At 45.6% G+C, this 144,179-nt stretch overlaps 5 protein-coding genes and 1 long non-coding RNA gene across 10 annotated transcripts; all 6 read right to left on the bottom strand.

The window, feature by feature from the left end:
- Positions 1-13,032: 13,032 nt before the first annotated feature.
- Positions 13,033-13,730, bottom strand: LOC100194139 (uncharacterized). Its single transcript, NM_001317239.1, has 2 exons — positions 13,582-13,730; positions 13,033-13,484 (listed from the first exon to the last, which is right to left on the bottom strand). Exons 1-2 carry the CDS (start codon positions 13,651-13,653, stop codon positions 13,146-13,148), a joined length of 411 nt encoding a protein of 136 aa, NP_001304168.1. The 5' UTR covers positions 13,654-13,730; the 3' UTR covers positions 13,033-13,145.
- Positions 13,731-41,912: 28,182 nt separating this feature from the next.
- On the bottom strand, positions 41,913-48,145 carry LOC109940156 (aspartyl protease family protein 1). Its single transcript, XM_020539258.1, has 7 exons — positions 47,739-48,145; positions 47,009-47,608; positions 46,764-46,902; positions 42,954-43,030; positions 42,650-42,843; positions 42,445-42,516; positions 41,913-42,335 (listed from the first exon to the last, which is right to left on the bottom strand). Exons 1-7 carry the CDS (start codon positions 48,089-48,091, stop codon positions 42,040-42,042), a joined length of 1,731 nt encoding a protein of 576 aa, XP_020394847.1. The 5' UTR covers positions 48,092-48,145; the 3' UTR covers positions 41,913-42,039.
- A 24,400-nt stretch (positions 48,146-72,545) lies between these two features.
- Positions 72,546-73,989, bottom strand: LOC103649298 (helicase protein MOM1). Its single transcript, XM_035959938.1, is given in 7 exon segments — positions 72,546-72,653; positions 72,740-72,844; positions 72,983-73,068; positions 73,157-73,301; positions 73,428-73,477; positions 73,823-73,859; positions 73,861-73,989. Coding segments are annotated over 7 exon segments (660 nt in total).
- Positions 73,990-74,378: 389 nt separating this feature from the next.
- LOC109940311 (uncharacterized) lies at positions 74,379-77,383 on the bottom strand. 5 transcript variants are annotated; one of them, XR_004850182.1, is made up of 5 exons: positions 77,161-77,383; positions 76,903-77,030; positions 76,514-76,745; positions 74,975-76,361; positions 74,379-74,709 (listed from the first exon to the last, which is right to left on the bottom strand). XR_004850182.1 is itself a non-coding variant. In XM_020539755.1 (5 exons), exons 1-4 carry the CDS (start codon positions 76,963-76,965, stop codon positions 74,998-75,000), a joined length of 363 nt encoding a protein of 120 aa, XP_020395344.1. In that variant the 5' UTR covers positions 76,966-77,383; the 3' UTR covers positions 74,379-74,709; positions 74,975-74,997. The 5 variants fall into 5 exon arrangements, 1 of the variants encoding a protein (XP_020395344.1); XR_004850183.1 differs by having other exon boundaries at positions 76,514-76,587; positions 76,714-76,745; positions 76,903-77,383; XM_020539755.1 differs by having other exon boundaries at positions 74,975-75,042; positions 76,263-76,361; positions 76,514-76,669; positions 76,903-77,383.
- Positions 77,384-79,549: 2,166 nt separating this feature from the next.
- LOC111589523 (uncharacterized) lies at positions 79,550-80,106 on the bottom strand. Its single transcript, XM_023300334.1, has 2 exons — positions 79,725-80,106; positions 79,550-79,652 (listed from the first exon to the last, which is right to left on the bottom strand). The coding sequence occupies exons 1-2, from the start codon at positions 80,052-80,054 to the stop codon at positions 79,566-79,568; spliced, it is 417 nt and encodes a 138-aa protein (XP_023156102.1). The 5' UTR covers positions 80,055-80,106; the 3' UTR covers positions 79,550-79,565.
- A 14,420-nt stretch (positions 80,107-94,526) lies between these two features.
- Positions 94,527-95,339, bottom strand: LOC111589553 (uncharacterized). The gene is made up of 2 exons (XR_002748631.2): positions 94,920-95,339; positions 94,527-94,816 (listed from the first exon to the last, which is right to left on the bottom strand). It is a non-coding gene; the product is annotated as an uncharacterized lncRNA (long non-coding RNA).
- Between the last annotated feature and the right edge of the window lie 48,840 nt (positions 95,340-144,179).

A 144,179-nucleotide genomic window follows, 5' to 3' on the forward strand; every position in this document is an offset into this window, starting at 1 on the left:
GTGCGCTGCCCGCATGAGTAGCGGGCGTGACTTGGTTGAGGAGTTCATCGGATTTGGAGTGTGGCCCTTCGCGCATGGCTGGATGCTTGGCGAAGTATGCCCTCACCAGATGCTTACCTTGGGCGATCAGTTGGTGTGATGTCCCGCCTTCGCTTTGGATTTGCGCAGCCGGAACCCGGCCGCGTTCGTGCGTGAAGTGGAGGATGGGGTTGTGAGGATTGTGGGTCGGTATGCGCCAAGGAAGGAGGCTCTGCGAAGTTGGGATATTCGTGGATCCAACGTTCATTAGAACCGTGTTTTTGAGCTAAACCGTCTGCCATATGGCGGTTACCCTGGAGAAGACGCTGCTGCTGCTACCGATCGCCGCGGTAAAAAACCAGTGGTTGCAGCCGAGGAAGGCCCTTCGCAGGAGGCAGCGCTGGCCACGAAGAAGAGAAAACTAGGTACTGCGACTGAGGGTTGGGGGTGTCCGATCGTTTTGTTGTGAAGTTAATGAGGACTTGTGCGGACCCTGGGGGAAGGATGTCTTCGCCCGAGCTCCGGGAGTCTTCGGCGCGAATGCTGGAGGTTACCTGGGGTCGATGGACAAGGAACATTCCGATCCCCCAGGCGGTCGACGAGGACATGCTTACGTCTCGTTTGGCCCGTGAAATGTAGATTTTTTTCCTTATGGGCGGAATGTTGCTACTGTTGTGTCGGCAGTGATGGACAAGGATCGCAAAGATGCGGTGCAGAAGCGTCGGGCGTTCACTAGGGTCGGGGACCCTAATCGCGTGGTCAAGAGGGCGCGGGGAGGTGCGAAGTCCACCGCCCCCGGCAGCAGCAAACCACTGCCGGCTACAAAGGCAGCCATCCCCGGGCCCAGCAAATCTTCGTCGGGGGCGAGGGTTGCCGCCTCCGGCTCGGGCAAGCCGACCTCGGCTGAGCCCACGAGGGAGCGAAGGCCGCCGTCTCCGGTGCGCACTGATGAGGCGGCGGCAGGTGGTGCCGACCTCGGCATGGACATCTGCGTGGAAGATTACTATGTGGGTGGTGTCATGATGTTTGATGCCCACACGGGTCGAGGACTCGTTGGTGAGTTTTCTCTTTCTCTTTTTTTTGAATTGGTTTTGAACAAGATATGTGGTGCAGGGTCGGATGCTGGGCAATTGGCTGTTGTCCCGGCTCCGGTGGCGGCCACACAGGTTGCGTTAGCGGCTGAGGCGAAGGGTACTTCGCAGGACTCGTGGTCCAAATTTTGCGCCAACGGCATGATTTCGTCGGCCGCCGCTGCTAAGGACGTGGCGGGCTCTGTCTCCCAGCAGCTAAAGCATGCGTCGCAGCAGCTGAAGCATGCATCGTAGCAGCTGAAGCATGTAAGTCGTATTGGACTTCGTTAGTTCATTGTGTTCGTGTTGTTGCGACTCTGATGGATTTTTCGTGGCAGGCGACCGCCTTTGCCGACCACGTCGTGTCGGGCGCTCTGACTTTAGAGTTCGCTGCCGAGAGGCAACGACTCGAGGGCAAGGTCGAGCGCCTCCGGGCGCAGCATGCGGATGCTGTTCGGGACAAGTCAGCTGCAGAAAACAAGAGCCATAGGCTAACGGAAAGGTTGGCGGCTGTGGAGGTTGAGAAGAAGGATCTCAGGCGTCAGTTGGCAGTGGAGAGGGAGGACGCGAAACAGAGCCTGTACTGAGGCACAGGCTGCACAAGCCGAGGCCAAACTGGCACGTGCGGAGGCCAGTCTTGCCTGCCAACGCGACGAGGAGATGGAAACGATGCTGGGCGGCCTGCGCGACCACCTGGACAAAGCGTAGGCCTCTACACGCGTGGAGGTCGACCGGACGCACGCGCAGCTCGTGGACGCATACCGGGAGCTCGGTGCGTGGACCGCTCCCTTTGAGGCGTCCGATAAGGATGTGGGCCTCTGCTTTTTTGGGTGGCTGCAGGAGGAGCTAGAGGTGCTCCCGACAATCATGACGGGCCTCATGTCCTTTGCCTCCCTCATCACCTGCGAAGGGGCCGTGAATGCCCTGTCCCGCGAGGGATGCGGGCACTTCGAGGTCTTCGACCGGTCGGACGAAGACTTCGAGCGCGAAATCTTCCAGGTTGAGGACCCGGTGCTGAAGCGGTCGGCCGGGGTGCTCTATGATAGGATGTGGGGCCCTCACGGTCGTGAGACCGTCCGGGAGAGGTTTGACCGGGCGATGGATCAGGTAAAAGTATATGTGTATATTTGTGATTGTATATGTGGGTAATGTGTGTATATTTGTGTGGTTGTTGAGTAAGTGCGCTATTTATGTAGATGGTGCATGATGAAGAGGTCGAAGACCTCGGGGATTTGGATGGCGCACTGCCCGAGCCGTCGAGTGTGAAGGAGGGGACTGGGGGAGCTGGCGCCACCATTCGATGCTGGTGAGGGCCCCTTGGCGACCCCCGCACCGCCTTGTGCTGGCGAAGACCTCGTGCCGGCCGCTGCGCTGACTAGAGTGGACGCTTCGGTGGTGGCGGCCGAACCGGCTCCCGAAGACCCTGCGGCGACGGCCGACCCTTCGAAGGTGGCGGGCGAACCAGCTCCCAAAGACCCTGCGGCGACGGCTGACCCTTCGCAGGTGGCGGAATAGGGACTAGGGCTATCGGTTGTAAAATTTTGTTTCTATGATACTGAAACTCGGTTGCTGCGCAGGTTTCGACGTATGGGCCTGCACAAGCAATCGCTGCTGATGATATTGATTTTGTGGCGGCCGCAGCCATAATGCCTGCTAATGACAGTTTAATTGGTTCTAGATCTAGGTGTTTTTCGTCTCATGGTGAGCCTGAGAGTCTGTTTTCCTGGACCAAAGAGTCTTCAGATGAGGACTTAGATTATTTTGCCGCGTTAGATGTGGCCGCGGCGGAGTCCTCGCCGCGTGTGGAGGTTGGCAAGGCATCTGATCTTCCTAGTGCGAGGACCAGGTGCCGACGGCGAAGGGCGGTGTCGAAGCATAGTGTGGGCGATTTTTCGCGAAGTGGTAGGCGCCGCCGTATGGGGATGGCGCGAGACCGTCTTTGAATAGACCAGAATGGTAAACGAGAATTATTGACTTCGCCGATTGGGACGAGCATTGGTGAGGGGGATCTGCGGAATCTTTTTGAGGGTGAGGAATTGAGAATAATGTTGTTCAATTATAGGGAGATGGGCATCATCGAAGGTTGAGCTGATGTAGTAGGTGGTGCCCTCGCTGAGTGTATGTGATTGCAACTTGTATTGTAATGTGGTCTTTTTGGCCGTTTTCGCGTACTTGTGCTGATTCAGCTGCACCCTTGGGTGACTTTTGCGCGGAGTGTCGTTTTGGCGTATTTATTTCGCATATCTGGCAGCACCCTTAGGCGACTTTTGCACGGAGTGTCTTTTTGGTGAAAGACTTTGATTGACGCACTTGTTGTGCTAGTCCGGCTGCACCCTTAGGCGACTTTTGCACGGGGTGTCTTTTCGGTGAAAGACCTCGGTTGACGCACTTGTTGTGCTATTCCGGCTGCACCCTTAGGCAACTTTTGCACGGAGTGTCTTCTCGGTGAGAGACTTCGATTGACGCACTTATTGTGCTAGTCCAGCTGCACCCTTAGGCGACTTTTGCACGGGTGTCTTCTCGGTGAGAGACTTTGATTGACGCACTTATTGTGCTAGTCCGGCTGCACCCTTAGGCGACTTTTGCGCGGAGTGTTGCACACGAGGGTAGTTTGCGCTACCTGTCGCGGTGAGTTCGATTTAGTCGAATGTCGAAGACCGTCGAAGCGGTCTCTTTCGACAAGCTGCGTCTGAGTTTTTTTTTGTGGGGGCTTTTGCTGGTATATTACATGGCGTCGCCTCGTTAAAAACCTCACCCCCCGGGAGGAAAAGAGTGCGGGCCAGGATAACATTGTTTACTGGATTACAAGGGCGTGTGGGCCCTGATTGTTAAACAAAAAAATTGCGGAGATTGTCAATATTCCAGGAATGCTCTAAGTCTTCGCTAGAAGGCGTTACTAGCCTGTACGCGCTGGGGGATGCCTTTGACTTGACGATGAATGGACCCTCCCACTTCGGCTCCATCTTGCCCCGTGATTCTGTCCGGGTGGTTCGGACGAGTACGAGGTCTCCTTCGTTGAACTCATTTGGGACGACCACGTTGTCGCGTCAGGCCTTTGTTTGAGCCTGATATTTGTTGAGGGCCTATAGGGCGAGGACGCGGTCTCCGTCGATGAGATCTTTGGATGTTGGTTCGTCGACATCGGGGACCGCTGATGTGCTTGCTCGGGGGGACCCATGTTTTATCTCCTACGGTGTCATGGCCTTGGATCCATATAATAGACGAAAAGGTGTGAATCCAGTTGCTCGGCATTCTGTCGTGTTTAGGGCCGAGACCACTTCGGGTAGTTGGTCGGCCCATTTGCCCTTCTTGTCGTCGAGGAGTCTTTTCTTGATGGCTGTGAAAATCTTGTCGTTGGCACGTTCGATGATGTCGTTGGACTGTGGGTGGTATACTGAGGCGAAGATAGGCTTGGTGCCGATGGAGAAGTAGAAATCCCTGAAGTCCTGGCTGTCAAACTGTTTGCCGTTGTCGATTGTGAGTTCGGGCGGGACTCCGAATCGGTAGATAATGTTTTGCCAGAAGAACTTTTGGGCAGTCTTCGACGTTATGGTGGATACTGCTCTGGCCTCGATCCACTTGGTGAAGTACTCGATGGCAACGAAGGTGAATATGAGGTTTCCTTGAGCCGTAGGCAGTGGTCCGACAATGTCCAGCCCCCAGCGTTGAAGTGGCCATGTGTGAGCGATCAGCTTGGTGAACTGCGAAGGGTTGCTCGAGCGGGGGAAAACTTCTGGCATGCTTCGCAAGACCTCATGACTCGGTTTGTGGTACAGATTATCGCGGGCTAGTAAAATCTTTGACGGATCACCTTGGTAGCGAGGGCCCTGTGCCCTGTGTGGGAGCCGCAAATTCTGCTGTGGACTTCGTGAAGGATTTGAATGCCTTCAGTTTCGGTCACACATTTTAGCATGGGCTAACTGATCCCCTTCTTGTATAGCTGGCCCCCGACTAGCGCAAAGTCTCGGCTTTGGTGCTTGAGGCGTTTTGCCTCATTGATGTCACTTGGGTGGTAGTGTCCTTGTAGATACAAAGTTGTTGGGGCCCGCCAGTCTTCGGTCATGATGAGGTTGACGATGCGATGGCCTTCGGCGTCATTAGTTACTTGTAAGCCCTATGGGTTGCGGACGACTGGTGTGCCAATGATGTGGTAGAACACGTTAGAGGGCAAGGTCTCGCCTTTGGCCGCTGCCTTGGCCAACGCGTCGGCCTCTTCGTTCCTGGCGTGGTCCACATGCTGTAGGGTGAAGCCTTTGAACTGTTTCTCGAGACTATGAACAGCCGTGAGATATTGCATGAGCGCGGGGTCTTTTGCATAATATTCTTTTTCGACCTGGCCGGCAACAATCTTAGAGTCTGTCCTGACTATGCATGTGGTAATGCCGAGTGCCTGCAGTTTGCGAAGGCCTAGGATGACATCTTCGTATTCTGCTATGTTGTTGGTGCATCTGTCGGACTCCAAAGCGAAACTAAGGGGTGCTGCGTATCTGTATTTGACGCCTATGGGTGACGTGATAATTGTCGCTGCGCCTGCCCCCGCATGACACCACGCGCTGTCGCAGTGGATGGTCCACACCTTCTCTGGGGACCCTTCTTGCTGCTGTGCTGGCCCTGTCCAATCCACGATGAAGTCTAACAGGACCTGCGACTTGATCGTTGTCCTGGGCTCGAAGGTAATGGGGTACCCAGAGAGTTCGGCTGCCCACTTGGCGATGTGGACGGACGCCTCCGGGTTTCTGAACAATTCTCCCAGCCCCCTATCCGAGGTGACCCGCACCTTGAACGCCTCGAAGTAGTGGCGCAACTTGCGCGATGCCATAACAACTGCGTATGAAATTTTTTCTAGTTCGGTCATGTTGCACTTGGAGGCCGTGAGGACTTCGGAGACGTAGTAGACTGGGCATTGTCGAGTCGTGCCCTCTCTGTCTTGCTCCTGGACTAGCGTTGTGCTGACTGCACATGGCGAGGCTGCAATGTAGAATAGCAGAGGCAGTGAGGGGTCGGGGCTGGCAAGAGTTGCCAAGTCTGACAGGTGTTGCTTGAGTGACTCGAAGGCTACAGCCTGCTCTGGTCCCCATGTGAAGTCTTTTGCGCCATGTAGTGTCTTGAGGAGGGGTAGACTTTGCTCTGCAAACTTGGAAATGAATCTGTTTAAGGCAGCCAACCTGCCTGTCAGTCGCTGGACATCCCTGGCTGTCTGTGGGGGTGTCATGTTGATGATTGCTTGAATCTTGGTTGGGTTGGCCTCGATCCCGCGGTGGGACACTAGGTAGCCAAGTATCTTGCCCTGTTGAACTCCAAAGACGCACTTCTTGGGGTTGAGGCGAAGTCACACGTCCCGCATATTAGCAAATGTCTCCGTGAGGTCGGCTAGGTGATCTTCTTTATTTTTGCTGGCGACGACGATGTCGTCCACGTATGTGAAAATATTATGGCCCACTTGGATTTCAAGCACTGTTTTGGTGAGGCGAGAGAAGGTTGACCCGGCGTTCTTGAGTCCCTCGGGCATCCTGATGAAGCAGTACGTGCCGAAGGGCGTAATAAAGCTGGTGCTGGCCTTATCTTCCTCTTTCATGTATATTTGGTGGTAGCCGGAGAAGCAGTCGAGTAGGGACATGACTTCCCATCCGGCTACGCTATCGACAATTTTGTCGATCCACGGCAGCGAGAAATTGTCCTTGGGGTAGGCCTAGTTGAGGCTGGTGAAATCGATGCACATGCGCCACTTGCCGCTTTTCTTTTGTACCATGACCACATTGGCGAGCCATTTAGGGTAGTCGATTGATTCGATGAAGTTGGCTTCCAGCAGGCGGTGCACTTCGGCTTTGGCGGCCTCTGTCTTTTCGTCAGACATTTTGCGCAGTCGCTATTTTCTAGGGCGCACCGAAGGGTCGATGCCTAGCCCGTGCTCAATGATGGAGCGGCTGACTTCGACAAGGTCAAGGGCGGACCAAGCGAAGACGTCCTTGTTTCGGGAGAGGTAGGAGATGAGTTTCTCCTCGTCTCGCGAGGCCAGGTCTTCGCTTATCACGACCGTTTGCTTGGGCGTCGCCGGATCGAGGGGCATTGTCTTCGTTCTGTCGTTGCTCTATAGCTGCACCTTTACTTTTTCGTCGGCGACTGGGCGGGTCACTTCGGGGACTTCGCGCTGTGTTGTGAGGCAGTGTACGTTCCGCTGGCCTGGGACGAAATCTCGCTCAATATTGCGCGCAGTCTGCTGGTTGCCATAATCTGTTATCACGCCTTGCGGCCCCGGAATTTTCATGCAGAGGTACAGTCCGTGAATGGTGGCTTCAATTTTTTTGATGGAGCCCCGGCCCATTATGGCGTTGTACGGGTAAACCATGTCGATGATGTCGAAGGTGACCTGCTCACTCCGTGCATTGGGTGCTACGCCGAATGACAGGGGTAGTTCTATTTTGCCGACGCGGAAGGTGCCCTTGCCGCCGAAGCCATATAGGGGGTTGTCCGAGGGCTTGAGTAAGTTGTGGCTGATACCCATGCGGTCGAAGGCGTGCAGGAAAATGATGTCTGTTTGGCTGCCGTTGTCGACTAGGACTTTGTGTAGGTTCCAGCCTACTACGCTGCAGTTGATCACCATGGCGTCGATGTGAGGTGCGCTGCGTAGATCAACATCTCTAGCGTCGAAGGTTAGTGGCACATGTGACCACTTCGTTTGTACAACTGGGCTGGTGAGGGCGACGTGGTTGACACTTCGGTAATGATCCCTCTTTTGCTGCTTTGTCTAGAAGTCGACGCTGGACCCTCCGATGATCATGTGGATGACTCCGCTTCATCTATAAGTCTAGAAGTCTTCTTGTTTTGGAGCTTGGGGGTGATTTTGGTGGTGTGGGTGGGGTTGATTTTGGTGGTGTGGGTTCGGGTGATGCAGAGGCGGAAGTGGGGGTGGTACAACTTGTACCTCCTGATGGTGCTGATATGCGTGGTTGGGTGGATGTTGGGCGTGGTCGTTGTTGTATGGTTGTTGGTCGTGGTGGTATGTGTGAGCGACAACTCTCTGGTTGTCGGCTGGTTGTGCTCGGGACATCATGTCCCTGGTGGCCTTTGTTTTCGGGCAATCCCTTGTTTGGTGCGCGCAATCCATGCCGTGAAACAGGCAGTAAAATCTGCACGGTTGCTGCATCCGTCCCCGGCCTCTCGTGCCATTGCCGCGGCCCTGGGGGATATTCCTGACGGCGAACGCCCTCGCCGGTCGGGTGTTGGTTGGCTATATTGTGCACCTGCTGCTGACTGCGGTTGTCCCATCCGGAGTCTGACTGCGAAGGCCTTGTCTAGGTTCGGCTGGACTGCGGAGGGTCCTTAGGCTTTCTCTGGGACTCGACCTTTTGCTGGTGGAGCTCTTCGGATATGGCGTACTTCTCAAACAGCTGATATAGCTCTTGGAGATTTTTGGGTGGGTCTCTGATGCAGTGACTGTATAGGACGTCAGCCCGAATGCCGCTAATGGTGTAATGTATCGCGATGTGGTCGTCAACTGAAGGCAGTTGTGACTTGAGAGTCAGGAACTTGCGGTAGTACTCCCGTAGAGTTTCTTTCTCTTGCTGTTTGCAGAGTGATAGTTCGGCCAAAGCGTCGGTATCTGTCGGCGTTTCGACCTCGGGGGGTCCCTGGACCGACGAGTAAATTGTCGTCGCGTGCCCCAGCCCAGATGGGTCGGCGCGAGATGGAGCGCGAAGAGGGGAGACGGGCGTAAAAGGGGAAACCCACGGCCTTCGTGTTTGTCCCGCGCCCAGGTCGGGTGCGCTTGCAGTAGGGGGTTACAAGCGTCCGCGAGGGAGGGAGCGAGAGGCCTATGCGCGTGCCGTCCCGTCCTTCCCCGCGCGGCCAACCCTCTGTAAGAGGGCCCTGGACCTTCCTTTTATAGGCGTAAGGAGAGGATCCAGGTGTACAATAGGAGGTGTAGCAGTGTGCTAACGTGTCTAGCAGAGAAGAGCTAGTGCCCTAAGTACATGTCGTTGTGGCAGCCGGAGAGGTTTTGGCACCCGGTTCGTGTGGTGTCGTGGCCGTCGGAGGAGCGCTGGAGCCTGGCGGAAGGACAGCTGTCGAGGCTGTCGAGTCCTTGCTGACGTCTCCTTGCTTCCGTAAGGGGGCGGAGAGCCGCCGTCGTCATGGAGCATGCGGGGCGCCATCATTACTTGTTTACCGGGGCGAGCCAGATGGGACGCCGGTCTTGTTCCCCGTAGCTTGAGTTAGCTTGGGGTAGGGTAATGATGGCGCCTCCTGTGACGTGGTCGGTCCGAGCCCTGGGTTGGGCGAGGTGGAGACTCCTCCGAGGTCGAGGTCGAGTCTGTCTTCCGAGGCCGAGGTCGAGTCCGAGCCCCTGGGTCGGGCGAGGCGGAGACCGTCGGCTGAGGCCAGGGCTGAGTCCGAGCCCTGGGGTCGGGCGAGGCGGAGTTCGTCGTCTTCCGGGGCCGAGCCCGAGTCCGAGCCCTGGGGTCGGGCGAGGCGGAGTTCGCCGTCTTCCGGGGTCGAGCCCGAGTCCGAGCCCTGGGGTCGAGCGATGCGGAGTTTGTTGTCTTCCGGGGCTGAGCCCGAGTCCGAGCCCTAGGGTCGGGCGAGGCGGAGTTCGTCGTCTTCCGGGGCCGAGCCCGAGTCCGAGCCCTGGGGTCGGGTGATGCGGAGTTCGTCGTCTTTTGGGGCTGAGCCCGAGCCCGAGCCCTGGGGTCGGGCGATGCGGAGTTTCCTATGGCGCCTGAGGCCGGACTTGGCTGCTGTCAGCCTCACTCTGTCGAGTGCCACAGTAGTCGGAGCGGCGCAGGCGGCGCTGTCCTCTTGTCAGGCCGGTGAGTGGAGCGGCGAAGTGACTGCGGTCACTTCGGCTCTCTCGACTGAAGGGCGCGCGTCAGGATAAGGTGTCAGGCCACCTTTGCATTAAATGCTCTTGCGATACGGTCGGTCGGCGTGGCGACTTGGCCAAGGTTGCTTCTTGGCGAAGACTGGGCCTCGGGCGAGCCGAAGGTGTGTCCGTTGCTGGAGGGGGTCCTCGGGCGAGACGTAAATCCTCCGGGGTCGGCTACCCTTGCCCGAGGCTGGGCTCGGGCGAGGCGAGATCGTGTCCCTTGAGTGGACCGAGCCTTGACTTAATCGCATCCATCAGGCCTTTGCAGCTTTGTGCTGATGGGGGTTACCAGCTGAGATTAGGAGTCTTGGGGGTACCCCTAATTATGGTCCCCGACAATATCGGGTCGGTACCCCTGGAAGCTGAGCAGAAACTTGTCCTGGAGTCCTTTCCAGGAGTCGATGGACAGTGGCGGCAACCTGGTGTACCAGGTCAAGGCCGGACCCTCGAGGGCGATGATAAAGGATTTGGCCATTGTGGCGTCATCCCCTCCGGACGATGTGACGGCGACTTGGTAGCTCATGATGTATTGTGCTGGGTCGGTGCTGTCGTTGTACTTTGGGTAGGTCCCTGCCCTGAAGTTGGCGGGCCATGGTGACGCTTGGAGTTGCGGGGCCAGGGGGCTTCGCTCATCAAGGTAGTTGATGCCTTGGAAAGCTGCGGCATGCGGGATGAAGGGCCCGCGCTGGGGTATGAATACGTCTCCGGTTGGGACGCACTGTTGGAGGGGTGGGTCGTGCTGCAGATCGTGCTGGCCTTCGCTCTGTATGAGCGTGATCTCTTGCTCGAGCTCCCGGGCTCTCTGCTCCTCGTCTCGTATCATCTGGCGCACCTTGGCTTGCGCGGTGACACGTTGGCGTTTGGCCTCGAGGATGTCTTTCTGTTTTTGGAGGTTGTGGTTCTTGATGCGCAGGGCCCGTAACTGTAGCTGTTCTTCGGCTGAGATGCTGATGACTTCGCCGTCCTCTGCTACATCTTCACCCTCTGGTGGGGCGAAGTCTGGGAGTGGTACTTGTTGTAGTCCGCCAGAGCTGCAGGTGCGTAGGGTGCCTTCGGGAGTGGGGTGTTCGTGGTGTTGTCTCTTGCTGAGAGCTTCGTCTTCGGAGGCTTCTTGGGGGTGTTGTCTGCAAGGGCCTTACCTTTTTTTCTCAACCAGCAGCGCTGCCTTCGCTGCTTCGTCGACGGATGGGGCTGCCTTCGAACTAGCTCTCTTGGGTGCCATCGCGGGTGGTTTGTTCGTAGCACGAACGGTGGGCGCCAAATGTTGGTACACGCTCCACGAGCAAGTGAATCCAACGGGGAAGAGGTGAGAGTGTTTGCAAGGTTCAACGGGGAATGGCAATAGCTCTGTTAATCTACCTCCTCAAGAGTATTGTACAGGGGTATTTATAGGTACCCGAGTGCCCGTCGTCCACAAGCAAGGACGTTTATGCCCTCGGGAACCCAGAGTATCCTCAAAATATTCCCCCAAAGGGGGTTACAGACCGTCATTACAGATGAGGCCTCTAACACGCTTATCCCTGCGGGGCCGTTACAGTGGGCCGAATCCCACATGGGCTCCCGGACACGATGAGGACGTGAGGCCAGCAGACATCGTCGGAGTCTTGCCTTCGTCTTGCAATGGGGAAGAGCGAAGGGCAGCCTCGGAGTCCAGTCCCGAAGTCCTCATCGAATCGACGTCCTTGGCATCGTTGGTGAAGCGAGGCAACAAAAGCATCGAGCGAAGGGTAGCGTCTTCGCCTTCGCCCCAACATGTGGCTAATGACTATGTCGTTGCAATTAAGTTGAAAGTTGATAATATTTTGTAAGTGTACAAACAAAGTTCATGTGCTGATACTTATTTTTTAGAATAATTAGCTTTACATTGGTTTGATATACTACCCGGTAAGTATCCGGTATCCAGAAATATCCGCTCAGATAATATCTATATCCGTTTACTATCTGTTCGGATATTATCGGATCTCATCCTATATCCTATCCGACATTCTACTATCTATATTCGGTCTTGTATCTAATTAAATTTTATTTGAGTAGGATACAAAATGACTGCTATCTATTCGTATCCGTCCTATTTTGATCACTATTTGAAACGGGCGGGACCTAGAGCAGCTGTGTGTTTGAAACTTTGAGGCGAGGAGAGGGAAGCGCCCGTGGGTCTGAGGCCCCGAAGCACGTGCCACCACTGCGTCTTTAACCTCTATATCTTGTGGTTTTCTTCATTTTTGACTGGTGCGGTTGGGGGAGCAGCAGCCGGGGCACCGGGGTAGATTGGGTAGTGCAGTGCGGAAGGAATTATGCGTCAATGCGTGTGTGGACGTTATGGCCCACTGGCCAGAGTAATTGCAAACACGAGAAAAATAGTTTTTTTAGGTCGCTTGTCGTTGGTGGTTTGGACGACGAATCCGGTAAAAAAATTGGGGTGGTTTTCATTTAGGGGATGCTTAAAGCAAGTTAACCGAGAATTGCCCGTCGGCGGTCCCTGTTCCCCGAAACCTCACAGGAAGTTTTTTTTCTTGAATTAACGTCACAGTCGAGAATTTATATCCCTTAGAATATATAGAAACAAATGTAAATTGACCATCAAAATTAAATTGGACAAACAATATTTATTTAAATTTATAAGTGTTCAGTTCACTATAGGCGGTGTGTTTTTAATATAATGGCACGTCAATGCGCTAATTAAGATGAATACTAATTTAGATGAGCTTTGTGGCATTGGTATATGAACGTCAATGTATTGGGGAGCAATTGGCTAATTTAGATTGCGGGAGATATACAAATGGTAGACTGTCTTGCAGAGTATCATAATCGTAAATTTATTAGACAGCCAGCAACAGCGTCGAACTATTAATATTATCTCAGTGAAATAGACGGCCAACTATTAGCATCTCGGAAGAGAAGGATGGTCGTGAGCTGTGACGCAGTAAAACCCACATGATGCTGCACGACAACTTCCGTCGGGCACTTGAGATGGACCAGGCCGCCAGACCAAACACGGGGCCATAACAAAATAACCAGCCCGAATTTTGCACCACAGATGATCGCTTAGAAGCGAGCAACCACCAGAGATCACAAATAAGATTAGTAAAGCTGTTTTTCACTGCAACCGAATCCAAAATAACGAATACAGAACAACGACGCTAATACAGCCTATTTGTTTGGTAACTAGACATTCATCAGATCCCCGGAGATGATGGCTACGCGCGCTCGCCACGGATGCGGCGGGCGAGCTGGATGTCCTTGGGCATGATGGTGACGCGCTTAGCGTGGATGGCGCAGAGGTTGGTGTCCTCGAAGAGACCGACGAGGTAGGCCTCGGCGGCCTCCTGGAGCGCCAGCACGGCGTGGCTCTGGAACCGGAGGTCTGTCTTGAAGTCCTGCGCGATCTCGCGCACCAGGCGCTGGAAGGGCAGCTTGCGGATCAGCAGCTCCGTGCTCTTCTGGTACTTGCGGATCTCGCGCAGCGCCACGGTTCCGGGCCTGTACCTGTGGGGCTTCTTCACGCCGCCGGTCGTCGGCGCCGACTTCCTCGCCGCCTGCAACCACAGCACAACCGCCGGCGCGTCTCAGAAGGGAACCCTAGAGAACAGAACAGCGGATCCGAAACGGGTAGAGAAGGGCAGACGGACGGACCTTGGTGGCGAGCTGCTTGCGGGGGGCCTTGCCTCCCGTGGACTTGCGGGCGGTCTGCTTCGTACGAGCCATCCTCCTCTGCTCTCTTCTTCCTCTGCGCGGCGGGGCAACTTGCTTTTTGGTTGCCTGGACGGAACAAGCTCTCTGCGGATGCCAGGACACGAATAGCGGTTCGAAAGGTAGGCGCCTGGGGGAGTTATATAGTCACGGGAGAGAGGAGGGAGCGGGAGGGCGGGCGTGGGCGACAAGAGACCCGTCGACCGAGGCGTTCTCGTGTGACCGTTGGAAGGTGGATTCTGGATGCGAGGCGTGATCGAACGACGTGGGGCGGGCGGGAGAAAACACACGATCTGTGGGAGGGTGAAAGCGAGGCGGACATTGGTGGGTGGGAGGGAGGCACGGATCGGTGACGTGGCCGTAAAGCTGGGCCAGGGCTGCCAGCGACCGGTGGTGGCGTGGGCTGGGCTTTGCCGCGTAACGCGCGGCTGGTGGCTGGTGCTGGAGTCGGGTTTGGACTCCGTGTCAAACAATCATCGGCAGACCACATAAACGGCTATGCAAATTATTATTTTTACATATTATATTATTTATATAGTCAAGTTTGAAACATAGAGTGAGATAAAAAATGTGACAAAGAGTTTGTTTGGAGAAAGTCTCGCACAAAACCACATAGCTATGAGCCTAGGACGAGCACTAAGACCATTTTCACTTGTTCATCTATATGGTCACTTAAAAGTTAAAACACTATTTTACACTATTTAATGTTGTAAACTACATTGTTTACATAGGAAAATTTTGAATATGAGGATGGAGATGAGTAAGTTGTTATAGATAATCTAAGGTCATGTGCAACCTGTAAAGAAAATAGACCCCGGGTTATTTAGCTCAATAGATTTTGGTGTTTGATGATTAACATAATATATGGACTAATGTGTTTGCTAGTGTTTATGTTTGAAGTTCACAGGATGCGAAAAGGATAGAATTAAGACACTAGGGATGCAACACCTCAAAAGAAGACATAAAATGAGCTTAGAAGTCCAATACTCAAGAACAAAAGAAGCCCAAAAAACAGCAAAGAAATCCATGAAGTAAGCAGTCAGCCAGCGCCCTGGTGGCGCGCCGGACAGTGCACAGTGCATGTCCAGTGTGCACCCGATTGTCCGGTGGGACACCCGGACAGTCTGCACAGGGAGGCCCACAACGGGCGCTCTCGGGCTATAGCACCGGATTGTCCGATGTGCACCGGACAGTCAGGGTAACAGTCGGATCCAACAATCGATTGCTATAGACCCCAACAGTCGGTTGGCGTGGCAAGCACCAGACACCGAATAGTGTATGTCCGGCACCCATCGATGGAAAGCTGTTGCTTTCTGTCCAACGGTTAGAAATGAGGTTGGGGCCTATAAATACCACCCCAACCAGGCATTTCAAGGTGTGGGAGCCCAAGCAACATACCAAGGCATAGTATAGACATTTCCAAGTACTCATACACCCAAGTTATTAATAGAATCACTCGGTGATTAGCATAGGCGCTTTACGAAGTGCTTAGGTTAGTTAGATCGCATTAGCGCTTGCTCTAGGTGAATCCTAGTTAGTTGAGTGAGTTTAGAAAAACCACACAACCCCTCGGCTCTTGCGTGAGCCGTTGTAATTGTAGCGAGTGGGGCGAAAGTCTTGCGAGACCGTGACAATTGAGTTTGTGTTACGGCTTCCACCGTGTACCGGTGGGAACGAGGCCCACGACGTTTTCGGCCAGAAGCTCGATAGTGGAGACGGTGGGGAGTATCCGAGAGGAGCCAGATGTGGAGCACCATTTGCGTGTGGAGAAGGCCCGCGGCTCTCTATGGAGTTACTCGACCATAGTGCTTGGCCCTCGCGTGGGCTTCCCTTTGCGTAGGGGCACCAACGAGGATTAGTCGGGACCTTACGTGGTTTCGGATACCTCGGTAAAAATATCGGTGTCATTCACGAGAGTTTGCATCTCTACCTTGCTCTTTACCTTCTGTATTTACATTAAGTATTTAAGTTTCAATCTTGTCTCTCTAGTTAGATTATTTAGATTGAAACTTAGCCATTGCGGTAGAGACAGTAGCACTTATACAAAACCTAGTTTGCACATTCTAGATTGCTTATTTGCATAGGTTTTGCTCTAGGGATTTAATTGTGGCCTAGTTTAGAGAAAGTTTTAGAAGTCCAAATTCACCCCCGCTCTATTAGGTGTCACTGTTTCCTACAATTGGTATCAAAGCCTGGTTTGGCTCATTTGAAACGCTTTAGCTCCACTGCTAAAAGAGCTGACACCTTTTAGAGAAAGGGGATGGATACCCATAGGCCACCACACTTCGACGACACTAACTTCCCATATTATAGTGCTAGAATGGCTTGTTACCTAGAGGTCGTTGATCTTGGTGTTTGGAGAGTCACTCGTGAAGGGATGAAACACCTAAGAATCCCGAGAAACCCACCACGAGTGAGGAAAAAGAAATTCATTTAAATGCTAGAGCCAAAAATTGCTTGTATGAATCTCTTAGCATGGATATTTTTAATTAAGTTTTTACATTAAAAACTACTAACGAGATTTGGCTAAAATTGCATGAGCTCCATGATGGCACATCTAATGTCCGTGAGCAAAAACATTGCCTAGTCTTAACTGAGTATAATTCTTTTGTTATGAAAGATAATGAGCTTGTTAGAGATATAAATTCTCGTTTGAATCTAATCATCAATGAGCTCAATTCTATTGGTATTAATAAGCTAGGTGATGCGGACATTGTGAGAAAGATTATCTCCCTACTACCACAACAAAGATATGGGAGCATCATCACCATTCTTCACAACATGGAGGACTTAAGTCAAATGACCCAGACCATTGTGATTGGGAAAATTGCGGCATTTGACATGTCGCGAAAAATGGGTCGACAAGAGGAGCCAACTTTTTCAAGGCCATATGCTTTTGCATGCGATGAAAAGTATAAAGGAAAGAAGAAGGCTCCCACTCCAAGTTCCTCAAGTGATGAAGAGGAGGAAGAAGAAAGTGATAATGATGAAGATAATCAACCATCAACATCATCCTCCAAGGACGAAGAAACAATCTGACACATCGAAAAGGTAATGGGGATGATCCGCAAGATTAATCTAATGGGTGTGCCCTTGTAGGTCGAGGATCTTCTCTTTAACATTGACAGGAAAAAGCAAAGAAAGAGAGTGTTGGGGGTCTGCTTCGTCGCCGAAGGTCCCATAAGAAGAAACACCTTCGGAAGATTGACACAAAGTTGAAGCTATCAATCAGAGAGCTTTGTAGCGTACTTCCAGATGCACCGACTTAAAGTTGAAATGACCAATTGGCCCATGATAACTTGTATTATGATTGTAATCATTTGTAAAGGGCATGAATGTAATTTCTCACAGGCTGTGTCCTGTGCCTATAAATAGATGAACAGTACTCCTGTATTGTCTACGATATCTGGTATTCGCTCGAGCGCCACGTTTGGATTTTTGCATTTTGTCAAACCGAAGGTACAAATGTAATTAAATATTATCTTTATCTATTCGAGATTATATAATGAAGACATGTGAATTATGTTATATGATTATTCTTGTTATCTTTCATGTTTCATATGCTCTATCTTTCATTAACGTATATTGTGATGATGAAGGTACGTCCTTCATAACCTTCGTCCGAAGATTGTTATATCCTAAGGGAAATAATGCTTCGAAGGACGAAGGATATTAACATTTAATATTTTGTGTTGCCTTGTTCTTAACTCATAGCATTTGAGAACAAGTCCCCAACATTGGCGCCCACCTCCGGTGAACTCACTTCCACTGTTGAGCTGATGGCTTCGTTCAACAATCAAGCTGAAGTTGCTTCGGCTATGAAGCTGGTGCTCCCGATAATAGGTGGTTCATGCTCAGAACCGGCCAACAAGAAGCAGAAGAAGGAGGCTCAGAGAAGGGTACAGCATGTTGGGGTGCAGGGACCCTTCATCAAGTCAAAGTGGTCTCACATCCCAATCACCTTCTCCCAGGAGGACCTTCAGCTCAAGGATTACCCTCATAATGATGCTATGGTCATATCTTGTGTCATCAAGGGATTTCTGGTCCACAATGTTCTGGTTGATACAGGCAGTGCAACGAATATCATATTTGCTAAGGCCTTCAGACAGATGCAAGAGCCAGAAGACAAGATTCATGATGCTACACACCCTCTTTGTGGCTTCGGAGGAAGGCAAATTGCGGCACTCGGCAAAATCATGATGTCAGTGACCTTCGGCTTCGTCCACAACACAAGGAATGAACAGATTGTGTTTGACATCGTTGATATGGAATATCCCTACAATACAATCACTGGTCATGGGACACTCAATGCTTTCGAAGCAATACTTCATCCAGCAATACTTCGTCCACAACACAAGGACTGAACAGGTTGTGTTTGACAAGGGCCCATTGTTGTTCATGGGAGTCAGGAAGCTGCTAGAAAAGCCAAAGGAAACTGGACAGACTCAAAAGCAATCCACAATATAGATGGAGCCTAAGCTTGTGAACAGTACAAGTACAGAAGAGAGAAGGCTGCTTCGGCTGATCAGCCAAAACCTATGCTACTATGTGAAGACATAGCAGAGCAGAAGGTACTGCTGGGATCTCAGCTACCTGAAGAGCAGGAGAAAACTTTGATAAGGTTTTTATTCAACAACAAAGATGTTTTTGCTTGGTCGGCCAATGATCTCTGTGGTGTCAACAGAGACGTCATTGAACATTCACTCAATGTCGACCCATCCTTCAGGCCAAGAAAGCAAAGGCTTCGGAAAATGTCTGATGATAAAGCCGAAGGTGCTCAGAATGAAGTAAAAAGACTTCTCAGTGCTTGTGTTATCAGAGAGGTAAAATATCTAGAGTGGCTAGCCAATACTGTTATGGTGAAGAAAGGCCAATGGCAAATGGAGAATGTGTATTGATTTCACGGATCTTAACAAGGTCTGTCCGAAGGACGAATTTCCATTACCAAGGATAGACTCTCTTGTAGATGTAGCAGCTTCTTCAGAACTTATGAGTCTGCTGGATTGCTACTCAGGATATCATCAAATATGGATGAAGAAGGAGGATGAGCCGAAGACCAGCTTCATAACTCCCAGTGGCACCTATTGTTATCTTCGGATGCCTGAGGGGCTCAAGAATGCTGGAGGAAGCTTCAGCAGAATGACAGCCAAGGTCCTTCATTCTCAGATAGACATAAATGTGCTAACATACGTCGATGATATCATAGTAAAAAGCACGAAGCAAGAAAATCATATCACTGATCTACAAGAAACATTCGCTAATTTCAGGCAAGCTGGCCTGAAATTAAATCCTGAAAAATGTGTCTTTGGAGTGAAGAAGGGCAAGTTCCTTGGTTGTCTAGTTTCAACGAAGGGGATTGAAGCTAACCCAAGCAAGATCGAAGCTATCCTTCGAATGGAGCCGCCAAGCACAAAGAAGGGGGCCCAACGGTTGGCAGGAAGACTGGCTTCATTGAATAGATTTATATCCAGATCAGCAGAAAGAAACTTGCCATTCTTTGAAATACTAAAGTCAGCCGAAGTTTTTCAATGGGGCCCAGCTCAACAGAAAGCCTTCGAAGAGCTGAAGCAATATCTGATTGATCTAACAACATTAACTCCACCTGCGCCAGGGGCTCCATTACTATTGCATGTATGTGGCAGCTTCGCATTCTACAGTGAGTGTGTCGCTTGTACAGGAGATGCTTGAAGGACAAATTAAAAAGCAAGCCCTAGTATACTTTGTCTCCAAAGTTCTAAGTCTATCAAAGAAAAACTATACAGAATTGGAGAAGGTGTTGTATGCTGTCTTAATGGCCTCCAGGAAGCTTCAGCATTATTTTCAAGCATTCCACATAATTGTTCCTTCATCACAGCCTCTGAAGGATATTATGAGGAACATAGAAGCTACTGGAAGGATTGGAAAGTGGGCTGTGGAGCTTAACAAATTCAGTATTGACTATGTGCATAGATCCTCAATTCAGTCCCGGACGTTAGCAGACTTCATTGCTGACTGGACGCAGGAGCTCAGGAAGAAGAAACAAATAAAGATGCCGAAGCTTGGACAGTGTTCTGCGACGGTTCCTGGGGAACCTTCGGTGCAGGTGCGGCTGCTGTCTTAGTTGCACCTTCCAAAGTCAGAACATGCTATGCAACAAGGCTTGATTTCAGTTGTACAAATAATATTGTTGAATACGAAGCTTTACTTTTGGGACTTCGAAAGTTAAAGGCAATGGGGATAAGAAGGGCGGTCCTTAAAACCGACTCTCAAGTTATTTCTGGTCATGTTGACAAGAGTTGCAAGGCAAGAGATCTGAAGCTTGAGAAATACCTGGACACAGTTTGAAGGCTTGAAGCTTCTTTCGAAGGATTTTCTGTTAAGAATATTCCACGAGGAGAAAATGAGCATGCTGATCTGCTGGCCAAGTCAGCGGCACAGGGGCTTCCTCTACCTTCGGAAGTATTCTTTGAAACAATTAGAGCACCTTCGGTGGAACTTCTCGAAAGAGCAGTGCTCACTATATCTCCTGTCCATAGTGAAGATTGGAGGACTGAGATTATATCTTTCCTCCAAGGTAACTGTCTCTCGGATGATGAGGTTTATAACAAAAGAATGAAAGCAAGAACAAGACCATATGTCATAATAGAAGGGGAGTTATATAAACATGGAGTTTGTTCCCCACTTCTCAAGTGCTTGTCCAGAACCGAAGGTATAGAACTGATGAAGGAGATACATGCAGGATTGTGTGGATCCCATATTGGGTCCAGACCTCTTCTAGGAAAGGTTTTCTGGCAAGGATTCTATTGGCCGAAGGCAACTTCGGACGCAACAGATTTGGTTCAAAAGTGCGAAATTTGCCAAAAATGTGCAAGAGATCAGAAGCAACCTTCGTCATTGACTCAGCTGATAAAACCTACCTGACCATTGCAAAGATGGGGCCTGGATTTACTAGGTCCACTTCCACCAGCGCAGGGCAACTTGAGATATGTCGTGGTAGCGGTAGAATATTTTTCTAAGTGGATCGAAGTGAAGCCTTTGGCGACAATAACTTCGGCTACAGTCCAAAAATTCTTCTGGCAGAATATAGTTTGTCGCTTCGGTGTGCCGAAGGCTATAACTGTAGATAATGGAACGCAGTTTGATGCTGAAACTTTCAAAGATTTCTGTGATCAGATCAGCACAAAAATTCATTTTGCATCAGTCAGGCACCCGTAATCAAATGGACTAGTCGAAAGGGCAAATGGTATTATAATGACGGGAATAATGAAGTTAATCTTCAATCAGCCCAGAGGAAAGTGGCCAGATGAGTTGGTTAAAGTGGTGTGGAGCCACAATACATCTATATCAAGGTCAACAGGTTTTACACCATTCAAGTTACTGTTTGGTGACGAAGCTATAACCCCCGAAGAGGCTAAAGCGGGGTCGATAAGAACAGTAGCTTCGGCAGAAGACGAAGCTAATTATTATGTGGCAAAAGACACTATAGAAGGGATCAGACTTTAGGCTGTGGAAAATATCAACAAATATCAAGCCGAAACAATAAAATGGCGTAATAGAAAGGTTCGATTGAAAGACATTAAGCCTGGACATTTGGTGCTTCGGAGAGTAGCCAACCCTGACACAGTAGGCAAGCTTCAGCTGAAGTGGGAAGGACCCTTTCTGGTAGTATCTTCGTCAAGACCCGTTTCTTACAGATTAAAGGACATGGACGACAACGACATTCCTAGATCTTGGAATGCAGATGAGCTTCAACGGTATTATGTATAAATTAATGTAATCTTTTACATTTTTTCTATGGCGCCCTTTTCCTTTCCAAAGGGGGAGAAAGGTTTTTAATGGAGCCATATTTTGTAATTTTTCCTTTCTTATTCAGCTCTACGAGAGCAAAATCCCCCTAAAATATGTAAATGTAAAATCTGAGCATGCACCATCGAGTGCAGAAAAAGGAAAAAACAAGGAGAAGCTCAAAAGTCGTCCCTAAGGGGATGCAGAGCACGACGAAGCTACAAAAAGCCGTTCCTAAGGGAGCGCAGCGTAAGTTTTCTGCTCAAAAGTCGTTCCTAAGGGAATGCAGAGCCAAATACCGCCGAAATATAAGGCGAAGCACGAAAAGTCAACGGGAATACCGCCGAAATAGAAGGCGAAGAAGTTCAAAAGACGTTCCTAAGGGGATGCAGAACTTACACCGAAAAATAAGCGGTGCAGCCGAAAAATAAACGGCAGAGACTTCAGTCATTCCTAAGAGGATGAAGGGTATGGATGTGGCTTCGTATGTGTGTGTTTGGGCCTTCATTTGCACGATACATTACATCATACATTGCATTCATAAACATTCATTTAGACATACATAGGATCATCATCATCATATCATACAGATACAGACAGTTGCTTCGGCTCTAAGGATACAGCTTCGGAAGCAGATTTATGCTTCGATTGTGTACGAAAAGAAGGGAAGGTGTTTTTCGCCTTCGGCTCAAAAAATACAGGCTTCGTCCACATCAAAGCACTTTATACCTTGACGGAAAGGTAAAAATATATTACAAGGTATGGATAAATTTACAGAATAGAATCTGATTCTCAATTTACAATATTCTTTACAAAGGATAATACAAGAGTTTTTTCTAGAGTTTTTTCACAACCACGCTTTCGGCTTCATCATCTACTCATAAGCTTCGGATCATCTGCTAAGCTTCGGCTCAATGCTCTTCGTCTTCATCATCCTGTACACATCAAAGCATTATAAGGTAAATTCAAGTTTTAAGGAAAAGGTAAGCGCAAGGTATGAGTTTATTACCGGTTTAAGGTGACTTCGAGCTTCGTCACCAGCCAGGTTTCGCCTGCCCTTTGCCCAGATTTGAGTAATGAATCTGTTTCTGATGCTTCGGGGCAGACCGGGGATGTCATCCAAGTCTGCTGGTGATAGGCTGAAGTTTGGTCTGTTTACAATATTTCCATCTGTGCAACCAGCCTTCATGAAAGCGACAGCTTTGCCTCGAGAAGCTAGCAGGGCACAGAAATCACCATGTCCAGCTATAATTTCATCGAGAGCATCAACTTCACCTTCAATATGATCAAATGTGCCCGGCAGATCTTCAACCGAAGATTTAAATTTTTCGGAGCTGGCTCCAACGGAGTTAAAGACCTATTTCAGCCGTTGAATGCACCGAGTGCCGAAGCCTAGGCATTTATCTTGAAGATCCTTGAGTGATTTTTGTAGATTCGAATTTTTTTAGCTTTGGCTTCGAGTTTTGTTTTGAAATTCATCTTTTCTTGCTCAAAGCTTTTTGATTGTAGGGAAAGTTCACTGTTCAATCTGGCGACTTTGGCTTGAGCTTCTGCCAGTGAACCTTTCACCGTTTGAAGCACGAAGTCTTTCTTTTCCAAGGCAGCTTCTTGATCTTTAATCTTCTTCTCTAAGCCCTCAATTATAACTTTATTTTTCTTGTCCTCGAGGTCTTATTGCATCCTCAAGGCTTTGCTTAGCAGTAAGCTCTAACAAAATAACCTTCATCAGAAAGCATCTTCATAACAAAACAATAAAAAGTTAAGGGAAGAATTTTACCTTAAAGTTAGAATAAAACAGGCTACCAGCGATGTGCTGTCGTCGGTATCTGCTGAGATCAGTTTCGAGCTTCGGAAAACCAACACTTTTCGATAAAGTGCTGACAACCTTCGCCCCAACTCGGTCCCGAAGGCATCCTAAACTCTCTTCAGCAACACCGCCGAAGAGCAGCGCCCCTGGCTAGTATCCGCAAGATATGGCATATTCCTTCAGCTCTTCTTTTTCAGCCTTTGACAATTCTTGCCCAATTATGTTTTGAAAGATGAAATTTTCTTCTTCCGAAGTATCTTCGGCAGGCTCTTTCTCTTTTCCAGGCATCTTCTCCCCTTTTTCAGGCACTGCGGTCGGGGTTTCCTCAGCAGCTACAATAGTATCTTCCTCAGCCATATTTAAAATCATTTCATCAATATCAATGAGTGTGTTTTCCAAATCTGTGGCTTCGGCTGCTGCAGCTTCGAAAGTAGAGGCTTCGGCAGGAGCGGCTTCGGCTGCTGCTGATTTCGGCGCTGAGGCCGATGGAGGTGTTTCTTCAATAGCCTCAATAACAGTAATAATTCTTCGCTTTTTTGGTTCACCAGGCTTCTCGTTAGCCGAAGGCTCCTTCTTCTTCTGTAAAAGCTTCATCAATTCCGGTCCCAGTGGACTTAGCTTATTAGGTAGAGATTCAGTCATTACCTTTAAAATTTCTTCTGGCAGCTTGTCTTTGTATAATACTGACAACCCTTTTTCGTTTTGGCCCTTCGGCACCTTTGTTTAACCTTTCGTAGTCTGGGTATTCAAATTTTAAAGCGTCCATAACTCGGTTTAACCTTCGTTTCGGCCGGGTGCCGAAGGCTGCTGTCATCAGTTGATCTTCTTTTTTCGTATAATTGCCCAAGATTTCATTGCACATAACCTCAATTGTATCCAACCATTCTTGGCAGAGTTCTTTGAAGTGCTTCTTGAACTTAAAATGATAGGGCAGCCGAACGAGTTCATTCTTCTTCTTCTCTCCTTTAAGCTTCGGCATACCCCATTCCCTTAATGTTGGGAATACCCTGTTGGCTAAGTATTCCTGAACTAAATCCCTAGTACCAATATGTTCAGACACAATTCTAAATTCGCCCATAGCATCTGGGCATGATGCCCCCGGCGTCATGTTGCACTAAGGCCTAGTCAACCCGAAGGTTAGCTCCAGCGGGCTCTGAACTAGCTTCTCCTTTTTCTCATCAATCTTAACATAAAACCATTCAGTTTTCCAATCGGTCGGCCACTTAGTGCGGTAGCTAACCACCGGTGTCTTCATGTCTTTGCGGTAAGCAAAATTATAATAGTCGAAGTTCATGTGCGGTCCATCTTCTCTAGCCTTCGTCTGACAGTGAAGTTCGTGTACCCGGCAGAAGGCTTCGGCGAGCGGCTCCACTCCTTGGCTTCGAAGAGCCCAGATAAACACGCTGAGCCTAACGATAGCGTTAGGAGTCAACTGATGAAGATAAATCTCAAAAATTTCCAAAACATCTGCAATCATTCCATGTAGAGGAAACCTCAACCCTGCTTTGAAGAAGCTCTTAAAAACTACCACTTCATCATTTTATGGTTTCGGGATGGTCTCTTCCCCGCCAAAGCGAATCAACTTCTTCTCGGCTTCCCCGAAGTAGCCTAGCTTCGTCATCATGGGCATATCAGCTTCGGACACACTCGACTTCCCAAAATCCAAATGGCTGGGTTTGGATGACATAGCGGTGTTATAATCAATCTCTTCTTCACCAGTATCGCCCTCTTCAATATTTGCCTGCTCGACTTCAGTACCAGGTGCACCTTCGTCAGAACCGCCCTCCGTAACAACCAGTCCCGACCGCCTCATAACTTCGGAGATTGGGGCAGTCTCAATAGCTTCAGTCTCCTCTCTGTCACGGGTTATCCTAGCTATCGAGCGCACCCTGGCCATTTGATGCCGAATTTCTTGCGTTTTGGCGAAGTTGAATACTTTTTGTCTTTGCCGAAGCTCCCACTTGTGACGAAGCTAAAGCAAAACGATGCTTCGATTGAGAGTACGGTGAATAAGCTTCGGCTGTGGTCAAATTTTTCGGCAGCACGACAGTGCAATAGCAGTAAATGCTATGGTAACTTCACACCTACCCGTCTGTTTATATAGTGCTGCAGGTGGGAAGGTGAATCGTCAAGCCGCTCGCACCCGCTGAACAGTCGCTCATACCCACTGAACGGTGGACCATAGTGCCCAAGAAGGTGAATCACCAGATTGCGCGTACCCATTGTATGGTGGGACCACCTTCCACTCGGAATATTTAAATCGTTTCTCGAAAACGAGCTCAGGGAAGGTGTTTTTCGGACCTTCGGCATTCCGAAGCCTGAGAGATTTTTTCACGGGTCGAGCTCGTTACGAAAAACGATCTGGCACCGTGAAGGGGCTACTGTTGGGGGTCTACTTCGTCGCCGAAGGTCCCATAAGAAGAAACACCTTCGAAAGATTGACACAAAGCCGAAGCTATCAATCAAAGAGCTTCGTAGCGTACTTCCAGATGCACCGACTTAAATTTGAAATGACCAATCGACCCATGATAACTTGTATTATGATTGTAATCATTTGTAAAGGGCATGAATGTAATTTCTCACAGGTTGTGTCCTGTGCCTATAAATAGATGAACAGTACTCCTGTACTGTCCACACTATCTGGTATTCGCTCGAGCGCCACGTTTGGATTTTTGCCTTCTGTCAAGCCGAAGGTACAAATGTAATTAAATATTATCTTTATCTATTCGAGATTATATAATGAAGACATATGAATTATGTTATATGATTATTCTTGTTATCTTTCATGTTTCATATGCTCTATCTTTCATTAACGTATATCGTGATGATGAAGGTACATCCTTCATAACCTTCGTCCGAAGATCGTTATATCCTAAGGGAAATAATGCTTCGAAGGACGAAGGACATTAACATTTAATATTTTGTGTTGCCTTGTTCTTAACTCATAGCATTTGAGAACAAGTCCCCAACAGAGAGGATAAGTGTCAAAACTTGGGATGACTCTTCAAGCGAAGATGAACCTCCAAGGACGCACAGCCACCGATCCTCATCATGATCATCACGGTCATCACGCAAGTGCCTTATGACAAGAGGTAAAATGAGTATTCCATCCTCTAGTGATGATAGCAGTAGCGATGATGAAGGTGAGGGGAAGCCCTCTGTAGATGAGCTTGTGGAAGCCGTAAAGTTTTTTCAGGATGTATGCACTAAACAAAAGGCTCAACTTAAAACTTTGAAAAATAAGTTGATTAGCTCTCAAATTGATTATAAATGTTTGTTAGAAAAAATTGAAACATCTGCAAATTTGAATTGTGAGCTATCAACTAAAATTGAGCAATTAGAGTCTAGTGCTCCATCGTCAGCTACCGATAATGGTCTTATTAAAAAGAATGAAAAGCTTAAGGCTAAGTTAGCTAGCTCTCAAGAAGCCATTGAAAACCTACTAGGGAAAATGGAAGTTCTTAGCATACATAATAATGAGCTAACTACTAAGCTAGAAAACATTGTTAGCACCCTAGGAGCATCTTTGGTTAAAATACCTGAAATTATTAAGAAAGATGCTTCTACTTGTTTTGATTTAATTGATGATTCTAACCCCTGCAACCAAGTTCTTGTTGAGAATATTGTTGTAGAAACATGTTCAAATGAGGTTTCAAAGGAGAATGAGCAATTAAGGCAAGAGGTGGCTTGCCTTGGCAAGACTTTGTATGACAAGAAAGGCAAAGCCAAACAAATCCAACCTCCTCAGGATAACACCACTGCGGGAGTGAACAAGCCTATAGAGGGAGAAAATGTGATTTGTAGGCTATGCCACAAGGAAGGCCACAAGTCTTACCAATGCAAGGCGAAGACCGGGGATAAGAAAAAGCTCAAGCAAAAGCCAACAAGCAAAATATCCAACACCTACATCAACAAGCTGGATAAAAAGGTTGCTACACCATACTTAATCAAGAAGAAAAAGAATGAAAATGTGATAGCAATCAAGTCCAACAAGCAAGCCAACAAAGGAAAGAGGGGCAAACGCATCTGGGTGCCAAAGGAGATTATCTCAACCATAAAAAGCACCAAGAAGGTTTGGATCCCAAGAGGGAGGTGAGAAATCCGAAGAATCTTGGGGAATTTGGAGACTTGGCAAAATTGGGATGTATATCATGGGATGCATCATATTGGATCAAGTCTATTGCCAAGTGGGTTAGTGTATACTTTGGACCCAAAATTCCCCACCCATGACTAAGGTAACTAGATTTATTGTATTTCCTTTTTAGATATGCGTATCTATTTTCTTGTATCTAGTCTTTACCTTACATACCTAGTTTTACATGGGATATTTACTTTTGATTTTAACTGCATGTATACTAGGTCAATCATATGGTAGGATTGCTCGTTTTCAATTCGTACTCTTGAGCAAGACTACATGGTTTAAAATGTTTAGTTCAGCATGGCATATAGCTTATTCAATATTCCTTAGAAAATGATACATCAATTGATATTTTGAAATACTACAAGTGGTATAATACTTCAATTATGCTTCAATTGGTATCATTTAACTTATATGTGCCAAAGCTCGGGTTATAGATAATTTGTCCCTCTTGATATCAAATCAAAGTGCATGTCTCCTACAAGTATTCAAAACTTGTATGCACACTTTCAGGGGGAGGTTACTCTATAATCTAAGTTTGAGACTAATACCGGCTTTCAAGCTTATTTCCTGTAGTAGTCTCATTGTAAGGAAAATGGAGTCCCCGAAGAAAGACAATAAGCTTCCACTGCAAATCTATAAGAATTCTTATGTCTCACAAGCCCGCCATTGGTCTTCAATTGGTCTTCAATTGGCTTTCAATTGGTATCTTTGAGACTACATTTGCCATCATTTACATGTCTTCTCCAATATTTGATTAGACTTTATTACAGATCTTATACTTCCCATGTTGCTATAAATGCGTATATTGTTAAATCGTATTTTGTTACCTATGCATAAGGGAAGTTAGTCTATTCAAATCATGTCTTGCACCTCTATTTCTCACGTGATTTTTCCTAAGTAGAAGATCTCTGTCAGGGGGTGTTGGTCACTTGTTCTCAAATGTTGTGGATCAAGAACAAGGCAACACAATTGTTAAAGATTAAGGACCTTCGTCTTTCGAAGCATTATTTTCACATGGGTATAATGCTCATCAGACGAAGGTCGAGAAGGACATACCTTCATTGTTTAACATATGAATAGGAATATGTAAAGATAAAGATGATAACTGCATCCTATTGATTCATTTATATCTGTATCCCATAAAACATATATGAATATTTAACAATATTAATATTACATTGATACCTTCGGCTTGCTCGAAGGCTTGGATGCGAGAGAGCGATTACAATAAGTGTGAATAGTACGGTGTTACTGTTCATCTATTTATAGGCACGGGACGTAGCCAAGATGAAATTACATTCATGTCCCTGACATTCATTTATTACCATAACACAAAACATTGAGGGCTAAATAGTCTTTGTTCTTTTTCCGTCACCATCATACTTGGTCTTCGTCTACACATCAAAACCGAAGGTCTTCGACTACAGCTTCGTCATCCACTCTTATTACCTTCGGGCCACATCTTCACCTTGTTATAAGGGAGAAACTTCGTCCCAACGCCGAGGCTCCCTCCTGTAATATTCCATGCCAAACTGAAAACATATGGCCAGTCCTATTTTTGAGGACCTTCGGAGGAAGAAGGCCCCCAACAGTAGCCCCTCGCAGCATTAATTTGTTTATTTGTAACAAATTTAGACTGCGACATGAACGAAGGCCTTTAGCCAAAGGTCTGAAAAAACACCTTCCCTTCGCTAGAATAGCGAATCACACTGACTTGCAGGACCCACCGATCTGTGGGGCTCTGAGCATATAAATAGAAGTCTGTGTTGTGAGTATTTTTCATGCTATTTGAGTTGCTTGCATTGTGTTTGCCACTTTAACCTTCCTTACTTTTTCGAGTTTGATTGGATTTTGAGCTTCAGCATTCTAGCAACCATTGCCCAAAATGGTTGATGAGAAGAAGATCATTGATCCAGCGCTAGCCGGATTTTACGAAGCTATGGAGAAAACCAACGTGTAGAAGATCGCCAATGAGATGCTAGCTGGAATATATGAAAACTCTAGCGATGGTGAGAGCTTTGATGTAGAAAGTGGAAATGAAGATGACGAAGATCGGCCATGGAGACCAAGCCATGTTGTCTTTAGAAAATCGACTATCAAACAAGGACAAATCGAAGCAATGAGAGGGAGGTACTTTCATGACATTTCAATCGTGAGAGCCGGAGGGGAGAATAATGTTCCTCTTCCTGAAGCTGACGAAGTGGTGATTTTTAGAAGCTTCATGAAAGCCGGTCTTTGGTTCCCTCTGGACAAAATGTTGGTCGAAGTTCTAAAAACTTTTGAAAATTTTCTTCACCAACTTACCCCTAAAGCTATTGTCAAAGTCAGGGTTTTCATATGGGCCATGAGGAGCCAAGGATTAGAGCCAGATGCCAGGTGCTTCTGCAATATGCACGAGCTATTATATCAGACAAAGGCAATTGGAAAAGAGCAATATCACAACAATTTTGGTTGCTACAGCTTCGTGCATCGCGCCGAGGCCAGCTATCCTGTGCCGACATTTTGAAAAAGTGGTCAGGCTCCTAGATGCAAGAATGGTTTTATGTGAAGGTTGATCTTAGTGAGAGGGAAGATATAAAAGGGGTCATTCAGCGCCCTATATGGTCTCACTTCAGCATCAGGAGACCGGCCATTGCAGTTGGAAACGACGTGCAAGCGTGCCAGACAGCTTTTAATACCATATGTACTTACATTGGGACAAGAGACTTGGTGCGGGAGCACATTGTTTACAGAGTGTGTCCACTGCTTATGGATGGGAAATGCCGAAGGAAACTGCCACTGGCTCCAGCCAAAATGGTTTGGTGTATCTGAAGTATACCTTTCGATACAGGAGCCAGTTTGATGAACCGAATGATGACTGGCTAGATGCCATAGAGGTGACTAGTGACGAGCTGCTTGGAGCATATTCAAAGACCAAAGATGAAGCCATGACAACTGCCTTCGGAGCTCGAGGCAAAAAGAGATTAAATAGGGTGTTTGATGTAATCGGGTTTGTGTACCTGGACTATTGTTATCCTTTGCGAATGTAAGGGAAGAAGAGGAAAGCTTCTACCTCGGCGACTTCTAGTTCGTCGAGGTCAAAAAAGGTTAAAGTTTTGACACGCCGACCCAGGCGTATTGAAACGGCCGAAGTGCCGAAGCTGATTGAGGGGGCCACTCCTATCTGTGAGCCAAGTTGCTATGTGCCTCTCAAAGCTAGGACAAATGTGACTGAAGAACCAAAAGTGGAGAAAACAGCAGAGCAGTTGAAGGCACTAAGTCCACTATGTGCAATGGAACTGCCGAAGCCGTCAAACATCCCCGCAGCAACTCCAAGGAAAAGGAGAATGACGAGTGTGTTAGATGTTGTGATGGAGTGTCACACCCGGTTTTGGAAGGTAAACCGAATGCGAACCATGTACGTGCCAGGATCAGAACTCACGTACACAGCGATTACATAATTGGACATCATCACATAATGCTCAAAGTAAATAGTGGAAAGGTACTTTATTTACATCAAGATGTCCAAGACATCCACATAGTCTAATACATAGCCATAGTCTTCAACATGAATATCAAAGTGCGGAAATACGAAACGTAGAAGATAAGCCTACACAAGCAGCTGACTGGGGGTTTGCCACTAAGATAAACTAGAACTCATCGTAGTACTGAAACTCCTCAAAGTCCTCTATGTTGCCAACATCACCTCCTGAGCACTGAGTACAGTGGGGACAACCTGGGGTGGGGTGTTTTGTAAAGCAAGGGTGAGTACACATCAACGTACTCAGCAAATGTCCCGTTTGGCTAAAGTGGACTAGCTGTATGTGGAGTTAAGGTTAAGCAGTTGCTTTTAGTTGGTCAAGTTTTTATTACTATAAGTAGAGCCAAATTTTAGTAATAAACCCAGTTATTACCCAGAAGCACTCCCTCCAAGAGGAAATACCAGAGATCGAAATTGTAACCATCATTGCTAACCATCATCAAAAAAGTAACCAAAGTTCTTCTAATCAAAGAGGATCCCAAGGCCACTCTTAATCGTTAGCACGACTGATATACCAGTTTCTAACACTCTGCAGAGGTTGCACACTTTACCCACAAGTCGTGATTCCCTTTCTGCCTGGGGTTCTAGCCTCCCCATTGATCACTACCAAGGTGACCTAGCAGGGTCTCACTATATAGCCTTTACAAAGATTCTCCAGAGGTCATAGTCGTCCGTTAGGTTTCTCCAGTTTGATAAACACAGTACATCTCCCCAAAGGAAGGGTGACTAACAAAACCAAATCGAGAACCTCTGCAACCAGCCTCGGCAGAGCAAGTACTGTGCCCGGACCCCATTGACGGCCCTACGACGAAGCCAACTACTCCTTTGGTTCCTCTAATTAATCAACTAAGGGCGTCCCATTCCACCCTCATGGTTTCACTGTTATCCCGGGTTGTCACTCCCCAAATAGGTCCTTACGGAGAGGTACTCAGGAAAATGGTCTGAGTCCCCTAAAGTATCACAAGAACATCATCGGGATAACATCATCATATCATAATATTCACATCATGTTCATTGATTAAAGTAAAGCAATAGCATAAAGCTAACCACGATAACCCAAAAGGTAAACAAGGATAAGGTAAATACAGACTAGTCAATCCTTAAGTTTTCAATTATGTAATGCAAGACAGTGAATTATAAAGTGAAATAGGACATGATAGGTCTGAGGACACTTGCCTTCACCAGGTTGTTGCTTAGAAAGATCTTCGGCAACACTCTCAGGAACCACATGATGCTCGTTGTCTAAATAAAGCGATCATACATTCAATACATTTGGAAAGTACAAATGAACAACACATCAAACATGTACAATCAACTGAACACAAGTTGATAAAACACCTAGAATATGTAGGGTAGACTTAAATGCTAGGGTTTAACATGATTAGAAATCAGTGGTTCCCTAGACATTATGGATTACATAGTTTAGTTCTACTAACTTTAGTGAGACACACAATTACACTAGGGATCAATTCTTACTTGGCACATTATTAATCTCACAACATTAAATATTCATTTGCAACTAGGGATCTCCTTTTTATTTATTTAATAAACAAATGAACTAACACATACACTAACCATAGTCTAGGTATAAAATTATAGTGTACAGACTGTGTATGGACATAATTTATTTGAACAGAGAATATTCCTATGAACATTTTGCAATTTGAATCATTAAATTTGGAGTTTATATGAAAAATATATGAAATAAACAAGTTTTGAAGTTTGAAATATGAAAATAGGTCTAATTCTGTAATTATTTAAAAGTACAGGGGGATGTTTAAAAGAACAGAGGGGCTTGCGCGTAAAGTCTAAGGACGACGAGTTCTATTACCCGAAAACTCAAGGTCTCTTTAGTTAAAATTACACGCGAAGGGGTACAGGGTGTTCTCGGCCATCGGATCAGCGAGCAACGGTCATGATTAGATCTAACCGAATGGACGCGCGCGCGTGAATGCGGACGCGACTGACCAGCGGGCCAGGGGCATCAGCGGCCTGGGGCGAGATGGTCTGACCAGTCGGTCCCAGTCGCAGGGCGCGGGTGAGGGAGGGAGTGGAGAACGTTTAGATCCAGATCGGGCGATCGGGATTAGTTCTGGCCTAATTGAAATCAGACCGTCCGATTTGAGTTGGACGAACTGGATGCACGCCAGGGGGTTTTATCTCTGCCAGGAAGCCAGGGGCGGCGCTCCCCGTGGATGCGGCAGCGCCATCGCTGGAGGCGAGGCAGACTGGTCCCCTAAGGGCGCGAAGGGTCGGTTCAGGTAGCTGGAGAGGTTGGGGAGGGTCGTGCGAACTCTATGGTGGGGTCGGTTTTGTGTGAACGGGGTAAGGCGGCCAGACGGGGGAGGGGAGTCCTCGGCGGGCCGGAGGATACTCCGGTGAGCAATCACGGGCAGGTAAATGCGAGACAGGGGGAAATAAGGGCGGGGCTAGAACGGTTACCTTGAGGGGAGTCCTTGGAACGCACAGACGAAAGCTAGGGCGTGGCGAGGACGTGGGTCGACGGCGGCGGCTCTCCGGCTGCACGAGAAGTGCTCCGGTGAGCGCAGACCGGGCACACCAGAGGAGAAAAGGGCGAATCAAAGGGCGTCCCGAGCTGCGGGTGATGCGGCGGAGCTTACCAAGGGAATGGGCGCGACGCGGGCGCAACGGTGGTCGCGAAACGGCAGCGGTCCCTGGTGAGCGGCCACGGAACTCGGCTGGTCGCATGCGCAGGGCGAGAGAGGGGGCGAGAGAGCTCGGCTGAGGGCGCAAATGAGCGGGGGGAGTGGGCGAGCGGTGTGCGGGCTTCTAAAGGGACGAGGGCGTGAGAAGGTGGCCGGAGAACGCGTGGTCGTGGGCGCGTCCACGACGGGGACGTGGCGAGAGGTTAGGGAAGTGGATGGGGCTGACGGGTGGGGTCCGCGAGGCAGAGAGAGTGAGAGCGCTCGCGCGAAGAGAAATGGTGCCGACAAGTCGGTCCCACAGAGCAGCGAGAGAGAGAGGGACAGAGGGCGCACGGGTTGGCGCCGACAGGTGGGACCCGCCTGTCAGGCACCGAGGGCACACGGGCGCGCGCGCGGAGCTGGGCCGACTTGGGCTGAATTTGCTTTTCTATTTTCCTAGGAATTTCTAATTGCTTTTCTATTTATTTTCTCTAGGGTTTTCAATTCAAATTCAAATCAAGTTTCAAATTCAAACCAATTCAAACATGTGCAACAATTCAAAGAATATTTGGAGCTCAACATGATGCAACATTTCATGACTCATATGGTTTGGACAAAATAAAATAAATAATCCCTCCTTAAATAAACTAATTCTACAAAAAGAGAAAGAAGAGAGTGAAACTAGGGAGAGAGAGAAGAGTAACACCTGAATTTGGTTGATAATTAGAAAGAAAATTTTATACCCCCAAATTCAGGGTGTTACATGGAGTCTGTGAAAACATCAACTCCTGCTTCTGCCGAAGAGGCTAAAGTTCCAAAGAAACCCGAGGAGACCGAAATGGCGCAAACTATTTCTAAAGCTGGACCCTCAGAAGTTCCTGCCGAAGGAAGACATTCGGAAAGCGCACTGATAATCTTGGAGAAAGAAGGTGCTTCTGAGAAATCCAAATCTCCTAGTCCTAGAGCACCTGCCAAAGAGCTAGAGTTCATTGTGCGACATGCTTCAGGGAAGCAATTATTAGAAGAGCAAATTGCCGAAGCGCAACATTATGCCAAGGACCTGAAGTACCCCCGAGGGTCCTTAGTGTATGGTGGCGATGACAAAGACGATTTCCTTTATTGTCTGCCAGACAATAAAGAGATAAGTGTCTGCCGAGAAATGGCGAACAATATAGGCTATCCAAAGCTTGAACTTGGCTTATCTGCGATGTCGAAGGACCAGCTTGCGGACAGTCTTGCTTACAACAGCCTGGGCCTATAAATACCACCCCAACCGGACATTTCAAGGTGTGGGAGCCCAAGCAACATACCAAGGCATAATATAGACATTTCCAAGTGCTCATACACCCAAGTGCTTAATAGAATCACTCGGTGATTAGCGTAGGTGCTTTGCAAAGTGCTTACGTTAGTTAGACAGCATTAGCGCTTGCTCTAGGTGAATCCTAGTTAGTTGAGTGAGTCTAGAAAAACCACACAACCCCTCGGCTCTTGCGTGAGCCGTTGTAATTGTACCGAGTGCGGCGAAAGTCTTGCGAGACCGTGATAACCGAGTTTGTGTCACGATCGCCACCGTGTACCAGAGGGAACGAGGCCCGCGGCGTTTTCGACCGGAAGCTCGATAGTGGAGACGGCGGAGAGCGTTCGAGAGGAGCCGGAAGCGGAGGACCACTTGCGTGTGGAGAAGGCCTGCGGCTCTCTGTGGAGTTACTCGACCGTGGTGCTTGGCCCTCGCGTGGGCTTCCCTTTGTGTAGGGGCACCAACGAGGATTAGTCGGGACCTTGCATGGTTCCGGATACCTCGGTAAAAATACTGGCGTCATCCACGAGAGTTTGCATCTCTACCTTGCTCTTTACCTTCCGTATTTACATTAAGTATTTAAGTTTCAATCTTGTTTCTCTAGTTAGATTATTTAGATTGAAACTTAGCTATTGTGGTAGAGATAGCAACACTTAGACAAAACCTAGTTTGCACATTCTAGATTGCTTATTTGCATAGGTTTTGCTCTAGGGATTTAATTGTGGCCTAGTTTAGAGAAAGTTTTAGAAGTCCTAATTCACACCCCTCTTAGGTATCAATGTTTCCTACACAACCCCATTAAATACTCCATATTATGAGTGGTTAAATAAAAAAATACAAGAGATTGACTCTTCGTGAATAGTAAGTGTAAGCTGGTGGAGGTAGTCTTTAGTTGCTCGCGCTATAGGCACCTGATTGCTTATAGTAGTATGGGTTACAAGCGAGCAAGAGAGGCCCTAAGTCTCTATATGTGGTGTCTTACTTCCCTAAGGCGCTTCTTTGTTGGCATATCAACTGTTTCGTGGTTCTCTTTTTCCTCTATCATCTATCTCTCTCTACCCCTCTCTGTCAAGGCCGACCCTCCCTTTATAGACCAAGGAGGAGCTTTACAGATGGCTTTTTCCAGAAGGGAGCATAACATAAGCAAGGTTTTCACCCTAGTGAAAACTGGTCGTTTGTTGATTCCTTTCCCCGTGTGGGTCTTCTGCCGTATCTTTGAGACCGTGGAGGATTTGGTTCGTGCCGGTGAGGGAAGTTCGAGCATCATCATTACTGATTTTTGTCCACTTCTTTCCCTATGCCGACATTCCACCTTCGTAACCTATCTGATGGCCTTCCCTCTTGCCATCGTGCAGGGTCATAGGGCGTCGAGAGACCTAGACATAGTACCCGTAGGTCATGAGTGTGACTCAGGCCTATGTCCCGTAGGGTAGGTTATGAGTGGAAGGAGGATCGATATTGTTCGCGATGTGTCCGCCGACTGTATAGTTAATGCATCATACGTAGGGCTAACAATGCAGTCAGTCTGACAGGCATGCGAGACCCACTCGAGTGTTTTTTTCCGGTTCGTCTGACCCACTTCGCCTTTCTTCGCCTTGCCCGACCCCTTGGCTCGGCGCACGATGTTAACATGCGTTCGTGGTGAATTTACCTATGACGGGTGGATTTGTGGCGAACCAACCTCAGACCAACTCCAGCAATGCCCCGTATACGGGCATGTTTCCGTAAAATACGCGATCGAGGCCACTGTTCACGCGGCCAGGGGACTCCGTATCCGGGCGCGGAGAACACGCGGCGCCGATGCTCGCTCCCTTTTCTCGCGTCCTCTCTCTCTTCCCCGCACTTCAACCGTCGCTTTTGCAAATGAGCTAGAGTGGAGAGGGAAGCGGCAGCGGTCGACGTCTCCGGGTAGTGCTTGCTCCTCGTCGGCGATTGGCCCTTCGAGCCCTCGGTACGCCGTCCAGATCCGAACTCCGTTGTGGTTTCAATTAGGTTTTAGTTGCTTCATTTGTTCGATCTATGTGGTTCTATGATTTGTGGTCTGCGAATATTGGGCATAGAACCTGAACGACAGATTCGATCTGTGTGGTTCTAGGGTTATGTTGCGCGAATATTGGTTCTAGGGTTTGTAGATGCTAGCGGTTCTAATTTGTGGCAGGTCTGGTCATGTTGTGCTTTTCATTGTTCAATTGATTTGTCCATGTACCCACATTTTTTGCCGCATTTTGCACAAACGAGTTTATATGAGTTGTAGTGACCCCACTCAATATCCTAGGATGTCATGCATATTTTGTTCATGGACGCGTAGTCAATATCCTAGGCTGTCAATACTTCCATCGTCGAACAGAAACTGACCATACCTCCTTGGTCATTTTCAGTTTTAGAGATGGAAAAAGAGCCACTTGACATGGTTGAGAGCTCAGTTCGAGTCATCGAGACACATGTCGACATCATTCGCAGTCTAGTGACCGATGGGGTTATGGATACTAGTGAACCGGAATCAGTGTACACACTTAAGACCACTTTGTTTCAAATTGGAGATGTATGCAACATGCTTGAGAAGTGTGCTCTGTCCATCAAAAAGTATGCTGACTCCAAGAGGGCTAAAATTATTCAAGATGAAGCCCTGCAATATGATGAAGCTGCAGATGATTTAGAGGAACTCCCAAGCCCAGATCTCCTTACTCAAGCCGACATATTGGAAAAATATTTTGGAATTGAGTATGATAGCGACCAGTCAAGGGGTTGTTGATGTTTAGTCCTAAACAACACGATATGAGTATCGTAGGTTTCACTCTAGGGTTGTAGTACTGGTATGCACAAGTTTGTTAAGGTTGACGAGAACCCTTTGTTCGGTGTTGTAGGGTTTGGTGACTGTAATAAATTATGGTTCATCTGGTATTGTAAAACTGTTTCATGTGTGTTGTTCAGACTATGTGTTATAATGTATCCGGTCATTTGGTATTATATTTATTTCATCTTGCTTCCTTTAATTACAATTCTTCTATAAATTGCCATGACAACCGAAGAATGGAGAACTACAACTATGGCCAACCTTCACAAGCCCCTGGAGACTATGTGCCATGCACATACACAGAAGGCATAGATTTAACAGAAATCGATGACAAAGGCAACATGAACTTTGCCTTTACTAAGAGCATGAACATGGAAGACAGCCAGCACTCAACTCCAACTGCAACTGACCCTAAGCTCAAGAAAGTAACAACTCGGAGGCTTGGAAACTACACTCAGGACGAGGATGAGATACTGGTATCTACCTACATGAACGTGTCCAAAGATCCTGCAATTGGAACGAATCAGTCAGGAAAGGCTTATTGGCGTCGCATCAGCGACTACTACAATGAACACAAGAAGACAGCTAATGCTAGGACACAACACTCCTTGGAGCACACGTGGAGCGACATTCAAAGGGACACTACGAAGTTTTGTGCTGCGTACGATAAAGTGATAAGGTTGCAGCAAAGTGGCAAAAGCGAAGACGACCAGGTATACGAATTCGTATCCTTTTCAAACATGTTAGTTACCATGTAAACAACGGTGGGTTTAATCAATCTAAACTTACAGGTAAAAGATGCACTACAGATGTTTGAAGGCATGCACAAGAAACAGTTTAGGTTTATGCACTGTTGGTACATGCTTCGTCGAGAGGTCAAATGGATGACCTGGCTCTCAAGTTGTGAAACTCCACATAATAATACTGTGAATGTCAACGTCAACGAATCCGGGTCCCAGGCGAAGCAGGGGGAAGACGAATTTGGTTCACCGTCTGATACCTTTGTGCGACCAATGGGTAGGGACCGTGCAAAGAAGGCTCGTAGTACCAGCACTTCGAGCAATTCAACTGCCTGCATGGCGCTGCTGGAGAAGTTCCAAGAGGATAGAGCAAGGTTCGAAAAAAGGCTACAAAGTATGAAGATCAGGCCGCAACATCTACAGAAGAGGATCGAAGGGATATGAAGATGTACAGGGACAGAAAGATCCAGCTTTCTGAGAACATGTTCAAACTCCACCAACTAAAGCGAGATGATCATATAATGAATATGGACTTGGACAAGGTTGCTCCTTATGCAAGAGACTACTATGTGTATATGCAAAAGGACATTTTGGCAAGGCTTCCTCCACCATCAGACACATGACCTTCAAAATGTGTGGAAATTGAGCTCAGTTGAGCGTCATCGTCAGTTGTATGCAAACCATATGTTTGTTAGTCTGTCATAGACTATGTCGTCACTTGTCCATTTTGTTTCTGTGAACACAGACTATGTGCTTTGACCCTTTTAATTTGCTGGAGTTCTCAGTTTGTCGCCACAACGTCTGGCAAACAGATGGTACCATATTTCCATTCTTGAAATACACAAGTCACATGATAATTCTTGAAATGCACATACCCGTTTGTACTACCAAACTAAGTAGGCAAACAAATACTTGTTTGCAATACCAACTACCAAATTTACTAAGTAGGCAAACAAATACTTGTTTGCAGTACATTGAAAAGGCAGAAGACACTACAAAATAACTGCTGCCATCCTTTGGAACTGCTACAAAATAATTGCAAGGTCGTCGCCGTCCCTTTGCCTGAAAATCACAGCAAATTCAGTATGCAAAAACATAAAGGTCGTTTGTGCATACAACATAGCGACTTACCTTCAAATTTCACCTTGATGATTCCACACATGCTCTATCAAATCTTTCTTGAGCCGCCCATTAGTGTATTCACATCTGATTTTGTTATGCCCTTCGATCAACTCGGCAATTTCCGGCACATCTCTTGTCGACGACAGGTGCATCCTCGTGGATGCTTCATAGTCTGTCCCAACAAGTTGTTGTAGATTTGATTCAAACTTGACAGCCATGTTATGCAATATGACCACACAGTCTACAATGTACCTCAAGTCCTCCTGATCCCACATATGTGTCGGTCCTTTGATTATTGCATATTGTCCTTGCAAAACATCGAAGCACCGTTCAACATCTTTCCGATACTCAGCTTGCTTGACTGTGAACAAACATTGCTTGTTGCTGACAGCACTGGCAACTCCACTAATTAAAGTTGCCCATGGTGGGTAAATGCCATCACACAAATAATAGCCCATGGTATATTCTGTCCCATTGTCAATGTAACTGATGGGAGGAGTATCACCTTTTGCCAAGCTATCGAACACCGGTGATCGATGGAGCACGTTTATGTCGTTGCATGACCCAGGCAATCCGAAAAAAGCATGCCATATCCACAAGTCATGTGATGCTATTGCTTCAAGGATAATTGTGGGTTTTTGAAATGACCTCGATAGCTACCGTGCCAAGCAGTTGGGCATCGTTCCCACTCCCAGTGCATGCAATCTATGCTCCCTAACATTCCTGGAAACCCCCTCCTTTGGGCAACGTCAAGCAAAGATGTTATGTCATGTGCGTTTGGTTTCCTAAGGAATTCTGGTCCAAACAAGTGTACTATAGACCTTGTGAACTGGGCAACAGTTTCTAGGATAGTACTCTCCCCCATCTGTAAGTACTCATCGAGGCTATCTGCTGGTCCACCATAAGCTAACATACGAATGGCAGCAGTTACCTTTTGTATGGGGTGAAATCCGGGTTGATGTGTTGCATTGTATGATTGCCTGAAGTAGGGGGTTCACCACTTGTAGAGTTTCTGTTATGTGTTCGAACATGGATTTCGTCATCCGGAATTTGAAAAAGGAACACTTCATTACATATCATATTGCCACGAAAATGAAACATTGGTAACCAGGGTACTACCGTCGTCTGAAAATGTCGTCATTGTACATAGGGATGTCTGCAAAGTAGTCTTCCACAAGCCTAGCATAACCTGAAGACCTATCCCGATGAATAATACGTCTACCTGGAACCGATCCTCTATGCACATGTGGCTTTTCTTCCTCGTCTGCAGCGGTAGATGCATGAAGCATGTGTAGCACTTGTTCATCCTCGTACATGTGTTTCAAACGTCGGTGCCACAGATTAGATGAAGAAGCCATCTTGTCAGTAGGATAGCTGCAACCTAAAAACCTCACCTCTGCAAACCGCTTGTGTTCAATTACCAAATCCACGAAATTTCTTGTCCATGGTTGTTGGAAGAGTTGACCCACAAATCGAAGCTAGTTGGGCAACCCTGCATTTGGACTTGGGATCAATTTGATTGAAGTGTAGTTGCAAACAGTAATTTGTGGGAGACCAAACAGCGGCCAGCGCCAGATCCGGCCAACGCCACTTGTTCTGTACCTCGACGGCGACGATGGAGAAGACGGGGAGCACCCCGGAGCTCGGTCGAACATGGACAGTACCACCGCGTCGAGGAAGCGAGCTTCGCCGCCGTCGCCTTTGGACGAGATCCGTTTTCGGACCTTTGGTGGCAACGGAACGACGATGATGGAGAAGACGGGGAGCACGCCGGAGCTCGGCCGAACATGGACAGTACCACCGCGTCGAGGAAGCGAGCTTCGCCGCCGTCACCTTCGGCCGAGATCCATTTTCCGACCATTGGCGGCAACAGAAACGGCCGCCCTTCCCTCCTTCGAGTACGGCACCGTATACGGTCCCTGCTGGAAATGCCTCCGCGCTCCGCCTACGCAAACGCGGAGGGCGCTCCCTAGGATACGGATATGGAGGGCGCCGTTGCTGGAGTTGGTCTCATTATCGACTTTGTGGCCCTTGGGGGCCAGGGATCTAACCCCGACACCTCCTTTGTCACTACATGTCCTAGCTAGGTCCCTAGATTGCCCTAGGGTGCTTGTGGGCTTCGTTTTTTCTTATGACTTCACAAATCTTGATGCATAGTTATTTGTTTGACGTGTCTTCATGGAAAGTATCCCGATATTAAGCTGATACTATGGCCGAAGACAGGAGAAGTCTCTAGGGTTTGGGGCCAAAAGCGTAGCACAATGTGTCCTAGAGTAGCTTCCTATATCATGATACTTAAATGCGTCTTGACTAAATAAAAATGAACTATTATATTATTATTAAAACATCTACCACGATATATGGTTTATTTAATTTAAAAATAATTATTTTTACTGATATTGTTTGTCTAAAGTTTTCAAATTTTAGCTTAGGACAAAGTTTCGTGACTTGGGAACGGAGGGAGTCCATGATATAGATTAGATGGTTTACATAATTGACGTGAAAGTCATCATGTTTCATGATTAGATTGGAAATACACATGCATATAAGCATATATGGTGGGACATATTATCACCAAGCCACACATATAACAACAAGCGCATGAACCAGTATCAAGGAGAGGAGGCCTCCAAACGACGCCTCGCTGCTGCAGCTGCTGCCTGAACCTGAACCTGACCATGACCTCGCTGGCCACGGCACCGGCACCCTCCCGCTGCCGGGGTACATTCCATCGGTTGTGCTGTTCTCCCATGGCAGTGGCACGAAGGGAACGCCGTCGTCGGGGCTCCCCGGAGCAGAGTCACCGGCAGGGCTCCCGAGCGAAGTGTCCGGGCTCCCGCCGTCTTGCATCTTGGCATCCTTGTAGCCTACAACAACAATACAGTTTGTGGCAGTACTAGCAATAAGCTATCTTTTCATGTTTGTTCCCCACATTTGTATAGTTCATTCATCAAGCTAATACATAGAAACACTCACAGTCGAACTTCTCCCATCCCAGGACAGATCTCCTACGGTCAAAGACGACCTTGAGCCCGGTCATGAAGTTCTCTGCGCGTCCATGCATCACGCATGAGCCAAACGATTCAGAAAATGGTGGATGCACAGTCATACATTCCTACTAACTAGTACTATAGATTCTGCAATGAGGTAATAAGACATAGCTAGAGGGAGAAGAACGTACGGCCAATGGTGGCGTCCTCGGCGCCGCTGATGATGCTGTTCTTGATGACACCCAAGCAGTAGCCGATGGGATGGTACGGCCCGCCGTTGCTGCTGGCGAGGACGGGGATGACGGGCCACGTGACGAGGAACACGGCGCCTCCCTTGGTCCTCAGGCTCACCGCCGGCAGCCGCCTCATGCTTGTTTGGCCGGGGCTGCATGCGTTTCGACCAATGGTTAGTGCAAGAAATTATTGTATCAGCTGTTGTGTTGTTAGCCTATTTTTTTTTAAAAAAATATTTAAGCAAGTGCTGATCATATTTACCTCAATCTGTAGCAATACTCGAACTTTTCATACCCGCTGCCATAAGTGTCTCTGACCTCGGAAACCCTCGAATTGAACTAGATATAATAAAATATAATTAATTACTGGTTAAACAAACAAGAACATACAAACAACGTCCTCCTCTATCAATTATTTTTAGAGATATTTATCATAAGCCTATTCCTGGTCTATTTTATCTTATCACAATACCAAAAACTACCATATTATATAAAATAACATAAGATGCAACACATGGTATAATAGATTGTTTTTTATCCTCAAATACTAGCATATACTCCATCCGTCCACATGAGTTAGGTGTTTTGGGTTTATCCTAATTTAATCATTATCAACTTTGATCAGTTATACCAGATATTTCATAAGATTTTATAACATGAAAGTAAAGTTATTAGATTCACCGTGATTTGAACTACCATAACATGTAATTTCTTTAGCTTAAAATATTTTAACCTTATAATATTGTTGGTCAAAGTTTAAATAATTTGACTTAGGATAAATTCAAAACGACTAAGTCATGTGGACGGAATGTGGACGAAGGGAGTATGAGAGTATACGATTTGTGTTACTTAGATGATTCAAGTTTCAATGTCTAAGATCCCATGTCCAAGCCGTATCTCCCTCAAAAATACAACTTTCTTCTCCTTCCTCTCTTAACTCTCTTGTCAAGTCATAAAATGCTTATATGACATGTATTAAATGAGTATGTGTTGGTATCCTAAATATGGAGTACTCACTCCTGTTGGGTTCAGGCGGGAACCTTGTGCCTATTTGTAGCTATAGGACAACAGCAGTATACTCCAACTTAGAGTTTGGACTCGGCAAGGCCACTGGCCTCCGGGCCACCGGCGTCATCACATGCCCCGACGGTGGGATTGTTCGGTATCTACAGTCTAGGGTCAGACCCCTAGTGTGACGGTCCCGGACCCCTGTGTGTGCTATCTGGACCTGTGGCCAGGGGAGGTCTGGTGCTGCCACGTTGGGACCCGGACCTCCACAAAGTGCATTCCAGACCCTCGGCTAGGGGAGATCTGGAGCTGCCACGTTTGCATGTGTTCCCAACCACTTCTCTCCGCTTAGGCGGGGTGCGGTGCTGCCACTTGGCCCGAGGCGTATCGCGAAAGTTGTCAAGCATCGCTTGACGCAGGCTTTTGACACGGGGGTCGCCCTCATTAAATATAGGCAGGATTCACACCTATCCACACCGGGGACATGTAACGTGCACCCCGTATTAAACACAGGTGGCATGTGTTGTCTACAAGGCCTAGGGTGTGCTAGTAACCCGTGCATTACTGAGGCAAAGACCATTGGCCCACTGTGTCACGTGTGGGTAACAACTCCCAACATGACTCCCACTGTTCCCACTACAACACCAGACAAAGAGATAGGCACAGGGGACAGGACGACACCATCCACCTACTCACATATGCAAGTCGATGAGCTAGCATACGTCGCAACCTATGCCAGAGCCTTCACCCACACACTGACAAGCTGGGGTGAAGGCGAGTCTGGCCAGAGGGGCACGCGCAGCAACCAAGAGAAGGTACTTGCCCATCTCTAGAGAAGACCTTGGTCCACCAGCCTTATTCGACGCTCGTCACGTCATATTATTGTATCCTTGGGCCCACCTATCGGGGCCTTGTACATACTCCCCTTAGTCTATAAAAGGGAGGGCACTTGCATAGCCAAGGGGGATACACTGGCCCTCAAGCCCATCCAGGGACCCAGGGACTGGGACAGACTCATTTGAATCCGCACGGAGGCATCTCTCAAACCAAATCGCAAGGCCTTCTCTAAGCTCTCCTTCTAGCACTCCCAAGTACAGGAGGACTTTACACTTCATCGGCAAAACCAATCCACAAACACACATGTGTTCTTGTGGTCATCTTCCTCTAGCGACCAAACCTCAGGTTGTCGGCCCCATTCCTAGGATCAGGGCTGATAGTATGTTACTATGGATTGGGAATAGCCTAATACCTCGTTTGGATGTAGATATTGGAGCATAGAATTGGGAATTAGAATCAACTTTCTAAGATTCTATTGTTTGGTTGCGCATAGAATTGAGATTTGGAATTGGAGACCCAATTCCCTGGAATTGTACTATAACTAGAAACTCAACTTTCCAATACAGAGCATCACCCCTTGGTATTACGTGGAATTGGACCACACTATTGCAAACTCCAATTCCATGACATCCAAACAATAAAATTGGAATTACATCTCATTTCAATACCATGGCTGATTTGGCATTGAACCAATTCAATTCCTTTCCCTCCAATATCGACATCCAAACGGAACATAAGAGAAAGGTTAATAATATAGCCAACAATGAGCTTTATGATGTTGACATGTCACATATAGCCAACTAAAAGTAAACTCATATAATAATTCTCTAATGATATAAGTTGTATATTTAATAATGGGCCCATCTCTCTCTGACATAAAATGTCTTGAACTCGATGAGTAGCATGTGTTCAGCTAACTACCAGTGAGTACTCTGCCTTTTCTTTTTCTTCTGACACAGGGCACCCACATTAAATATAGACAGGATGCACACCTATTCACACCAGGAGTAGGTAGCATGCACCCCCCCCGTATTAAATGCAGGAGGCGTGTGCAATCCACAAGGCCTGGGGCGCGCCAGTAACCCACGCGTAACCAAGGCGAAGACCATTGACCCATAGCGTCGCGCGTGGGTAACTCCCATCATGACTCCCACTGTTCCCTCTACAACATCAGGTGAAGAGACAGACGGTGGTGTTAGGATGACACCGTCCACCTCCCCTATGCAACTCGATGAGCCAGCCTACGCCGCAACATACGGCAGAGCCTTCACCCACACACTGGCAAGACGGGGCGAAGGCGAGTCTGGCCAGAGGAGCACACGCGGTGACCAAGAGAAGATTCCTGCCCATCGCGGGAGAAGACCTGGTCCACCAACCTTATTTGATGCTCTGCTTCATATTATTGTTTCCCTGGGCCCACATGTCGAGGCTCAACTCCCTTGTACGTGCTCTCCTTAGTCTATAAAAGGGAGGGCACTTTGTAGCCAAAGGGGAGACAAAGAACACTGGCCCTCGAGCCCATCGAGGGACTCGGGGACGGGGACAGAGAGTCACTTAAATCCCCACGGAAGCATCTCTCAAACCAAAGCCCAAGGCCTTCTCTAAGCCCTAGCACTCCCAAGTGTCGAAGGACATTACACTTATTCGGCAAAACCAATCTACAAACACTTGTGTGTTTTTGTGTTCATCTTTCTCTAGCGACCAAACCCCAGGTCGTTGGCCCCGTTCCTAGGATCAGGGCCGACAATATGTTACTATTGATTGGGAATAGACTAAGAGGAAGGTTAATAATATAGCCAACAATGAACTTTATGATGTTGACATGTCACATATAGCCAGATAAAAGTCAACTTATATAATACCTCTCTGATAATATAAGTTTTATATTTAATAATGGGCCCATCTCCCTTTGACATAAAATGTCTTGAACTCCATGAGTAGCCTGCGTTCAGCTAGCTTCTAGTGAGTACTCTATTTCTCCTTTTTTCCATGTCATAAAAAAATGATGTGACATCTTTTGCACCGGCAGTCCGTCTACATCACCTTATTATATTTGCTCTAAGAAATTTGCCGCAATCTACTATTTATAAGGATGGTTGTCTTATGTTGTTTTTAAAATTAAACACAATCATTAATATTTAGTGAAAGATGGAGTACCACGAAGTCTTACTTTCAACACCGATGTCCGATACTAAATATAGAGGTAGAGGGGAGAGGGAGACTTTACATTGGTCGTGAGCAATGTGTAAGCCGGATCGTTGAGGTAGGTGAACGACGTGCCGGAATCCACAACGGCGGTGAACTCCACCGCCATAACCTTGCTGTCCACCGTGATCGCTCCGACACTGATGTTGTAATAAGCAGTCCTGCAAAGAAAACGGAAACGTCGTCGTCGATGACGACGTCACGACGCCAATCAGTGACATCATGTAGGCCAATCAGTGACTGACAACTGATCACAGGCGACCTAACTGTAAGCTCCCGGCGGCGATGAACGGCGTCTCCGCCTGGCCCGCGCCGCCGTCGTCGCCGAAGTTGATCCGGCCGACCCCGTCGCGGCTAAAGCACATGGAGAAGCTGTCGGACGCGACGAGGCCGCTGCTGGCCAGCGCGCTGGGCACGGAGACCTTGTCCATGCCCAGACCCATCAGGCCGCCGGAGGCAGCGCCTCGCAGGAACTCCCCCGTCTGCACCTGGCCGCACCCGAACACGATCGGCGCCTGCACCGCCTTACCACCGCCGCCCGTGAGGTGCAGCACGTCCTCCACCAGCACCCCGGAGGACCCGGTGTTGGCGGAGACGTACTTCGCCTCGTAGGGGCAGCTGCTGCTGCTGTTGCTGCCCGTGCCCGCGGCAGCGCAGGCGTCCGGGCGCTCGCACAGCGGGTGGCCGCACGGCACTGTCTTGCTCGTGGACGACTGGCTCGGGCTGTACGTCCGGTCCGTCGTGGCGTTGCCGGTCTCCGCACACTGCTTGCATTCGCAGGGCAGCCAGAAGAGGTCGCTGCCGGTGTCCAGCGCCACCAGGAACTTGGAGCTCGGCGTGCCCACCTCCACCTCCGCGTAGTGCAAGCTGCGAACGAGATTCCATTATTATTACATGTAGCAACAACCAACAAGAGGGCAAGATGCTTGAGCGATCAATCAATGGTGGCACGGCAGGCGCGCGACTACGCGAAAGCAAAGGAGGGATCAGCACGTACTATTCGTAGGTGTCGAGGTGAGTGGCATTGCCGTCGGCGAAGGTGAGGGTGCTCTGGCGGCCGTCGGCGTTGGCGAGGCCACGGCGGCGGCGGGCGGAGAGGGCACGGTCGTCGTGGCGGAGCAGCGCGGAGTAGTACTCCGGAGAGCCTTGCGGTACTGCCTCCTCAGGCAACGACCAGCTGGAGCCGGCGGGGGCATGGCCTCGCGCCTCCATCCACTGCCGGACCACCGGCGAGAACCGGTGGTGGAGGTTGAACCCAATGCCGCCGGACGCCTCGGCTCTGACGACGGCAAGAGCCAACGTCACGAAGGCGGCGGTGGCGACGAGGACGAGGAGGTTGCAGCGTGCCATGGGGAGAAGAAGCGTGTGCACTTCAGGGACAGCAAGAAGCTAGCTTGGTGTTGACTGCGCGCGAGCACAACACAGATATTTATAGGTGGGTGTAGTCGTCGTGGTGTCGACTGTCGAGGCTGCTTGCGCTGGCTGGAGGAGGGAGGGAAGTGATAGAACCTAGAACGACGTGCCTGCAGAGTGAGAGAGACACCGCGTGATTGGTTGGTTGCATACATTCTGCCATAATCATCGGATGCAAATTTCTGGTGGTTGATCAATGGTTGGTTGCCTTGGGGTTTGACTCAACTCATGGAAAAAAAAACTATTCTTTGCCAGGTTAGTTCTTCCAATGTAAATTGAAATCAGTCTCTCCCTGCCTACCGTTGTTACATGGATAAGTTGTTACATGGATAAACACTATATAGTCCTTTCTCATGCAATGAGTCTAGGTCAAATATGGACAAAGAAAAATATGAAAGGAACTTTAAAAAGTTAAAAAAATGGACAAAAAAATCAACTTTACTATCTATACTAATCTATTAAGGTAGTGTTTGTTTGAGGAGCCAAGTAGAACGGAGCCGTTCCATCCCTAATTCTAGAAACGGAGCCGCTCTGTTCTGTGTTTGGTAATCTAGAACTGAGCGGCTCTGTTTTTTGTTTGGTTGCAGAGTGAACGGAACGGAGCGTGACTGTGAGAGCGGGATGGGAACGGAGCGGCTCCGTTCGGTTGATTTTTTGGAGCGCACTTGAGAGCACCTAGAGGGGGGGGGGTGAATAGGTGATCCTGTAAAAACTTAACTTATAGCCACAAAAACTTGTTAGGGGTTAGCACAATAATTGCCAAGTGGCTAAAGAGAAGATCTTGCACAATACGACAATCACAGAGAATTCAACACAGAGGAGACACGGTGATTTATCCCGTGGTTCGGCCAAGTACAAAACTTGCCTACTCCACGTTGTGGCGTCCCAACGGACGAGGGTTGCAATCAACCCCTCTCAAGCGGTCCAAGGACTCACTTGAATACCACAGTATTTTGCCTTGCTTATCTTTATCCCACTTGCGAGGAATCTCCACAAATTGGAGTCTCTCGCCCTTACACTTAAGATTCACAAAGAAGCACGGAGTAAGGGAGGGAAGCAACACACACAAATCCACAGCGAAATGCGCACACACACAGCCAAGAATCGAGCTCAAAGACTATCTCACAGTTTCTCACAAGAACAGAGCTCGAATCACTTAGAATCACAAACGGATGCGCAAAGACTGAGTGTGGATGATCAAGAATGCTCAAAGGTTGCTTGGTGTTCTCCTCCATGCGCCTAGGGGTCCCTTTTATAGCCCCAAGGCAGCTAGGAGCCGTTGAGAACAAATCTGGAAGGCCATCTTTGCCTTCTGTCGTCGGACGCACCGGACAGTCCGGTGCACACCGGACACTGTCCGGTGCCCGATTTGTTTCCATAAACAGCGCATCCGACCGTTGCTGTCTGTTGCAGATCCGGGTGCCATTGGCGCACCGGACATGTCCGGTGCACACCGGACAGTCCGGTGCCCCATTCCGACCGTTGGCTCGGCCACGTGTCGCGCGCCGATCGCGCGGCCGACCGTTGGCCCGGCCGACCGTTGGCTCACCGGACAGTCCGGTGCACACCGGACAGTCCGGTGAATTTTAGCCGAAGTCGCCGGAGAAAAACCCGAGAGCGGCTGGTTTGCTCCGCGCTGGTCTGGCGCACCGGACACTGTCCGGTGCACACCGGACAGTCCGGTGCCCCAGCCCGAAGCAGCCCTCCACTCCTCTTCTTCTTCCTGTTTCTAACACTTAGACAAGAATATTAGTACACAAAACCAATGTACTAAGGCTTAGAAACATACCTTAACTTGTGATTTGCACTTTGTTCATCCATGGGCATATTTTCACATTTAAGCACTTGTGTTTGCACTCAATCACCAAAATACTTAGAAATGGCCCAAAGGCACATTTCCCTTTCAATCTCCCCCTTTTTGGTGATTTATGCCAACACAACATAAAGCAAGTGGAACAAGTGCAAAACTACTTCAAATGAAAACTAACTTTGAGTTTTATTCAATTTTGGCATATATGGATCATCCTTTGCCACCACTTGGTTTGTTTTTGCAAATCAAACTCAAATCTCTATCTCTAAGTCAAACACACATGTTGAAGCATAAGGAGAGTCATTCCAAAGAAATTTGACCACGGATTTCAAAAACTCCCCCTTTTTCCCATAATCAACATTTCTCCCCACAAGAAGCCAACTTTTGACAAAAGAGACAATACAAGAGTTTTGACAAACCAAAAGCTCTATTATACTTTTTCAAAATTTCTCAAGTGGTAGCTGATCCATTTATTGCTTTGGCCTTTATTTTCTCCCCCTTTGGCATCAAGCACCAAAACGGGATCAATCTTGGCCCTGGAACCCCATTGCCTCACCAAAATTTTCAATTAAGAGCAAATGGCAATAAGAGTTCATGAGATGAACTTGGAAGTAATTACCCTCTCATCGGAGTGCAGTGGAAGTCTTTCATGGTCCAAGTCCACCTTTTCCCTTTCAATTCTCCTTCGAGACTAGATCAAGCAAACTCAAGCATATGGTTAGTCTCAAAGGGTCAAGTTGTAACACATCTCCCCCTAAACATGTGCATCATTTTGCAACGGACTTGTGAGGTCCAGGGAGTGTTTGTACAACTTGAGCACAACAGTAAGCAACAAGATGCAGAATGAACCTGATCAAATGCATAAACACATGTATGCTATAACTCAATCCAGGTTCCGCGAATCTAAGACATTTAGCTCACTACGCAACCTGCAAAAGGTCTTCTCATCTAGAGGCTTAGTGAAGATATCGGCTAGCTGGTTCTCGGTGCTAACATGAAACACTTCGATATCTCCCTTTTGCTGGTGGTCTCTCAAAAAGTGATGCCGGATGTCTATGTGCTTTGTGCGGCTGTGTTCAACAGGATTTTCCGCCATGCGGATAGCACTCTCATTATCACATAGGAGTGGGACTTTGCTCAGATTGTAGCCAAAGTCCCGGAGGGTTTGCCTCATCCAAAGTAGTTGCGCGCAACACTGTCCTGCGGCAACATACTCGGCCTCAGCGGTGGATAGGGCAACGGAGGTTTGTTTCTTAGAGTTCCATGACACCAGGGACCTTCCTAAGAATTGGCACGTCCCTGATGTACTCTTCCTATCGACCTTACATCCAGCATAGTCGGAGTCTGAGTATCCAACTAAGTCAAAGGTAGACCCCTTTGGATACCAGAGCCCGAAGCAAGGCGTAGCAACCAAATATCTAAGAATTCGCTTCACCGCCACTAAGTGACACTCCTTAGGATCGGATTGAAATCTAGCACACATGCATACGCTAAGCATAATATCCGGTCTACTAGCACATAGATAAAGCAAAGAACCTATCATGGACCGGTATGCTTTTTGATCAACGGACTTACCTCCTTTGTTGAGGTCTGTGTGTCCGTCGGTTCCCATCGGCGTCTTTGCGGGCTTGGCGTCCTTCATCCCAAACCGCTTTAGCAGATCTTGCGTGTACTTTGTTTGGGAGATGAAGGTGCCGTCCTTGAGTTGCTTCACTTGGAACCCAAGGAAGTAGTTCAACTCGCCCATCATCGACATCTCGAACTTCTGCGTCATCACCCTGCTAAACTCTTCACATGACTTTTGGTTAGTAGAACCAAATATTATGTCATCGACATAAATTTGGCACACAAACAAATCACCATCACATGTCTTTGTAAAGAGAGTTGGATCGGCTTTCCCAACCTTGAAAGCATTAGCAATTAAAAAGTCTCTAAGGCATTCATACCATGCTCTTGGGGCTTGCTTAAGTCCATAGAGCGCCTTAGAGAGCTTACACACATGGTCGGGGTACCGTTCATCCTCGAAGCCAGGGGGTTGCTCCACGTACACCTCCTCCTTGATTGGCCCGTTGAGGAAAGCGCTCTTCACATCCATTTGGTACAACCTGAAAGAATGGTGAGCGGCATATGCTAGCAAGATACGAATTGACTCTAGCCTAGCCACAGGAGCAAAAGTCTCCTCAAAGTCCAAACCTGCGACTTGGGCATAACCTTTTGCCACAAGTCGAGCCTTGTTCCTTGTCACCACCCCATGCTCGTCCTGTTTGTTGCGGAACACCCACTTGGTTCCCACAACATTTTGCTTCGGACGAGGCACCAGTGTCCAAACTTCATTGCGCTTGAAGTTGTTGAGCTCATCCTGCATGGCCAATACCCAATCCGGATCTAGCAAGGCCTCCTCTACCCTGATAGGCTCAATAGAAGAGACAAAGGAGTAATGCTCACAAAAATTAACTAATCGAGATCGAGTAGTTACTCCCTTGCTAATGTCACCCATAATTTGATCGACGGGATGATCCCTTTGAATCATCGCTCGAACTTGGGTTGGAGGTGCCGGTTGCGCTTCTTCCTCCATTACTTGATCATCTTGTGCTCCCCCTTGATCACACGTCTCCTTTTGATGAACCTGTTCATCGTCTTGAGTTGGGGGATGCATTGTTGTTGAGGAAGAAGGTTGATCTCGTTCATCTTGTTCCTGTGGCCGCACTTCTCCAATCGCCATGGTTCGTATAGCGGCCGTCGGAACATCTTCTTCATCTACATCATCACAATCAACAGCTTGCTCTCTTGGAGAGCCATTAGTCTCATCAAATACAACGTCGCTAGAGACTTCAACCAAACCCGATGATTTGTTGAAGACTCTATACGCCTTTGTATTTGAGTCATAACCTAACAAAAACCCTTCTACAGCTTTGGGAGCAAACTTAGAATTTCTACCTTTCTTCACTAGAATGTAGCACTTGCTCCCAAATACACGAAAGTAAGATACATTGGGTTTGTTACCGGTTAGTAGCTCATACGAAGTCTTCTTGAGGAGGCGATGAAGGTAGACCCTGTTGATGGCGTGGCAAGCCGTGTTCACGGCTTCCGACCAGAAACACTCGGGGGTCTTGAATTCTTCAAGCATTGTCCTCGCCATATCAATTAGCGTCCTGTTCTTCCTCTCTACCACACCATTTTGCTGTGGTGTGTAGGGAGCGGAGAACTCGTGCTTGATCCCTTCCTCAAGGAACTCCTCCACTTGAAGGTTCTTGAACTCGGACCCGTTGTCGCTCCTTATCTTCTTCACCTTGAGCTCAAACTCATTTTGAGCTCTCCTGAGGAAGCGCTTGAGGGTCCCTTGGGTTTCAGACTTATCCTGCAAAAAGAACACCCAAGTGAAGCGGGAAAAGTCATCAACAATAACTAAACCATACTTACTCCCTCCTATGCTCAGATAGGCGACAGGTCCGAAGAGGTCCATATGCAGCAGCTCCAGGGGTCTTGAAGTGGTCATCACATTCTTGCCGTGATGCGCTCCTCCCACTTGTTTACCTGCTTGACAAGCTGCACAAGGTCTATCTTTTTCGAAATGCACGTTAGTCAAACCTATCACGTGTTCTCCCTTTAGAAGCTTGTGAAGGTTCTTCATCCCCACATGTGCTAAGCGGCGATGCCACAGCCAGCCCATGCTAGTCTTAGCTATTAAGCATGCATCTAGACCGGCTTCTTCTTTTGCAAAATCAACTAAATACAGTTTGCCGTCTAATACACCCTTAAAAGCTAGTGAACCATCACTTCTTCTAAAGACAGACACATCTACATTTGTAAACAGACAGTTATATCCCATATTGCACAATTGACTAACAGATAGTAAATTATATCCTAGTGACTCTACTAAAAACACATTAGAGATAGAGTGCTCATTAGAAATTGCAATTTTACCTAACCCTTTTACCTTGCCTTGATTCCCATCACCGAATATGATTGAATCTTGGGAATCCTTATTCTTGACGTAGGAGGTGAACATCTTCTTCTCCCCCGTCATATGGTTTGTGCATCCGCTATCAATAATCCAGCTTGAACCCCCGGATGCATAAACCTGCAAGGCAAATTTAGGCTTGGGTCTTAGGTACCCAACTCATGTTGGGTCCTACAAGGTTAGTGCAAATATCCTTAGGGACCCAAATGCAAGTTTTGTCTCCCTTGCATTTTGCCCCTAGCTTCCTAGCAACAATTTTCTTATCCTTTCTACAAATTGCAAAGGAAGCATTCAAAGCACAATAAATTGTAGAAGGTTCATTCACTACTTTCCTAACAACATTTCTCCTAGGCATTTGATGAACAACATTTCTTCTAAGCACATTTCTACCATGCACAACATGAGAACTAGAAGCAGTCATAGCATAAGAGTCATAAGCATGTGAATCAAAAACATCATGACCTCTAAAAGCATTTCTAGAATATCTCCTATCATAGTACATGAAAGCATGATTCTTCTTAACACTATTAGCCATAGGAGCCTTCCCTTTCTCCTTGGTGGAGATAGGAGTCTTATGGCTTGTTAAGTTCTTGGCTTCTCTCTTGAAGCCAAGACCATCCTTAATTGAGGGGTGTCTACCCACTGTGTAGGCATCCCTTGCAAATTTTATTTTATCAACTTCACTCTTGCTAGTCTTAAGTTGAGCATTAAGACTAGCCACTTCATCATTTAGTTTTGAAATTGAAACTAAGTGTTCACTACAAGCATTAACATCAAAATCCTTACACCTAGTGCAGATTGTAATATTTTCAACACAAGAGTTACTTGCTACTTCTAGTTTAGCAGTTAAAACATTAATTTCACCTTTTAAAGAAGAAATGGTTTCATTACAAGTAGAAAGTTCACAAGAAAGTATTCCATTTCTTTTAACTTCTAGAGCAAGTGAATTTTGTGCACTAACAAATTTATCATGTTCTTCATGTAAAAGGTCTTCTTGTTTCTCTAAGATTCTATCCTTTTCATTTAAGGCATCAATCAACTCATTAATCTTAGCTATCTTAGTTCTATCCAATCCCTTGAATAAACTAGAGTAATCAATTTCATCCTCACTAGATTCATCATCACTAGAAGAATCATAAGTATTAGCATTACGAGTGATTACCTTCTTTTCCCTTGCCATGAGGCAAGTGTGATGCTCGTTGGGGAAGAGAGCCGATTTGTTGAAGGCAGTGGCGGCGAGTCCTTCGTCGTCGGAGTCGGACGAAGAGCAATCCGAATCCCACTCCTTTCCAAGGTGTGCTTCGCCTTTGGCCTTCTTGTAAACCTTCTTGTTCTCTCTCTTCCCATTTTTCTCTTGCTCCTGGTCACTATCATTTTCGGGACAGTTAGCAATAAAATGACCAAGCTTACCGCATTTGAAGCATGATCGCTTTCCCTTGGTCTTGGCCTTGCTTGGCTGTCCCTTTCGACCTTTTAGCGCCGTCTTGAACCTTTTAATGATGAGAGCCATTTCTTCATCATTGAGCCCGGCCGCCTCAACTTGCGCCACCTTGCTAGGTAGCGACTCCTTGCTCCTCGTTGCCTTTAGAGCAATGGGTGGAGGCTCGTGGAGTGGACCGTTCAACGCGTCGTCGACGTATCTTGCCTCCTTGATCATCATCCGCCCGCTCACGAATTTTCCAAGTACTTCCTCGGGCGTCATCATCGTGTACCTGGGATTCTCACGAATATTGTTCACGAGATGAGGATCAAGAACGGTAAAGGACCTGAGCATTAGGCGGACGACGTCGTGATCCGTCCAACGCGTGCTTCCGTAGCTCCTTATTTTGTTGATAAGGGTCTTGAGCCGGTTGTAAGTTTGAGTTGGCTCCTCTCCCCTTATCATGGCGAATCGTCCAAGCTCGCCCTCCACCAACTCCATCTTGGTGAGCATGGTGATGTCGTTCCCCTCGTGAGAGATCTTGAGGGTATCCCATATCTGCTTGGCATTGTCCAAGCCGCTCACCTTATTGTACTCTTCCCTGCACAAAGACGCTAAGAGAACAGTAGTAGCTTGTGCATTTCTATGAATTTGTTCATTTATAAGCATAGGGCTATCCGAGCTATCAAATTTCATTCCATTCTCCACAATCTCCCATATGCTTGGATGGAGAGAGAATAAGTGACTACGCATTTTGTGACTCCAAAATCCGTAGTCCTCCCCATCGAAGTGTGGAGGTTTGCCAAGAGGAATGGAAAGCAAATGCGAATTCGAACTATGTTGAATACGAGAATAATCAAATGAAAAGTTCGAATTGACCATCTTTTTGTAGTCGTTGTCATCATCCTTTTGGGAAGAAGTAGAGTCATCACTATCGTCGTAGTAGATGATCTCCTTGATGCGCCTTGTCTTCTTCTTCTTCCCTTCCTTCCGTCTATGCCCCGAGCCGGAGTCGGTAGGCTTGTCGTCCTTCGGCTCGTTGACGAAGGATTCCTTCTCTTTGTCGTTGATCACGATTCCCTTCCCCTTAGGATCCATCTCTTCGGGCGGTAAGTCCCTTTGTGAAGAGAACGGCTCCGATACCAATTGAGAGCACCTAGAGGGGGGGGGGGTGAATAGGTGATCCTGTAAAAACTTAACTTATAGCCACAAAAACTTGTTAGGGGTTAGCACAATAATTGCCAAGTGGCTAAAGAGAAGATCTTGCACAATACGACAATCACAGAGAATTCAACACAGAGGAGACACGGTGATTTATCCCGTGGTTCGGCCAAGTACAAAACTTGCCTACTCCACGTTGTGGCGTCCCAACGGACGAGGGTTGCAATCAACCCCTCTCAAGCGGTCCAAGGACTCACTTGAATACCACAGTATTTTGCCTTGCTTATCTTTATCCCACTTGCGAGGAATCTCCACAAATTGGAGTCTCTCGCCCTTACACTTAAGATTCACAAAGAAGCACGGAGTAAGGGAGGGAAGCAACACACACAAATCCACAGCGAAATGCGCACACACACAGCCAAGAATCGAGCTCAAAGACTATCTCACAGTTTCTCACAAGAACAGAGCTCGAATCACTTAGAATCACAAACGGATGCGCAAAGACTGAGTGTGGATGATCAAGAATGCTCAAAGGTTGCTTGGTGTTCTCCTCCATGCGCCTAGGGGTCCCTTTTATAGCCCCAAGGCAGCTAGGAGCCGTTGAGAACAAATCTGGAAGGCCATCTTTGCCTTCTGTCGTCGGACGCACCGGACAGTCCGGTGCACACCGGACACTGTCCGGTGCCCGATTTGTTTCCATAAACAGCGCATCCGACCGTTGCTGTCTGTTGCAGATCCGGGTGCCGTTGGCGCACCGGACATGTCCGGTGCACACCGGACAGTCCGGTGCCCCATTCCGACCGTTGGCTCGGCCACGTGTCGCGCGCCGATCGCGCGGCCGACCGTTGGCCCGGCCGACCGTTGGCTCACCGGACAGTCCGGTGCACACCGGACAGTCCGGTGAATTTTAGCCGAAGTCGCCGGAGAAAAACCCGAGAGCGGCTGGTTTGCTCCGCGCTGGTCTGGCGCACCGGACACTGTCCGGTGCACACCGGACAGTCCGGTGCCCCAGCCCGAAGCAGCCCTCCACTCCTCTTCTTCTTTCTGTTTCTAACACTTAGACAAGAATATTAGTACACAAAACCAATGTACTAAGGCTTAGAAACATACCTTAACTTGTGATTTGCACTTTGTTCATCCATGGGCATATTTTCACATTTAAGCACTTGTGTTTGCACTCAATCACCAAAATACTTAGAAATGGCCCAAAGGCACATTTCCCTTTCAGCACTACCAGAATCAATCGCTTTTCCGAGTGCCTGAAGCACTCGGTGAAGCCTTAAAAACACTCGGCAAAGGCTTTGCCGAGTGTCACACTCGGCAAAGAAGACTCGGCAAAGAGTGCATCGGCAAAGGCTTCTTTGCCGAGTGCTTTTTCTCGGGCACTCGGCAAACCTCTTTGCCGAGTGCCAGAGAGCACTCGGCAAAGAAAAGCGGCCGTTACGACGTCGGATGACGGAGACGACGACTTTGCCGAGTGCTGCCTGGAAGACACTCGGCAAAGAAGTTATCTTTGCCGAGTGTCTTCAAGGCAACACTCGACAAAGAATCCATATTTGCCGAGTGCCACTTGGGACACTCGGCAAAGAGCCCGCCAGAGAGGGTCCCCATGTCAGGCTCTTTGCCGAGTGTTCTGTGCGGCACTCGGCAAAGCCGACCTATTTGCCGAGTGTCAGCGCAATAACACTCGGCAAAGAACCTAAGCCGGTGCCCAGGTCTGTGCTCTTTGCCGAGTGTTATGACCCTGACACTCGGCAAAGAGCCTCTTTGCCGAGTGTTACACTCGGCAAAGTGACCAGTATATACCTTTTTATTTGTTTTTTTGTATTCCATCCACACAAACAGAAGATATCACATATATACATCACAGATATCATCACAGACATAAATAGCCAACACAAACATAAAACCGTCACCACAAACATAAATATCCATCACAAACATAAGTGTTCAACACAAGTATCAAACACAAACATAAGTCTCAAACGTCGCAAGGTCTCACATAAGTATCAAACACAGACATAAATATTATACATAAGTTCTGAAGTCTAAAACAATGAAAACACAACACTCATGGAGGTGGGCGGTTTGACCGGGGCTGCGTTGGGCTGAACCCTTCTGGAGGGTTGTTGGATGCCGCTCGAGATTGGCCCTGCACAGAGAAGAGATTGCATGTGTTATACCAGATGCATTACAAAAATCTAACTACAATTTTGATACTCATAGGAGTGTGGAAGAGAGCAGGGTCAACTGGAGGGAACAATGGAGGTGGTGGAGCGATGCCCTGTGCGGCGCCAAGGCTCTGCATGTACTGGAACATCTCCGCCATCCTCTGATGATCTGCCCGGCGCTCCGCCTCCCGCTCCGCCATCATCCTCGCCTCCATCTCGTGACGTTCCCTCCTCTTTTCTTCTAGTTGGGTCTGTAATATTACAAGCCAACGTTATAGTAACTCAAAGAGTAGGTATATAACTCAAGGAAGGACGAGTTACAGAAGCACTAACCTCGAGTTGCTGTATGCGATGTTGTGAGCTGTCGTGCCGAGGTCGAATGGCTGGACTCGAGCCCGTGCTCCTTGCTCTCACCTGAGACAGAGTGGGAGTGGAGGACGAGTCGATTGCCCCGTCGGCAATCCAGTACCGCCCATGTCTCTTGCCTCCTCCGACCCTCATGAGCACATCGGGGTCGATCGGCTCGGTGCTCGGATCATAGTCTAGGCCATGGACCTCCTACACCATGGCAGTGTAGTCATGGAGGCGGCTGTAGACGGCGGGGTTGGTGTAGGCCTCGGGCCCGTCATCCGGGTTGTAGGTGACGTCGGACGTTGCCTTACCCTTATGGGCCATAGCATAGGCCGAGAAGGTGGAGCAAGGCCTGCCACCATGTGACGCCGACTGCAACGAAAACCAACGAGATAGTTAGAAATAATATCTAACTTAGTGCTATATATCTAAATAAAAAAGGTGGCGTACCCATGCTCACGGTCCTCCATCCTATAACATATATAACCGACTATAGTTTAATATAACATGTAAGACATATGCAAAAAATAACTCAAGCCTATCAACAAAAATTCGGCAGCACCTTCCCTCTACGGGGATGTTTACAAAAACCTGTAAATAAAACTAGCAGCACGATGGCTAACATCCACAAATATATCTAATTGATACACATAGTATAAACTCCCTAAATTCAATAATCACACATAATTCATTATAAAAACATAATATAAACACATAGTATACACACAATAAATTAAATAAACATGTAGTATAAATTTAATACAACACATAATATGACAATAAACACACATAAATTTAATAAAATAAATAACATATGACAATAATACCAACGATGGAGGGCGCGGGCAACGGCGGCGGCGTTCCGGGCGCGTGGGGCGGGCGGCGGCTTGGGCGCGGCCGATGGCGGCTTGCCGGGCGCGTGGTGGCCGGCGTGTTACGGCGGCGGCGGCGCGGCAAGCGCACGGCGAGCGCGGGCGTGCGGGCGCAGGGCCGGGCGCGCGCGCGTGGCCGGCGGCGAGGGCGGGCGCGGGGTCGGCGGCGAGCGCGGTCGACGGCGTGAGCGTGAGTGAGAGAGAGAAGAAGGAGAAGCCGTCGGTTTGGTTAAGTTCACCTTCTTTGCCGAGTGCCCGCGATGCGGCACTCGGCAAAGATTTTTATTTTATTTTTAAAATATGGTTTGCCGAGTGCCAGATCGGTGACACTCGGCAAAGGCGCCTTCTTTGCCGAGTACCACCCAGGGGCACTCAGCAAAGAATAATTTACAAGCGTGAGTGAGAGAGAGAAGAAGGAGAAGCCGTCGGTTTGGTTAAGTTCACCTTCTTTGCCGAGTGCCCGCGATGCGGCACTCGGCAAAGATTTTTATTTTATTTTTAAAATATGGTTTGCCGAGTGCCAGATCGGTGGCACTCGGCAAAGGCGCCTTCTTTGCCGAGTGCCACCCAGGGGCACTCGGCAAAGCATACTTTGCCGAGTGTCAACCAGTTGACACTCGGCAAAGTACATTTGTATTTTTTTGTTTTGGGCACCAAACTTTTTGTGGTATGTTCCTAAACTATGTAGACCTACATGTATCATTCGCGCGTGGCCGGCGGCGAGGGCGGGCGCGGGGTCGGCGGCGAGCGCGGTCGACGGCGTGAGCGTGAGTGAGAGAGAGAAGAAGGAGAAGCCGTCGGTTTGGTTAAGTTCACCTTCTTTGCCGAGTGCCCGCGATGCGGCACTCGGCAAAGATTTTTATTTTATTTTTAAAATATGGTTTGCCGAGTGCCAGATCGGTGGCACTCGGCAAAGGCGCCTTCTTTGCCGAGTGCCACCCAGGGGCACTCGGCAAAGTACATTTGTATTTTTTTTTGTTTTGGGCACCAAACTTTTTGTGGTATGTTCCTAAACTATGTAGACCTACATGTATCATTTTGGGACAATTATAACAGTGTTTGCAATAACTAGTAGATTTAGTTCGTTTATTTGAATTTCTTCGGAAAATTCAAATTTGAACTGCAGGTCACTCGAAACTTGGAAAACCGTGCATGAAAAAATGATATTTATGGTACTTAGCATAAGTTACGACCGATTTCAGAAGCGTACCGGAAACTTCGAGCAACATGCTCACTAAACATGGCCGTGAACTTGTCATCCACATATTTAAAAATTGTATAAAACACAAACAAAGTCAGAAAATCATGAAACTTGTCCACGTGTCAGGATATCATATGTATAGGCTGTGATAAAAATTTTAGAATGTTTGGAGAAAGTTGTGAGACACTTTGTGTAGAAACCTAAGAGATTCACATTGAAACTCTATGATTTCATGTGTAGTCCTCTTAGGTTTCTACGCATAGTGTCTCACAACTTTCTCCAAACATTCTAAAATTTTTATCACAGCCTATACATATGATATCATGACACGTGGACAAGTTTCATGATTTTCTGACTTTGTTTGTGTTTTATACAATTTTTAAACATGTGGATGACAAGTTCACGGCCATGTTTAGTGAGCATGTTGCTCGAAGTTTCCGGTACGCTTCTGAAATCGGTCGTAACTTATGCTAAGTACCATGAATATCATTTTTTCATGCACGGTTTTCCAAGTTTCGAGTGACCTGCAGTTCAAATTTGAATTTTCCGAAGAAATTCAAATAAACGAACTAAATCTACTAACGATTGAAACTCTGTTATAATTGTCCACAAATGATACATGTAGGTCTACATAGTGTAGGAACATACCACAAAAAGTTTGGAAGACAACATAAAAAAATAAAAATACACTTTGCCGAGTGTCTAGAGATGACACTCGGCAAAGCCGCCTTTGCCGAGTGCCTACTATGTGGCACTCGGCAAAGAAGACTCTTTGCCGAGTGCCAACCGTTGGCTCTCGGCAAAGACTGACGGCCGTCAGCTTTGGGACGGCCACTGACGGCCCTTTGCCGAGAGCCCCCTTTGCCGAGTATTAGACACTCGGCAAACTTGTCTTTGCCAAGTGCGGTCCTGTGCCGAGTGTCCAGCACTCGGTAAAGGTGCTCTTGCCGAGAGCCTAACTTTACCGAGTGCGGCACTCGGCAAAGCCTTCTTTGCCGAGTGCCCGACAAAAGGCACTCGGCAAAGAATCCAACACTCGGCAAAGCCTCGGATTCCGGTAGTGGCGGAATGGTCCCGGATCTGAGGAGAATATTCCCTAAGGCCCTGTTCGGTTGTTTCGGATTAGAGCACCAGATTAATTCCTAGCTGGATTACTTCTCTAATTTATATAGATTTTGATGAGCTGGAATGAATCCTGGCTTATTCCGGTACAACCGAACGGGCCCTAATTGGAGCCATTCCGTTCTAGTTACTATGTAACCAAACAGTAACAAAACTGGGACAAAACGACTCCGTTCTACTTGGCTCTTCAACCAAACACTATCTAAGAATCTAATGTAGACACTTGGTGCTACCACGGCTTCACCTCCACGCATTGATACTTTGGACCCGCCCCACACATCCTCACTGGTTCTCCCGCACAGTTACTACACCACGCAAAAAAAATTGTGTAGAGCAAGCACTCAAGCCCACCTCACATGCACTAGAAATTTAGGGTTAACCACCAGACCACACATATTTTAGTGTTTAAAAATAAACAATAATTATATAACAAGTGTAGCAAAGCACCAGCAACTATGTCAACTCAACATGCAACTCTGCGCTAATTAAGGGTTTGCTTATTTAATTTGCTGTGAAAAGGATATCGCCCTGCACGATCGATCAAAGGCCATGGCGATAGAGGATCATATATGAACGCCAGAGCAGAAGGCAAGCTAACTAATTAAAATAATAACCTGAGCTGAAACATTATAGTCTGTTGTCAAACTAATACTGTATGGTGGTTGACGCCGTCCAGCGGAACGAAAACAAATGCAACCTGGCCAACGACACACCAGACGTGCACACATGCATCATACACATAGCCTATCGTGTCAAACCCACGATTAATTTACTCCTGTTTATCTACTCGTATATTTGTGTGCATACATATCCATAATTAATTTAGAAACATACCTGGTTGATCAGTTTACAGCAAATCACACACACAAAAAAAAAGAATGTATGTGAGTGATGTCCAAATCTATTAGAGCCACTATCGGAATCCGGGCCTTTGTTGAGTGCTTTTTATCGGACACTCGGCAAAGAAGCCTTTGCCGAGTGCCGTACTCGGCAAAGTCCTGCTCTCGGTAACGACGACGTTTGCCGAGAGTAGGACTATCGGCAGTACACTCGGCAAAGATTTCTTTGCCGAGTGCGCGACACTCGGCGAAGAGCGGCTCTCGACAAAGGACCGTTAGCGGCCGTCTGAAGCTGACGGCTGTTATCTTTGCCGAAAGCCGAGTTCTGGCACTCGACAAAGAATCTTCTTTGCCAAGTGCCTTCCTGTTTGACACTCGGCAAAGCAAGTTTTGCCGAGTGCCACAGCTGGACACTCGGCAAAGCATATTTTTATTTTTTTATTTTCCCAACCAAACTTTTTGTGGTATGTTTCTACACTATGTAGATCTACATGTACCATTTTGGGACAATTATAAAAGTGTTTTCTATAACTACTGGATTTAGTTCGTTTATTTGAATTTCTTCGGAAAATTCACATTTGAACTGCAAGTCACTCGAAACTTGGAAAACCGTGCATGCAAAAATGATATCCATGCTATTTAGCACAAGTTACGACCGATTTCAGGAGTGGACCAGAAACTTCGAGCACCATGCTCACTCAATATGGCCGTGAACTTGCCATCCAGTTGTTTAAAAATTGTATAAAACACAAACAAAGTCAGAAAATCATTAAACTTGTCCACATGTCATGATATCATACGTAGAGGCTGTGATAAAAATTTGAGAATGTTTCGAGAAAATTGTGAGACACTATGTGTAGAAACCTACGAGAACTACACATGAAATCATTGAGTTTCAATGTAGTTCTCCTAGGTTTCTATACATAGTGTCTCACAACTTTCTCGAAACGTTCTAAAATTTTTATCACAGCCTTTACATATGGTATCATAACATGTGGACAAGTTTCATGATTTTCTGACTTTGTTTGTGTTTTTATACAATTTTTAAAGAGCTAGATGGCAAGTTCACGACCATGTTCAGTGAGCATGGACTCGAAGTTTCCGGACCGTTCTTGAAATTGGTCGTAACTTGTGCTAAATAGCATGTATATCATTTTTGCATGCGCGGTTTTCAAGTTTCGAGTGACTTACAGTTCAAATGTGAATTTTCCGAAGAAATTCAAATAAACGAACTAAATCTAGTAGTTATAGAAAACACTTTTATAATTGTCCCAAAATGGTACACGTAGGTCTACATAGTGTAGGAACATACCACAAAAAGTTTGGTTGGGAAAATAAAAAAATGCTTTGCTGAGTGTCCTAGGACACTCGACAAAGAAAACTTTGTCGAGTGTCTACGTATGGACACTCGGCAAAGTATATTTAAATAATCTTTGCCGAGTGTCGTCCAGAGGGCATTCGACAAAGAAAGCTTTGCCGAGTGCCGGATCGAGGGCACTCGACAAAGTGCATTTTAAATTTTAAAAAAATCTTTACCGAGTGCCAGATCACAGGCACTCGGCAAAGAACGCGTACATAGCACTGGTAACTGCTTTCTTTCTCTCTCTCTCTCACTCTCTCACCACGCCGCACGCCGCACACGCCGTCGCTGCCCTCGACGCCGCTGGCGCCCTCCACGCTGCGCCCTCGGCCGCCACGCCCCTGCCCTCGCCCGCCGCGCGCCTCCACGCCGTGCCCTCGGCCGCTTGCCCCCACGCCGCCGGTGCCCTTGACCACTCTCCACCCTCCACGTCCACCGCCCCCACGTCCACCGCCGCCACCTCCTCCACCCTCCACGCCGCCCGCCGCCCCCGCCTCCACCCTCCACGCCGGCCGCCGTGCACGCGACCGACCTCCACCCCCCGTCTCGCCCGCGACCCGCCGTCACGCCCGCGACCCGCCATCACGCCCGCGACCCGACCTCCAAGGTGATTGCTTGCTTTTGTTTTGTGATATTGTAATTAAAAAACTTCTATGTTCTACGCGTATGATTTATATAAAATGATTTGGTTTAATATTGAGTCAAATTTATATACATGTATGATTAGGTTAATATGTAGTCTTGTTGTGCTATCACTACCGGAATCCGAGGCTTTGCCGAGTGTTGGCCTCTTTGCCGAGTGCCTTTTGTCGGGCACTCGGCAAAGACGGCTTTGTCGAGAGCCGCCCTCGGTAAAGTTAGGCTCTCGGCAAAGAGCCTCTTTACCGAGTGCTGGACACTCGGCACCGGAACCCACTCGGCAAAGACACGTTTGCCGAGTGTCAAACACTCGGCAAAGAGGGTGCTCGGCAAAGAGCCGTCAGCGGCCGTCCCAAAGCTGACGGCCGTCAGTCTTTGCCGAGAGCCAACGGTTGGCACTCGGCAAAGAGTCTTCTTTGCCGAGTGCCAAGTAGTAGGCACTCGACAAAGGAGTCTTTGCCGAGTGTCTTCCCTAAACACTCGGCAAAGTATATTTTTATTTTTTTATTTTGTCTCCCAAACTTTTTGTGGTATGTTCCTACACTATGTAGACCCACATGTATCATTTGTGGACAATTATAACAGAGTTTCAATCGTTAGTAGATTTAGTTCGTTTATTTGAAATTCTTCGGAAAATTCAAATTTGAACTGCAGGTCACTCGAAACTTGGAAAACCATGCATGAAAAAATGATAATCATGTTACTTAGCATAAGTTACGACCTATTCCAGAAGCGTACCGGAAACTTCGAGCAACATGCTCACTAAACATGGTCGTGAACTTGACATCCACATGTTTAAAAATTGTATAAAACACAAACAAAGTCAGAAAATCATAAAACTTGTCTACGTGTCATGATATCATATGTACTGGCTGTGATAAAAATTTTGGAATGTTTGGAGAAAGTTGTGAGACACTATGAGTAGAAACCTAGAAGATCCACATTGAAACTCTATGATTTCATGTGTAGTCCTCTTAGGTTTCTACACATAGTGTCTCACAACTTTCTCCAAACATTCTAAAATTTTTATCACAGCCTGTACATATGATATCATGACACGTGGACAAGTTTCATGATTTTCTGACTTTGTTTGTGTTTTATACAATTTTTAAACATGTGGATGCCAAGTTCACGACCATGTTTAGTGAGCATGTTGCTCGAAGTTTCCAGTACGCTTCTGGAATCGGTCGTAACTTATGCTAAGTAACATGAATATCATTTTTTCATGCACGTTTTCCAAGTTTCGAGTGACCTGCAGTTCAAATCTGAATTTTCCGAAGAATTTCAAATAAACGAACTAAATTTACTAACGATTGAAAACTCTGTTATAATTGTCCACAAATGATACATGTAGGTCTATATAGTGTAGGAACATACCACAAAAAGTTTGGGAGACAAAATAAAAAAAATAAAAATATACTTTGCCGAGTGTTTAGGGATGACACTCGGCAAAGACAGCTTTGCCGAGTGCCAACTGGGTGGCACTCGACAAAGAATAGGGAAAGAGTCTTTGCCGAGTGTCCCCTGGGCGACACTCGGCAAAGACAGCTTTGCCGAGTGCTAGCAATCTGGCACTCGGCAAAGTGTATTTTAAAATTTTTAAAAAAACTTGCCGAGTGCCAGATCACGGGCACTCGGCAAAGCACGCTACATACCAACGACCGAGCGCTTCTTCCTCACTCTCTCTCTCACTCACTCTCAACCGCCGCCGCCGCCGCGCCCTCACCGTCGCCGCGCCCTCGCCGTCGCCGCCGTGCCCTTCCTCGCGCCCGCGCCCGCGCCCGCGCCGCCGCGCCCGTCGTCGCCACCGTGCCCGCAGCCACGCCCGCCGTGCCCTCGCGCTCGCGCAGCGCCGCCGCAGCCGCGCCCGCCATCGCCACCGTGCCCGCAGCCTTGCCCGCGCCCGCCGTGCCCCTCGCTCGCCATGCCTCTCGCCCGCCGTTGTGCCCGCGCCCGCCGTGCCCCTCGCCCACCGCGCCCGCGCCGCCGTGCCCGCGCTCGCCGTGCCATGCCTCTCGCTTGCCGTGCCCTCGCCCTCGCCCATCGTGCCCCTCGCCTAGCCCCTCGCCCTCGCCCGTGCCCCTGCCGCGCTCCTCGCCGTGCCCCCGCCCACCGCCCCCGCCATTCCCCCGCCGTTTCCCCGCCGTGCCCTCGCCCGCCCGGCGCCTCGCCCGCGACCCGTCGTCTAGCCCGTGACCCGTCGTCTCGCCCGTGCCCCGTCGCCTCGCCCGCGACGAAACCTCCAAGGTGATTGCTTGATTTATGTTATACGTGTATGATTTATATGAAATGATTAGTTTTAATATTGAGTTAATTATATACGTGTATGATTAGGTTAATATGTAGTATTGTTGATTGCCGGCCATCGTGCCCTTGAATTATGTGTGGATGTCAGCCATCGTGCTAATAGTTTTATTTGCAGGATTTTGAAACCTCCCCGTGCAGGGGAGGTGCTGCCGAAATTTTCTGTTGCTAGGTTTCTGTTAGAGGATGGAGGACCGTGAGTGGATGTACACGAGCCGTAGAGGAAGGAACGATGTCACCACTGAATGGATTAGAAAGATCGATGATTTCGTGGAACGGGCATATGACGAAGCTGCTAAAGGAGCGAGTCTAGTCCCATGCCCGTGCAACAAATGTGACAATCGGAAAAGAAAACCAAAGAAGGCCATGGTAGAACATATTTGGAAGAATGGATTTACGCCGGGCTATACTCGGTGGATATTTCATGGTGAAGCGCATTGTACGAGAGAGGAGGTGTTGAGACAACGTGTCGAGGATTATGACGCGGATGCGGGGGTAGCGGATATGTTGAATGACTATCAGGAGGCACAGTACACGGGAGGATGTATGGATGACGAGCCAGAGCCGACTGCAAAGGCGTTCTATGACATGTTCGACGCGGCACAGAAGCCCCTTCACGGCCAGACAAAGGTTTCTCAACTGGATGCCATTGGGCGTGTAATGGCGTTCAAGTCGCAGTACAGCATGAGTAGAGATGCATTCGATGGCTTGTTGACGGTTATTGGGAGTCTGCTTCTGGATGATCACGTTCTGCCAAAGAGCATGTACGAGGCACAGAAACTACTTTGTGCACTCAAGATGACGTATGAGCAGATTCATGCTTGTCCGAAGGGCTGCGTGCTATTTAGGAAAGAATACGCGGAGGCAAAGTACTGTCCCAAGTGTAATTCGTCTAGGTTTATGGAGGTAGACTCTGGTGATGGACAGAAGAGGCAGCTCGACATCCCCTTGACAATCCTACGACACCTTCCGTTCATACCGAGGATCCAGCGTCTTTACATGACAGAGGAATCCGCGAAACAGATGACATGGCACAAAAATGGAAAACGATACAATCCTGACAAGATGGTGCACGCATCCGATGGTGAAGCATGGAAACACTTTGATGACATTCACCGTGAGAAAGCCGAAGAGGCTCGTAATGTACGTGTTGCGTTGGCCACAGATGGGTTCAATCCCTATGGAATGAGCGCTGCCCCGTACACATGTTGGCCCGTGTTTGTTATCCCAATCAATCACCCCCCTGGTGTGTGCTTTCAAAGGCAGAATATATTTGTGTCATTGATAATTCCCGGACACCCGGGGAACAAAATGGGCGTGTACATGGAGCCTTTGATCGATGAATTGGTACGTGCCTGGGAGGAAGGGGTATGGACGTATGACCGAGCTACGAAGACAAACTTTAGAATGCATGTTTGGTACCAGTACTCCATGCATGACTTACCGGCGTATGGGCTATTCTGTGCCTGGTGTGTTCACGGTAAGTTCCCATGCCCAGTTTGCAAGGAAGCTCTCAGGTTCATTTGGTTGAAAAAGGGTGGCAAATATTCGTCCTTCGATAAACATCGACAATTTCTTCCTGCTGACCATCCATTCTGCCTAGACATCAAGAACTTTACGAAAGGTGTCCTAGTGACAGACCGCCCACCTGCAACGATGACGAGTGCCGAAATTCGTCAACAGATAGATGGGCTCGTGGCCAATACAGAAGGTGGTTTTGTGGGATATGGTGAGCAGCATATGTGGACACATAAGTCTGGCTTGACTCGGCTCCCCTATTATGACGACCTGCTCCTTCCACACAACATTGACGTGATGCACACTGAAAAGAATGTTGCCGAGGCACTGTGGGCAACAATTATGGACATTCCTGATAAGTCAAAGGATAATGTGAAGGCAAGAGTGGATCTGGCAGCGTTATGTGATAGACCAAAACTAGAGATGAAGCCGCCAAGTGGCGGAAAGACGTGGAGAAGGCCTAAGGCCGATTTCGTCCTAAGCAGGGCCCAGAGGAAGGAAGTACTTCAGTGGATCAAGATGTTGATGTTCCCTGATGGGTATGCAGCTAACCTGAGTAGGGGGGGGGTGAACTTATCTACTATGCGAGTCTTAGGGATGAAGAGTCATGACTTCCACATATGGATTGAACGGATTCTTCCTGCGATGGTTCGAGGCTATGTCCCTGAGCATGTCTGGCTAGCGCTTTCAGAGTTGAGCTATTTCTTCCGTCAGCTTTGTGCAAAAGAGTTATCTCGGACCGTGGTTGCAGACTTGGAAAGATTGGCCCCCGTGTTACTGTGTAAGCTTGAGAAGATATTTCCACCCGGCTTCTTCAATCCAATGCAGCATTTGATTCTTCATCTCCCCTATGAGGCACGAATGGGGGGCCCCGTGCAGGGACGTTGGTGCTATCCAATCGAGAGATGTCTAAAGACTATTCGAAATAAATATAGAAATAAATGCAAAATCGAGGCTTCCATTGCAGAGGCATACATTCTAGAGGAGGTATCAAACTTCACAACAACTTATTATGGTGACAAACTGCCGAGCGTGCATAATCCACCCCCTCGTTACAATGATGGCGACAATGAATTGAACCTTAGCATATTTCGAGGCCAACTCGGAAGCGCAAGTCGCTCGACCACCAAGACCCTGACACATGAAGAGTGGCGGCATATCATGCTATACGTATTGACCAACCTTGAAGAGGTGACGCCATACATGGAACAATTTCTTCATGAATTCTGGCGTCGATCAAGGGACCCCACTCCACAGGAATATGACACTCTTCTTAGAAAGGGTGCGAGAAATGGGTTGCCCGATTTCATTTCCTGGTTCAAACGTAAGGTACGTGTTTAGTTTGTAAAAGAGATACGTCTTTGAACTCAATTTAGCGTCTTTTAACTTGCGAATACTTGCAGGGCCAAAGAGATCCGTCTATGAGTGCCGAGTTGAGACAAGTAGCCAACGACTTTGCTTATAGGGTCAAGAAATATTCTGGGTATGACGTCAATGGATACCGTTTTCGCACAACACACTACGACAAAAGTCGGCCCAATCGGAAAACAACGTGTTCTGGAGTCTTTACGCCGGGCCTTGACAATGTCGATTACTTTGGATGAATCGAAGAAATATATGAGCTCAATTTTTATGGTTCCAAACCTCTTACTCCAGTGATATTCAGATGTCATTGGTTTGACCCTCAAGTGACGAGACGGACACATTCTAATCTTGGGATAGTCGAAATTCGACAAGATTCCACCTTAGCAGGAGACAATGTCTATATCGTGGCCCAACAGGCCACACAAGTGTATTATCTCCCATATGCGTGTCAAACGAAAGAACATCTTAAGGGTTGGGATGTTGTGTATAAGGTATCGCCGCATGGGAGGTTACCTGTTCCTAACGATGAAGATTACAACTTAGACCCGGACACATATGATGGAGAGTTCTTCCAAGAAGATGGGCTAGAAGGGCGATTTGAGATAGACTTAACTGAGGCTATCGGAATGGACGTAGATATTGAAATGGTTGTTGATGAGGGGGATGATGAGGTGCAAAATGATAATGACTTAGTAATCCTTGAAGGCAATGACATTAATGATGAGGTTGCGTCTTCCGATGGTGTTGAGATTGAAATGCTTGATAGTGATGATGAGAGTTATGATCCGGCTAACCCCGACACATATGAAGATTATTTTTAATCGATGTAATGCTATATGACTTTTTATTTCGCACCTATTTTTAAATACATCTTTTTATATGTGCTTATTTGTTTACTCTTAATTGCAGGTTGTTGGACAAATATGGTGGGCGGTTGGCTGAGTAGGAGGAGGGGGAGGAGGCGTAGGACGACAGACGAGGCAGAGCAGGCAGCGCAGCAGGACGAGGCAGAGCAGGCGGCACAGCAGCAGGCGGCGCCTCAGGATGACGACAACCAGCAGCAGGACGACGATGACCAGCAGCATGACGCCTCAGGTTCAGGCGGCTCTAGTTCGAGGAGCATCTACCTACAAGGCCCCACGAGTCTCCCTTAGCGTCCCATACTTCGGGACAGACGGCCGCTGATTCGGCCGGAAGGGGAGAGGTATGTAACTTTATGTTCTTCATTCTTGTTCATATTATGTGTTCAAAATCATAATATAAACTAATACTTTTTATTTATCACTTGGACAGGTCTTGGACAGTTTTGGATTATGCTGGGGGTCATCGTCGCCCCCCCAATGGCATCCTCGGCCTGCTGTGCAGGGAACACTTCCCTGGACTTGTGGAGTACGCCGGAGTGACGAGCCCAGCCTTCACCTTCGACCACTACGCCGCCGCCCCCGATGCAGTAGACTGGGACGACAGGGAATTCAATAACAAGGCGGAGCGGGTGAAGCAAGAGCTGTGGGTAAGTCTTAGTATAATGTAAAATATGTCGCATTCGTTGCAAATTCTTGAAATAATGTATGGATACATCGTTTTTGTATGCAGGATTTCTTCAGATGCGATGCTGGATACGAGGCTAGGGCGGATGTGGTGGCCACCACGAGCTGTAAGAAGCTCGTCGTGGACATGCACTATGAGGCCCGCATCCAGGCCATCATCACCTACCACGGCTCCGTCCTTTGGGAGAGGGTGACCAAACCTCAAGCCCAAACCATGTCGTTGACCAGGGAGCAGTACCTGCAGGTAAAGTCATGCATGTTTGGTACCAGTACTCCATGCATGAATTTTATTTTATCTTCTGATATGCACTTTACATGTTTACTTTGTAGATGATTCCACATTGGTCCACCGCACATCCTCTGTGCTGGGAGCAGATGGTGGATAGGTGGTGTTTGGCTGAGTGGGACGAGGCGCACACAGCTAGCCGGGAACGGCGTTTGATGATGCAAGGCCCCTCCCACCACCAAGGCAGCCGAAGCCTGGGCCAATATGCCGAAGCATGGGTACGCCACCTTTTTTTATTTAGATACTAGGAGAGTGCCCGTGCGTTGCAACGGGAACGTATAAAACCACGATAAACTATATACAAATGTGTGTTATACTTTTATAGGTCAGTGCTCGTGCGTTGCAACAAAGACATATAATATCTCGATAACTTATATATACACATGTGTTATATATACAAAATGTGTCTTATATTGTTATAGTAAGATGCCTGTCCTAACGATACTACGAACCTATAAGCCTGCCTACGATGGAGCCTCATTGCATTCATGAGTCAATTCATCTGAAGCAAGGGCAACTGAATCTCGATGATCCAACTCAGTGTATTTCAGAAAAGAAGCAGCACGCCAACACTGAAACAAGTAATAAAGAAATTTATCATATTTGGTAAATTCAATGTAAAAGCAAACAAAGTAACACCGGTTGGTGCCTAGCTTACCAAGGCTATGTTGAACGCATGCAGTATGCTCCGTGGCTCCCGCACAACTAAATGATTATGTAAAAGATATTCAAGGAACTGGTTGGCCAGAAAGAGTACATTATCCTGCAGTTGTGAATAATGAAAAAATAGTTTAGAACCAGAGGATCATATACTTTCACAAATAATGATATCAGAAGGACACTAAATGCAACGATAGGAGCAGAGAGGGAGGGAAAAAGTTAGCAGGAAGATTATACATACTGGTAGCTTTAACACCGTATTTAGCTTTGACAGCTCACGCTTAAGTTCAGCGTGAAGACTTTTAGGTGTTCTCATGTTTTCCACTCCTTCAGAATGAATTTATTAGAAAAATGTAATATCTACTCCTACAGAACAAAAATACTACTTTCAAATTGTAATTTCAGATTGTTTTACCTGTCTCAGGAAGTAGATGAAGGTCAGCACTTGGAGTACTCATTTCAGGAAGCAGGTCATGATTATTTACAGAACACAGATGATCATTATCAAAATCAGGATGGCACCCATCTAGCAATCTCTGAAGTTTCTGAAATTGAATTTCCTTAAACTATAAAGAACAGAAAATGTAGGTTTCAGTAGCCAAAAAATAACAAGTGGGGAGTAATGTAAATCAGGTAAAGAGTACGCAATTAGAGAAGAAGAATCATTTATCTGCTTTCAGGCATACCTTCTTTGTTTTTGTGGAGACAGTTGATTGCTTGGATTTAGCAACTTCATCTACAAAATTAGACACAAATTAGATATGCTAACATATTTGCATGAAACGTGTCGTAAATAGCCAATAGTGGTTATCACATTTCTCTTCCATATGGAATCTAGTGTAGATGTTTAGCAAAAAAAATGTTGCATATATGTCCAACACACTATGTTTTTGGTAAAAATTCCAGATGCTTATTTCTTGTATGCATTTAATTGTGTAAATTTTCTAATCCCGTGTGTTACTATCAGTTTATTCCCATATGAAACTTCAACTGTTTGTAAGAAATAGACAACCCCTTGATTTTGCTGGTAAACAACAAAAACAATTTGTGGTCTAGTGGATAAGGAGAGGATATCAAGTACCTATGTGTTTCCCTTTTAGGGGTGTAAATAGTCCCAAGTCCCAAGTAGTGACTTGTCCGCGTATCTGAGGCGCAGCAGCGCTGCAAGCTCGCTGCAGGCCGTGGGATAGTCCCAGGGTCGCGACTCATATGAATTGGGCCCACAAGCTCAAACAAAATTCCTCCCATCGAAGTTGCAGGAAAATTCTAAGAAACAGTACAACACCTGCACATGCACGAATAGAAAGTAATATACAACAGCATTTTGCCATTAGTACCGATAAAGACGGGTTGACTCATATTGGATTTGGCAACATTTTGCTTAAATTTATGGTAACACATTATGTGTTGCATTGTTGTTGAGCCGTATAACAATGTCAACATTTAGAATGGATGAGAGAACATATATGTGTTGCAAGAAATAAACCATTTATTGCCATTCATTGAATAAAAAGTAATATACAACAGCATTTTGCCATTAGTAAATGAGACGCCAATTCATCCAAGGCACAAACACGATTGCATTGGACAAACCATTTCTCATTCAAATAAAATAGTCAATATACCGAGTAGCACAACATAAAATAATCACCGCTTAATGCGTGTACAAATATTATTGAAGATAGATAAACACATGATTCATCCTAAACAATCCTGAACTTCATCCTAGGTAAATTAGAAAAGCTTTTTTTGATAGCATAGTCTTCACATTCTGTAGAAATCTTGCAGCTCTGAAATTGAAAAGAAAATAGAATCAAGTGTGGATTCATAGTGTAGCTCTAAAAATGGAATTTGCAACTCTAAAACTGAAATTTGGCAGCTCTAGTACTGAAATCTGCAGCTTTGAAACTAAAATCTGCAGCTCTGAAACTGAAATCAGCTGACATATCTGAAACTTCATCCTAGACACTGAAAATGATGAACAACAAGAAGATATTTCAGAAAAATAATTGTGGTGGATTCATCATGCTGATGCACAAATAAATGAGAATGCATCTTCAATGAAGAATGCATCTCCATTGAAGAATGACCCACAATATGACAAAGGAAATAATTAGTTAGGTCGACACTTGAAATATATATTAAAGATATATGCTTAGGGAGAAGGGAATAATGGTAGATAAAATATAACTTGTGAAAGAAAAAAACTTAAGTTCTTATAAAACACTTATACCTTCGTCTCAGGTCTCACAAGCCTCATTGCAACTTCTGTTGTTGTGTTGGCAGCAGCAAGAACATCAGCTGATAGGGCCATTTGCAATTACATGTGTATGTGCCATCACAGCAATAAAGGCATCAATACGACCCACTATTTCAGTCCCAGGAAGTTCATGAGTAGACGAGATAACAGAGTACCTTTCGTATTGTTTTAAAAAAAATCAGATTATTGAACTTATGTATATCAATAGGAAGTAATCACAATTTCACATGAAACAAATGCACTTTAGAGGAAAAGGTGTTTATGGGTCACTCATTAAGATATTCGATGAATATCAAACAAATGCAACCCAAGAAAGTTTTCTATTAGTGAGGCCCGGGCATGAAAGAAGTACATGTAGATCTCTTCCCCAGTCAACAGGATCGCTGACAACAAATACTCTATTAACTCGCTCTACATAAACATCATATGATGGGTGCACTTTGGTAGACATGTAACTATCTGTTTGCCCAACTTTTCAAGTCTTGAAAGGAGCCACGGGGTCTATATCTTTATAATATGATGCATATTCATCTATGGACATAACTTTTCTGTAGATACAGATGACTCACGAGGAATTCAGAACAATAAGTTTGACCAATGATTGTAATAGCGACATGAAGAATTACCTAAATCCATATTTAGGTAATGCTAACACCTAAAACTTTTTCTATGTTGGAGAAATGTTAACACCTAAAACTTTTAAGAAATATCCCAAAACAGGGAGCTAGTATGTGACAATGATAGCAAAACATTGTGTGCAAATGGCGCAGTGAATTAGTTATCGTTCATTAAAAACATAAATGAAGTCTTCAGGGTACCTAAAAAAGAACAATAAATGTGATCCATAATATTTAACCCTAGTAGCCTTAATTAGCAAATAGGAATAGCAACATTGTCAGAACAAATTACTCTCACAGGTTCCCACTCCAGAAATGAGTAAATGATGCAGCCTACAAATTTTAATTTTCGGTACAAACACGATTTCATAATGGAGTAATACCCAAGACACAATGCCTAATGATGTGAACTCGTTTGACAAAATGCCCAAAATACATGAATGCGTCAAACATGGCCAGACATTCGAGACTATTTGGCCATTATAAACACATGAGCGAGACACTCTCTGAGTCGTCCTGATGAAAGTGCAAAGTGCTTCAATGAATGCAGTAGAGTACGAGAGGAGATGCATCAACAACAAGAAAACAAAGCGAGAGTGAACAATAATAAATTAAAAATTAGTACGCACACAATAGGAGTGTACCTTTGAAAGCCACTGATTGATAGGAAAGCTAGATACCACCGGTGGGTGTTCAGCGGATCCAGATACTACTCTGCCGCCCATGTCTGGCCGCAGCTCCTCCTATTTAGGATCGGATTGGGATGGGGAACTGATGAGATGGAGAAAACATGAAGACATCGATACAAACACAGCATCTAGGCAAGCAGCGGCTAAGTGAGATTGATCGAGACGATGCACTACTGTTTTTGTATGAGAAGGCGCAAGGGTGTTACCTTATTTGGATTAGAGGCGACGGATGCCCCACTCACAACTCGGTGACGACATGGTGTGGGGCAGGTGGGCGGCTCTATATACAGCCCGCGCAGTGGAGGTGGAACCCACGCAAAAAGTGCATGATACCCACACAAGACATCGATCAAATGTGTTTGCTTCAAAAAGGATACATGTTTGTGTTTGAAAAATGAAAACAAACCTGCTATTATGCAGCCAGCCTCAAGCACTTACCTACCAGATTATGACACAATGGATTTTATGTTCTACATGCAATTCATATTTAATACAAAAACCCCTTAACAGGTTATTACAAGTTAAAACAAAAACCCCTTAACTAAGCACTGAAAAACTAAAAATAAGTTTTATTAAAAATATCTAAGCAAATTACCTCTCTTTGAAGTGCTTCATCAAGGTCGGTGGTGTCGTACTGGCGCGCTGTACCAAACTCCATCTCCGATGAAGACACGTCCGACTGCGAGTGCCTCGGCGACCATAGCCCATACGGATTCAACAGCCCTACAGTCGGCAAAACAGAAAGGGAATTTTCGTTCAGAATTGGTAAAATGTGCAGAAAATTCGGCACCAAACAAAGCGCAGAAACGGAAACGAAAGTGGCGAAGCCGGAGAGGTTTAACAGCTCTCCTACAAAATCGAAAATCGATCGTCCTCTTCTGGATGGGGTCTATCACAACAGCAACGGCTCTGGGGTTCAAAGCTTCAAAACTCTGCACATTTATATATTGAACAAATTTAGGCCTACGAGTGCAGTGTTTGGCACTATATAGGATATAAGATATAGAACAGAAGCACAAAAGGTAGATAAGAGAAGAACAACTCCAGTGAGTTGGGATCAATAATTAGCTAATGTCACCCATTTTTCTTTTATGAAAAAACACTCGGGTTAACTGAACTACCAACAAGATGAGTTCATCCACAACTTTCAGGGTGATGGAACCTACATAATGAAGGACTTTGCTCATACTATTAATCTGTATTGTACATCTGACCACGATATCCACAAGAAATGCCAACGAAAAACAAATGGTCCTTTGATAGTATCAATGCCACTTGATTTTAACTAAGCACTGAAAAACTAAAAATAAGTTTTATTAAAAATATCTAAGCAGCATAGTAGTATGATGGAAAGATTTTTTTACCTATCCAATAAGCACATGCCACACTTGTCGCAAGAATTTACATTGGAGAGTGTGTAGTCTTTAAGAGAATAATGCACATCATCAGAATCTTGTGGTAGACAAACATTCTGTTTATAATTACTCAGTGCCTATTTTATTATTTTGTCTTCTGCTACTGCTATCTGCAGTTTACATTAGTTGAACTAAATTGTGACAATGGTAAACAAGTGACAGCAGATTGACACATACATTAAATCTACATTAGTTGAACTAAATTCTTGAGCTCCTAATGATGTAAGTTTATTTTAAAGGAAATCAAAAACTGTGCTCGATGTCGCACAACTTCAAATAAGACACTGGGTATTAGTTTTTGTGTGGGTGAGACTTGAGAATCATATCCATGATTTTTCAGTTTCATCATTTTGTCAGAGTTCACACAGAAACTGAAAATTAATATAGCATACACAATTACAAACAAAGAAGAAAGCCACACACACAAAAAAACACCAAATCCCTTCATACACGGTGGTCCACAGGCGGCTTCACTGTGACGGAGCGGCTTGTTGGTCTGTGCTCGTTTCAACGCGCAGGCTGTTTTCACGACGGTACATAGACTCTGCGCTCTGAATTCACACAGAAACTGTTAGTTAAGCACTGAATCCACTGGGGCCGGAAATAAGGTGTCACATAAACATATTAGTTTATGACCCTCAAACTCTTTTTGTGTGTGTGTGTGTGTGTGTTGGGGTGGGGGGAGGAAAAAGTGATGGTGCAGCTTTCGAAAGTGGTATTGATGAGATCACATACGCAACTAAAAAGCATCTTTATTGAGGCATAAAGATGTCTTTGTTTTGTTGGCTGATCATATTCAAGGTCGATTGTTTCAGTTCAGATATATTGCCTGATATCTCTCTAGCTTGTTGATAATTTCGACAATGTTTAATTGTTTATAATTTTCTTCTCCAGTGGCCCCTTCCAGTTTCCCTTTTTAGACCAAAGATCATTGGTACAGCTTACTGCAGGAAGATCTCTAACACCTAAAAAACACAAACTAACTTAATACTCACCAGAATCTAAACAACCACTATGCAAACTCATCTAAAAACCTACCAGCAAAAAAATGCGACAAATATACAGCCACAGCTGCATTTACCTTCAGCAGTTCATGCAAAACAACACCAGGCTCCTGCTACCTAGCCAAAATTCAACCACAATAGAGAAAACAACACTCTAATTTTGTTCAATGTTGTTTACCATGTTCCTGATAAGCTCTGCCACTCTTTCTTTATCCTTCTGTGATACCATCACCGTCCAGTTCTGCAGCAAGGCCACCAGCTTGAATAAGACCACTACCAGCTACCACCTTGGCTCCTTTATCAAGTTGTTGGAACCTTCACAGCAAAAGAGAATCACCAACCGTTGTCTTTCTATATCTAAAGCCAGGAAGAATAAAAGTCATTACAGTCTACTTTGTTTTGTTAATTCTGACTGCTGATTGGATCCTACAATGGAATGCCATCCACTGAAAGATATTCACCAGTGTAAGAGCTATGCAGTCTTATACGTCCACCTTATGTTGATTCACCACACCACCATAAGTTAAATCTTTGTATAGAGATTTTGTTGTGTCTCCCTGACCTCTCTACCCCCAGATGTAAACTCTACTTTTCCCGAGTTCTCTTGCTGCTTGCCAAACATAAATATAACCAATGGTGTGAAGCATAGCCTCGCCAAATGCTGAAATTTTTGTTTGAGACAAGTTTAAAACTTGGAAAGCCAATACTGAAATGTCATATGCTTCAAGGTATAAAATAATTACATTAGGGGTGTCCTTGAAAAGTACCTGAAGCAGCAGTAACCTGTGATTTAATGTGGTGTCCTTTGTCTCTAACCCATTCAGCTATAAATGGTACACCTATGTAAACTCTACTTTTTCCGAGTTCTCTTGCTGCTTGCTGGACATAAATATAACCAATGGTGTGAAGCATAGCCTCGCCAAATGCTGAAATTTTTGTTTGAGACAAGTTAAAGAGCTAAAACAATTACATCGATGCTGCATCACAGAAATGCATACCTTCTGAAGCTTTTCTTCTAATTGCTCATTTAACTTGCTCCTCTCAGATTTTCTCTGGTTAGAGGCAGTCTTCACAGCAAGTTGAATCTGCAAGAGCCTACTCTGTACCCGTCTTTTCTCAGATTCAAGCAGCCCCAATCGTCTCTTCTCACCAGCATTACACTTCTGTATTGCAGATTGTACACGCTCCCTGTACTTGTTTTCCCAAGTCAGCCTTTGCATAAAGTACCTTTTTGTCCTCTCCTCCAATGCAGCCTGCCTCTGCAAACGATCATGCATTAGTTGCATACGATTGTTCTCAGCCTTTTGAACCCTTATGCACTCAAACATGAACTTTGTTTCATCGTTATTTTATTTTATCCATAAGTATTAGTTCGCACAGAAAAAGCATACCATTTCTATCAGAAACATATTAGCTTGGGATAAACCTATACATCCACGTTGATTTAAAGTTGGTAGTGCTTGCATGGTTTAGATAGTTCATATTGGTATCTAGAACTAATTGTTATCAACTTTATGCACTCGTGGAATGGTTAAAGGTTACCCTGCATTTCCACTGTAACTGTGTAGTTCTAATTCTTGGTCAATATCATTTTTCTATAACTAATTGTCTTTACTTAATTTAATGTTGTCTTATACCGAATGTACAGAGGACCAAATTCTTGGTAGAGTTGATGAAGTACCAGGAGAATGAATGTAATGACAATATTCCAGAAAAAATACAAAAGATTATTAAGCGCATCAGTGTTTAGTTGGCTTTAGATATATGTGATTTTATTTGCAAATACTCGAGTTTAGGATAAGAAACAAAGATTCAGAATTTTTGCTCTCACTTGTTATTTCCGTCCTTTTGGTATGAATTTTAATGTATATTCACGTTTGATTGTAAATTGATTTGTATAATTTATAAGATTGTGATCCATAATATATGTTACTTGTTTTTATGTAATCATTGTGCATGAATAATTTGCGTGCCGTCGCAACGCACGGACACTTGACTATAAGAACAGAAGCATAGAAAGGAAATAATTATAAAATCATTTGACTCACGAGGCATACTTCCAACAGCATGGACCAGAGCTTGTGGACAGTGAAGCACATCACAACCATTTGTGACTGGTGAACTGAATATTTAGTTCTTAGGCATTATTTACCAAGAAACTGATCCTAGCTCAGTTGATGGGTGGTGTGGATGTCATGGTTCTTAAGGCGGTATGGCGAGACAAGAAATTGGCCATCGCCTGGACGCCTAGGCGAGGTAGGCGAGCAAGGCGCCTCGGATTGCTTGAGAGCCTGGACGCCTAGGCGACGCCTTTAAAAACTGATGGATGTACACCCCCACCAACCAGGTTCAAGTTTTTTTTATCTCGAACCTGGGTGCGTATTTCTTATTATCTACAATGCCGCCTAGTTCCTACTTGGCTGGTCAAGTTTTTCCTTAGGCAATTTCAGCAACAAAGTAAGATTTCAAGTCAACAATAGCTTTATCTAGAAAATGAATACCCTTTAATAGTTACATACATAGTACATACCTGGTAGGACCAAGGGGCAAGTATTTAGCCCTTGGAACAAAACAGAATAAGGAAACAAAATCAAGAAGCCTCTCATGGGTTTCATAAAGTTTCTTGAGTTCCTCATCACTCCATTCCTGTTTGTTGTTATCATGCTGGCGAATATCTCTGCAAAAATAAGAGAGAAAAAGAACAAAAAATGAGGCCACGTCAAGACATTTTATAGAGAACCCATTACCCCCTACTTACACATGCCCCCCACACACACTATAAACTCGTATTCAAATATGTATCAGGAAGGGGGGGTGTTCAACAGAGCAGGGCCCTGTTTGGGGAAACTGTAGCTTCTCCAAAAGCATCTCTTGGAGAGCTGGGAAGCTGCTCTGAGGGAGCTTCACTGTTTTTAGTACAAATACAGCTTTTGAAGCTTTTACCAGCTTGAAGAAGCTGCGCTGTTTGGGGGGAGCTTCTAGCTTTTCTTTTGGAGAAGCAAAAGCTACCAGAAGCTCCCCAAAACAGGACCCAGGACAGTCACTGAATTGCCAAACAACTCTTGAGGGTCCTTGTATATATTATATAAGTCACCTTTTAGGCTTATAAATTGTACAAATTTGGCTTATCAGAGAGAAGATGGTACATGACAAGAATAGTCTAGAGATAACTGATGATGGCAAAGTAGTAATGCACAAGATAAACTTCAGGTGACAAATCAATACTAAAAAAACTATTACACCTTTGCCAGTATTATGCAGAAGAGATAAATAATGATATTTGAATGAGAATATATGGCTAGCTACATACAGTTTTGGATAGCTCACTACCCATCTCCATGGTTCGCAAGCACAAAGGAATTATTTCAGTTTGCAGCAAAAAACTGATGACTTCAGTATCATCAACCTGCATTATTACCAAAAGGAAAAATAATATTCTCATTTACAGAAGTAGTATTTTTAGAACAAACAGGTACTTATTATGTTATATGTATTTTTTAATAAAATGAAGGGAACATGCCAAAAGGTAGCATATATGATGTTACTGGTGTATTGTAAATTGACATTAAAATAACATGTCAATGCAACAAATAACAAAGCTGCTATTTTGTCTTGTGATTTGTCTCAGGTAACAATGTAACTATCATGCTATGTTCAGATTCTCCATAGTCAATTTCATTATTCAATTAAACTGAAGGCAAATAAATTGGATGCATTGTATTGTGCTAATTATATAGCAGTACACGAGAACCTGACGAGTGGCCAGGCCACGAACTGCAATGTTGCAACGCTCTTCTTCGCATGCACACTGAATAGATGGTTTTCCAAGCTCCCTTTGGCCATGAACTCGTACACGAGAAGCAATTCATAGTACCTTAACTGATCCAATTGAATAACCTTGGATGCAACCTACTAATCCAATTGAATAACTTATTGGGCAGAGAGCAGCAGTTAGTCAATCAGTAGTCAGACAGTGCAAAAATGTTGTTCTGAAAAATAATAAATGGGAGAGGGAAAAGAGACAGACCATTCACAGGCTTGTTGCTAAGGTAATGAGCTCCATCGGATTGGGAGCACCCTCCTTTTCCTCCAGCATGAGAATCCGCCTTCTACGAGAAGAGGTCTACCACACCAAATCTATGAAAACAGAGTCAAGATCTCAGAGAAATTTTTGCCCCAAAACAATTGGAATGTAGGGGAAAACGAACATGGACAGAGTAGCACTTTGGCAATTACTCGTCAGACATTGTTGAATACTGCACATCTAAGATTGAAACAACACATAATCACATGGTCACATGTATACCAGAGACAACACCCTTTCTCACCAGCAACACAGATTACTCAATATTAGTACCCTTCATAACCATAATCTGTTCGAAGCTACTTTGGCAGCCGAATGTTGGGAGAAACATAATTTTGAATTTTTGACGTAGCAACATAAAGCAATGTACAAGCATATGGATGTAGCAGGACAATCACAATGAAATAAATCAAATAATTAATGAGTTCCTCTTGCTCAGGAATCAAGGAGTGGGATTAGTAAAAATAATGGTTAAAATGCCTTGTGTTCTCCATAAATCAATTATGTGGCCTACCTATCCATTAAGGTACATCCTGCCAAGTGCCAATTGTTTTCTACCTAACCAATAAACATGCGTCAGGTTAAATAATCAGCACTCTAAGTAACTGGCAATAATAGCGTTACCTTACACAACATGGGTTTGTAGTTGTATTTACTGGAGCAGCAAAAGAACACTGTCCAACTTCTACAGTATATGTAGTTTACTAATATTGAGCCCCAACACCAACCAAACTACATAGTTGAAAGCATCAGGAGACTATCATCGTACAAATTATACTGCCAGTTAACTCTTACATTCACATGAAAATATATTGAAATTGCAACACTCAAATACATGCATCCTAGCCAACATCTCCTAAACACATATAGCTAACAGCAATCCATCGCATCAAAATAACTCGTTCACCATGCCAATCCGATCCGAACCAATCAGGAAACTAAAATGTAACTATCACATGGGAGGGGAGGTCGGGGATTCGCTTACCCTTGCTGGCGCTGATGAGGAAGTAACCATCGGGTGTGACGGAGCTGTAGAAGAGATCCACCACCGGCCGTGAGTCACCGAGGCACACCAGCGGGATCGCCACCTTCTTCTCCAGTGAGATACTCATACTAATGTTACAAAAAAGGCAGACAACCCACAACACCCACTTGTGCACTTAATTGTCATTTTCTTAACTGAAATGATGCATTGGTACTAAATTTAAAACCTAAGATGTTCCATATTCGAAACTGAATACAATAATGGCCCGTAGGTTCAGATTTCTATTCAAAACTGTAGTAAGACCACATAGCACTTGCCTATATTACAGTACTGCAAAAACTTACCCCACAACATTTACGAAGCAATCGTTGCCCGAAGTGATCACCCTCATAACACCTTCCATTTTGACTGGCCTACAGGAATTGTTGAAAGAAAACACTGCAAGATTCATTTCCCCTTGGTGTGCCCAGCAGTTGCCGCTACACGATCATTGCCACCATGGAGGAGTGGAAGTTGCTGTACGGGTCTCACGACCGCTTTACCACCACGAACCCTCTATGCACCTGCTCCTCCGTCGTTGACACCACCATGGCTGAGGTGGTCGACAACAATGGAGATCGACTTGGTTCGGCCGACAGGTCGCGGCGCAAGGAGGCAACAAACAAGTCCTTGTCAATGGCGCCATTCACGACCAGCAGTGCGCGGCTGGACGAGCCTTGGTCGTCGCCTGCAGGAGACGAGTAGTAGGATGAGGATGCGACGTCGGTGCTGTTGCAGGTGGAGCAGAGCAGCGAGCTCGGGCGGAACATCCGCGCCAGCCGGTGTCCTGGAGGCGACTGCTGCTTCTCCCGTCGACGACAGGCGAAGATGATGTTTACAGAGGGCCTCAATGAGTCGGCGTCAACTGGATCTAGCAGGACACGGACTCCCAGGCCCCGCACCCACTCCGCCACGATGGCCGGGGAAGCGAGCGCCGGGGTCCGGGGAAGCGAGCGCCGTGGCGAGCATCGCGGACGCAGGGCAGAGAGGGAGATGGATGGCGGCAGTTGCGCGGGGGCGGGCGGGGGCACGACCTCGCATCTCCAACCTTGGGGGCGGGGATCGGGCGCCGGGGACCGGGGAAGCGAGCGCCGTGGCGAGCATCGCGGACGCAGGGCAGAGAGGGAGATGGATGGCGGCGGTTGCGCGGGGGCGGGCGGGGGCACGACCTCGCATCTCCAACCTCGGGGGCGGGGATCGGGCGGTGGGATCGGACGACTGGCGGCGGTGGGGGATCGAGCGGTTGGTGATCGAACGGTTGAAATTGCAGAACAATGGAATGGACGGTTGAGGTTGCAGGATGGCAGAACGGCAGAACGGCAGGAGGCAGACTACTATTACACTCTTAATAGGTAGTATAGATATAGCACTAAGTTAGATATTATTTCTAACTATCTCGTTGGTTTTCGTTGCAGTCGGCGTCACATGGTGGCAGGCCTTGCTCCACCTTCTCGGCCTATGCTATGGCCCATAAGGGTAAGGCGACGTCCGATGTCACCTACAACCCGGATGATGGGCCCGAGGCCTACACCAACCCCGCCGTCTACAGCCGCCTCCATGACTACACCGCCATGGCGCAGGAGGTCCATGGCCCAGACTATGATCCAAGCACCGAGCCGATCGACCCCGATGTGCTCATGAGGGTCGGAGGAGGCAAGAGACATGGGCGGTACTGGATTGCCGACGGGGCAATCAACTCGTCCTCCACTCCCACTCTGTCTCAGGTGAGAGCAAGGAGCACATGCTCGAGTCCAGCCATACGACCTCAGCACGACAGCTCACAGCATCGCATACAGCAACTCAAGGTTAGTGCTTCTGTAACTCGTCCTTCCTTGAGTTATATACCTACTCTTTGAGTTACTATAACGTTGGCTTGTAATATTACAGACCCAACTAGAAGAAGAGAGGAGGGAACATCACGAGATGGAGGCGAGGATGATGGTGTGTCGTAGATCGCTCGGCGGAGCGCCGGGCAGATCATCAGAGGATGGCGGAGATGTTCCAGTACATGCAGAGCCTTGGCGCCGCACAGGGCATCGCTCCGCCACCTCCATTGTTCCCTCTAGTTGACCCTGCTCTCTTCCACACTCCTGTGAGTATCAAAATTGTAGTTAGATTTTTGTAATGCATCTGGTATAACACATGCAATCTCTTCTCTGTGCAGGGCCAATCTGGGGCGGCATCCAACAACCCTCCGGAAGGGTTCAGCCCAACGCAGCCTCGGTCAAACCGCCCACCTCCATGAGTGTTGTGTTTTCATTGTTTTAGACTTCAGAACTTATGTATAATACTTATGTTTGTGTTTGATACTTATGTGAGAGCTTGCGACGTTTGAGACTTATGTTTGTGTTTAATACTTGTGTTGAACACTTATGTTTGTGATGGATATTTATGTTTGTGGTGACGGTTTTATGTTTGTGTTGGCTATTTATGTTTGTGATGATATCTGTGATGTATATATGTGATATATATGTGATATCTTCTGTTTGTGTGGATGGAATACAAAAAACAAATAAAAAAGGTATATACTGGTCACTTTGCCGAGTGTAACACTCGGCAAAGAGGCGCTTTGCCGAGTGTCAGGGTCATAACACTCGGCAAAGAGCACAGACCTGGGCACCGGTTTAGGTTCTTTGCCGAGTGTTATGTCGTTGACACTCGGCAAAGAGGTCAGCTTTGCCGAGTGCCGCACAGAACACTCGGCAAAGAGCCTGACATGGGGACCCTCCCTGGCGGGCTCTTTGCCGAGTGTCCCAAGTGGCACTCGGCAAAGATGGATTCTTTGCCGAGTGCTGCCGGGCAGACACTCGGCAAAGCCGCCGTCTCCGTCACCCGGCGCCGTAACGGCTGCTTTTCTTTGCTGAGTGCTCTCTGGCACTCGGCAAACCGCTTTGCCGAGTGCCCGAGAAAAAGCACTCGGCAAAGAAGGCTTTGCCGATGCACTGTTTGCCGAGTGTTTTTAAGGCTTCGCCGAGTGCTTCAGGCACTTGGCAAAGCGATTGATTCCGGTAGTGTATCTATCATGGAATGAATATATGTAGATGTGATTGTCGGCCATCGTGCTGTTGATATATGCGTGGATGTCAACCATCGTGTTGCTGCTTTTATTTGCAGGTTTTGGACACCTCCCCGTGCAGGGGAGGTGCTGTCGAATTTTTTTTGATAGGCTTCTGTTAATTTTTTAGAGGATCGAGAACCGTGAGTGGATTTACACGGACCGTGTAGGAAGAAATGATGTCACCCCTGAATGGATTAGAAAGACCGATGGTTTCGTGGAACGAGCGTATGGCGAAGCTGCTAAAGGAGTGAGTCTAGTCCCATGCCCGTGCAGCAAATGTGCCAATCGGAAAAGAAAATCAAAGAAGTCCATGGTAGAACATATTTGGAAGAATGGATTTACGCCGGGCTATACTCGGTGGATATTTCATGGTGAAGCGCATCGTACGAGAGAGGAGGTGCTGAGACAACACGTCGAGCATTATGATGCCGATGCGGGGGTAGAGGATATGTTGAACGACTATCACGAGGCACAATACGTCGGAGGATGTACGGATGACGAGCCAGAGCCAACTGCAAAGGCGTTCTACGACATGTTTGACGCGGCACTGTCACACCCGGTTTTGGAAGGTAAACCGAATGCGAACCATGTACGTGCCAGGATCAGAAATTCACGTACACAATGATTACATAAATGACTCATCATAGCACAATGCTTCGAATAACAATAAAGAGTAAGTAATAATATGAAAGACTAGAGTCATTTACATAATATAATCAAAGTACACAGAATAGAAACGTACCCAACGTAAATAAACCCACCACAGGCAGCTGACTGGGGGAAGTCGCTAGCCTAATACTCGAACTCGCCGAAGTCCTGGAACTCTTGGAGATCTACCTCGGCGCCTTCTTCTTTACCTGAGCATAGATTGCACCAAAGGCAACCTGGTGTTTTGTGAAAGCAAGGGTGAGTACACATCAACGTACTCAGCAAATGTCCCGTTTGGCTGAGGTGGACAAGCTTTATGTGGGGTTAAGCTCAAGCAGTTGCTTTTAGTTGGTCATGTATTTATTATTAGTGGGAGCCAAGTTTTAGCAATAACCAACCCGTGAACCATTTTCTCATCGAGGAACATCATTATCATCATCGAACCAAAACCATAAATAAAACCATTGTATCTCGAACCATCTGTATCTCTAATCAAAGAGGATCCCAAGGCTGCTCATAACCATGAGCACGACTGATATATCAGTTTCTAATCCTCTGCAGAGGTCGCACACTTTACCGACGAGTCATGATTCCCTTTTTGCCAGGGGAAAGCTAATCCCCATTGACCACTACCTAGGTGGCCTGACAGGGTATCACTACATAGCCTTTACAAAGACTCCCCTGGTGCATAGCTGCTCGTTAGGTTTCGCCAGTCATACAAATGCAGTACTGAGAGCACCTAGAGGGGGGGTGAATAGGTGATCCTGTAAAAACTTGAAACTTAATCCACAAAACTTGATTAGGAGTTAGCACAATTAAGCCAAATGGCTAGAGAAGAGTCTTTGCAAGACACGATAACCACAAGACGATCAATCATAGATAGACACAGTGGTTTATCCCGTGGTTCGGCCAAGTTCAACACTTGCCTACTCCACGTTGTGGTGTCCCAACGGACGAGGGTTGCAATCAACCCCTCTCAAGCGGTCCAAAGACCCACTTGAATACCACGGTGTTTTGCTTTGCTTTACTATATCCCGTTTGCGAGGAATCTCCACAACTTGGAGCCTCTCGCCCTTACACTTTGATGTTCACAAAGAAGCACGGAGTAAGGGAGAAACGAGCAACGCACACAAGACACAAAATAAGAGCGACAACACGCACACAAGTCGCAACAAGAGCTCACAACACAACTCAGCGAGTTCACAACTCAAATGGAGCTCTAATTGCTATTGCAAGGAATCAAATGCGCGGAATCGAAGTCTTGGTGTTTAGGAATGCTTTGAGAATGCTTGGTATACTCCTCCATGCGCCTAGGGGTCCCTTTTATAGCCCCAAGGCAGCTAGGAGCCGTTGAGTGCATTCCAGGAAGGCAATTCTTGCCTTCTGTCGCCTGGCGCACCGGACAGTCCGGTGCACCACCGGACACTGTCCGGTGCGGATCTCCTTCCTTATTTGGCGAAGCCGACCGTTGGCACTTTGGAGCCGTTGGCGCACCGGACACTGTCCGGTGCACACCGGACAGTCCAGTGCCCCCCCTTCCGACCGTTGGCTCGGCCACGTGTCTCGCGCGGATCGCGCGACCGACCGTTGGCCCGGCCGACCATTGGCTCACCGGACAGTCCGGTGCACACCGGACAGTCCGGTGAATTATAGCCGTACGCCGTTAATCACTTCCCGAGAGCAGCAAGTTCGCCTGAGTCAGCCTGGCGCACCGGACACTGTCCGGTGCACCACCGGACAGTCCGGTGCACCGAGACAGAGCTGACTTTGGCTGAACAAAGCCATCCTTAGTTTCAACTTGATTTTTCCTGTTTCCAGCACTTAGACACAATACATTAGTCTCTAAAACAATGTACTAAGTCTGAGAAACATACCTTTATACTTGATTTGTACTTTGTCCACCATTTAACACTTAGGCACTTGTGTTGGACACTAAATCACCAAAATACATAGAAATGGCCCAAGGGCACATTTCCCTTTCAATCTCCCCCTTTTTGGTGATTTATGCCAACACAACATAAAGCAAGTAGAACAAGTGCAAAATCACTTCAAATAAGAACTCAAAATTGTTTTGATTCAAATTTGACATATATGGATCATTCTTTGCCACCACTTGGTTTGTTTTTGCAAATCAAACTCAATTTCCTATCTCTAAGTCAAACACACATGTTGAAACATAAAGAGAGATATTTCATGAGAAATTGATCAAGGATTCAAAAACTCCCCCTTTTTCCCATAATTAAGCCATTCTCCCCACAAGAGGCCATCTTTTGACAATAAGAGACAATAAGAGTTTTTTGACAAACCAAAAGCTCTATTCTACTATTTTCAAAATTCTCAAGTGGTAGCTGATCCATTTCTTGCTTTGGCCTTATTTTCTCCCCCTTTGGCATCAAGCACCAAAACGGGATCAATCTTGGCCCTTTAACCCCATTGCCTCACCAAAATCTTCAACTAAGAGTAAAAAGGCAATAAGAGCATGGAGATGAACTTGGAGTTAGTTACTCTTTCATTGGAGTGCAGTGGAAGTCTTGCATGGTCCAAGTCCACCTTTTCCCTTTCAAACCTCCTTTGAGACTAAATTAAGCAAACTCAAGCATACAGTTAGTCTCAAAGGGTCAAGTTGTAGCACATCTCCCCCTAAATTTGTGCATCACTTGCAAATGGACTTGTGAGGTCCGGGGAGTGCTTATACAACTTGAGCACCATAAATAAACAACAAAATGTATTAAGGAACATGACCAAGGCATAAACACATGTATGCTATAAATCAATCCAGGTTCCGCGAATCTAAGACATTTAGCTCACTACGCAACTTGCAAAAGGTCTGCTCATCTAAAGGCTTAGTAAAGATATCGGCTAGCTGGTTCTCGGTGCTAACATGAAACACTTCGATATCCCCCTTTTGCTGGTGGTCTCTCAAAAAGTGATACCGGATGTCTACGTGCTTTGTGCGGCTGTGTTCAACAGGATTATCCGCCATGCAGATAGCACTCTCATTATCACATAGGAGTGGGACTTTGCTCAGAGTGTAGCCAAAGTCCTGGAGGGTTTGCCTCATCCAAAGTAGTTGCGCGCAACACTGTCCTGCGGCAACGTACTCGGCCTCAGCGGTGGATAGGGCAACAGAAGTTTGTTTCTTAGAACTCCATGACACCAGGGACCTTCCTAAGAATTGGCACGTCCCTGATGTACTCTTCCTATCGACCTTACATCCAGCATAGTCGGAGTCTGAATATCCAATCAAGTCAAAGGTAGACCCCTTTGGATACCAGATCCCGAAGCAAGGCGTAGCAACTAAATATCTAAGAATTTGCTTCACGGCCACTAAGTGACACTCCCTTGGATCAGATTGAAATCTAGCACACATGCATACACTAAGCATAATATCCGGTCTACTAGCACATAAATAAAGTAAAGACCCTATCATAGACCCGTATGCTTTTTGATCAATGGACTTACCTCCTTTGTTGAGGTCGGTGTGTCCGTTAGTTCCCATTGGAGTCTTTGCGGGCTTGGCGTCCTTCATCCCGAACCGCTTGATCAAGTCTTGCGTGTACTTCGTTTGGGAGATGAAGGTCCCATCCTTGAGTTGCCTCACTTGGAATCCAAGGAAGTAGCTTAACTCGCCCATCATCGACATCTCAAACTTTTGAGTCATCACCCTGCTAAACTCTTCACAAGACTTTTGATTAGTAGAACCAAATATTATATCATCTACATAAATTTGGCACACAAAAAGATCACCATCACAAGTCTTAGTAAAAAGAGTTGGATCGGCTTTCCCAACCTTGAAAGCATTAGCAATTAAAAGTCTCTAAGGCATTCATACCATGCTCTTGAGGCTTGCTTAAGTCCATAGAGCACCTTAGAGAGCTTACACACGTGGTCGGGGTACCGTTCATCCTCGAAGCCAGGGGGTTACTCCACGTACACCTCCTCCTTGATTGGCCCGTTGAGGAAAGCGCTCTTCACATCCATTTGGAACAACCTGAAAGAATGGTGAGCGGCATATGCTAGCAAAATGCGAATGGACTCTAGCCTAGCCACAGGAGCAAAAGTCTCCTCAAAGTCCAAACCTGCGACTTGGGCATAACCTTTTGCCACAAGTCTAGCCTTGTTCCTTGTCACCACCCCGTGCTCGTCTTGTTTGTTGCGAAACACCCACTTGGTTCCCACAACATTTTGCTTGGGATGAGGCACCAATGTCCAAACTTCATTTCTCTTGAAGTTGTTGAGCTCCTCCTGCATGGCCAATACCCAGTCCAGATCTAGCAAGGCCTCCTCTACCCTGAAAGGCTCAATAGAAGAGACGAAGGAGTAATGCTCACAAAAATTAACTAATCGAGACCGAGTAGTTACTCCCTTGCTAATGTCACCCAAAATCTGGTCGACGGGATGATCCCTTTGAATCATCGCTCGAACTTGGGTTGGAGGTGCCGGTTGTGCTTCTTCCTCCATTACATGATCATCTTGTGCTCCCCCTTGATCACACGCCTCCTCTTGATGAACCTGTTCATCTTCTTGAGTTGGGGGATGCACCATTGTTGAGGAAGAAGGTTGATCTTGCTCCTTTTGTTCCATTGGCCTCACATCTCCAATCGCCATGGTGCGCATTGCGGCCGTTGGAACGTCTTCTTCATCTATATCATCAAGATCAACAACTTGCTCTCTTGGAGAGCCATTAGTCTCATCAAATACAACGTCGCTAGAGACTTCAACCAAACCCGATGATTTGTTGAAGACCCTATACGCCTTTGTATTTGAGTCATAACCTAACAAAAACCCTTCTACCGCTTTGGGAGCAAATTTGGAATTCCTACCCTTCTTCACTAGAATGTAGCATTTACTCCCAAAAACTCAGAAATACGAAACATTGGGTTTGTTACCGGTTAGTAGCTCATACGAAGTCTTCTTGAGGAGGCGATGGAGGTAGACCCGGTTGATGGCGTGGCAAGTCTTGTTCACGGCTTCCGACCAAAAGCGCTCGGGGGTCTTGAACTCTCCAAGCATCGTCCTCGCCATGTCTATAAGCGTCCTGTTCTTCCTCTCTACCACACCATTTTGCTGTGGTGTGTAGGGAGCGGAGAACTCGTGCTTGATTCCTTCCTCCTCAAGATACTCCTCCACTTGAAGATTCTTGAACTCGGACCCATTGTCGCTCCTTATCTTCTTCACCTTGAGCTCAAACTCGTTTTGAGCTCTCCTTAGGAAGCGCTTGAGGGTCCCTTGGGTTTCAGATTTATCCTGCAAAAAGAATACCCAAGTGAAGCGGGGAAAATCATCAACTATAACAAGACCATACTTACTTCCTCCTATGCTTAGATAGGCGACGGGTCCGAAGAGGTCCATATGAAGTAACTCCATGGGTCTTGATGTTGTCATCACATTTTTGGCGTGATGAGAGCTTCCCACCTGTTTCCCTGCTTGACAAGCTGCACAAGGTCTATCTTTTTCGAAAGTAACATTAGTTAGACCTATCACGTGTTCTCCCTTTAGAAGCTTGTGAAGGTTCTTCATCCCCACATGTGCTAAGCGGCGATGCCACAGCCAGCCCATGCTAGTCTTAGCAATTAAGCATGCATCTAGACCGGCCTCCTCTTTTGCAAAATAAACTAAATAGAGTTTGTCGTCTAATACACCTTTAAAAGCTAATGAACCATCACTTCTTCTAAAGACAGACACATCTACATTAGTGAATAGACAATTATATCCCATTTTACATAGTTGACTTACAGATAACAAATTGTATCCAAGCGACTCAACTAAGAACACATTAGAAATAGAGTGCTCGGATGAAATAGCAATTTTTCCTAACCCTTTCACCTTGCCTTGGTTCCCATCACCGAATATGATTGAATCTTGGGGATCCTTGTTCTTGACGTAGGAAGAGAACATCCTCTTTTCCCCTGTCATGTGGTTTGTGCATCCGCTGTCGATAATCCAGCTTGAGCCCCCGGATGCATAAACCTGCAAGGCAAATTTAGGCTTGGGTCTTAGGTACCCAACTCATGTTGGGTCCTACAAGGTTAGTCACAATAGCCTTAGGGACCCAAATGCAAGTCTTGTCTCCCTTACATTTGGCCCCTAATTTCCTAGCAATCACTTTCCTATCCTTTCTACAAATCGCAAATGAAGCATTGCAAGCATGATAAATTGTAGAAGGTTCATTTATTATTTTCCTAGAAACATGAACAACATTTCCTCTAGGCATGTGATTAATAACATTTCTCCTAGCTAAATTCCTATCATGCATAATAGAAGAACTAGAAGCAACCATGGCATGAGAATCAAAAGCATCATAACTTCTATTACCATTCATAGAATGTCTCCTATCATGATACATGAAGGCATGGTTCTTTTTAGCACTACTAGCCATAGGGGCCTTCCCTTTCTCCTTGGCGGAGATGGAAGCCTTATGGCTTGTTACGTTCTTGAGTTCTCTCTTGAAGCCAAGACCATCCTTAATTAATGGGGTGTCTACCAATCGTGTAGGCATCCCTTGCAAATTTTAGCTTGTCAAATTCACTCTTGCTAGTATTAAGTTGGGCATTAAGACTAGCCACTTCATTATTTACTAGGTATATGCCCGTGCGTTGCAACGGGACACTTATACACGGATATGTCATTGTTTAGTGATGCTATCAAAAAATAACTCAACAATCATAACAAGTGAGTTTATCTAGGTAATGAGTGACAAAAATCAACCATGCACCAAATATTAAAGGATCTAACTATGTATTAATGAAGATAAGATGCTGGGATTAAACCATCATAGTTGAGATAGAAAGCACCAACCTCACTTGTTATTTGGTGCATGGCTGATTTTGCTCTAAACAAGCATGGCCTCTCTTGTCACTCCTAATCATGTTACTGGTAGCAGAGATTAAGTAGTCCGGGAACACCGTCAGTTTGATGTATATATATAAACCATACAGACAATAGAAAAACTGATTCGCACGGTTTCATGCTAAAAAAATCCTCGATAATCTATACAGATGTTTCATTTCGCCTGTGGTTTTTCTGCTACACATTCAGAATCGCAACTCACCGGTCACCGCTGTTACAGCATCCACCCAACACATCTATGCACACTATCATCCTAAGAACTACTTAAGCAATTACACAACAGGCTCACAATTGCAGCCCCAGGTTGAGGCGCGACGGATCAAAGGCAACACGACCCCCCCGGCACACACACAACGTTATCAATCAGCCGTATGTGTCTGCATCTGATTCACCACCAGTTGAGCCACATGTGGGAACATCATTGGTCCTGAAAAAAGAAAGACACACAAAGGTCATGAACTTTGAACTAAAATGGTCATGAGAAATGGAACATTAACCGTACAAGTGTAGTTAAGAGTCTGGTTTGGCACCTGGAACATCATTGAAACCATTCGCAGTTTGCTGCATGCCTGGGTGCCCGTGAAGATTATTGGGGCTGCCCTTCATCTCAAGGGTACGTTCAGCTCGGTTTATCGAAATTGGTTGTAGTGATCCACATTGCTGGCTTGCTAATGCTTCGGAACTCATCCACTATGTTGTGCTGGTAGAAGCATATGGCGTAGCATCTGGCTGAGATCCCGCCAAATGGCTTCCGTCGTTGCCAGCACAGGCCTCGGTGGCAGGAGGGCTGCTCATAGATGGCTGCTCACCTGAAGCTGTTGTACGGTCTTGCGGTGTCGTTGTTTCGCGGCTCCAGGCCTACAATATCTTGTTTCCCATTTGGCGACAGAAAACTTTCCAAGCATCTGTTGATACCACGTCCTCTATGTAACCCCCATGGCCGGTGAGGTCTGAAAGAAATACCCTTGGAAGAGTCATGGATCTAGAGGTGGTCAACATGGATGTCTAAGATTCCGCCAGACATCTCACTCCCAAATGCAAGAGCGGCTCTGAAAGATGATAGAAGTGGTAAGCCTCCTAAAGGCAATGCTATACCTGTCCCATCTGTTTTTCAGCGAGATAACTTCATGGCTGACAATTATGGTGTTGTCCTTGATACATAAGTTTGAATATGAATTTGGAGCAAGAACGGATAATTAGTGGGATGAGTAAAAACTTCTTGACATCGCTGTCTAGTGCATTTTAAGAGTTACAAAGTAAGAGTGGTTCAGATTATTTGTTAAGCATATGGGGCAACAGTTAGGGCATATTATTCAGGTTTTGATGCTACCAAGTACAACAAGAAATGGAAAAGGAGAATCAGTTTTCTTCAGAGATCAAGATGTTTTTTGCTGCATTCAGAACTAAATCACTAAATAATACCAGCCTACCATCAAGAATGAATTCAAATATCTATGCTGTAAGAAAATAAATAATAAAAAGGTCCATTCAGCCTAGAAAAAAAATCATACCTGGAACTATGCCATCAGTGAGTGGAGCGTCCAGCAAGGTCTCAATCGTCACATTGTGGACCTTTACATTACTGGAGAATACAAAGACACTATGCTTTAGTACAGATGTAGCTAATATTCACCAAACCACACCTTATGCACAGAGCTAAGTTAATTGCGTTGCACCTCAGTACACCAGATGTATGCTCTAGGCTGGTGAATTTAAGAACGTCAAGTTTGAGATCACATATATAAACATTATCTGCAATGCCGTGGAAAAACATGTTTAACCAAAATAGTCATCCAGGTGATGTGATTATGGTAAGAAACAAAATAAAAGCACTAATATGTTGGCACCTTTGTCTTGAATGTCTGCCTATTTCTTCAACCATAGATTCCATATCTTCAAAATCATAAGCCTCTGCAAAGGTGAAGATCTAGAACAAATTTGCAAGAGAATAAATTTAACTGTACCTCGTTGTCTGTGGTTGCTGCCTTCACAAATTCTTCATGGTCTGCTCCCTGCCAAAAATATGGATATGAGTGAGGACTGGATATGAGTGAGCACAAATTGAACATATGCCAAAGTTTATTACTTTATTCCACAAGTTTTTACATTTCGAGCAAACTAAAACTTGAAAACGATACATTTTTTCCGCATCTAGCATTTCATAACGCATCAGTACCTCAAAATTCTTGAATAGACCAATAACAAAGGTCATGTCCTTTTTGAGGAACTCCTCAGCTGAATCCTTAGACTGAAGCCTAATGATTGGCACACAAGTCTTCTTTCTTACCCAAGTAACTATGGCGTCCCTATCAACATGAGATGCATATAATTCAAGTCAATTGGTCAGACACATGAAAGGGCACTCCAGCAGACGATAGATCAGTAATAACATAACGAAAAGAGACAAGAGAAAGCAAAGCAGCGTCCTCACTTGGTGTGGAGGCCATATCTTGTTTTGTACAGGTGATCGAAGATTGAGTGTCGCTAACCGTAAAAGGTAGTGCTTTAGCAAAAGAAGCACAACAACACCAACGTTTCTGTAACAAAACATACACACTTTAGCTCCACATTTTCAATGCAAGAAATAAGTAGCCACATATGGCATCATCAGTTCATCACTGCTCATGTGACTACATTTTGAATGCAGGAAATAGGTAGCCACATGTGACCATATATTCTAGTGGAATGCTAACCTCTATTTTTTTTAAAAAAAGGTATTTGAATCCAACACTGACACCTGAATTTACAAAGACCACACGAGCAAAAGCAAGAAAAAATGTATTTTAGTTGTTGTCAAATAATTGTCGATCCAAATTGCAACTCAACATCCCAAGCGTTGTGGTGGATCAAAGTCTTCCCGCCGTTCCATTATAAGCTAATCAAATAAGCTACATCGAAGTTATGCCTCATCCGATCATTTGCCCACAATACCCAAATGGGGCATTGAAGCATTCACATGGGCATAAACTGCTACTCGGTTCATGGCGTTAACATCACAGTCAACAGGACGTAGCTGAGTTGAAAGGAACAAAAATATCTCCATGAATTGTACTATTTTAGACTAACCTAAAAACAATTGTATAAAAGGGGGGCAACAGAAAAAACATACACAATAGAGCAAGGAGGTGGGTCAGTGTAAAATCTAAAACATTATACTCAAGGCATGATTAACATCTCTTTCTTAAAACAAAAAATGTGTAATATTGTATCCATATTCAAAATACCACTTGTAAATGACAAAAGGAGAAACATAAGGATAAAACTGCTAATGAAAAGAATTACCAGCCCTTCAAATTTCTCAAGGCACATACAAAATGAAATGTGACATGGTACTTCTCAATAATGGGACAAAGAAAACAGAACGAGAAGCAACTGGTAAGTAAATCCAGTCATTGGAGTTAAATTTGCAAATATAGGTTTCATGTTTTGTTACTAATCATGGTAAGTCTAACATAACGCCAAACAAGCCTAAATATTCTCAGTAGCACCGATTGCAAGTTACACATCCTGTCACATTAACCACTTATCCAAAATTAAGGTGACTATTTTCTTCTTAGACATCATAGGTTCGTTTAATGAAAAGACTCCAATAGATTATCAGTCAGAAAAGTCTAACCATAGATATTGTTACTAAAATGGCGATCAAAAGCTACTAATACTGTGTTTGACTATCAAATTGCAAGTTACACGTTGCGCAAATAATAATTCACAGGTCGAACAGAGATCGCTACAGTTGAGTACTTTGACGTCGATGTCCTTGAGGTTGGTGTGAAGCCACTCGGCCGAAAAATGCCTAGGTTGAAGCCCTTGTCAAGTTCATAATAGGCATGCACCACCTGCCAAGGTTAGCTGAATTCTTAGTACTTGGTTATCTGACATCCGTCCCTTTTGGAAGTAGTCTCCTGGGAGTTTAGTTATTACTTGGCTACCTCTGGTCTTGACAAAGGGCAATTAGAGTTAAATTAATCTGCCACTGTGAATTGGTCTAACAATCTGTGGACAACTACATTGATGTTTGGACTGTAAGACTACATACCATGTGGGAAGTGGCTCTTAACTTTTGGTCAATATAGTTATTGTTTTCTGAACCATGGGAAGCTAATGCACATAAAATTCAGAGTTTCTACATACCTGCATTTGAAAACAGTCTATAAAAAGGTCCATTCATTTTTAAAATGTTGACCTCTTAATCTTTTCTGAAGTTTGTTGTTGAAGTAGAACACGGTGGTGGTAGTACTATTAGTATCTTCTGCACAGAATGACACATGATTTAATTTCTACAAAATTACTGCACTTATTCATGTTTAGGAGTACAGACAACTACTTGTGATTCTTTAGTACAAAGGGAAATTAATTCACATTCTTTGAGCTAGGTTATTGTAGCCTACAAATTCTATTGGAGAAAGAATTCTCAAACCTGGTAATCATATGGCAGCGAGCACTGAGCAGGGGGAAAAGGTTTCTAGATGGGTAAACATGTTTTTTGGTAGCTAAGATGTTCATTAGCTATGATGACTATTTAAGTTGTCATTGCTAATCTTGAGTTTTATCCTTCGAAACTATGTTTTTCTAAGGCAATTGTTTATGCATCGATCTACGGTATAGACCAGTGCTGGAAAATAGCCGAACGAAGATGGTCATATCATCTCTAAAGGGCTGAGAAGAAAGTGGAGTTACCGAGGTACATCAGCATCATTTGTGTCGGCATCAGCACTATCATCTTCATCATGTCCACCTCTGAAAAGTTTTCTAGCAGTTTGCTTGGCGGGGAATTTGTGAGTTCTGGACGTAAGTTGTTTTTAGGACATATATTTAGTATCTCACACAATATGGGATTAAGAGAAAGCAATCCTTCATGACATTCATTATATACCTTAGCAACTTCAAGCACAATACGACCAAGATCCGAATGCTTCCTGACATAATGTCGAACCTCATGTGCTCCATCAAAGTATGAGTTGTTCGTTAACCCAGTAATCTGCCAAGGTAACATGAGTACGCATAAAAAATTAGTAAACCAGTTTTTTTAAAGCTGGCTAATAAAATCAGCGGCAGGCAGATGTTTACTACAGTTCTGCTTGTGTGAGATTGTATAACATTATAACGTATAAATACACATGAGATATAACACAGTACTGGTACAGATTTGCAACAAAATCACTGAACAGTGAACATATAACTTGGTCAATTTGATATGACAATATGTACTGGGAAATTGCTATGAAAAAGAGAACTATTATATGTGCTAAATACACGATCAACTGGTTTCTTAGTATCGTCACAACAGAAGTTCTCTCCCTTGGCAGCTTAGAAGTTAAGATATAGTCATCATGGCTAACAACCAGCTTGTAATCAGGATATGGCTGATAAGAATACCAAAATATAATTAAAAATTGTAAGCAATTATCTTAAGAAAGAATATTGAAACAGAACTCAAGGGACAAACACTCACGGTTACTTCACAACAAGGAACAACAATTAAAAAGTGCTCATTCACTACATTGTGCCTGGCATGCGATGGCATGAAGTCAATAATTTACTCTTTAATTGAAGCATACATCGTGCCACAATAGTAGATTAGAAGATAAGATAAACGAAAAAGTAACTTGTTTGGTAAATTTAACTGTTTGTTGGCAATCAGTTGTCACTTTTATATTTATAGAGTGGCTAGTCTCTCCTTTTGTAATGCGAAGTCAAGCCATACAAATGTATACTTTCGTACAACTGTTCAGCTAGAAACCCAATCTCTGAATAGAGTACATGTTATTTTCTCCTGAATAGGAAGATGCCCTTTTCTATTCAGCCAAACTTTGCCAAATAAACAACTATAGCACTGTAGTTAACGTCTAATTCTTTCATGACTCCCTCTTTTTATAACTGCATGAATGTATACTAGTCAGCACTTACTCTAGGTATTTAGTTCCTCTCGTGCTCCACCTTTCTCTTCATATAAAATATGAATGGAAAGTTGAGCTCCTCCATTTTCTCCACGAGAGATTCGGCCTTCTCAATCATCAAAACTTTGGAGTAAGAATTGAGAAGAGCGTGATACCTAAAATAAGTCTTGGAAGTTTCTGGGAGGTCCAAAAAGTACTTCCTGGCAGCAGCGACGCATCTCGATTTAGCAATGAGATCCAAGAGGATTGCTTGATCACTGACAGTAGGATTCATGCCGCTTCTCACCATAACTTCAGAAAGCTGCATCAATAAACAAAAGAGAGAAAGGATCCATATGAACTCTGCCAATCAAATTCAGAATAGTCACAAGAAAATAACCAAGTTTCAATATTACTTAATGCTTTCGATCTGAATGTTCGCTTTATGAAGAAAACTGCATGTAAATATAAGGAAACAAGAATATTTCAAATCAAACAGTGATGGGCAATAGATAGCATCTATGATTAAGCAAACAATGGTACACATCAGCCAACCTGTCCTTCTTAAACTGGCAATCACCAAAAGCTCTTGATACTTCAATACGACCTTGTAATCTTCCATTAGAACCTACAGAACCTCCAACCTTTGTAACAACACAAGGTTAAAAGTACCATTCTGAGATGGCATCCCTGGCCGGATCGCAGGTGAACTAGAGCTTGTCCTCCATGGGTGCGCGGAAGAAGATGAGCCCTGTCTCACGCACCGCGTCGAGGAGCTTCCAAGAACTATCCTGAATAAGATTATATACAAAGTCATTTACATTAAACTAACATTCTTAGATGAGGGAATGAAGAAAATGTGAAATAAAGCATCACTACATTCATTAACAAAAGATAAGCAGGTTCAACAACAAAAGTCAAGCTTCACTGATGTTGCATATAGATTGGTAATTTTTCATGCTCATTGTGCATATGGTATTACAGTTATGGTATTCACAAGAAAGGACAAAAACAAATATGTTTGCAGCGCATAAGGATGGGAACATGCATCTTTTCTTGGCATATTGCACACAAGTCACCAACAGCAACCACATGAAATAGAACACAAAGATGTGTTGAAGGATCTAATCTGGAATGCATATCCTGTAATATCTCCTCCTGCAAAAGGTGGTGACAGAAAATATCCCAACGATAAGGAACTGGTACGGTAAGATAGAAAAGTAACTACAAAAAGTGGTTAGTTCAATTCCATCAATTCAACTTCAGCTCAAAGCAACTGTGGCGTCGCTGGCCAGTTCATGAGATAAAAAAACTCAGTTGAAGGGGAAAAATAGGCATGCTTAGTTAACAAGGAGAACACAAATAAATCCACATAAACATTGAAAAAATTGTATGCATTGAATACGCCTCCTGGTAACTACCTGAACATTTAAAAAATCCACATGCTTAGAACTGGATAGAATGAAAATGAAGTGGTGGGTGAAACAAATAAATGAGAAGGACTTTAATTGATTTGTTTACAGGGCAGAAGAACCTGACCGACTTTTCCATATAAGCTTAAGCATGTTTGTGTATATCTCATCAAACCTAGCTCTGTGTAGCCCTATAAACAGATCATAACTGGGGGCAAGGGGAGGACCATTTACTTTGTAAGGAAGGCATCATCGACAACGACAGAGCTGTCAAAGAGGGGGCACCATCCCAAGGAGCATGCCCTTGGTCGCCGCTATTTCCTCTCTTCTCCCCTCCACATGAACGAAACAGCAGCAACCTCCAGCACCCTTATTGGTTGCAAAATCTGAGAGTGCAAATATCGATTAATCCTTGAGTGGCATTGTATCAGTATATCTCATGATTTGCTGGTTTAGTCATTCTCTATCAAGTGTGAACTTTACAACACCGCTAACTATACCTTGTAGTGGTCATGTTTCTCAAAGAACATGTTCCACAGGAACAAGCAGAACGGAGCAATACCTGTACCGGTGGCAAGCTGAAAGAAAATTGACAATCATGACTATAAGTAAAATTTGACTGTCGTTAGTGTAAGGGTAAGGTACTCGACTTGAGTCAGCTCTGAATCTTACCATTACAATGGTGGAGCCCGCACGAGATCGGAACAGACAGGAGGATGATCGTCGTCGGAGGTTGGACGGAAAGAGTTTTTTCTTTGATGCCTATATACAAACTAATCAGCGCCTTATATCTACAGTGCCCATAACTGATTCCCTAACAAATTAACAACTTATCCTAAGCTCCCCTAGCTCTAATCAGTCGACTATTTGCTATCCTTGTGCCACACCCTAATTAGTGTCAGGACCGTGCAGTTCGTCTTGGCCTTGCTGCTGTGGCTTGCTGCTCCTAGCCTTGCTGTTGTGGCTATAGGTGTGGCCCACAAAGGCATCGACAACAGGCTCGTGCAACGGTACTTCAGAGGAAAAGAAACAATAGGAACAAGAACATCTACATATTGGAACTTCTCGAACGCCTTCATGATGCAAATTGTTTCAATGCATCCTCAAAATTTAAAACATGTCCATCTATTAGACTAAAATAATGGCATGATTGATCACACAAACAAGAGAAATATTACTGCCAAGCATCTCATGAAGTGTCTGGCTCTCAATTGTAATTCGAACAAGAACAACAGACTTACGCTTGATAATAAGAAAAGATAAATCAAGCAGCCTTAAAAGAAATATGAGAAGTAATTAAAACTTGAAAGATTCAAAGTAGATCAGAGTTGCAATTGGTAAAAATAATGGCTCTGTTCCAATTTCTTATACCACATATCATGTTCTCAGCACGGGCCAAGAGGGAATAATAGCATCGAATAGTGGTCAAAGATAAATATTAGCTACACATTCATGCAATAAATTACTGCCCCAGCATGGGACGATATTGAAATGCAGAAAACAAATAGTTTTCACAAGATTCTGGTGTTATGAATCGATGGTTTGAGGAGAAGCAGTTGCTAAATCCAGATGCAAAATAACGCCTGAGCATCCCGAAAATGTGGAGAAAATTACCTCAAGAACAGAAAGAAAGAAAAAACTACCCAAGTTTTGCCACCACAAAGACCCAAAGTTATTGGGGGGAAAATACTTCTAGGGGAAGAATCAGAACCCTACTCCCTACCCTAAAAAACAGCTTGAATATTGTACCATCTTGCTACACAAAGGCACAGAAACGAGGTCAGTGCAGAACGGAAGCAACCTTCATTAGTGCGAACGGAGCATCAGACAATGGTTAAAGAATTGGTAAAGAAAAAAAGAAAGGGCAAAGGAGGACAGTGAAAAGAAGCCCCCCAACTAACGCAATAAAGACGAGAGAACGCCCATGGACCAACCACAATCATCTCTCTCCTCTTTCATCTTGTTCACAATCTCAATTACCTTGGGGCTAAATAAAAGGAGAACACAAAAGGACAAACTCAGCTTAATAGATTGACCATAAACCATTGGGCCGAGAAGCATTGACAAATAGCATGAAGCGGAAATATTTATGAAAACATTTTCTCACAAGTCTTAATTGTTGTCTCAATGCTTATAAATGTCCCTGGTCAGTGGAAAAAGAAATGCAACATATATTGGTGTGACCTGTGTTTCAGTACTTTGGATAGACAACAACGTATAATCTTAAAAGCATGATTGCATGAACACGACATCTACCATAGTGCATTAATGGTCATATTATAGGGACATATAATCTGAGAGTGATTAGAGAATGAGGCCCACCATTCCAAGAGTTAGCAAGCTTTTATTGATATAAGATCCTTCCTTCAGACGTACTCCTGTAGTTTTAGCACTTGAACTCTCTGAACCTGCAAGATCGATGAGTTTCTGCAAATGAGCAATGAGCAAGAAAATTAAGAAACCAATTTGTAGACCACATGAACACAATAGAAGTGCAGATGAAACAATATGCTACAGGAAAACAAGCATGTGCTACAGGAAATCATTTGTTAGCTGGAATTTTGTTTTTCATTATTGATTCTCATTGTATTCTGTACCATAAACTATGAAGTATGACTGTTGTAGCTTGTTATATAACTAATTCATAAATAGATACAGGAGTGGGTAAGAGTTTGTTGTATAAGGATTATCCAATAAAATAATTAATCATTCTCACATTCTTTTTCCCTGGTGAAGGGTGTTGTTAGTTACAATAGTCGTCCTTATGGCTCAGCGACCAAAAGGCCACGAAATTTAATGGTGGAAAACCCACAAATGAAGCGATAAGGCCTATATTATGATAGTCAGAATACTGGAATCAACAAATAATTAAATAATTAAGTAAAAATAACCTTCTTCGACTGCAATAAGGAATAAAAGCTGCCTGTTAAGTTCCCCAATGCGAGTGGTTTTATCTCATTGTCTTGCTCCTTTCAGCTTCCTGTTAAGTTCCCAAAAGCTGTGATCAAATTGAAATGGAAGCAAGACAACGTTCTGGTATTTAAAATAGAACATGCAATACCTTCTCTATAACTAATTCTCAGTTTTTTTTAAGAGGGGAACCCACTCACCAACAGTTTTATATACCAACTCCCATTGTGAAAACAGAAGGCACACAATTATCTTTCCACATATGGTCTGAATTACATTAGTGGGTGGTTTTCTTCCATTTTGTTACCATCTCATGCAACTTGTCGCCATCCTTCTTTTGCTTTTAAGAAAATTATTCGACAGTATTAATAGAAAAGGCAACAAAATCCCTCCATACACTTTTTAGAGTTGGAATATTATCATAAATTTGACAAGTGATTTTTGGGACTCGTTGAAAATGTTCTAACGAAGTTCATGTGTAGACGAATAATTTCCACCTTTCAAACCAGAATTGTTTGCTTCCATTAGTTAAGAACATACAAAATTAAATTTGAAATTAGTAGATACTCAATCAAAAACAAACAGTACTACTATAATTTTAGAACCTCAGGAACAGGTTCGTTATTCACTCATTTTTGAAAAATCTTCTTAACTTAAATCAAATTCAGAGGCCAATAGATTTCACCCTTGGAATTACAATTGTATTTGATAGCGATCTAGAATCTTCAAAAAATGTTTTAGATACAGATTATTTGAAAAATGTTTTAGATACAGATTATTTAAAAATGTTTTGAAAGAATTTTAGCCAAGGAAAAATAGCACACAAGAAGGCACAATATGGAAGAGAATCCATAGGAAACCATAGAAAAAACAATGCTCACCTCATCCTCTTGAACACTATCACATCGGTTAAGGTTGTGACCATTTGCTCCAAGCTCCTTTTCAGCACCATACTGCCATTACAACACCAATTTAAACTCCATGGATATTACATAACATAATCAAGTCAAATGGATTTAATGAAAACTCGTAACCCTCAAGTATTTATCATAAGCGTCACTTCTTTAGACTAGGCACATGCAAATGCTCAGCCACAGCAACCGTGGGCTTTGGAACAACATCATTGTCATTACTGTCTTCAAAAGAAGGATTTGATCTGAAATCCAAAGTAAAGAAAAGAAAACATTGTTTAAAGTTCATGATTGTGTGTGGGAAGTGGATTGGGATGAAATTATGGAATTATGGAAACCTTAGAAAAAATCAGTACTTCTGTAGAACCTCGATCTTACGAAGGCAGATCTTCTATAGGATAGATAAATGAGAACAACCTCTGAAAAAAATTATACTACAATGAACAAAAATGAGAACAAAGATAAAAATCTCACCATCTAAATTATACTCATGTGCAGATGACGTGTATGTATTACTCGCAACAGCCTCTATGATTCAACATGGATTGAATCAAGTTGTGCCCTACTCTCCTACACACACATACAACGTAGAAACATATATCAGTGTCACAGACTCCGTCAGAGAGTTGAGGCAACCTATTTTTGAACGAGAGACTCATCAAGGCGTATTTGTTCAGATTGTCTATGCAGTGCACACACTAAACAGAAAAAAGGAGGTCCAGCATTTCCAACTCTAGAGCTGCAATTTGTTACCATGGACAAAAGAAACGTCAGCCAAAATTATTTTTCCCCAACCCAAGAGCCACATTATCCAAAACCACCCGTGCAATTTCTTGATTCCTATAACCCCAATTCTCGCCAAAAGCAGAGCACAACGTGAATTTGAAGAGACAGCAGAAAGGGGCAACAGGGTCTGGGGGCTCACCAACGCCGTGATCCGTGGGGTGGGATGAGGAGCAGGAGGACCCGATGGGAACGCTAGTGCTGGTGCTGGCGGTGGCCTCCATCTCGCATTTCAGAGCCGACGTGAAGGCCTCGATGTCGGCACCGTACCCGAGGGTCTGAAATAAAGGTTATGGAAATCGGTAGACTGAACTCAGGCTCGAACTCGGCGGCCGCCTCGGTGACGCCCATGCCCAAGCCTAGCCCCGTGTCGTCTCTGCGGCTAGCTAGAGAGTAGAGAGGACGGACACAGAGAGATCAAAGCAGTTGCTCTCCATGTGGCCTCGAGAGGTGGTGTTGGTTGAGGTGCGATGGTGGCGAGGCGCCCAAGCCTGGATCCGTTGTCATGGGTGGCGGACGAGTGGGCCTGGACCGGCATTGGTTGAGATCCGATGGTGGTGAGGGACATGGGGGAGGGGGGGAGGGGGCGACACACGAGGTCGAGGCCGTCGCAGACGATGATGGAGAGGTTGAGCGCCTTAACGACGCGGTCGGAGAAGTTGGGGACGAGGCAGACGAGCGGGGGCCGTGCGAGGGGCGAGTCCCGACTCCCGAGATCCGAAGAGCAAGCATGAGGGAGAGGGGAGGGTGCCAGGATGGAGATCGCGGGGGTGCGGCTGAGGTCGACGCCACGATAGCGGCGCATGACGGAGACGTTTGAATGAGAAGGTAATCGCGATCTGTGGGGGCCGGCTGCGGCTCGTGCGGAGGAGGGGGGTAGGAGGCGGCGGGACGATGTGGAGGAGGGGGGTAGGAGGCGGCGGGACGATTGCTCGCACGGTTGGACAATTGGGTTGGGGACTGGGGGCGGGGCGATGCGTGGGGGTGAGAGTGCGTGCATCGGATGGCTGAGAGACTCTAGAGCGTATTGGACGGTTGAGATCGTCGGAAGACAGAACAAGCAGAGGCAGCCTACCCCTTAGAGTCTTAATAGGTAGTATAGAATTTTGAAATGCAAGCTAGATGTTCACTACAAGCATCAACATTAAAATCTTTGCACCTATTGCAAATCATAACATGTTCTACACAAGAGTTAGATTTATTTGCTACTACTAGTTTAGCATTTAAATCATCATTAACACCTTTTAAAGTAGAAATGGTTTCATGACAAGTAGATAGTTCACAAGAAAGCATTTCATTCCTTTTAACTTCTAGAGCAAGAGAATTTTGTGCACTAACAAATTTATCATGCTCTTCATACAAAAGATCCTCTTGCTTTTCTAATAACCTATTCTTATCATTCAAGGCATCAATTAATTCATTAATTTTATCAACCTTGGTTCTATCTAGGCCCTTGAATAAACATGAATAATCTATTTCATCATCATCACTAGACTCATCCTCACTTGAAGAAGCATAAGTACTAGTATTACGAGTGCTTACCTTCTTCTCCCTTGCCATGAGGCAAGTGTGATGCTCGTTGGGGAAGAGGGATGACTTGTTGAAGGCGGTAGCGGCGAGTCCTTTGTTGTCGGAGTCAGACGAGGAGCAATCTGAATCCCACTCCTTTCCATGATGTGCCTCGCCCTTCGCCTTCTTGTAGTTCTTCTTTTCCCACTTTCCACTCTTCTTTTCCTGGTCACTATCATTATCGGGACAATTAGCGATAAAATGACTAATCTTACCACATTTGAAGCAGGAGCGCTTCCCCTTCGTCTTGTTCTTGTTGGGGTGCTCCTTGCGACCCTTTAGCGCCGTTTTGAAGCGCTTGATGATGAGGGACATCTCTTCATCATTAAGCCCGACTGCCTCAACTTGCGCCACCTTGCTAGGTAGCGCCTCCTTGCTCCTTGTTGCCTTGAGAGCAATAGTTTGAGGCTCTTGGATTGGACCATTTAATGCATCATCGACGTATCTAGCCTCCTTGATCATCATTCGCCCGCTTACGAACTTTCCAAGGATCTCCTCGGGCGTCATCTTCGTGTACCTAGGATTCTCATGAATATTGTTCACAAGATGTGGATCAAGTACAGTAAAGGACCTTAGCATTAGTCGGACAACGTCGTGGTCTGTCCATCGCGTGCTTCCATAGCTCCTTATCTTGTTGACGAGGGTCTTGAGCCTGTTGTACGTCTGTGTTGGCTCCTCCCCTCTTATCATCGCGAATCTCCCGAGTTCGCCTTCCACCAACTCCATTTTGGTGAGCATGGTGACGTCGTTCCCCTCATGTGAGATCTTGAGGGTGTCCCAGATCTGCTTGGCATTGTCCAAGCCGCTCACCTTATGGTACTCGTCCCTGCACAATGAGGCTAACAACACAGTAGTGGCTTCTGCAATTTTATAAATCTGTTCATTTATAAATAAAGGACTATCCGAGCTATCAAATTTCATTCCACTCTCTACTATCTCCCATATACTAGGATGGAGAGAGAACAAGTGACTACGCATTTTGTGACTCCAAAATCTGTAGTCTTCTCCATCAAAATGAGGAGGTTTACCAAGTGGAATGGAAAGCAAATGTGCATTTGAGCTATGCGGAATACGAGAATAATCGAAAGAGAAGTTTGAGTTAACCGTCTTCTTTTTCTCGTAGTTGTTGTCGTCGTCCTTTTGGGATGAAGAGGACTCGTTGCTGTCGTCGTAGTAGACGATCTCCTTGATGCGCCTCGTCGTCTTCTTGTTCCCATCTTTTCGTTTGTGGCCCGAGCCCGAGTCGGTAGGCTTGTCATCTTTAGGCTCGTTTACGAAGGACTCCTTCTCCTTATCATTGACCACCATTCCCTTGCCCCTAGGATCCATCTCTTCGGGCGGTTAGTCCCTTTCTTGAAGAGAACGACTCTGATACCAATTGAGAGCACCTAGAGGGGGGTGAATAGGTGATCCTGTAAAAACTTGAAACTTAATCCACAAAACTTGATTAGGAGTTAGCACAATTAAGCCAAGTGGCTAGAGAAGAGTCTTTGCAAGACACGATAACCACAAGAAGATCAATCATAGATAGACACAGTGCTTTATCCCGTGGTTCGGCCAAGTTCAACACTTGCCTACTCCACGTTGTGGCGTCCCAACGGACGAGGGTTGCAATCAACCCCTCTCAAGCGGTCCAAAGACCCACTTGAATACCATGGTGTTTTGCTTTGCTTTACTATATCCCGTTTGCGAGGAATCTCCACAACTTGGAGCCTCTCGCCCTTACACTTTGATGTTCACAAAGAAGCACGAAGTAAGGGAGAAACGAGCAACGCACACAAGACACAAAATCAGAGCGACAACACGCACACAAGTCGCAACAAGAGCTCACAACACAACTCAACAAGTTCACAACTCAAATGGAGCTCTAATTGCTATTGCAAGGAATCAAATGCGCGGAATCGAAGTCTTGGTGCTTAGGAATGCTTTGAGAATGCTTGGTATACTCCTCCATGCGCCTAGGGGTCCCTTTTATAGCCCCAAGGCAGCTAGGAGCCACTGAGTGCATTCCAGCAAGGCAATTCTTGCCTTCTGTTGCCTGACGCACCGGACAGTCCGGTGCACCACCGGACACTGTCCGGTGCGGATCTCCTTCCTTATTTGGCAAAGCCGACCATTAGCGCTTTGGAGCCGTTTGCGCACCGGACAGTCCGGTGCCCCCCTTCCGACCGTTGGCTCGGCCACGTGTCTCGCGCGGATCGCGCGGCCGACCGTTGGCCCGGCCGACCATTGGCTCACCGGACAGTCCGGTGCACACCGGACAGTCCGGTGAATTATAGCCGTACGCCGTTAATCACTTCCCGAGAGCAGCAAGTTCGCCTGAGTCAGCCTGGCGCACCGGACACTGTCCGGTGCACCACCGGACAGTCCGGTGCACCGAGACAGAGCTGACTTTGGCTGAACAAAGCCATCCTTAGTTTCAACTTGATTTTTCCTGTTTCCAGCACTTAGACACAATACACTAGTCTCTAAAACAATGTACTAAGTCTGAGAAACATACCTTTATACTTGATTTGTACTTTGTCCACCATTTAACACTTAGGCACTTGTGTTGGACACTAAATCACCAAAATACTTAGAAATGGCCCAAGGGCACATTTCCCTTTCAAGTACACCTCCCCAAGGTGGGTGACTAACAAAACCAAATCGAATGAACCTTTGCACCCCCCTTAGTAGAGCGAGCACTACGCCCCGACCCCCATTGACGGCACTCCGGCAAAGCCAACTATACCCCCAGGTTCATCTAATTAATCAGCTAAGGGCGTCTCATTCCACCCTCATGGCTGCACTGTTATCCCGGGTGGTCACTCCACGAACAGGTCCTTACGGAGAGGTACTCAGGGAAAATGGGCCGAGTCCCCTAGAGTATCACAATATCAGCATCGGGATAACATCATCGTATCATAAATAATCACATCATGTTCATTGATTAAGTTAAAGCACTAGCATAAGAGAACCATAGTAACCCAAAAGGTAATCAAGGACAAGATAAATACAAAGCTAGTCAATCCTTAGGTTTCAATTAAGTAATACGGGACAGTGAATTATAAGTAGATAGAACATAATGGGTCATAGGACGCTTGCCTTCACCAAACAGATGCTCAAGGTCTTAAATCTCGTAGAACTCGAAGAAACAAATCACTTGGTCGCCAACTCTTGATCTTCGATTCCTCGAAGCGCGGAAATAAATCACGATCTAATCGCAACGCGAAGCGAAGACGAACAAGCACAAGCAAACAAACATATATATATATATATATATGCATAAGAAAATTACACTATAAAAGATAAAATGTTATAAAACATGCAGCATAAAATAGAGCTCGATTCTATGGTCACGCGAGGGAAAGAAACGTCGAACTCGAAGCTACGATTGAGAAGTTGTCGTGTTAACGCTGAGCAAGTATTAACTATAACTTTTAGTCCAACATTATCAAATGTAAATTATAACTGCTATTTAGTTCTAATTAAATCTGTTACGCTAACATTTGTCAAATAAATAAGTAATATAGTTAGCACGAGAGATTCTAAGCGATGCGAATTTACGACGCGTGAAACAGTGCGACAGCGTGCAACGACGCGCGGACACGCACGACAGACGAGGAAAGCTAAATAGGTGACACGTTTATCCTAAACAAATATTAAACAATTTAAAAACAATTAAGTTAATATTGGTCATGTTATTATTTATTATAAAAGCGCAATTGAACACTACATATTTAATCTAATTGGAATATTAATCTAATAAATATTAGTCAAGCAAACCTTAAGTTAATTATTTTAAACATGTGACCCAATAAATTAACGTTACTAACATGAGTGTTTATAAGCGAAAACAGTTTATTATCACGCGCAGATGTCACGCGACACGCGTGATCGACATGCGAGATACGTGCGAGCAACGTGTGAAGGCGCGCGAGCAATGCGAACAACGCGCGACGACGTGTGCGAACGGCGCACGACAACGTGTGCGAACGGCACGCGACGATGCGCGCTAAATAGCACTGCGACACGCGAAACAACACACACGACAATGCGTGACATGCGCGAGTCAACGCTACTATGGGCGCGAATAGCACGATGACACAAACGATGCCGCGCACGAACAATAACAAACAATTAATTAATTAACAATATTTAAGCTGATATTAATCAAGTTAATTAATATTTATATTTATAAAAGTACGAGTTAAAACTATAGACTCGTTCTAATTAAATTGTTATTTTATTAACCCTCGAACAAACTAAAAATGAATTATTCAACTAAAATAAGCGACACAACCACCACGAGCGCTACACGTGGAAACAGCGCACGCGTCACATGCGAAGGAGCACACGGAGAGCGCGCGCGACCACATGTGACCACGAGCAAATGACACATGATGATGTGCGCGAACAGCACGCGACAACACGCGCACCAGACACGCGGCGCGAACGCACGAACGAACAATGGCGAAGCACAAACAACGCGTGATTGACACGCGAAATAATGCGGGCGACAACGCGCGAACAGCGTGCACGACACGCGAGGATCACTAATAAATATTGTTTTATACTAAACACTAAATAGATATTAATTACAACATCTAAGTTGTTAAAACCACATTACCACGTATTTACAATCGCATAATTAAAATCATAAATTCGATCCGATTGAGGAGTTAATTTAATGACCGACAACTAACTAGGGAATTAATTAGCGTAGGGGGAAAGACGCGGGATTCTCACCTTCACGATGACACACGGCGAGGCGAGGCTGAAGACGCAGCTTGCTCCGGTGTGTGGTGCTCGCAAGCGAGCTTGGCTCGGCGACTCACAACGGCGAGGGCGATCAACGACGAGCCAACGCGGAGGTGGGGCTGCGCACACTGGGAGACTCGACGGAAGCGGTGCGAGACGGCTCCAAGCGCGACGTCGAGGGCGGGTGAGACAGCTCCGCGGCCATCCAGAGCGGTCGATCGGCACTCGCCCGATGCAGGGGCATCACCGGAGGGCCGAGATCAGCTGGGGCCCCAGGCATGGCGAGAAGGCGAAGGCGCCGACGATGGCGAGGCAAGATCGGAGATGAAGGCGCGGTGTCTGACGGCTTGTACGGTGAGGTAGAGATCAACGGAGGAGCTCGACAACCGAATAAGCAGGAGGGGACGCTGGCGCAGAGACAGCAAGGACATGCCGACGCGATGAGCATGGACGACGGCGCTCGCTGCAGTCTAGCAAAAAGGACATCGGCACCAGGAAGCCAACAATTTGGGCGACCACGAGGTGAACACGCTGGGGAGGTTGAGCAAGAAGAGAGCACGACTGTTGCTTGTCTCCTTCCTATGCTCAAACGCAGCTCGGACTCGCGGCGACGAGCAGAGTTCGTGCTAAGGCGGACGACTATAAGCGCGTGAGCACGCGACACGATGACAGTTGCGTGGCTGTGGCATGAGCGGAGACGGGCATGACAAGAGGGACAGGGTGGGGGCTATGTGGGTGCATGAGAGAGAGGAGTGGGGCAAGTGACAGAGGGAGACGTGGGGAGCAGGGACGGGTCAGGAGTTTTGGCGCTGTGGTCACGTGCCGAGTGGGAGAGCAGTTTTCCACCCATGCTGCATTTGTCGAGAGAGAACGATCGTGGAAGATGAGCAGGAATAGTGGATAGAAAAACAGAGGTCCACCTATCAGCTGATGCAAAAGAGAGGGAGGGGAGTGGGAATGAGCGTCATGACATTGGGTCGCTCGAGAGATGCTCGTTTCTTTTTATTTTGTTTACTTTTTTCTTTCTTTCTTTGTTTATTTTATATAGATATAGATATACACTTATCTATATAAATATATACATTTGTTCATTTTATATCATGCCAAATAATTTAAATGAAATTAAATGCGATAGCAAACAAAACTATGCTTCAGCATGAAATGCAGCACGCAAAGCTTCCCTAGGGTTCAATTCAGTAGGCTTACGCTAATATATAACAAAATAATTCCTCACACTTTAGGCAAAAAGAAAAGAAAAGCATGGAAACAAGAGGGTAACACCTGAATTTGGTGGATATTAGAAAAGAAATTTTATACCCCCAAATTCAGGGTGTTACAAATCTAACCCCCTTAACAGGAATCTCACCCTCGAGATTCAAGGAGAAGCTAGCAAGAAAACAAGGTTGGTTCTTGACTGATTAAGAGAGGTTGCAGGATGGCAACCGGGCATGTGCAAGAGGGAAGGGTATTGATAGAAAAGGTAAGCATAGATTGATTAAAGAGAGAAAAGGGAGAGTACCCAGCTACCTTACTTTATGGCACTCAGCTAGTAAACTGATGTCATTGCGGACCAAGGGCCACAACACATCAACACTCATCACAAGGAAGCAAATCAGTCATCACACAAGGACAAAAGGCACAAGCATACAACAACAAACATCTCATTGCTATACGTTTCTTTTAATTAAATGGTGGTCTTCCTTGGAAAGGGAATAACTACTCTCTAAGGTTGTTGAAAGACGAGGAGAAGAACAAGATGTGCAGGATAGGGGCATGATCACAATAAAGGATGGAGTTAAAGCAAGCATTGTAAGCGACCGGAAAAAGGATACGACCAAGGGCATAATGGGTAGAACACCACTCTCGAGTTGAGATAGAAAAGAGGAGATTTCAAAAAGCAGACTTAAGATAAGCATCAAGGCAAAATCTAGTGATTACAAATGTAAGAGTGATATCAAACAAAAGCTAAGAACTGCAATGCGACAGAGGAAAAGGGAACGACCAAGAGCGGGATGGGTAAGACAACACTATTGATCTGGAATGGGAGAGGGGGCTTTAAAATATGGGTACATGATGAGCATCAAGGTAAAGATTGAGGGATGACAGGGGTTAAGGGGATAACAGACAAACATGCAATAAAGGATGTATTTTAGACAAAACTTGCAAGGCATCAAAGAAGGGGGAGCAATCGATGATGAAATAGATGAGGCATTATCCCCGAACAGGGATGGAAAAGAGGAGGCTTCAAAGGGTAGGTTCAAGGTAAGCAGGAAGGCAAGGGAACAGATACCACGAGGGTTTTAAAGGTAATAACAGACAAGGATGTAGGGGAGGAGGTAAATGGGCATAAGAACAAAAGATATGAGTACCATAAAGGATGGAGTTAAGACCGGACCTGCAAATGGAAAAGGAGAGGGTACGTCCAAGGGCCAGATAGGTAAACTGCCACTCTCAAATTGAGGTGGAAAATAGGTTATTTTTAAAGAGTACGAATAAGGATGAGTATCGAGGCAAGATCGATGGACGACAAGGTGAGGGCGATAGCAAATAGAAATACAACAAGGGATGGAATTAACACAAAACTTGTAAGGCGACAAGAAGTGAAAAGAAATCAAGGGAGAGGTAGGTAACTCACAACTCTCAAACTGGGTTGAACGAGAGGGGAGGCTTTTAAAGGATAAGTCCAAGGTGAGCATTTAGGTAGAAGACCTCAATATGGCAAGGGTCAAAGGCGATAGCAGACAAGAGTATGAGAGAAAAGATGAAGGCATTGAAGAGCCAGTGGTATGAGTACAACAAAGAATGGAGTTACGTCTAGGCTTAAACACGGTAAAGAAGGGGATATTGCCAAGGGTGAGATAAGTAAAACACCACTCTCAAATTGGAATAGGAGATTGGAGATTTTAGGTAACAAACATAACGTAATCACCAAGGTAAGATCGAAGGATGAGGAAGGTAAAAGCAGTAACAAACAAAAGTAGGCAAAGGATGGAGTTAAACTCGCAAACGGCTAGGAAGAGAATACGACCATGGGAAAATAAGTAAAATACATCTGTCGGATTGAGGTGGAAGAGGGAAGATTTTAAAGGGCAGGTATGAGACAAGCATCAATGTAGGGTATAGAGGGTGTCAAGGGTAAACATGATAATAATGAAAAGCATAACAAAGGATAGAGTTAAGGAAAGACTCGCAAAACTGCAAAGTGGAGAAAACAATTGAGGGTAAGATAGGTAAGGTTCCAACAGGATGGTCGAACTAAAAAAATCATTACCGAGGGATGTTATGAGGAAACAACGAGATCACCAAGCAAGCGTGAAATAGAATGATCGCTCATGGATCATCAAGAAACAAGGGTGGTCAAGGGCATGTAAACTAAAATGTTTTAAATAGACATTTGGATATAAAGGTAAGCATATAAAAAGATGAGAGTATGCAAGATTTCAAGGAGATGAGCATACCAATACCAAGAGACAAGAAATTGTCGAAAGATAGCGACTTAACAACAGAATAGGAAAGGGTCTCAAAAGACAGGTTGGTCATGGGCATATAAACTAAAATGTTTAAGTAGACATTAGAAATTTGGAGGAAAGTATTTGAAACAAGAGTATCAAAGAATTCAGAGATACGAGCATGTCAATACCAAAGGACTAGAGTTCGCTAGATGGTAGCAATTTAATGACGAAAGAGGAAAGAATCCCAAAAAAACAAGAAGATTATGGTCAGGAGGCATCTACAAAGATGTCGCAAGCACAAGGGTGAGATCAGATCTAATACATTGAAAGAAGTATAGACCATACTAGAATGAAATACTTTTGGCAAGGGGGCATGTAGGAGCACAACATAGAATTAGTTGAGGTGACTAATATTTTGAAGAAGAATCAAGGATGAGGAGAAGTAATAATCAATAAGTCCTTAAAACGACCAATGCTACTCTAGGTCAGCGGTCCTACAGTCAGCAAGGCTTTGATACCACTTATGTCACACCCGGTTTTGGAAGGTAAACCGAATGCGAACCATGTACGTGCCAGGATCAGAAATTCACGCACACGACGATTACATAAATGACTCACCATAGCACAATGCTTGAATAACAATAAAGAGTAAGTAATAATATGAAAGACTAGAGCCATTTACATAATATAATCAAAGTACACAGAATAAAAACGTAGCCAACGTAAATAAACCCACCACATGCAGCTGACTGGGGGAAGTCGCTAGCCTAATCCTCGAACTCGCCAAAGTTCTGGAACTCCTGGAGATCCGCCTCGGCGCCTTCTTCTTTACCTGAGCATAGATTGCACCAAAGGCAACCTGGTGTTTTGTGAAAGCAAGGGTGAGTACACATCAACGTACTCAGCAAATGTCCCGTTTGACTGAGGTGGACTAGCTTTATGTGGGGTTAAGCTCAAGCAGTTGCTTTTAGTTGGTAATGTATTTATTATTAGTGGGAGCCAACTTTTAGCAATAACCAACCCGTGAACCATTTCCTCATCGAGGAACATCATTATCATCATCGAACCAAAACCATTAGTAAAACCATTGTATCTCGAACCATCTGTATCTCTAATCAAAGAGGATCCCAAGGCCGCTCATAACCGTGAGCACGACTGATATATGAGTTTCTAATCCTCTACAGAGGTCACACACTTTACCGACGAGTCATGATTCCCTTTTTGCCCGGGGAGAGCTAATCCCCATTGACCACTACCTAGGTGGCCTGACAGGGTATCACTACGTAGCCTTTATAAAGACTCCCCTGGTGCATAGCTGCTCATTAGGTTTCACCAGTCATACAAACGCAGTACACCTCCCCAAGGCGGGTGACTAACAAAACCAAATCGAAAAAACCTCTGCACCCCCCCTTGGCAGAGCGAGCACTACGCCCTGGCCCCCATTGACGGCCCTCTGGCAAAGCCAACTATATCCCTAAGTTCATCTAATTAATCAGCTAAGGGCGTCCCATTCCACCCTCATGGCTGCACTGTTATCCCGGGTGGTCACTCCACGAACAGGTCTTTACAGAGAGGTACTCAGGGAAAATGGTCTGAGTCCCCTAGAGTATCACAATATCAGCATCGGGATAACATCATCGTATCATAAATAATCACATCATGTTCATTGATTAAGTTAAAGCAATAGCATAAGCGAACCATAGTAACCCAAAAGGTAATCAAGGACAAGATAAATACAAAGCTAGTCAATTCTTAGGTTTCAATTAAGGAATACGGGACAATGAATTATAAGTAGATAGGACATAATGGGTCATAGGACAATTGCCTTCACCAAACAGATGCTCAGGGTCTTCAATCTCGTAGAACTCGAAGAACCAGATCACTTGGTCGCCAACTCTTGATCTTTGATTCCTCGAAGCGCGGAAACAAATCGCGATCTAATCGCAACGTGAAGCGAAGACGAACAAGCACAAACATATATATATATATATGCATAAGAACATTACACCATACGAGATAAAATGTTATAAAAACATGCAGCATAAAATAGAGCTCGATTCTATGGTCACGCGAGGGAAAGAAACGTTGAACTCGAAGCTACGATTGAGAAGATGTCGCGTTAACGTTGAGCAAGTATTAACTATAACTTTTAGTCAAACATTATCAAATGTAACTTATAACTGCTATTTAGTTCTAATTAAATCTGTTACGCTAATAGTTTTCAAATAAATAAGTAATATAGTTAGCACGAGAGATTCTAAGCGATGCGAATTTACGACGCATGAAACAGCGCGACAGCGTGCAAACGACGCGCGGACAGGCGCGACAGACGATGAAAGCTAAATAGGTGACACATTTATCCTAAACAAATATTAAACAATTTAAAAACAGTTAAGTTAATATTGGTCATATTATTTATTATAAAAGCGCAGTTGAACACTACATATTTAATCTAATTGGAATATAAATCTAATAAATATTAGTCAAGCAAACCTTAAGTTAATTATTTTAAACACGTGACCCAATAAATTAACGTTACTAACATGAGTGTTTATAAGCGAAAATAGTTTATTATCACGCGCAGATGTCGCGCGACACGCGTGATCGACACGCGAGATACATGCGAGCAACGTGTGAAGGCGCGCGAGCAACGCGAACAACGCGCGACGACGCGTGCGAACGGCGCACGACAACGTGTGCGGACGGCACGCGACGATGCATGCTAAATAGCACTGCGACACGCGAAACAACATGCACGGCGGTGCGTGACATGCACGAGTCAACGCTACTATGGTCACGAATAGCACGATGACACACAAACGATGCCGCGCACGAACAATAACAAACAAATAATTAATTAACAGTATTTAAGCTGATATTAATCAAGTTAATTAACATTTATATTTATAAAAGCACGAGTTAAAACTATAGACTCGTTCTAATTAAATTGTTATTTTATTAACCCTCAAACAAACTAAAAATGAATTATTCAACTAAAATATGCGACACGACGACCAAGAGCGCCACACGTGGGAACAGCGCACGCGTCACGTGCAAAAGAGCACACGAAAAGCGCGCGCGACCACATGTGACCACGAGCAAATGACGTCTGACGATGTGCGCGAACAGCACGCGACAACGCGCGCACCAGACACGCGGCGCGAACGCACGAACGAACAATGATGAAGCATAAATAGCGCGTGATTGACACGCGAAATAATGCGTGCGACAACGCGTGAACAGCGCGCGCGACACGCGAGGATCACTAACAAATATTGTTTTATACTAAACACTAAATAGATATTAATTACAACATCTAAGTTGTTAAAATCACATGACCACGTATTTACAATCGCATAATTAAAATCATAAATTTGATCCGATTGAGTAGTTAATTTAATGACCAACAACTATCTAGGGAATTAATTAGCGCAGGGGGAAAGACGCGGGATTCTCACCTTCACGATGACGCATGACGAGGCGAGGCTGAAGACACAGCTTGCTCCGGCGTGCGGTGCTCGCAAGCGAGCTCGGCTCGACGACTCACAACGGCGAGGGTGATCAACGATGAGCCAACGCGGAGGTGGGGCTGCGCACACTGGTAGACTCGACGGCAGCGGCGCGAGACTGTTGCTGCGCACCCGGCTGGGCGAGCGAGACGGCTCCAAGCGCGACGTCGAGGGCGGGCGAGACAGCTCCACGGCCATCCAGAGCGGGCGATCGACACTCGACCGATGCAGAGGCATCTCCGGAGGGCCGAGATCAGCTGGGGGCCCAGGCATGGTGAGAAGGCAAAGGCGCCGACGATGGTGAGGCGAGATCGGAGATGAAGGCGCGGTGTCTGATGGCTTGTACAGTGAGGTAGAGATCAACGGAGGAGCTCGACAACCGAATAAGCAGGAGGGGACGCTGGCGCGGAGACAGCAAGGACGTGCCGACGCGATGAGCACACGGAGAGCGCGCGCGACCACATGTGACCACGAGCAAATGACACATGATGATGTGCGCGAACAGCACGCGACAACACGCACACCAGACACGCGGCGCGAACGCACGAACGAACAATGGCGAAGCACAAACAACGCGTGATTGACACGCGAAATAATGCGGGCGACAACGCGCGAACAGCGTGCACGGCACGCGAGGATCACTAACAAATATTGTTTTATACTAAACACTAAATAGATATTAATTACAACATCTAAGTTGTTAAAACCACATTACCACGTATTTACAATCGCATAATTAAAATCATAAATTCGATTCGATTGAGGAGTTAATTTAATGACCGACAACTAACTAGGGAATTAATTAGCGTAGGGGGAAAGACGCGGGATTCTCACCTTCACGATGACACACGGCGAGGCGAGGCTGAAGACGCAGCTTGCTCCGGTGTGTGGTGCTCGCAAGCGAGCTTGGCTCGGCGACTCACAACGGCGAGGGCGATCAACGACGAGCCAACGCGAAGGTGGGGCTGCGCACACTGGGAGACTCGACGGCAGCGGTGCGAGACGGCTCCAAGCACGACGTCGAGGGCGGGTGAGACAGCTCCGCGGCCATCCAGAGCGGTCGATCGGCACTCGCCCGATGCAGGGGCATCACCGGAGGGTCGAGATCAGCTGGGGCCCCAGGCATGGCGAGAAGGCGAAGGCGCCGACGATGGCGAGGCAAGATCGGAGATGAAGGCGCGGTGTCTGACGGCTTGTATGGTGAGGTAGAGATCAACGGAGGAGCTCGACAACCGAATAAGCAGGAGGGGACGCTGGCGCAGAGACAGCAAGGACATGCTGACGCGATGAGCATGGACGACGGCGCTCGCTGCAGTCTAGCAAAAAGGACATCGGCACCAGGAAGCCAACAATTTGGGCGACCACGAGGTGAACGCGCTGGGGAGGTTGAGCAAGAAGAGAGCATGACTATTGCTTGTCTCCTTCCTATGCTCGAACGCAGCTCGGACTCGCGGCGATGAGCAGAGTTCGTGCCGAGGCGGACGACTGTGAGCGAGTGAGCACGCGGCGCGACGACAGTTGCGTGGCTGTGGCATGAGCAGAGACGGGCACGACAAGAGGGACAGAGTGGGGGCTATGTGGGCGCATGAGAGAGAGGAGTGGGGCAAGTGACAGAGGGAGACGTGGGGAGCAGGGACGGTTCAGGAGTTTTGGCGTTGTGGTCACGTGCCGAGTGGGAGAGCAGTTTTCCACCCATGCTGCATTTGTCGAGAGAGAATGATCGTGGAAGATGAGCAGGAATAGTGGATAAAAGAAACAGAGGTCCACCTATCAGCTGATGTAAGAGAGAGGGAGGGGAGTGGGAATGAGCGTCATGACATTGGGCTGCTCGAGAGACGCTCGTTTCTTTTTATTTTGTTTACTTTTTTTCTTTCTTTCTTTGTTTATTTTATATAGATATAGATATACACTTATCTATATAAATATATATTTGTTCATTTTATATCATGCCAAATAATTTAAATGAAATTAAATGCGATAACAAACAAAACTATGCTTCACCATGAAATGCAGCACACAAAGCTTCCCTAGGGTTCAATTCAGTAGTCTTACGCTAATATATAACAAAATAATTCCTCACACTTTAGGCAAAAAGAAAAGAAAAGGATGGAAACAAGAGGGTAACACCTGAATTTGGTGGATATTAGAAAAAAAAAATTATACCCCCAAATTCAGGGTGTTATAGGCACAGAAGCCCCTTCACGGCTAGACAAAGGTTTCTCAACTAGATGCCATTGGGCGTGTAATGGCGTTCAAGTCGCAGTACATCATGAGTCGAGACACATTCGATGGCTTGTTGACGGTTATTGGGAGCCTGCTTCCAGAGGATCACGTTCTGCCAAGCATGTACGAGGCACAGAAACTCCTTTGTGCACTCAAGATGACGTATGGGCAGATACATGCTTGTCCGAAGGGCCACGTGTATTTAGGAAAGAATACGCGGAGGCAAATTACTGTCCCAATTGTAAATCATCTAGATTCATGGAGGTAGACTATGGTGATGGACAGAAGAGGCAGCTCGACATCCCCTTGACAATCCTACGACACCTTCCGTTCATACCGAGGATCCAGCGTCTATACATGACCGAGGAATCCGCGAAATAGATGACATGGCACAAAAAAGGAAAACGATACAATCCTGACAAGATGGTGCACGCATCCGATGGTGAAGCATGGAAACACTTTGATGCCATTCACCGTGAGAAAGCCAAAGAGGCTCGTAATGTACGTGTTGCGCTGGCCACAGATGGGTTCAATCCCTATGGAACGAGCGCTGCCCCATACACATGTTGGCCCGTGTTTGTTATCCCAATCAATCTCCCCCCGGTGTGTGCTTTCAAAGGCAGAATATATTTGTGTCGTTGATAATTCTCGGACACCCGGGAAATAAAATGGGCGTGTACATGGAGCCTTTGATCGATGAATTGGTACATGCCTGGGAGGAAGGGGTGTGAACGTATGACCGAGCTACGAAGACAAACTTCAAAATGCATGTTTGGTACCAGTACTCCATGCATGACTTACCGGCGTATGGGCTATTCTGCGCCTGGTGTGTTCACGGTAAGTTCCCATGCCCAGTTTGCAAGGAAGCTCTTAGGTTCATTTGGTTGAAAAAGGGTGGCAAATATTTGTCCTTCGATAAACATCGACAATTTCTCCCTCCTGACCATCCATTCCGCCTAGACATCAAGAACTTTAGGAAAGGTGTCGTAGTGACAGACCGCCCACCTGCAACGATGACTGGTGCCGAAATTCATCAACAGATAGATGGGCTCATGGCCATTACAGAAGGTGGTTTTGTGGGATATGGTGAGAAACATATGTGGACACATAAGTCGGGCTTGACTCAGCTCCCCTATTATGACGACCTGCTCCTTCCACACAACATTGACGTGATGCACACTGAAAAGAATGTTGCCGAGGCAGTTTGGGCAACAATTATGGACATTCCTGATAAGTCAAAGGATAACGTAAAGGCAAGAGTGGATCTGACAGTGTTATGTGATAGATCAAACCAAGAGATGAAGCCGCCAAGTGGTGGAAAGACATGGAGAAGGCCTAAGGCCGATTTTGTCCTAAGCAGGGCCCAGAGGAAGGAAGTACTTCAATGGATCAAGATGTTGATGTTCCCTGATGGGTATGCAGCTAACCCGAGTAGGGGGTGAACTTATCTACTCTGCGAGTCTTAGGGATGAAGAGTCATGACTTCCACATATGGATTGAACGGATTCTTCCTGTGATGGTTCGAGGCTATGTCCCTGAGCATGTCTGGCTAGCGCTTTCAGAGTTGAGCTATTTCTTCCGTCAGCTTTGTGCAAAAGAGTTATCTTGGACCGTGGTTGCAGACTTGGAAAGATTGACACCCGTGTTACTGTGTAAGCTTGAGAAGATATTTCCACCCGGCTTCTTCAATCCAATGCAGCATTTGATTCTTCATCTCCCCATGAGGCACGAATGGGGGGGCATGTAGGGACATTGGTGCTATCCAATCGAGATATGTCTAAAGACTATTCGAAAGAAATGTAGAAATAAATGCAAAATCGAGGCTTCCATTGCAGAGGCATACATTCTAGAGGAGGTGTCAAACTTCACAACAACTTACTATGGTGACAAACTGCCAAGCGTGCATAATCCACCCCCTCGTTACAATGATGGCGACAATGAATCGAACCTCAACATATTTCGAGGCCAACTCGAAAGTGCAAGTGGTTCGACCACCAAGACCCTGACACATGAAGAGTGGCGGCATATCATGCTATATGTATTGACCAACCTTGAAGAGGTGACGCCATACATGGAACAATTTCTTCATGCATTCTGGCGTTGATCAAGGGACCCAACTCCACAGGAATATGATACTCTTCTTAGAAAGGGTGCGAGAAATGGATTGTCCGATTTCATTTCCTGGTTCAAACATAAGGTACGTGCTTAGTTTGTCAAAGAGATCCGTCTATGAACTCAATTTAGCGTCTTTTAACTTGCGAATACTTGCAGGGCCAAAGAGATCCATCTATGAGTGCCGAGTTGAGACAAGTAGCCAACGACTTTGCTTATAGAATCAAGAAATATTCTGGGTATGACGTCAATGGATATCGTTTTCCCACAACAAACTACGACCAAAGTCGGCCCAATCGAAAAACAATGTGTTCTGGAGTCTTTACGCCCGGCCTTGACGATGTTGATTATTTTGGACAAATCGAAAAAATATATGAACTCAATTTTTATGGTTCCAAACCTCTTACTCTAGTGATATTCAAATGTCATTGGTTTGATCCTCAAGTGACGAGACAAACACATTCTAATCTTGGGATAATCGAAATTCGACAAGATTCCACCTTATCAGGAGACAATGTCTATATCATGGCCCAAAAGGCCACACAAGTGTATTATCTCTTGTATGCGTGCCAAACGAAAGAACATCTTAAGGGTTGGGATGTTGTGTATAAGGTATCACCACATGAGAGATTACCTGTTCCTAACGATGAAGATTATAACTTAGACCTGGACACATATGATGGAGAGTTCTTCCAAGAAGATGGGCTAGAAGGGCGATTTGAGATAGACTTAACCGAAGCTATCGGAATGGACATAGATATTGAAATGGTTGTTGATGAGGAGGATGATGAAGTACAAAATGAGAATGACTTAGTAATCCTTGAAGGCAATGACATTAATGACAAACTTACGCCTTCAGATGGTGTCGACTATGAAATGGTTGATAGTGATGATGAGAGTTATGATCCGGGTAACCCCGACACATATGAAGATTATTTTTAATCGATGTAATGCTATATGAATTTTTATTTCACACCTATTTTTGTGCTTATTTCACCCGCTCTGCCTTTATATGTGCTTATTTGTTTACTCTTAATTGCAGGTTGTTGGACAAATATGGTGGGCGATTGGCTGAGGAGGAGGAGGGGGAGGAGGAGCAGGACGACAGACGAGGCAGAGCAGGACGAGGCACAGCAGGCGGCGCAGCACGACGACCTTGTCCAGCAGTAGGCGGCGCAGCAGGATGACGACGACCAGCACCAGGACGACGATGAAGCTCAGCAGGCCGCCTTAGGTTCTAGCGCCTTAGGTTCGAGGAGCGTCTACCTGCGAGGTCCCGCGAGTCTCCCTCAGCGTCCCATACTTCGGGACAGGCGACCGCTAATTCGGCCGGATGGGGAGAGGCATGTAACTCTATGTTCTTCATTCTTGTACATATTATGTATTCAAAATCATAATATAAACTAATACTTTTTATTTATCACTTGAACAGGTCTTGGACGGTTGTGGACAATGCTGGGGGTCATCGTCACAACCCCAATGGCATCCTCGGCCTGCTGTGCAGGGAACACTTCCCTGGACTGGTTGAGTACGCCGGATGTAACACCCTTGGTGTTACTGGCACTAAAACTTGAGCATAACATCATGTGCATTGACATTTCATGTGTTTGTTACACCTAGAATGCATTCACTAGGAAAAATTTCAAAACAAGTTGTGATGTTGTGGCTCAAGGTGTACGTAATACTAGGGTAGGGTACTTAACCCTGGAATTAGGACCTTTGGATGAAAATGAAGCCAAAATAAGTAGAATATCAAAAGCCATGACAAATGTTCACAAAGTATCAAATTTGATGAACTTTAGTGGCACAAAAACCCTAATGTGCCCAAACCCTAAAAGCAAACCCTAGAAAAACCCTAATTGGAACCCTAGGGGGGGTAAATGCAAATTCTATGCACTTTTGGACCAAAGTGCAAATATCAAAGTGAAAGAGCACCACAAACCAATTAACTTTCACATTGGATAATTTTCAAGTTGAATGATGAAATTTAGACTTATTTGCAAAAGGGTCACATGAGCACTATGTGACTAAGTCTGAAATTCAGTATGTTGAAGTCAACTTTGGAGCTCTGTATCTCTATATTCATAAGGATTTTGCCCTAGGTCAACACATCAAATTTTTAGAGCTATGATAGGGGTATAACTTTGCTTAAGTGACTGAGCCTTGATGCTGTACAAAAATTGGAGATAAATTGGCAGAAAAAGGGGATGTCAGTCGCCACTAAAAACTGAATTATGGCCACCAGTGACTTTGGCAGAACTTTTAGATCGAATTGGAGTAGGATCCAGTGATTGATTGGGTATGGTTACTATAACAAAATTAAAGTTGGATTATAGGACAACAACTTTGTTATGGATAGATTAACAAGTCGCCACACAAAAATTGGAGAACTAAGCGCCTTGATTTGCTCTGTCAGAACTTCTGATGAAGAAGGCCATGGTACAATAGCCTGAATCCGAATGCTAGGTTCAGTGTATCGTCGCCGGTGAGCTCGCGACAAGATTCGAGTTCGCCGGGGAGATTCGCGCTTGTTGCGCCGTGGATAACGGTGGGGGAGTAAAAGATCTCGCGGGGGGGGGGGGTGGATTTGGTCGCAGGGTGAAACTTATCGACTGCGCCTGTAGCCGTGCGACGTGGCCGAGCCGCCGATGTCGTGTGGTACGCCGGCGACCTCAATTATGCCACGCCGTAGCCCTTTACCACATAGTAGTAACCGTGGCACGCCCGGACTTGCCATTTCAGAGTTGTTGCACCGGCTGGCGCCACGACGAGCTCACCCGCGAAATATCCCATCGCCGCCGTGTTTGATGTCGGCAAAAATTGGCGTGACACACAGCCGATTCCTATAAATTGAACACTGCCCTCGCTCCGCCTCTCTATTAAGTCTTCATTCCACTCCTTGATCAGCGTTTTCGTGCACCGTAGCCTCGAGTCTTTGGATTTCCCCCAAACTGGTCGTTGTCGCCGTCGCGAAGGATCCATCCGTGGTCAGCCCTTCTCGGGTCAGTTGATACCCGTTTAATGATTGTTTTGGCATACCTTTAGCCTCAGAGTGCTTACGGTTACGGTGTCAGCCAATCAAATTCTACTGCAGCCAAAACCTTGGAACACTATGTCGCCCCGTAGAACGCCGCCGTGGACACCCCTCTGTCGACCCACGTTTCCGTCCCTGTTCAGTCCGAATTAGGGCATGTACACGGTCTCTGGGGAACCCGTGAAGCTCACCCTAGCTTCAATTTTAGCGCTATTGTCTTTAGTTGTCCAGAACACGCTCACCGGAGCCTTTGCGCCACTGTGACCGTGAACAAGCTTCGATTAGGGTAAAAACCTTCAAATTGAGTGAGGACTTTTGTCCGGATAGGCTTGCGCACCGCGTTCGTATGCTTATTGTCTATTGTCCGGGTCGCCATCGTCGTGAAATCACAACTCCGGCCAGGTATTCGGCGTGGTTCCGTCTTGGACCAAGGACCGTGAAGAAATAGAAGTATGAGGGTTTATGCGCAATTGTCAGCGAAACATGGAAACAATGTGTGGGTTCTTTACTGTTTTTTTTCAAATCCCCCAGGACCTTTGCGCAAAATCACCAGCGCGAGTGCACGCGCGGGCGCGTTTCGCCCGGTAATGGGCCGACCTGGGCTGGTTTCGGTCCAGTACTGTTGATAATTTCTTCTTTTCTTTTTATGATTAAGTTGGGAAATCCATAAGAAATTCTAGAAAAATGATAAAAATATGGGACTAATTTTACTAGACTTCTAAATTACTTTAGTATTTAAAAAAATAGTTCCAAGATTTTTAGCCCCAACCATGAATTATGTAGCATTTAAGAAGGCCTAAACCTAGACTTTTGGAATTTTAGAAATTAATTGATAGCCCTAAAAATCATAATTGTTTTGGCAAGCTTAATATAATAATCAAAGCCATTGGGTGAAGTTTGACATGTTTTGGACATTGTTTGATTCCCAAACCCAAAACCCTAGCTTTCTCAAGTAATATTTGCCTTATCCTAATAGAGTACTGACTCAGAAAGCCCTAGTTACCCAGATGTACCGTGAAGGAAAGTTATATTCAAGATATAACTTACTATGTTCTATCATAACTGCATATTCATAACATCACATGAGCATTCATGTATATATATGGTTATGTATAGAAAACGAAGAAGAAGTAAGTATCGAAGAAGAAGAGACTGCACCACCAACTAAGACTCCACCTGCCGGGAATAGTTTTTATTTTGATATCTGTGGAGCAGATCCCGACTCCCCTACAACACAAGGCAAGCCCCGGTGCATTTACCTTTTCCTTGTGATTTTAAACTCTTTTTCACTTGAATGATGCATTAGGTGATAGGAGTTGAGTGCTAAACCCATTGTTGCATTTCCTTCCTTGGAATTGTTTACCCTTCCTTGATACCTGTTTTGCTTAAAAGTTTTCTGGTGCTTAGTTTTGCCTTAGAAAACAAAATGATTTGTTTTAAGGAAAGATGATGCTTCATGTGGGCAGGGAGTTTTCAAAGAAAAAGATTTGATGGTGGATCCATCATGGCCATGATGGGTTCAACATCAGAAAAGATGTACCTCTATCAGGTACCAACCTTTGGGATTGTAAATGATAAAGACAAGACCGGGCGAGTGACTTGCACGAGAAGGAAGTCTCGGTGTAGTGTCTCCGTCTGAGTCGATTAAGGACCGTGTCAATGTAGGCTTGATGATTGAGGACCTTTTAACTGGCCACATGCCTCGTCATGGGTAAGCTTTGCCTCGGGCTGACCAATACCTGAAAGGCCAACACGCAATGGGAGTGGAGAGATGTGAAAGGGAAATGTTCCCTTGGGCCATTTCTAAAGTGGTTTGGTGATTAAGTGCCCAACACATATTCTCTAAGTGTTAATTTGTGCCAAAGATTGAAGAAGTGCAAATGATGTAACAAGGTACGTTTCTAGACTTAGAACATTGATTTGGGTACTAATGTATTGTGTCTAAGTGCTAGAAACAAGAGAAAATAGATTGGAAAAGAGTTGGCTGTGTACAACCAACTACTGCTCGGTCTAGGTGCACCGGACAGGGTCCGGTGCGCCAGGCCAGTCTCAATGAACAGGCCGCTCTCGGGACTCGACGGCGGCGTACGACTATAATTCACCGGACTGTCCTGTGGTGCACCGGACTGTCCGTTGAGTCATTCGCGGCGAAGTCGCCGCTCTCGGGAAAAGTTCAACGGCGTACGACTAAAATTCACTGGACTGTCCGGTGGTGCACCGGACTATCCGGTGAGCCAACGGTCGACTGTGCAACGGTCAGCAGCGAAATCAGCGGGCGACACGTGGCCCGCACCAACGGTCGGAAGGGGGCACCGGACTGTCCGGTGTGCACCAGACAGTGTCCGGTGCGCCAACCGACGCCGAGGTGCAACTGTCGTCTGCGCCAGAAAAGGAAGGAGATCCACACCAGACCGTCTATAGTGACTGTCCGGTGGCGCACCAGACTGTCCGGTGCGCCACCCGACAGAAGGCAAGAATGGCCTTCCTTGTTGATCTCCAACGGCTCCTAGCTGCCTTGGGGCTATAAAAGGGACCCCTAGGCGCATGGAGGAGTCACCCAAGCTTACAAGAAAGATCCTAAGACTCCAAGACTCCATTCTCACGCATTCGATTCTTTGAGATAGTTACTTGAGCTCCATTTGAGTTGAGAACTCCTTGCATTGTGTTTTGAGCTCGAGTTGTGACTTGTGTGCATGATTGTGCTCTCATTTTGAGTCTTGTGTGTGTTGCTCTCCCCTCCCTTACTTCCGTGCTTCTTTGTGATCATCAATTGTAAGGGCGAGAGGCTCCAAGTTGTGGAGATTCCTCGCAAATGGGAGAAAGTCTAAGAAAGAAGAACACCGTGGTATTCAAGTTGATCATTGGATCACTTGAAAGGGGTTGAGTGCAACCCTCGTCCATTGGGACGCCACAATGTGGAAGTAGGCAAGTGTTTTACTTGGCCGAACCACGGGATAAAAACACTTTGTCTCTTGTGCTGTCTTTCTCTGTGATTATTGTGATTCGCAAGAGCTCGCTCTATAGCCACTTGGTTTTATTGCACTAACGTCTTTATAACCAAGCTTGTGACTATTTAGTGTTGAATTTTACAAGATCACCTATTCACCCCCCCTCTAGGTGCTCTCAATTGGTATCGGAGCCGTCTTCTTCACGTAAGGGACTAATCACCCGAAGAGATGGATCCTAAGGGAAAGGGGATGATGGTCAATGATAAGGATAAGGAGTCCATCTTCAACGAGCCAAAGGACGACAAGCCCACTGACTCTGGCTCGAGTCACAAGAAGAAGGACGGGAAGAAGAAGAGATGCATCAAGAAGATCGTCTACTACGACAGCGACAAATCTTCTTCTTCACCAAGAGACGACGACGACGAGAAAAAGAAACCGGTTAATTCAAATTATTCATTTGATTATTCTCGTATTCCTTTTAATTCCAATGCTCATTTGCTTTCAATTCCTCTTGGTAAACCTCCACACTTTGATGGAGAGGACTACGCTTTTTGGAGTCACAAAATGCGTAGTCACTTATTTTCTCTCCATCCTAGTATATGGGAGATAGTTGAAAATGGAATGCATTTTGACAGTACCGATAACCCTGTGTTTATCAATGAGCAAATTCATAAGAATGCACAAGCTACCACTGTTTTGCTAGCATCCTTGTGCAGGGATGAATACAACAAGGTGAGCGGCTTGGACAATGCCAAGCAAATCTGGGACACCCTCAAAATATCACATGAGGGAAACGACACCACCATGATCACCAAAATGGAGTTGGTGGAAGGCGAGCTGGGAAGGTTCGAAATGATCAGGGGAGAGGAGCCAACACAAACGTACAATAGGCTCAAGACCCTGGTCAACAAGATTAGGAGCTATGGAAGCACGAGATGGACGGACCACGATGTCGTCCGACTTATGCTCAGGTCTTTTACTGTTATTGACCCTCATCTTGTGAACCTCATGCGTGAGAATCCCAGGTACACAAAGATGACGCCCGAGGAGATACTCAGAAAATTTGTGAGCGGGCGCATGATGGTCAAGGAGGCAAGGTATGTTGATGATGCACTTAACGGCCCAATGCCCATCTACGAGCCGCAGCCCGTTGTGCTCAAGGCAACAAGCAGCAAGGAGGCGCTACCTAGCAAGGTGGCACAAGTTGAGGCTGCCGGGCTAAATGAAGATGAGATGTCCCTCATCATCAAGCGCTTCAAGACCGCCCTTAAAGGACGTAAGGAGCACCTCAACAAGAACAAAACAAGGGGAAAGCGCTCCTGCTTCAAATGCGGTAAGACTGGTCACTTTATTGCAAACTGTCCCGATAATGATAGTGACCAGGGACAAGAAAAGAGCGGGAAGAGGGAGAAGAAGAAGGCCTACAAGAAGGCGAAGGGCGAGGCGCATCTTGGCAAAGAGTGGGATTCAGACTGCTCTTCCTCTGACTCCAACGACGAAGGACTTGCTGCCTCAGCCTTCAACAAGTCCTCTCTCTTCCCCAACGAACGCCATACTTGCCTCATGGCAAAGGAGAAAAAGGTAAGCGTTCGAGAAACCCCTAAGTATACTACTTCAAGCGATGATGATTCTAGTGATGATGAAGTAGATTATACCGATTTATTTAAGGGTTTAGATAGAGCAAAAGTAGATAAAATTAATGAGCTAATTGATGCTTTAAATGAAAAGGATAGACTTTTAGAAAAACAAGAGGATATTTTGTATGAAGAGCATGATAAGTTTGTTAGTGTGCAAAAATCTCTTGCTTTAGAGGTTAAAAGGAATGAAATGCTATCTTCTGAATTATCTACTTGTCATGAAACTGTGTCTAGCTTAAAGAGTGTTAATGATGATTTAAATGCTAAGCTAGAGGTAGCTAATAAATCTAGTTCATGTATGGAACATGTTTTAATTTGCAATAGATGCAAGGATTTTGATATTAATGCTTGTAATGAACATCTTGCATCCATTACTAAATTAAATGATGAAGTGGCAAGTCTTAATGCTCAACTTAAGACTTGTAAGATAGACTTTGATAAATTAAAGTTTGCTAGGGATGCCTACACAATTGGTAGACACCCCTCAATTAAGGATGGAGTTGGCTTTCGAAAGGAAGCCAAGAACTTAACAAGCCAAAGGGCTACCATTCCCAACAAGGAGAAAGGGAAAGCCCCTATGGCTAGTAGTAATCAAAAGAATCATGCTTTCATGTATAATAGGAAAATTGCTAGTCATAATAGGAGATATGATCATGATGCTTGTGATTCACATGCTATGTTTGCTTCAAGTTCTAATTTTAATGGTAGGCCTAGGAGAAATTTTGTGTCTCATGCTCCTAAGAAAATGTGTAATAAACCTACCACTGTCTTTCATGCTTGCAACACTATGTTTGTACTTTCATGTAAAAATGAAAAAGTGGTTGCTAGAAAATTGGGATCCAAATGCAAAGGAGACAAGACTTGCATTTGGGTACCAAAAGCTATTGTGACTAACCTTGTAGGACCCAACAAGAGTTGGGTACCTAAAACCCAAGTGTAAATTGCCTTGCAGGTTTATGCATCCGGGGACTCAAGCTGGATTATCGACAGCGGATGCACAAACCACATGACAGGGGAGAAGAAGATGTTCACATCCTACGTCAAGAACAAAGATTCCCAGGACACGATTATTTTTGGAGATGGGAACCAAGGCAAGGTTAAAGGTTTGGGAAAGATAGCCATCACAAGCGAGCACTCTATTTCAAATGTATTCTTAGTAGAGTCATTAGGCTATAATCTCCTGTCTATAAGTCAATTGTGCGGTTGTGATACATGGGCTACAATTGTTTGTTTACAAATGTTGATGTTTCTGTCTTTAGAAGGAGTGATGGTTCATTAGCGTTTAAGGGTGCACTAGATGGCAAACTCTACTTAGTTGATTTTTCGAAAGAGGAGGCCGATCTAGATGCATGCTTAATCGCTAAGACTAGTATGGGCTGGCTGTGGCATCGCCGTCTAGCACATGTTGGGATGAAGAACCTTCACAAACTTCTAAAGGGAGAGCATGTGTTAGGACTAACCAATGTTTGCTTCGAAAAAGATAGACCTTGTGCAGCTTGTCAGGCAGGGAAACAGGTGGGAAGCACTCATCACAACAAGAATGTGATGACATCATCAAGACCACTGGAGCTACTACATATGGACCTCTTCGGACCCGTCGCCTACCTTAGCATCGGGGAAAGTAAGTATGGTCTAGTGATTGTTGATGATTTTTCCCGCTTCACTTGGGTGTTCTTTTTGCAGGATAAATCAGAAACCCAAGGGACCCTTAAGTGCTTTCTAAGGCGGGCTCAAAACGAATTTGAGCTCAAGGTGAAAAAGATAAGAAGCGACAACGGGTCCGAATTCAAGAATCTGCAAGTGGAGGAGTACCTTGAGGAGGAAGGAATCAAGCACGAGTTCTCCGCTCCCTACACACCACAACAAAATGGTGTAGTAGAGAGGAAGAACATGACACTCATCGACATGGCAAGGACAATGCTTGGAGAGTTCAAGACACCTGAGCGGTTTTGGTCGGAAGCTGTGAACACAGCTTGCCACGCAATAAACCGGCTCTACCTTCATCGCCTCCTCAAGAAGACATCATATGAACTTCTTACCGGTAACAAACCCAATGTCTCTTACTTTTGTGTATTTGGGAGCAAATGCTACATTTTGGTGAAGAAAGGTAGACATTCCAAATTTGCTCCCAAAGCTGTAGAAGGGTTTTTACTAGGGTATGACTCAAATACAAGGGCGTATAGAGTCTTCAACAAATCATCGGGTTTGGTTGAAGTCTCTAGCGACGTTGTATTTGATGAGACTAATGGCTCTCCAAGAGAGCAAGTTGATCTTGATGATGTAGATGAAGATGATGTTCCAACGGCCGCAATACGCACCATGGCAATTGGAGATGTGCGACCACAGGAATAACAAGAGCAAGATCAACCTTCTTCCTCAACAATGGTGCATCCCCCTACTCAAGATGATGGACAGGTTCCTCAAGAAGAGGTGTGTGATCAAGGGGAGCACAAGAAATACAAGTTATGGAGGAAGAAGCACCACTAGCCCCTCCAACTCAAGTCCGAGCAACGATCCAAAGGAATCAACCCGTTGACCAGATTCTGGGTGACATAAGCAAGGGAGTAACTACTTGCTCAAGATTAGCTAACTTTTGTGAGCACTACTCGTTTGTATCTTCCATTGAGCCTTTCAGGGTAGAAGAGGCCTTGCAAGATCCGGACTGGGTGGTGGCCATGCAGGAAGAGCTCAACAACTTCAAGAGAAATGAAGTTTGGAGCCTGGTGCCACGTCCCAAGCAAAACGTTGTGGGAACCAAGTGGGTGTTCCACAACAAGCAAGGCGAGCACGGGGTGGTGACAAGAAACAAAGCTCGACTTATGGCAAAAGGTTAAGCCCAAGTCGCAGGTTTGGATTTCGAGGAGACTTTTGCTCCTGTGGCTAGGCTAGAGTCCATTTGAATATTATTAGCCTATGTCGCTCACCACTCTTTCAGGTTGTTTCAAATGGATGTGAATTGCGCTTTCCTAAACGAGCCAATAAAGGAGGAGGTGTACGTGGAACAACCCCCTGGCTTTGAGGATGACAGGTATCCCGATCACGTTTTTAAGCTCTCTAAGGCGCTCTATGGACTTAAGCAAGCCCCAAGAGCATGGTATGAATGCCTTAGAGATTTCTTAATTGCTAATGCTTTCAAGGTTGGGAAAGCCGATCCCACTCTTTTCACTAAGACTTGTGACGGTGACCTTTTTGTGTGCCAAATTTATGTCGATGACATAATATTTGGTTCTACTAATCAAAAGTCTTGTCAGGAGTTTAGCAGGGTGATGACATAGAAATTTGAGATGTCGATGATGGGCGAGTTGAACTACTTCCTTGGGTTGCAAGTAAAGCAACTCAAGGATGGCACTTTCATCTCCCAAACGAAGTACACACAAGATCTTCTCAAGCGATTTGGGATGAAGGACGCCAAGCCCGCGAAGACACCAATGGGAACCGACGGACATGTCGACCTCAACAAAGGAGGTAAGTCCATTGATCAAAAGGCATACCGGTCTATGATAGGGTCATTGCTTTATTTATGTGCTAGTAGACCGGATATTATGCTTAGCGTATGCATGTGTGATAGATTTCAATCCGACCCAAGGGAATGTCACCTTGTGGCCGTTAAGCGAATTCTTAGATATTTAGTTGCTACACCTTGTTTCGGGATCTGGTATCCAAAGGGGTCTACCTTTGACTTGATTGGATACTCAGACTCCGATTATGCTGGATGCAAGGTTGATAGGAAGAGTACATCAGGGATGTGCCAATTCCTAGGAAGGTCCCTGGTGTCTTGGAGTTCTAAGAAACAAACCTCCATTGCCCTATCCACCGCTGAGGCCGAGTATGTTGCCGCAGGACAGTGTTGCGCGCAACTACTTTGGATGAGGCAAACCCTCCGGGACTTTGGCTACAATCTCAGCAAAGTCCCACTCCTATGTGACAATGAGAGTGCAATCCGCATGGCGGATAATCCTGTTGAACACAGCCGCACTAAGCACATAGACATCCGGCATCACTTTTTGAGAGACCACCAACAAAAGGGAGATATCGAAGTGTTCTATATTAGCACCGAGAACCAGCTAGCTGATATCTTTACCAAGCCTTTAGATGAGAAAACCTTTTGCATGCTACGTAGTGAGCTAAATGTCTTAGATTCGCGTAACTTGGATTGATCTATAGCATACATGTGTCTTATGCCTTTGATCAAGTTATTTTATGCATTTATGAGATTTGTTGTTTATTTATGGTGCTCAGGTTGTGCAAGGGATTCCCGGACCTCACAAGTCCATGTGTGAGTGATGCACTTATTTGGGGGGAGGCATGCTACAACTTGACCCTTTGAGACTAACCTTTGTGTTTGAGTTTCCTTGATTTAGTCTCAAAAGTGAATTGAAAGGGAAAAGTGAACTTGGACCATGTAAAGACTTCCACTGCACTCCGGTATTAACTCCAAGTTCATATCTATGCTCTTATTGCCTTTTTGGTCTTAATTGACAATTTTGGTGAGGCAATGGGGTTAAAGGGCCAATAATAATCCCGTTTTGGTGCTTAATGCCAAAGGGGGAGAAATTAAGGCCAAAGCAAATGGATTAGCTACCACTTGAGAATCTTGAAAATAGTAGAGTTAGAATTTGATTTGTCAAAATACTCCTATTGTCAAAATTTGGTCTCTTGTGGGGAGAATTTATGATTATGGGAAAAAGGGGGAGTTTTTGGATCTTGATCATTTTCACTCTTGGATTATCACTCTTAATGCCCAATCAAGTGAGTTTGACTTAGAGATAGGAAAATGAATTTGATTTGCAAAAACAAACCAAGTGGTGGCAAAGAAGAATCCAAATATGCCAAATTAGAGTAAAAAACAATTTGGTTCTCTTTTGCATTGATATTGCACTTCTTTTTGTTGCTTTTGGATGTGTTGGCATAAATCACCAAAAAGGGGGAGATTGAAAGGGAAATGTGCCCTTGGGCCATTTCTAAAGTGTTTTGGTGATTAAGTGCCCAACACATATTCTCTAAGTGTTAATTTGTGCCAAAGATTGAAGAAGTGCAAATCATGTAACAAGGTACGTTTCTAGACTTAGTACATTGATTTGGGTACTAATGTATTATGTCTAAGTGCTAGAAACAGGAGAAAATAGATTGGAAAAGAGTTGGCTGTGTATAGCCAACTGCTGCTCGGTCTGGGTGCACCGGACAGTGTCCGGTGCGCCAGGCCAGTCTCGATGAACAGGCTGCTCTCGGGACTCGACGGTGGCGTACGACTATAATTCACCGGACTGTCCGGTGGTGCACCGGACTGTCCGGTGAGTCATCCGCGGTGAAGTCGTCGCTCTCGGGAAAAGTTCAACGGCGTACGGCTAAAATTCACCGGACTGTCCGATGGTGCACTGGACTGTCCGCTGAGCCAACGGTCGACTGCGCAATGGTCGGCAGCGAAATCGGTGGGCGACACGTGGCCCGCACCAATGGTCGGAAGGGGGCACCGGACTGTCCGGTGCGCCAACTGACGCCGAGGTGCAACAGTCGTCTGCGCCAGAAAAGGAAGGAATCCGCACCGTACCGTCTACAGTGACTGTCCGGTGGCGCACCGGACTGTCCGGTGCACCACCCGACAGAAGGCAAGAATGGCCTTCCTTGTTGATCTCCAACGGCTCCTAGCTGCCTTGGGGCTATAAAAGGGACCCCTAGGCAGATGGAGGAGTCACCCAAGCTTACAAGAAAGATCCTAAGACTCCAAGACTCCATTCTCACGCATTCGATTCTTTGAGATAGTGACTTGAGCTCCATTTGAGTTGAAAACTCCTTGCGTTGTGTTTTGAGCTCGAGTTGTGACTTGTGTGCGTGATTGTGCTCTCGTTTTGAGTCTTGTGTGTGTTGCTCTCCCCTCCCTTACTTCCGTGCTTCTTTGTGATCATCAATTGTAAGGGTGAGAGGCTCCAAGTTGTGGAGATTCCTCGCAAACGGGAGAAAGTCTAAGAAAGAAGAACACCGTGGTATTTAAGTTGATCATTGGATCACTTGAAAGGGGTTGAGTGCAACCCTCGTCCGTTGGGACGCCACAACGTGGAAGTAGGCAAGTGTTTTACTTGGCCAAACCATGGGATAGAAACACTGTGTCTCTTGTGTTGTCTTTCTCTGTGATTATTGTGATTCGCAAGAGCTCGCTCTATAGCCACTTGGGTGCTGTTTGGTTTGAGAAATGTAACGTAAAGGGTAATGGTAATGGTTTACACTCGATTACTGGCGGTAATAAGTTTGAATAGTTCGGTATCAATTTTTAGTATGGTACCTGATTACGGTTGGATTAACACAAACATGATTTAACGTTATCACTTACCCATTATGTTACAAATATGTGAACCAAACGACACCTTGGTTTTATTGCACTAACGTCTTTATAACCAAGCTTGTGGCTATTTAGTGTTGAATTTTACAGGATCACCTATTCACCCCCCTCTAGGTGCTCTCAAGATGGAAAGAGTAGCGTGTACCCTCTGTGGCAAGAGGTTGGACGGTGGTGTATCTATGCTCTCGGTTGGCGTGAACCCGGTCTGGTCTTGAGAAACCCGGTGGCGAGTTGACATATGCAAGGGTTAAGTGCTACATATGTCGTGTGGTTGGAAATCCCCAGCTAGGTTTTAATCGATTCGGATCGCCGTTACTTCTCGGATATGAAGACTTGGTCACTTCCCTACATGTAGCAATCCAGTGAAATGAAGGGTTGATAAAAGACGGCTAGTATAGGCCAAGTGCTTGAACAAGGGTAGAAAGAACTCTAGATACAGGTAATGACTTAACCTGATAACAAAACTGGATTTTTAAGGATCCACTGTTAGTAAGCATTTATGCAAACAGAGTCTTTGATTCTTGAATAGACTCACCTTGACTCCCTCAAGCCAGCATATCCTTGAGAGTCTTTTTCTTTTGTCGGGTAAGACTTGCGAAAGTACACTCCGTACTCAGGGTTTTCGAACCCATGTTGTTGTAGGTGAGGAAACAACAGAGTTTTGCTGTTTCTGTTCAAAGGTGGTACGCAAGGAAGAGCCCCAGCAGTGAAGTTGGTCGCAGGAGGATGTTTGCCTCCCACTTTGAAAACAATAAACTTGTGTGTGGGAGGGTGTTTTGCCTCCCCGGTCTGTAATAATACTCTATGCACTTGTAATACCCTGGTTTTGTAATAATAATACACTCTCTCTATATTGATGAATGTAAATTAAGTTATTGTAATTTGCTTCCGCTTATTCTTTCCTCCGATGAGATGTAATATCTGTGTGACGGGTGAAGCGCTCTTGGGTGAAATGATGAGGATATAGTTACCGAACCTGTCGAGTGATCATGTGCATCTACAGGGTTGTCCAAGGTCCTTAGAACAAGGACAACTGTAGGTGGACCTAATACCTTGGGAGGTTCTGTCACAGTTGGTTTCGGAGCGAAGCCCATCTCTTCAGATATTACGTAGTACTTCAAAAGAATTTTCAAATACTTACCTAGAAATATTCTTTCATTCTTACCTTACCACTTTCTGGTAGTCCCTTATCTTGTACAGTTGGGTAACAGAGTGCAATATATAGGAAGTTGGGGATCGACGAAGGTTGATTCCATCATTATCAGGTTATGAATGCATCATGTTTAAAAATCTACTAATAAATCTTCCCCTCTTATGGAGATATGGTGTGTACTAGGAAAACAGTGCGCAAATCTACTGGACCTTTTGGCGTCCCACGACATCAGCTAGCTTCCAGGCACGAAGGAAGTAGTAGTGGCAGTAATGACCCAATTGGAGACCTGGAAGCTAGGGTGGAACAACTTCGGTCAAAGTTACGTCACAGGAATAGGGCACAAGAGCAGGACATCCACCGTATAGCTGAATTGTCAGCTGAAGTCAGCCGCTTGCAGTATGAGATCTCAGAACGGGATACGACCATTGATTGGGCCGTCAACTCGCGTTCGTTCGCTTGGGACTGCGAAGCAAAAGCTCTAGCTCATGTGGCAGAGCTTAGTGCGTCCCTCGAAAGCCTGCAAGTGTACTGTAATACTTTACATGAAGAAGTACATGTACTGTATGCTCGACTGCATCCAGACGTGCCTTCTTACGTTGCTGCAATGCGAGCTAGACCATCGGGTACAACAAATGAAGGACCTGATGGGGAGCTGGACCTTTTTAGGCCCCCTCCTTCCATGAACCTTGCTGACGAACGGTCTCCTGTAGCAGGAAATGGAGCAACAAAGGATGAAGAAGACTAGAATAGTATAGTTTAGATGTTATACTTATGTAAAATAAGCAATGAAGTCAAGTTGTACACTGGAGTGTGTATAATTATTACATTTTGGTAATGTAATATGATGGTGTATGATGGCATGTTATATTTTTTTTTCCAAATGTTTCTTTGCCTCAGATGCCATCACGGACTTCCCGCGGTAGGGAGGATACTCCTAACCCACCACTAGTCCCACCGACTTTGGCCGAGGCTATTGCTGCCCTGGTTAATGCCACCGCTGATAATACACGCTTCTTGCGCGAAATGGCGGGCAATCAGTTCCAACAGCATGGAGGAAGGCCTCCTCCTCAAGGACTGCGTGATACTACATATTTGGAATTCTCTGAGACTCGACCACCGCTCTTCATCAAAGTAGAAGAACCTTTAGAAGCTGATGAATGGGTAAGAGTGATGGAACATAAGTTCGGGTTAATTCGATGCACAGAAACGCAAAAGCCACTATTTGCTGCACAACAGCTAAGAGGGCCTGCCAGCACTTGGTGGGCAAATTTTTCAGCAATCCAACCAGCTGGGCATCAGATTACCTGGGAGGAATTCAAGTTAGCATTCCGAGAGCATTATGTTCCAGAGGGAGTGCTCCATATGAAACAAGAAGAATTCATCCGGTTAAAGCAAGGGGGAGATACTGTAATGCAGTATCTCAATAAATTCAACCATCTCTCCCAGTATGCCATTGACCAAGTGAATACAGATCTGAAGAAAAAGAATTGTTTTATGAGGGGACTCAATGACAAGCTTCAGTAGAAAATGGCAACATGCTTGGACCTTACCTACAGTAGGACTATCAATACAGCATTGGCAGCGGAAGCCAAAAATTCAGGACATGGAAAATCAAAGGGGTTTGGAGGTGAAAGGTCAAATCAAGGACCTGAGAAGAGAACTAGGTTGGTGATCCGACCTTTTAATCAAAATCGTTCTTCGCCTCGCCCACCTTCATATCCATTCAAGCAACATGTTTTTATTCGTCCTACTACTGTCCCCGCTCCTACCAATCAGCCGAGTGCCCCTGGTACTCGTTTCCCTGCTCTCCCCTGTTCTTCCACTAGTTGCTTCAATTGTAGAAAGTCCGGACACTTTATCAAGGACTGCCCATACCCGAAGCAAAATAAAACCAATTTCCAACAAAACTCTAGGAACTCCAACCAAGTAAAGGGGAACACGGCTAATACTTCAACGGGCAAGAATTTCAAGAAAACTAGACGGGTTTATTATACCCAAGTGGCTACAACACCGGAGGGCGAGCCGGTAATGATGGGTACGTTCGTTGTTGCCAATTACCCAGCAGTTATTCTCTTCGATTCTGGTGCATCACATACCTTCATAAGCAAGAATTTTGTGGAAAAGCATTGCATTCCTTGCAGTGAATCAAGGGAAGGATTTATTATCCACTCACCTGGGGGACGAATATTTACTAAGGAAGTAGCCTTCAACATACCAGTAACGTTGGTCGGACGGAAATTTCCTACCAACATGATTGTTTTAAAGGGGCAAGATATAGATGTAATTCTGGGCATGAACTGGTTAGCCCAGCATAAAACCATCATCAATACAGACTTAAGAACCATCAAATTGAGCCATGGACATCCCTGTAGCTGTCCTAGCCAAACCATCTAGACGAGTTTATGAATCTATCATGCAAGAAATCTAGGATATTCCGGTGGTCTGTGAATTCCCGGATGTCTTTTTTGAAGACCTACCTAGGTTGCCTCCAGAAAGGGATGTGGAATTTGTGATTGAACTAAAGCCCGATACGTCTCCTATTTCTAGAAGATCGTACCGAATGCCACCTAATGAATTGGTAGAACTCAAGACTCAATTACAAGACCTGCTTGAGAAGGGGTTCATTAGGCCTAGTTCATCACCATGGAGATGTCCAGCAATTTTCATTAAGAAGGATCAGACACTTCGAATGTGCATGGACTACATACCCCTTAACGAGGTCACCATCAAGAACAAGTACCCTCTTCCCCGGATCGATATCTTATTCGATCAACTTACTGAGGTATTCTCCAAGATTGACCTCAGGTCAGGTTATCATCAGATCCGTATTCAACCCGAAGATATACCCAAGACCGCATTCATCACGCGATATGGATTATTTGAATATTTGGTTATGTCTTTTGGATTGACAAACGCTCCAGCCCACTTCACATACTTAATGAACTCGGTGTTTATGCCCGAGTTAGATAAATTTGTGGTGGTATTCATTGATGACATTCTTATCTATTCCAAAAATGAAGAGGAGCATGCTAAGCACTTACGGATTGTGCTAACACGCTTAAGGGAGCATCAACTGTATGCCAAGTTCAGCAAATGCGCGTTCTGGTTGGAGGAAATCCAGTTTCTTGGACATGTATTATCGGCAAAAGGGATTGCGGTCGATCCTAGCTAGGTCAAGGATATTCTAGAATGGAAACAGCCAACTACAGTACATCAAGTTCGAAGTTTCCTTGGACTAGCTGGATATTACCACAGGTTCATTTCGGATTTCTCCAAGATTATTAAACCTATTATGAGTTTATTGAAGAATGATACAAAGTTTGACTGGTCCTCGAAATGCAGTGAAGCCTTCGAGCAATCAAAGGTGTTATTAACCACTGCTTCAGTATTGGCTCAACTAGACATTGAAAAACCTTTTGATGTGTATTGTGACGCATCAGGTAGTGGACTCGGATGTGTCCTAATGCAAGAGGGTCGAGTCATAGCTTATGCTTCAAGACAACTACGCCGACATGAGGAGCACTATCCAACTCATGATTTGGAATTAGCTGCAGTTGTTCATGCCCTCAAGATATGGCGTCATTATCTGCTGGGAAATATATGTCATGTATACACAGATCATAAAAAGTCTGAAATATATCTTTACCCAGTCAGAACTGAACATGAGGCAGAGAAGATGGCTTGAGCTGATTAAAGATTATGACTTAGAAATCCACTATCACCCAGGAAAAGCCAATGTGGTGGCAGCTGCACTGAGTCGCAAAGCTTCCTGTCACTGTCTTACAGTACAGACCCATGACACCACACTATGTCAAGAAATGGAAAAGTTAAATCTGGGGATGATACAACATGGAACCTTGACACAATTGAAGCTTGAGTCCATTCTTTTACGGAGAATTATTGATGCCCAAAGAGCCGACAATGGTATGAAACACATTCATGAGAAATAGAAGCCAGCAAAGCTAATTGCTTCAGAAAAGATGACCAAGGAATAATATGGTTCAATAATCGCATAGTTGTGCCTAAAGATGCTGACGTCCGCCAACAAATTTTAGATGAAGCTCATCTTAGTCGATATTCCATTCATCCCGGAAGTACTAAGATGTATCAAGACTTAAAGCAACACTATTGGTGGACAAAAATGAAGATTGAGATTGCACACTATGTGGCAAGATGTGACACCTAGAGACGTGTCAAGGCAGTGCATATGAAGACCGCTGGACCATTACAATCCTTGCCCATCCCAACTTGGAAATGGGAAGATATTAGTATGGATTTCATTGATTGCCCAAAACAGCCAAAGGTTTTGACTCTATATGGGTCATAATTGATCGGCTTACAAAAATTGCCCACTTCCTACCCGTCAAGACAAAATACCCAGTGGTCGCATACGCGAAACTTTATATTGCTCGTATTCTCAGTTTGCACGGAGTTCCAAAAACAATAGTGTCAGACTGCGGACCACAATTTGTATCCAAATTTTGGGAAGAGCTCCACAAGTCTCTGGATACTAAGTTGCTCCACAGTTTGGCATATCATCCTCAAACAAGTGGACAAACTAAAAGAGTAAATCAGATACTTGAAGACATGTTGAAGGCATGTGTCCTGGAGTTTCCGCAAAAATGGGATGAATTTCTGCCATTGGCAGGATTTTCATATAACAATAGCTATCAAGAAAGCATTAAGATGCCACAAATTGAAGCACTGTACGGGCGACGGTGTTGGACACCCTTAAATTGGTCAGAACCCGGAGAACGGTGGTATTTCAGGCCTGATTTAGTCAAGGAAACAGAAGAAAAAGTTCAACAAATAAGGTACCACCTGAAAGAAGCTCAGGCTCGACAAAAAAAATTATGCAAATAAACGACGCCGACCTTTGTTCTTTCAAGTCAAAGATCATGTATACCTGAAAGTATCACCAATGAAGGGTGTTAATCGATTCGGGGTAAAAGGAAAGTTGGCAGCCCGATACATTGGCCCATCTCCCATTCTTGAACAATGCGGACTAGTGGCATACCGACTTCAACTACCAGAAACATTATCCGTAGTACATAATGTGTTCCATGTATCTCAATTAAAGAAGTGCCTTTGAGTTCCTGATCGAACCATCGATGTGGTGGATGTTGCCTTGGAACCAGACTTAACTTATTTAGAACATCCCATTCAAATTTTGGATGAGAAGGACAT

This window comes from Zea mays, chromosome 6 (genome assembly GCF_902167145.1).
Source record: "Zea mays cultivar B73 chromosome 6, Zm-B73-REFERENCE-NAM-5.0, whole genome shotgun sequence".
NCBI classification, from domain to species: domain Eukaryota; kingdom Viridiplantae; phylum Streptophyta; class Magnoliopsida; order Poales; family Poaceae; genus Zea; species Zea mays.

Bases quoted from the DNA above. Each gene is read 5' to 3' on its own strand.
- LOC100194139 (NM_001317239.1), bottom strand. From the start codon at position 13,653: ATGGCTCGTACGAAGCAGACCGCCCGCAAGTCCACGGGAGGCAAGGCC. The intron at 13,485-13,581 runs GTCCGTCCGTCT...CTGTGGTTGCAG, and splicing joins GCAAGCAGCTCGCCACCAAG to GCGGCGAGGAAGTCGGCGCC.
- LOC109940156 (XM_020539258.1), bottom strand. From the start codon at position 48,091: ATGGCACGCTGCAACCTCCTCGTCCTCGTCGCCACCGCCGCCTTCGTG. The intron at 47,609-47,738 runs GTACGTGCTGAT...TCTCGTTCGCAG, and splicing joins CACCTCGACACCTACGAATA to CTTGCACTACGCGGAGGTGG. The intron at 42,336-42,444 runs GTGAGTGTTTCT...TTGTTGTTGTAG, and splicing joins GGGATGGGAGAAGTTCGACT to GCTACAAGGATGCCAAGATG.
- LOC111589523 (XM_023300334.1), bottom strand. From the start codon at position 80,054: ATGTTTGAGTGCATAAGGGTTCAAAAGGCTGAGAACAATCGTATGCAA. The intron at 79,653-79,724 runs GTATGCATTTCT...CAAAAATTTCAG, and splicing joins TAGAAGAAAAGCTTCAGAAG to CATTTGGCGAGGCTATGCTT.
- LOC109940311 (XM_020539755.1), bottom strand. From the start codon at position 76,965: ATGGAGTTTGGTACAGCGCGCCAGTACGACACCACCGACCTTGATGAA. The intron at 76,670-76,902 runs GTAATTTGCTTA...TCCTTTTTGAAG, and splicing joins ATGAAGCACTTCAAAGAGAG to CAAACACATTTGATCGATGT. The intron at 75,043-76,262 runs GTACACTCCTAT...TGGCCCTATCAG, and splicing joins TCAATCAGTGGCTTTCAAAG to CTGATGTTCTTGCTGCTGCC.